General features: G+C 40.0%; 1 protein-coding gene and 2 long non-coding RNA genes across 4 annotated transcripts in view; 2 read left to right on the top strand and 1 right to left on the bottom strand.

Moving 5' to 3' along the window:
- The window catches only part of ZNF217 (zinc finger protein 217), a 28,342-nt gene extending 9,228 nt beyond the window's left edge, over window positions 1-19,114 (bottom strand). The window contains exons 1-3 of one of the 2 annotated variants that reach the window (XM_080405236.1): window positions 18,972-19,114; window positions 2,520-4,276; window positions 165-290 (exon numbers count right to left, since the gene is read on the bottom strand). In XM_080405236.1, the coding sequence (XP_080261362.1) occupies window positions 165-290; window positions 2,520-4,020 (1,627 nt within the window). In that variant the 5' untranslated portion in view covers window positions 4,021-4,276; window positions 18,972-19,114. Of the gene's footprint in view, window positions 1-164; window positions 291-2,519; window positions 4,277-18,297; window positions 18,537-18,971 lie in introns of those variants that run through there. The other variant, XM_080405237.1, reaches the window with a different exon arrangement.
- Window positions 19,115-19,265: 151 nt separating this feature from the next.
- On the top strand, window positions 19,266-51,127 carry LOC308070754. Its single transcript, XR_013930841.1, has 2 exons — window positions 19,266-34,855; window positions 34,967-51,127. It is a non-coding gene; the product is annotated as an uncharacterized lncRNA (long non-coding RNA).
- A 24,930-nt stretch (window positions 51,128-76,057) lies between these two features.
- Window positions 76,058-117,074, top strand: LOC308070753. The gene is made up of 3 exons (XR_013930840.1): window positions 76,058-110,866; window positions 111,582-115,549; window positions 116,531-117,074. It is a non-coding gene; the product is annotated as an uncharacterized lncRNA (long non-coding RNA).
- Window positions 117,075-121,896: the final 4,822 nt, after the last annotated feature.

Genomic DNA, 121,896 nt, shown 5'->3' on the forward strand with positions numbered 1-121,896 from the left:
TGAATTAGAATGATTTAAATTTTTTTTGTAACATAAGCAAAAACTTCATTCTTAATCTCAATAATTTGGAAGGCAATTCTGTTTTTCTTAAGCAAAACTAAACACGCCATCCAACTGCATTCAGCAGACTTCCTTCCCCTCCCACAAAGGTGAAGCCCATTTACCTGTATGAGTTCTGAGATGAATATTGAGGTAATAATTTGAGCGAAAATACTTTCCACAATAGCTGCATTCTCTGGATGCTCCAAGGTTTTTAACTTTTGTTCTTTCCAAACCATCTTCATTTTTATCTTTGGGAGAAAATATAGCTGTATTATGAAGAGCAAATGCAAATTTGTAGTCCCATTTAAAACTCTACCTACCTATTTTAACTGCCTTTTTTAAGGAAAAACACAGAATGATAAACTGTTGTCAACTCCTACAGTCAACAAGCATCTTTTGTCCTGTACTGCTGCAGAGCGAAAAGAGTTAAAAAGGTTTTTGCCTGTGTCAAGTAACACTGTGGTTAGTGACTGTAATGAAGACTTCCCAGAGAACAAGAACACAAAACTAGGTCTCAAAAAAAAAAAAAAAGGGGGGGGGGAGGGTTGGCCTTTGTTACTGACCTACAGGAACTTGAATGAGAATCTCAAAAATTCAGAGGTTATAAACTGCATTCTTTAATAAAAGGGAGTGCCTGAATTCGTAAGGGTGAGCATGGTTCAGACTGTAAAACCTCCTCTGCACACCATGGCAAAACACAGAAAGGTGTTGTAGAGAAGGCAGGCGAGAAGAAAGATTTTTCTTATTAATAATTATTGTTGTTATTATTTCTATGCTAATCGATGGAGTGTCAAATCTGTATAACAACATCCTTAGATCTAACAAGTAATCTTTTTTCACTAGAAGCAGTAATGCTTAAGCTTTGACAAATATGGGAGTAGGAAAGTGACAGGCATTGCTAGTTCTCTGAAAGACTTAACTCAAGAAAAACTCAGATTAAAACCTGGTTCCACTCAAGTGTAGCCAGCTGCAGCTACCACTGGAGGGCGGCAAGTACAGCAAAATGTCTCACAAGAACTGGGAGAATGCTTGCACAACACACCACTCAAATCAACGTGACTGCTCAGGCAGGTTGAATTGGAAAAAGAAAAAAAAAAGAAAAAAAAAAGAAAAAAAAAAAGATCAAGACAACTCCAGTAAAACATCCAGTCAAAACTGACTACGAAAGCTACAGCAGGAAAAAATGGAAGGAGATGTTTCGCTTGGCTAAGATATGAGATACATAATAGATAGCTTAAAATGGTTCTCTGAAGTTCCTACATGTCAGAAAGCTTCTATACTGGAAATGCTAAGTATGGCTAAACTATGGCTAAGACAAGGCAGAGCTGTTTTAAACAGATAATGTCTCAATAAGCATGACTCAGCATCACGCAATGAAAGCTGCTGTAGTTTAGGATAAGACCCTGAGAAACAAAACAAGCAAGTTAACATTAGGTAATAATTCCATTCCTTTGTTACCGAGGGCAAAAATAAAGGGCTGCACATTACCAGAAATGGAAAAGTCAGCCGTGCCAGGACATTCTGTATGTTGCGTCTTTTCTTAAGATTATGCAAGTGTCTGTTCTTTAAATGCAGGCTCAAAGCATGTCACACACAAGTGCTAGATTAGCTAGAAGACTTTTTGCTATTCCTTTTTGTCCCCAGACATGCAATCTGTTTCAATTAAGGAATCGCTCAGTACCAGTTGTTTTTCTAAGACACTGCGAAATGCAGAATTAATCCTGGGTAACATACAGATTGAGCCCATCTACTTTGTCAAAGAGAACTGTTAGCAACTCTTTAAGGAGGAGGAGTTAACTATGTACCTCTAACATATATGATGTCCACATATTAATAGCCTGCCTGTATGCGCGTCCTTATGCAATTAATTTCAAATTGCTGGTTCTGACATTCAGGCTTTCAAGTTACATATTGTTCAAAAGAAACACAGAACCTGCAGTTTAATAGAAAAAGTTTGGAACTATTCTTTACTCCTCAGGCTCTTAACAACTGATGGTATCAGGCATTGGACATTTTTTGCCCTTTCTTGCAAGATGCAGGGAAAACAAGTGAAGCCACAATGACTTCAAACATACTTCAAGTATTTGTAAAAACATGTGCTGAACAAGAAAAGATACGGAACACTCAAAAGCACCCAGTAAAACTAAGATTCTTGCTATTGCAGGTAAGAGGGAGAAAGAGAAGGGGTAAGTAAACAGTGACTCCTCCTATTTCAATGATTCCAGTAACCCAAATCGTAACAAATCGTAACTGCAAGAAGGCCCAACAGAACTCCAAAGATATCAAAATGGCAGTGTTGGAACCTCTCTTTCCTCTCATTTTTTCTATTTTCCCGTTCTCCCACCATAACATTTCATGTCTGGCCAAGTTTTGAAAAGCTAACTAAGGCAGGAAAGATGTATTCTTTGGGTCTAAAGAGTTCCTGAAAAAATACACTAACAGCTATTTCAAACCTAAGTGCTCAAAATGCTACTCACCTAAATGAAGTGTTTCTGGAAGCCCATCTTCAAATCCATCTTCAGAGCCTCCTTCTATTCGTTCTCCTGATCCATTTTCATCCAGACTTGCCATTATATCAGTACAGCATGTCCTTGAAGCAGCTGAAGTCTCTCCATCAGTCCGCCTGTCTCTCTTATGTACTCTGGAGTGAAGAACAAGCTGGTGGTATGTTCTGAAGGCTTTACCACACTCCGAACAGTGTGTTGGTTTCTCTTTGTTCTGGGACAATTTAGAATCCATCTCCATAGAAGGCACTTCACCACCGGGATGTTTCAGTTTGTCTTGGGATAAATTACCATTCCCTGTGTAACCGCTGTTTTTATTTACTTTTGACTTCCCTGTAGTTTCAGTCTGGCTACCTTTATTTGCATTCCAAATTTCACCAAGTTCTTCTTTATCAGAACATGAATCATCATTGTCCGTACTTCCTTCTTGTCCCGATTCTTTGACTTGACCATGGCCTACTGCAATTTTACCTTTGGTAGCCAGCTGCCAGGCTTGATATGTGTTGAAAGGATCTAGTTCAGCTATCCATTTCACAGGTTTTTGTGATTTGTCATTTGCTGGACCCAAGTTTGGTCTTAAGTTCAAGAGCCGCATAAATTCCTCTCTTTGAGACATTTCTTCTGCATTAGATTCACCAGTCACTTGGGGGCTTTCACCACTGGGTACTGATTCTTTGGTGTGCACTTTACTGTGCTCAATTAGAGTCTCTTTATTGAGAAATAGGAAACCACAAACCATACAAATTTTGTAAGGTGACGTTACATTTTCAGTTACATGCTCCTGCACCACCTCATTTATTGTTACGGGGATTTCAGAACCTTGTTGGTGCTTGTTTCTAGAACCAGGCTTTCCAGTATGTGTTCGCATGTGATTTTTGAGGAACCATGGCTCTTTAAATCTTCTTCCACATACATTACACCAATACGTAAAAGAATCTTTATGCTTTTTCATGTGTGCCTCAACATCAAAAGCCTCATCAAATGTTTGTCCACAAACTTCACAACTAAGTTCTTCACTGTCCTTTCCATTGTTCGGTGAAGGCAAGTTTGTTCTTACTTGGCATTTATCTAAAGGACTAAGATATTCTGCTTCAACACGCAGGACAGCTGGTTCACAAAGAGTGGGCCTATGCTGAGTTAAAACGTGCTTACCAAGTTCTTCAGGATGTTTAAAAGTCTCATCACAAAACATGCAGTCCAGAGGCATGCAACCCTCAGCTTGCATGAGAAACTTTTCTTGCAAGCTTTTGTAAGAAATTGTGTTTGTTCCTTTTATTGTCATTGAGGCATCACTATTCTCCATCTGTGCACCAACAGTACTGGCTATTCCATCCGGTCCATCCATGTATGCCAAGAGAGGCTGAGTTGGCATGTTTCCTACGTTCTGTTCCCTATTATGTGTTTTAATGTAAGTTTCAGTTCTTTGGGGATGCTCGCTGATCTCAATAAGGACACTTGTAAAGTTCTCCAACATGTGCTTACAAGTCTGCTAAGCTAAAAAAAACTCTGCCAGGAAAATGCAAAAATTACTTCTTTTTCATTTTTATCTGTGTTCACACGTCACTGCAAGTGTATTATTCGGTTCTCTCAGTGACAGAAGGAAGTTCTCTTCCAATTTTTCAAGTCTATAGAAACAGCCAGTTGCACTTTTTCTGTATAAGCATTTCAAATAGTTGCATTGGCCAAAATACACTCACAGACAAGTTCAGTGCCACACAGAACTCCAGCACCTGGAGAAGAGAAAAAAAAATAGTCAGACTTCTCAAAAGAAAATGAAAATACAGTATACCAAGTAACAAAAACATTAGGGCTAAAGAACCATCAAATACTTTTGAACACAGAAGGCATGCTTTTAATAGTCTATGAGGAACAGCAAGAAGGCACTCTGGTCACTTTTCTACCTGCTGCAGTTGAAATAGTATGGTCTTGAACATTCCTTAAGCTGGGCTTCTGTATTAAGATCACTATACAAAAGCAACACTTTGTCTACGATCTATTCTAAACCTACTCTTAGCCAGTTATGCAAAGCTGCTGAAACTGTATTTCAATACATGCACTACTGAATTCTTAACAAGCAAATGCAGCAAGCCAAAGTAACCTTTCCTCAAATCTGTGAAACCAGTATTTAGAGGCACAATAAAACTTTACTTGTTTGCTCCCTAAAGGCTGTTGAGCAGAAGACTTCACACACACGCCCCCAAGACTAGACAGCTTGGAATTAGTTTTCATAGTTCTGGTGCACAGTAAGAATCAGCATAAACTGTTGCATTAAGAACTATTCATTGATACCACTCCTGATGCTTTTACTATCATTTTACAATCTGTGACAGCTTTGGGCTGGTACAATTGGATCATCTCAAAGTTCAAAATAAATGAATGATAATTCCCTGAACAGCAGTTTACTTCAAGGAAATGTTTCTCATTTCAAACTGCATGCAACAGAAAGTGTGCTTTATCAATTATACTCAAAAGGGAAAGTTTAAGGTTTCACAAGAATAAAAAGGTTTATAATAAAGTCTAAAGGAGTTATAATGTCTGCTAGCAGCAATTAATGGCCACCACTCTTCAAGCTGGCAAATTATAGTATTGTAGAGCTCAGGACTCCACTTGATCAAGTTTTTGAATAAAGGAATAGTCTACCAAACTAACACAAAACTATATAAACTGAAGATAAATAATTCTGAAATGAGGCACATTTCCAAATAAATTAATATCTAATGAAAAGAATGCATTCAAAATTTCTGAAAGTTTTACGTTTCAGCCAAATTATTTCATAAAGGACAGCTGGCCAGCGATTCACGTTACTTGAATTACTATGCCTTAAAATACAATAGGCTTCACAGCTCTTATAGCAGGAGACAGTACAGGCAAAGTAGGGTTTTAAAATTCATCTCAACTTCCACCTCTGCCTTGCTTTTTTTTTTTTTTTTGTTGGGGGGGGTGGTGGTGGTGGTGGAAATATTTTGCTTTACTTAAGCCAAAGAAAGGGTTGCAATCCAACCACAACCCTGTAATAGTTCAGGCTACAGAGATTTCCGTAACAACTAATTATAGCAGGTGAAGATGTGGTTATCTATGCAGCTGAGGTTACCTTCTCCTGCCTTTTCCCATCAGCAGTGCTAGCTGGAGAGAAAAAGGTGGTCTTAAGCCCTTAAATCTTAAACCATTTCAGTAGAAATCAGCCACCAGGACTTGAACTGTTTATACGGTTTGGTGGCCCAAACACATCTGCAGAGAAGGCTCCTGTAAAGCTGGCTGCTAGCGGAACCAGAACATCTAACAGCCATAGGAGGTTGATGGGACAGGATCTTCAACCAGCTGAAGTGAAAAGGCGACTATAAGGTTGTGATACAATGCCTTCAACTATATTGGATACCTTCACCTACCACAGAACAGTCAAGTCCAGGCAAGATAACCACCTGGGAAAGGAAACATGACAACACATTGCCAGGAGTCACAGATCTAACATCTTAAAACACTTTATCCACTCCCTGCACTACAGCCTTGCCCCAAGAATACTCTTTGGTTTTAATTTGAAAAGTTAGCAGCTCCTTCTCCACCATCATGAAGATGGGTTTAAGGGGGGGGGGGGGGGGAAGCCACCACAACACACACAAACCCACAACCACAACAGAACACCAATACAGAATAAAGTTATTGTTGCCAGTTGCTTGTCTTCCATTTTTTTCTGTACCTTCAGAGCTTTGTGTCTTCACTGTACAGTCCTCTAATCCAGGTCTAAACAACAATCAGGTCTAATACCAAGAAGTTTCTAGCTTTTTTTAAACCCAAGTTGTTTCAGGCCTGGGCCAAAAACTCATCATAAGCCAAGTTAAGCGTGAACAGAGGGATCTTGCAGGGCAGGGTAGAAAGTCTAAGAGGGAACAAGCCACTGGCTGACCGGTTGATGGTAACAGAAGCTAGATTTTCTGCAGCCAGTCTCCTTTCTAACTACACCCTTTACCCCCATGTTCAGTTTTATCACTGCCATGATTAACACTTCCTCTCTGCATCATGACTCAAGAATCTCTTGTAACAGGCAGGTAGGTTCAGTCTATGGTGTGACACTTCCGAATTGCTTCTATTGCAGCCTTTGTGTTTGCCTTTCTACCTTCCCTACTCAGTTTCGACTTTCTGGCTTTCACTCACCCCCTACAGGCAGGTGAAGAAGCTATAACACAAGTTTGAAGCTGAAGTAATTCAAAAAGCTTTCCCTTTTGTAAAACATAAGGAAAAACATATCAAAGGGTGCTGGTTAGCATGTTTTACTTCATGTTTCAACTTGCTGTTTTGTTCTATTTCTACTGTAGTTTTAAGAGGCGTTTTTTACACAACAGGGTAACATGCTGCAGCAAAACTCATGTGCATAAACGGTGACTCTATCTGCCTGAAAATAAAGTATTTGCAAACCAAAAATGAACTTCAACTTTGAAAGACTCCTGAACACCTAACAATGAATATCTATCTAGGCAAGATAAAAAAAATTGAACTTAAAGAGTTTAATGCATTTACTTTGAGAGACACAGGTAAGCGCTCTGCAGTAGTAGGTATAAGAATCATCCTACAAAAAGGCCAGAGGCATTTCTGGGGTATGAAGTCAGAGACAAATGCCAGCGTCTTAAGTCCCACATACTGAACTGCTGAGATTTGCACCAACTATTTCCTTGCTAGTGTCTACAAATACAGAAAAAGCCAATTATGCTTATTACGCTCCCCACGTTGTGGCATTACAACATATACAGAGAAACAGAAATTAAGTCACTGTAGAGACAAAACAGATGAAAAGCAGCAGAAATCCACACTCAGTCCCCTACCCTCTACAGCATACTGGGATGAGGTGAGGGTAGAAGAGACATCCTTGTAACACAGACCACCACACATGGTTCTACTCAAACCTAACCTAGGATAATACAAACATTCTGTAAAAACCATATGCTTCGAGATTTATTAGAATTTAAGGGATGGGCATAGATCAAACCTAGGGAAGGCCCTAGGTTGGTCACTGATGTGTGAAAAATCCACCTCAATCAATCAATAACATTTTCTCTGGTAAGCCCTTTGAAAATGGGTCTGTTTCAATCTTATTGCAGCTGTCTAAAAAACTAAACCTGTCCTCACAACTGCACATACAAATACAGAGCATATAACTAACACATGGATCATGAAGAGTTTAACAGGAGTTTGGAAGCAAATTTTAGTGGATATCAATAGGTTTGAACAAGCCATTCAGAGACTTCTTCCATAGCTCTTCTATGCACTTTACGCACCTCCACCAACCTATGTCAGCTGCTGAATGCTTTTCAAGCTTTCACTGTTTTTAACAGGAGGCTCTGAACACTTTGGAAGAACTGGCCACAAGCTCATGCTCTAGGCAGCATTGCAAAGGAGGGCAAGATATTCCTGTTTTAAGAGTCTGAAATGCCTATTTGCAGTTCAGGCAACTATTTTTCTTGGATATGCCATCACATACAGGAGATAGTACTTACAGACTGAACAAAAACTGCAGGTAGCATTTCTGAAGAGAACTGCAGATGGCAACTAGAATTATCTTTAAAATGAGAGGAAAAAAGACTACTACTAGCATCAGGAGTTGAGCTACAAAGTTCTAGTCTTATTTTTGTATTTGGTGATTACACACCACTGATTAGATATATGGCTTTTACAAGTAGGCATGATTTTACATTCTTAACTGTTTAGACAAGCTAACACATGCTAAAACTACAAACCAAGTATCTACACTAGGACTTTATCCATTATTAACAAAGCCTTTCTTCCTAGTGAAGATGTTATGTCTTGGATTTAAGAACCAAAAATGCTGATTAATTACATTCCTGTTATTCAAAACCCTGTAGGCAGCAGCAAAACTGTCAAGAGTTGCCTTAATTCTGTACTATTGCTTTCTTGAGCAAGTGGACAACCTGCAGTTTTGATGAGCACGGTAACTATTTGTGGCTGATGCTCTGTATATTAGCTTAAAACAAACAAACAGCCAGCAGTACCTGGGGTTTCTTCTGTTGTCTTTCACTTTCAGAAAACAAAAGAAGAGACACAACACAACAGTATTAAGAGATACTGAGTAAAGGAACACAACAAAACAGGATATCCTTCCTTCCAATAGCTGAGAAGCGATAAATTAGCTACAGATTATCTCAAGGTTGAAAATAAAGAATTACTATCCTTTCCCACAATAAAGTGAAGTCAAGAAACCCTGACTTCCGACTCCCCTACCCATTTGTAAATGTCAATATGCACGTCACCCCAGAGTCCAGTGCCCACATGTTCCAGTGGTTGCTGCAACTGCCTTGCAGTGAATGAGACTAGCAGAGGAACCCATCTTGCTCAGCACACGTGGACATTTCCTGGACTAATCTCTCCAGAAGTAGCAAATTCTTAACTGCACGATGCCATCTATTGTACTTTATTCTTCCAACAGTCCAGAGCCTGAGCATTTAGCAAACTTCAGTTCACAACTGATTTATATTTGGCTATATGGCCTTTAGTCAAATATTTCAACAGGTTTGCAGCGATACCCATTGTATTTATAAACACCACAAAACATATATAAAGATTGAACTGGACAGATGAGAACATCTTGTTTTCATTGCACTTGCCACACAACCAAAGAACCACACCAAAAAGCTGCTGCATATAAATGGATTATTAAAACAGAGAAAGTTTTAATTAAATGCCTGTAGAGAAGTTTAATTTCTTTTTATTAAATTACACAACCAAAGACAACATATTACATTCTCTCTAAGATTTCTTTGGGAAATGACCCATCAGTAGTAATTTTATTGCATTTCTACTTCCTGCATTTCAAAATGTCCATGAATATGTAATAAAAACCCTAGACACACCTTTCAGAGAACAGCAGTCTAACCATTGAATTTCTCATCTTAAAACACTACAAAGCACTGGGAATAAAAGTTGCACAGCTAGTACCAGGAAAAAAAAAAACCTATAGCTGGCTAATTCTGTGCTAGCAAAACTATCGTTAAGCCATAAAAAGCAAGCTGGAACAATTACGGAAGTTACCTAGTTGCTGCAACACTTCCTTAAAAACAGAAGCCAGAAAACTAGAAAAGCTACAACTAACTATATGATAATTAGTTACTTTTCTGTGTACTAGAAGATAAGTACTCAGACATAACTACCTCAACAAACTCTTAACAGATCCAGCGTTTAAAAGACACCCAGAGCTTCTTTCACTACCCTAAGGTTCCACAAAGTTTCCAAGTCCTACATAATCCAGCGCCAAAGAACAAGAAACCCATACTCAAAAACCCACCAGAGCACCAGCTGCTGCAGATTAACCACCTTCATTTTTACTGTCTATTTGACTTGAGAAATTTTTAGGTAACTCTCAATTCTCCTTTAAAACAAAAAAACCCTAACTTCTCATGTTTAAAGGTGTTTCAGGATATAAAGAGTCATTTTACATGAAACATTCTTTTCTCTTTTTTGTTTATACCTCAGAACAGGTTGCTGCTCTTTGGCATTGCTAATGAAATACATTTTATACTGCTGGTTGCTTATTGGAAACCACAAGTTATTTAAGCACTTTATTTCAGTCTAAAAGTTTTGCTTTTTCAGAATAGTGGTTCCAGTTCTGTCTAATGAACATAAATAAAATGAACCAGTTAACATCATTTTTTCCCTCATCGAGACCGCAAATAAAAAACTACCTTATGGGTATTATCTATTTTGTCGGGGTACATCTATATCCAGGTATAATACTGATCATAGGCAGAGTGGCTCATGCATAAATAGACATAACTTCAAATTCTCAAATAAAAGCCTGAGCAGAGGCTGAACTTAGTTTATGTAGTGCATTTTTATATATATACATATGTATCATTGCATAAAGTTAAACCAGTTGTACCACACCTAGTGTGCACACAGACTATTAAACAGAAATACCATCCCTAAGTAGTCGCTCACAATATTCAAGAGCTCCAAACTTTTCAGATAGTACCTATAGTGTCCCAGGTTATAGCGTAGTGTTTGCAGAACCCATGGGTGACAATGGTTCCATTGTACAAGCACATCGGGTGTGCTGTGGCCTTCATAGGCTCCTGTGTTTAGTCAGAAAGGGAAGCAAAGTGTTATTGCGAGGTTCTAATTTACCAACTGCTCCAAAACATTAGTCAGATTTCCAAACATCCACAGCATGAAATTTCAAGTTTGTCTCTACAGGTATTAGGGAGTTTATGGGAACCACATAACTTCCTTTCTCCATTTAAGAAGAAACATATACACATCACACCTCACGCAATAAGATGTTTTCCTTTGTTAGACAGAAATGTCCTTTCTACCCCAATCTGAAGGAAGGATAGTCCCTAAATCTAGGGAAGATGACACACTATTTGCTGCACAGGCTGTGGCCTTATTTCTGAGAGTACAACTGTCCATCTGCCTATGACTTAAGTTAAAACAGTGGAAAGCTATAAAAGTCAGCACAGATAAAACATTATTTTGCAGAGTAGCAGAAGAATCTGCTTTACTTCCTAACACTACATGAAGCCAATAACTTACTCTTCATTACTGTGTGTTCTATTGCTTTCCAGGGAAGGGAAGAGAGCTACTCCCTTCTAGCTTTTAACAGTATATCATTTTAACACAACTTCCCAGTGTATTTCTTTGTTAATGGAGCAGCACGTGAGTACACCTAAAATTGTTTCTCATCCACACACAGATTTTTACACCAAGTGCTCAAGAAAAAAAATGTTTTTAAATAGTTTGTTAACAGTTCAGTCTGATAAAGAACTAACATGAATACTTTTAAAGGAAATGGAGATTTAGGGGGAGGAAGGGGAGGAAGAGAGTTGTTTGTTTCAGTTGCAGAAAGATCAGAACGGAAGACTTACAGGTTGAAAAGAGAGCATAAAAGATGACCCCAAATTGGAATTCGCACTCCCTAAATCTGCAAACTTAAGTCCCCTTGTTAGTCTTCATCCTCAAGGCTTGAAGTTTTCAAAGTTATCCTGAACTTAAACTCTTAAGAGGGTTTTTTATGGCTTATCTTTTTATCCTCTCCAAGAGAGAGGCTACTCTGTTTTCCTCAGTTACACACCCTTCTAACACCACTGCAAAGCTTTCCAATGCAATGATACTAAGACAATTCATAAAAACAGAAGTGAAGAGACAGAGACATATGCACCAGAACGCAAGAATGTTATTATCCAGGCATTTCTCCACAAACACTTTAGAAACTAGATTTTGTGTTGAAAGCTCTTTTACAGTCAGATAAAACAGACATACATGCAAGTAATTTTCCTCCTGAAGTCTAGCAAACAGGATTTTAATCACCAGTGGAAAATAACTAGTAGTTAATAATGAACAATATTAGGAAAACTTCCTCCCCCACATTTCAGACATCTATACTAATAGAAACAAAGGATATCCTTTCTCTAAAAAACCTTCTCCTGTGGAGTCCCTTTTTCTTTAAGGCTATATGTCTAACAGTGTTTTGGCAGAGGATGGATGAGCTGAATGTGTCTCCTCATTGAGCTGAATGCCTCTTCTATCAAAAGATGTAATTATTCCTTTTAAAGCAGAGAACATATAAGCTCACATCATTTTGCACATGTTTTTCCTCCACTGAGCAAGAGCAAATATAAAAGAGACTAATTCTTGGCATTAAAGGAGGAAGTGCTACAAATAAGTATTGACTTCTAAAGTTCAGGAGGACTGCTCTAACAGCCAGATTTTTTTTTCCTTTTTTCCCCCTCTGATTAGAAGGGAATTTCTCAGTAACCACAAAAACAAAGTGTACTTTAGACAACATGAAGCAGCCAATACCTGTTGTAGAAGGGCTGAAAGACACAAGAGTGATCCTATTTTAAACAAGTCTGGGACACATTTCACCACTGCTATAAGATGATGCAACTTCATTAAATCAAGAAGTTACATGCACTTAAACTGGCAATGACCCCTTACCTTACAAAACAGTTTATTGTTCTCTCCACAGCAGGTAAAGACTCTCTTGGTGGAATGAGTGATACATTTTTACTGTTGAGTCAGTCTCACCTTACATAGACTGCCTTATGTGTTTAGTCTTGGTTCTCATCTGAAAGAAGGCATTTTCAGAGACCTTAAAAAGCACAATCGACTTTCTTACTTCTTGGCAGAAGGATGTTAGGTCTCTCCAGTAGCCACAACTACAAAGAAGTGGTAAATTCAGAGTTTACCAAATTAGACTTTAATTCCTTATTACTCAAGAGCCAGGAGTTCCTCCATAGCAATTATAGGTAAGTTGCATCCCTTTGGGCACCATAGGTGAAATAACAGGAAAAGAGATACTCTTTTACTATTCCTGAATTTGAGACAAGTAGTCACTTCCAAAGAGTTCACTTTGCTAAGGCCATTAAACTTCCCTAGTGCTCTCACCTGATTTCAACTCTGAATCTCTTGCCCAACACTGCTGAAACCCTGTACCTTGGAAGAAAAAGCAGTAACTTCTTACCCCTCCCCTCTGCAAAGCACTTTGAAGTTGTCACTTTCAAACATACCCACAATTATTTATTTACAAAAATCAGTCTTGAAAGACGGAAAAAGGTACACAGTCCTAGGGAAAGACATTTACTTCTACTTAAGTCATCCCCTGGACTAGCATCTGAAGATACTAAAATAGAAAAGTGCTAGAAATAGACACTTCAAATAGCTGCCTCCTTTCTTCCATGCAGGTGGGAGACCTTCAGACTCGAATAGACTGATGGAGACTAAACTTTTTAATTGCCTAGCATTACATTACCTCCCACTGGAGGACTGAAGGGATGTATGGGATGATGTAGTCCAACGTACAGGGCTTCACAGTGCCAAACTGACCTAGAAAGGGCAGTTAGCGTCCTCAAGAAACTGATCTTTCAAACAGGCAGTTTCACATACAAATTCTACTAGCATAAGAAAAAAAGGTTAGAAAACCAGTAAAGATAAACAGAAATTGTGGCTTCTCTGGACCATCTTTACATCTGTTTTCCTTACAATGTACTTAATCATCATGGTCTTTGGAGTACATCTAATTTGCTTCTTCCTACCTGTGTACCAGAACAAAGAGAGGCTGACATAACCCCAAGGATTTCACAAAACCAGTTCTCAACTATCATGATAAAGCGTAAGCACAATACAAGTGCCTTTAACTTCCCGTATGTAGTTTATGGCAGAGGTAAACTGCACTCACTTTATTACACTGAAAAATGCAAGTGTACCCATTGCGCATAAACAAACTCAGACTTTGATACTTTTAGTTACATAAAATCTTTAGCACATAGAAAATCCCTATCCAGTCAATTATTCACTTATATTTGGAAGGGTTTCTGCTCAAATCTTTAAGTCATGCTGATCTACATAATTTTCCTGCATGTTCTAACCACATTTCCTCTTGTACTTTCTTTTGAAATTCTCAAGGCAGGCCGATAACTAATTCAATCTTCTGCAATGAACTCAAAGGCATTGTATTTTGAAAGAAGTATGTCACCTATATTTTTGATTTATAACTCATTTTTTCCCAGCACATACATTGTTACACTTTGAAATTGAAAGTCTGTTCTTATCATACCACTTAAAGTACTGCTCCCCCTTAAAAAAAAAAAAGTTAAGGAAGAAAAATCAAGAGCTAGATTTATGATAAACTATAAGCTATGCTCTGACCAAAATCATATGACTACAACAATAGAAATTTTAATATTTTTTCCCCCCACTGACATATATCCAGGTTTGGCATAAACAAGTTTTCATCAGCAACAAAACAAGATTATTTGGGAATTTCATTGAAAAAAAGTTGATTTCTAAAAGCAAATAGTTTTGAGAGTAGCCTTCTGTTTGGAGGTGCACAAAAACCTAGGTAAATTCAGGCTGGAGAAGTGTGTTTGGTTTTTTTAATCCTAAAATACAACGCATATTGAGAATCTTACATAGCTTGGTCATATCCTTTTCCTTACTTTTGTATTCAGTTGCAAATCTCTTGTGGTATGAGTCACATCTCTCTAAAAGCATGCATACAGTAGTCAGCAGAATCCCCTGATCGTATTAATGCACCAGAAAGAAAAACTTTTTTGTTACTGAAGTCACCTTTAAAAAAGGGGGGTCAAGGGTCATCAGAAATTACTCAAAGTCCATTAAAAGTAAATAGCAGTTTGAAATTAATGTAGTTATGAGATGTGGAAAGAATATCTGATTGGAACGCTGATGTTCTAAATCAAGAGTCTCAGAAATAAGAGGGCTGAGCTGGCAAATGGCAGCCCTGCTGTAACTGAAATGTACTGTCTTGCTATATTTAAAGACAATACCTCAACAGTTAAGTATTAGAACATTTTAAGTGAGATAAATAAGCATAAGACACGGGCAAATATCCTTGGTTATTTAATCATCCTGAAAGCAGTGTGGAAGTGTGAGGGTAAGTTCAAAGGTCAAACTCTTCTTTCAGCTTCTTGCAAAGAAAAGCAAGCTTAGCCCATTTTACCTTAAGGAAAGGGGGGGGGGGGTGTGTGTGTGACTGTTCTTTCCATATGCCAGCAGTAGTTACAGCATTTCATAACACAGGAAAGAGGGAGTGTATTTACATATACAGTGTATGGAATCTTTTACTAGGACAATGAATTCCAAACCAAGATTCAGGTTAGAAAGAGTTGGGACAACAAAAAGTCCCAAAGAACAAAGGGAAGTTAAAATGTACTTAACATTTCCCCAGAGCTTAATTACAAACTCTCAAATTTTTGTAACTAAAAGCTTATTGTAATCACAGTTTTGAAAGTCTAAGTGAAACACACAGTTCCCTTTTAAAATTATTTCCCCCTGATTACAGTAATAATTTAGCACTTTGTTCAGATAAAATATGATTAATCTATCAACATAGTTCTAAAAGAAAATATAGCAAGGAGAAGATAGATTCTGAAGATTAGAAATAAGTGCTCAAAAAGGAATTTTTTGAGAGATCTAATGAAAGGGGAAACCAAAATGAAGTAACCTTTTGTGTAAGACAGCCTGATAAAAGGTGCTAAAGTTTATTATCTTCCTCTTTCTAGCCTCTACCCTAAATCTTGCTCTCCCCACCCCTACCAAAACAAAGCAAAACAAAAAAACATTATTCACTTAAAACGAAGAGAAAAAAAAAAAAGAAAGAAAATTCTCTAATCCAAAGCCTGGAAGCCATTCTCTAAAGACTACTTAATATGAAACTTTGTTTACAAGATACAAATATAGCCTTCTTACCACATTCAAAACCAGAAAACATCCACTTATTTAAAGAAATGTTTTTTCTATTTTGATCAAGAAGGATGTAAGTATTCATTTTAAATTTAAATTCGGCCCCAATAGTGCCATATGAATGTTTTAAATTCGTATATGATATGCACTGTTTAAGAATGTTTAAACAAAGGAAGTAGGAGAAAAGCCTCAAAATACACAGCAAAACTTAATGGCTTCAATTTTAAAATATATATTGATTGCAGCATGGCAAAATCATCCTCTTATGCTTACAGCCAGTCTTCAGAAAGAATAAGTGCAGTCAGTGTAGTAATTTGTCCCACTGGAAATTCTGTATAAAACATCTACCTAAAATAAACAAGGCTTCGCAGCAAGAATCGTCAGTTGCCATTAAGGACACACCTTAAAGTTCTTACCACACAGTAACTAAACAAGTACAAACTAGTGGTGACTGTTTGCTACTTTTGTCTTAAAAGTTAAGAGATCAATTCACTCAGTATAAGATCTTAAGATAATTTTTCTTACAAATGCAAGAGACAAACAACGCCAAAACACGAATAACCAGGATTTGTGTGTCTGATGTTTTATCAGAATGCCCAAGATTCTTGTAAAGACAAATATAAATATTAACATTTAAACCTGACACCACGTAATACTAAAAGGTAGAATGCTTAACTGCTCAGAATACTAGTGGTCTGGTACTGGAAGGCAGCTGTTGTTCCCCTGCCTTTTCTTTTGTTGTGCTTAATCTCATGTCAAGTCATTCAACCAACTCCAAAGCGATGAAGACGTAATTGAACAACCTTAACTAAAAACTGATCTACTGATCTTAAATTAGCTATACGTACTGTTTAATGATTCAAAAAGGCCAACATATGAAAAAGAATTTATAGGATTTAAATCAGCAACTCTGGTGCATGCAGAAGAGTTTGCTTGGCTGTAGGCCAAGCCAATCAATAATCACTATAATAACATGTTTCTAAAGTTATTTGTTTTTCATATTCATCATCCTAAAAACTTAAAAAAAACAAAACTTGATAACTCATACTGATTTCAAGAACGAACTGTGATACAAAATCCAAATATTTTGCACAGAATTACAATATTGCTCATGAAAAACATGTTACAGAAAAATTAGTGATCACAAAGCCACATTCCTGCTACAGATCTTAAAATATTGTCTCAGTTACAGAACTAGTAAGAGGAAGAAAAAAGAAAAAACCTCCACCCTTTCCCTCTTCCCTCCCCCTCTGCCAAAGAATGCAGTTTATCCTACTTATTTGAAAATGTCCTTTTATATTATCCATGGAAACGCTTAAACCTTAGTGTGGACATCACTAATTTAAGTATTAGTCTTATTCCCAAACCTACAGTTAGTAAGAGCTCTTAAGAGCAATAAAACATGGCGTTAAAGCATTTGCAAGCCATTGTCATAGCACTGTGCTCTGATACCTTTGCAGACACAAAACCAGCCCCCACCAACCACCAAGCATGTAAGCATTGGTCAGCAAGTCAATGCCTGCTATTCAACTTGTAGTTAGGCGTTTTATTTCTGTGTCTTCCAGATCATATCACTCTTGCATTTCAGGGCCTAATAAAATGTGAAGAATGATATGCTCCCTCTCTCTCCTTGTATCTGAAACTGCGTTATTTCCCTCTCTCCTTTTTCACACATTCTTACAAAAACTTCCCTTTTCACATACTTCTATAAGAAAATATTTCACTGCATCTACTTCAGTTCCTATTTCTATTTTCGATTTTCACTAGATCCTTCTGCTACGGCCTCCCCCTCAAACCCACTGGTAGAAACTGATGTAGTTTTAAAGCTCAAGGTCATTTCAGAAATGGAAAAAAAAATGTTATTGCCTTAAAAAACCTTTAAACACACAAAACCCCTAAACCAAGCCCTTTTCAAATTCAAACGCCTTTCATCAGCGGATCAATAACCCAACATAAAGATTTTTGTTCACCGCCACTTCAAAACTATTACACTTCAATTCAAATACTTACTGGGAGTCACACAGCACATTTTATGGGATGGCTCATTAGAGTACATACAGACCTTACTTTGGCTGCAGGTCTTCTGTGTGGGAAACAAACAAAACCTCACACCCAGAAAGTCCAGTGGGTATCACGGAACAGGAATGAAATCCAATCTCTAGATATTCTAGAATTTTATTGTCCTCGCCTGGCAACCTCTTTTGTTGTTTAAGAAGTCAGTTGAGGCTTATTTATTTATTTTCTAAACTTCCTACTCCCTTAAAAAAAAAAAAAAACACGATGCCTAAGAAATTACCGGGAAGGGTTTAGTCTTTTGAAGACAAAGGTAAATGAAACAAACCCTGGCAATGCGGATCAATAAACTTTTCACTCACAAGCCCCCCCCTCCATGAGCCACTTACTACAAATCCTTCTTCCAGGAACATCTTTGACTCACAAAGAAATAAGTCTCTTCCCGCTCCAGCCCCCCCCCCCCGCAGCCCAGGCTCGAGGCCCGGAGTATTTAAGAGCAAATCCCCAGGTATACAATGTAAGTTTGGACACCTACTTGCGGGGGGCAGCAGGGGCGGGGGAGGCGATCCCGGGCAGGAGAAGGAAACCGGGGACAGCGAGAAGTTTGCGGGTGGGAGGGAGCAGGGGAAGGGCTTCTCCCTCCCTCTCTCCGCGCCCGCCGCTGCCGCTGGCTCCCCTGCCCGCCCGCGGGCGCTGCGGGCCGGCCCCCGGGGGTGACGGGAGGGGCTCGTTACCTGCCGCCGCTCCGCCGCGTGAGGGGGCGAGGCCGAGCAGGGGTGGGCCGGCTGCCACACACCTGGCCCCCTCCCCGGCCCCCCGCCCCCGGGAGCGCCCCCCCCACACCTGCCCTTCCTCCTCCTCCTCTCCCCGGGGGCGGTCAGTGCGCCTCGCCAGCCTCCCAGGCGCCGGGACAGCACGGGGATGGGCGGCCCTGCTCTGCGGGGGTGGGGGGGGCCCGTACCCTGGAGCTCCCCCCTCACAAAGAGGGGTATACCCCCCCCCCCAGCCCCCTTAAAACGTCCCGGAAGGCAGCTGCACACACACACACACACAAACACACCCGCGGTCAGTCACACAACCGGCCCCTCACGGCAGAGGCCGCCCCGAGGGGAAGGGGGCTGCGCCTCCCTCAGGTGCCCCCTGTGAGGGGGAGGAGGACGGGAGCGGGGGCCGGAGCCTCCTGGAAGTTGACCCCCAGCCCTCCCTCACCTGTGCCTGAGCCGCCTCCCCGGCCGGCATCCTGAGGTGGGGGCAGAGGGAGGAGGGGAGCGGGGGTGGCCGCCCGCCCGCCAGCCCGCCCGCGGTGCCGCCGGAGCCCGGACTCGGCGGCGCTGGCGCTCGGGGCACTGTTTGTAAACCGCTCGCGCGGCAGCTGTTGCTCGGGCAGCCCCAGCGCCCGGCCCCGCCCACCCCGATTGTCACGAAGCCACGCCCCCGCTCGAGGAGGGCGGGGCTCCGGCGCCGGGCAGCGCGCGGCGGCGCGGGGTGCCCGCCGGGCCGTGAGGCGGCCATCGCCGCCTTTGTGCCGTCGCCGCGGCGTGAGGGGGAGCGCGGGAGGCGGCGGCGGTGCGCGGCCCCGCAACGGCGGCGGGTCGGGGCCCCATTGTGTTTTGTGATTCAGGGCGATGGCTATCTTGCCTGAATAACAAAACGCAGCGGACGGCGGTTGTATAAAGCCCCGTATCGCCCCGGCATAAAGCAGCACCCCGGCGGGGGCCATTACGGGCCGGATCGGCCTGGGCCGCGCCTATAGCCCCCTCTTTGCACATGTAAATAACAACAATGCGCGTCGTAAGCGGTGGCCGTCGGTGGGTCGTTGAGGGGTGAAAAGGCCCGAGCCACCCTTCTGTCGTGCATGTCACGATGAGGCGCCCCGCGTGGCGGTGCGGCCTCTGGAGGGGGTTAACCCGCATACCCCACGGCGTTACCCAAAAACATGAGGAAAAACATAGCCAAAACCCCCAGGATGGCCATATTCTGCGTTTGTTCGACAGCCGGCAGCGCCCAGCTGTTCGGCGGGCCTAGTGCTGCTGCTCTGGAGATGCCAGGCTGCAGCGCAGTTACATGCAGCAAACAAAGCCTTAAAATATCTTTTTTTTTCCCCAAGTATTCCGCTTGGAACTGAGGAGCTTTTTAGGGCTTAAAGGCAACTTGTACCCCTGCTAGCAAAGTGCTTAATCTCTGCTAGACTCCGAGGTTAGCAGCTTCCCCAAGCCAGCGGGATCGGAGAGGTGAGCTTCCCTGTGCTCCGTCCTGGTTTTCCCCCAAAGCCACACCGAGACCTGTTAAAGTCAGTTCAGTTTACATCAGTAGCTTTACATCACACCCAGGGGCTTATTTGCTCCAATATAAAAATCATCCTGCTTGAATGGAGGGCATTCCTAAAATAATTGCAACTAAAATGACATGGGTTTCTTCTCTTTTTTAAATGTTTTTTTTAAGTTTTCTCAAAATGTTCTCCCAGTCTAAAATAAGCAACGCTACACGCATTGGAATTTAGGTCACTTACATGGCAAATGAAGATTAATCAAAAACATTACAGAATGTGGTAATATACTCACCAGGTAATTCTGGAAGATGAAATATTTTCATTGGCAGATTTGAATTCTGTTTCTAATTCGTGTGAGGCAAGATTCTTTTCATAAAAGGAAGGTCAAAACTGGTAAGGCCAAACTTTTAAAACATCTGTGTTTAAGACCTGGCCTTTTAACTAGTCATATAGGTTGATGATGCACCCTTACTAGCTTCTTGAAAGATAAAAAACCTCTGCGTGAATCAGTTGTGTGAACCAAAACCACAGGTTTTTGCCTTATTCTGCTGCTTTACAGGTTTTCAGGCATTAGGTCTTGGTCCTCCCACGAATCTGAATGGTCCAAGAGTTTTGAATTGATACAGGAAGAAACTGATGTAGAGCTTGTTGCACAGGGGGCAATTTCAGTTGTTTTTTTTAAGTTGATTTTTTTTTTCCCCAGTATGATGTATCCAGCGAGGTGTTTATACATGCATGCAAAATATTTCACTGTATTGCAAGAGCTTCACATTTATTTGTAACTTGCTGCACACTAATTTGTACTATGTGACCAAACCTGATCCCACAAACACTCCCAAGTTTAAGCATAGGAGTAGGCCAGTACACTTCAGTGGGACTTGCTATGTAAGTTTGAAGTATCGATTACCTACAAACCACAGCATGGCAAGAAGAACAAAGGAGAATTTTGCTGGAAATGGGTGTGGGAGGTACCAATGTCCTGAGTCACATGACTCTCTCAAAAATCATGACTGTTAAAAAATTAAGTCTTCAGATTTTAGTATTTTGAGAGTCCTTGTATTGAAAGGTTACAAACAAGTTCAGGGCCCACAAACTTTTAAAAATAGTAAACTTCTGCTTTTGCTTTTAACTATGTCTCCTAGAAGACTCACACAGTCAGGTTTTGCAATATTTCTTGTTCTCATGACATACCAAAACCCATTACTTTTCCCCCCTTTTCATTTTTTTACCCCTTTTTAAAGGTTGTACTTCTTCAGGTGAAATATACTGACCTTCTTGATCACAAGGGGAGTTTCACTGGAGCCAGGACTCTGGGTGACTGTAAACATGATTTAACAGAGAACATAGAAGCTGTATGGTTTTTATCCACTTAAGATGTGGTACCTCTGTAGAAAGCATAAGAAAATATTAAAAAAAAAGTTTCAGGAAAAAATAAAAGGCTCAGAATATTTTAAAACTTTTCTTTTTCCTTTTTGCGCAAAATGCATCATATAATATCACATTACATGACTGAAATGAAAACATCCAATTTATTTTTACAGATTAGCCACAATGACCTCTGTGATTTATGTTCATGGCACTGGAAATGTTTGATATGAGGCAAGGGCCAACTTGTAAAAATAAATCTTAGATTTTCTTCTCCCTCTGTTTTGCCTTGTGTTGAGGACATTTGCTGCCTTTCTGGAGAAGCTTCAGCAATCGATACATATGAAGTAAAAACTTCTACAACAAATGTACTGACAGGCCTGTGTTTACTGTTCTGCACTATATGTTACTACACAGTCTTGCAATATTAAACCTAGCCCCAAACTAGACTTTGGAACCAGGCAGCATGCCCAAAATTGTGATAATCTGCTCCATAACAACAGAAGAAAATAAAATAACATTGCTGAAAGCTGAAAAGTTTAGTTTCAGTCCCCAAACTCCTAATGTACTTAAATTTATAAGTTCTTTTAAATTACATGCTGTACATTTACATTATGTAAAAAACCATACTAAAAGTCTCTCGCAAACTGGCTCAAGTCCTGCTGTTCTGCATAGTGCACATGAGAAAACCCTCGTGGCAGAGAGAATGAAAACAGAGCTGATCAGGCAACAAGGAAGCCTTTACCTAAATTTAAAGTCTTTCAGGATTACTGTGAACGTTTGTCTCAAACAACTGACCTGAGTAGCAAAATACCCGCTCCATACCTGGCAGCAGCAGATCAGCTAAGTTCCGTTCTTTCGCACAGGGACCCTCTCATTTTAGATTCATATTTAGGCAGCTATTCAGTCTGGCCCATCGTGTGGTTAAGGCACAAATGGGATTTAGGGGATCTGGGCTCAGACCCAGCTCTGCCACAGACTGTCTGTATGATCTCGGGCAAGTCTTCTCACAGGGCTCTCAAAATTGAGCAGGTTTCTTTTTTTAAGCCCCTGCTCTAGCAATCAAGTAATTACATGAAATTTTTCCGTTCAATGGCAGGAACAGATACACAGTGTTTTCAGCTTTTAAGGAGATAAGCTTGAAACCATGATAGAGTGTAACCTAATGGTTCAAAGTCAGGGAGCAAATTTTAGAAGGACTTTTTAAAATTATTTCAGGCATCTGGGTCGTGAGTTGGAATATAAAATTCTACAGTCTTCATTTCTACACAACAATTTATATCTGTAAAATCAGGATCATTTTCCTTCCTTGCTTACAAAGTTGTTCCTAAGTTGTACAATGTTCAGATGAGACCCGAGACTAGAGAAAAGACAGAATCTCTTATGAGAAGGCTTTATCAGTGTTTTGTGGCTTGTTTTTTTGAATTTCCCCTTTGCACAAATTACTTCTTTCAGCATTATTTCAGCAGCAAGAAAAGAAAATCCCATCGTGTCAGATGATTCTCCTGTTTTTGCCTCTGCAGAAGCAGAGGCAGTAGTATGTTTACAGGAAACGCTTGCTGCGGAGGCACTCTGGTAGTTAGACACGGTCTCAGATTTGACTAACATGCTCACATGATTAGATTTACTAAATGAAGACACAGATGAGACAGTGATGAGAAAGCTGCAAGCAATCAGGTTCTTGCAACATCAGATAATCCATGAAGCGACTTTGTGCAGTAACCATGCAGAAGGCTCTCCGAGCCCTCCCCCCCAAGAATGTGCCTGGCTGTTGCATTAGTAACTATCTCCTCAGCCCATATTCAGTTACCAGGCTCCCTCTCATCAGCAGCAGCGCCCCCCCCCCCCCCCCCCCCCCCCCCCCCGCCCTTTGCATTCTAGACCAAAGTGCTGCATTCTTTAAAAACGCATTCGTAGGTATTTTTATGCTCAGCTACAATTTGAAGGTTTAGTTACTTTCTAAGCAGCACATTTAATGCAGAACAGCTTATTTTTATAATGAGAAAGAAATTGCAGGGTTTTTCTTTCACTGTTTCATACATCCTGTCTGTATAAACCCATAGATTTCAAATCCTGCGAGGCACGTTGACAGTACAGCTATTAAAGATTTTCTATTTGACCTTGATTTTGTTTTGTTTTTGCTGCATATGAACTTTAACAGACTTGAAGCATGACATGTCTTTTCTTTTCACTTATCACAGTACATGCAGGGTAGGAAAAGACATGTAAACAGGAGCTTGTTAATAGCGTGTAGATTGCTGAAAGAAAATACATCACTTTCCTGAAGCTCGTTTTGCTCAACCTAGTTTTGTTCCTGTACTTTGCTCTGCAAATGGATCCTTTTCAAAATGATGGCACACCATGATGTGTATGTTCTCTTTTCTTATAACTCATGGGGTGAAAGATCTCCAGGATCTTACTGTTCTTTATTAAAGCACACATTAGCTGTTTGATAGGGTATATCACAATAGCAATAACAGCAACAGTTGCTACTGTGATAGAAAGAGAATAAAGATTTGCATGGAGCAGTAATACCTTTCATTAGATGTAGTTGGAAGAGAGAAGGGCTTTCAGTCATGCAAGCCTTTCCTCAGGACTGAAAACAGAAACAAACTTTGAGCATGCATACATTTGTGCTGTGCAGTGAATGAAGACAGATACATGTATTTGAAATACAAATAATGTAAAAATAAAAGGCTGCTTGAGCAGATAAACAAACTGAAGGTAATGAAGTCATACCCTCTGCCCCGAATGGCTGTTATCAGCACCAGAGGCCCTAAACTTTTGTTGTAACTTTCCAAATTGTCCTTCCCGGTATCACATGGCCTTTACTCTGAATATCAAGAGTGGGATCTACAGACTGGCTGTTAATCCTCTCCCTTCCTTGATTAGTTTGAGCTTCCAGCCTTCTCACTCTCAGTTTATAAACTACATCTTCCCATTGCTTGGATATAGCAAAATAAAAGCATATTCACCCATGCTAATTAGCACCTGACACCATTCTTCAATTAAAAAAAAAGTTTAATATTAAAAGCCCAACCCTGAGCTGACTACTCACACATACAGATGTAGGTATACACTGAACTCATTCTATAATCAAAGCCCAAATATATTGTTTTGAAACAATTACATGCTTAAATTCTGTATTTGGTAATACAACTTTCCTCACTCAAATAGTGTGCTCTGTTCGTGCTTGGTACAAAATAAGTTGACCTACACCAAAAATCCAAGATCTTACAGAGCTCACAAGTCTGTAAAACAAAGAGTTTTACAGCCACATTTCAATTCTGACATTCGTGCTGTGCTGTAGGTGTAATTCAAATGTCTTTTTCCCCTTTTTCCCCTCACTTCTCCTTTTGGTGGTCATTTTCCGTTTTGCCTTCCATTAAAGAAGTTTGCCTCCTCTTTGTTTTGATCTAAAATAAATTGAATCAAAATTTCAGGCACACCAGTAATATCTGGAGCAGGGTATATCATCAAAATAATGGAAGTAGCCTCTCAGTGTTTGACAAGACGTTCCCAGATTGAGGAAGGCATCTCTACATTAATTCCTTTCCTTTCCATGGCATATTCCACGTGCATTCAAAGACCAAAACTGCCTTAAAGGGTGGCAGTTACTGCTGCTTGTAATTGCGATGTGAGGCAGACCCCTAAGAGCTGACCCATGGGCAAGGAAACAAAATTATCTGCCTTAAGACAGTGGAGAGCCTGAAGACATCTATGCATATTAATTTAGAATTAAGGAAGTATTTATTTTGTAAAGCTTTTTATGTAAGATTACCCCAGGTGTGAGCCCCAGCAACAAGGTGGTGAGTTCAGTTAATTTGAGTTGTATTTTTGCAAAAGTGCTTTAGAGTATGTCCTCAGAGTCAGCTGCAGTGCTACTGCAGCACTTAAATGCCTGAACTGTAGGGCAGAGAGGATGGGATGCAAAAAAACAATTTTGTGATTCTTTCCAAAACTTTCATTATGTTAAAAATAATAATTAGCTCTCAAACTGAAAGTGCTGATACATTAATAATGGATGATAGAATTCTTGCACATGTGTTTATTAATTTATAAACACTGCACAGCCTCAGAATGAAAGGTGCTCTATAAATAGAAAGCTAATATTGATCAATCCTGAAGTGGTATTACCATTCTTGGAGGGTTGCAACGTTTTTTTCTTCTTCCTAATCTGATAGCAGAAAGAATTCCCTGAGCTTGGCTCTTTGTTATCATTATTTGTTTCTTCCCATTGTACTTTCATCAACACTTCCTCCTTGTATCAGAAAGGTAGGAAGAAAAATTTGAGACTTCTTAACTTTGTGAATGCCATAGAGCTGGTATGACAAAAATGTGCATTTGAAAGGTTATAAAAAAAAGAGACAAGCAACTGTTTAAAATGAGGTATTAGCATGACAGTTGACAAAGGGTGGTATGTTGCCAGATCTCACTGGTTTCTAATGCTGGTTAAGGAGAACGAATATTCCTTGATCCAAGGGAGCGGGAGTTGCCTTGCGTGTTCTTACACAGTGAATGTGCTTCCCCATTTTGAGAATTATTGTTCTGACACCATAAGAAGATATCATTTTACTTCAAAACACATTAGCTTTTTTTTCCCCTTTCATGACTGACTAGTAACCTGATCCCTGTCCTTACATTTGTTATGTTTATTTGATTTACATTTTTCTGCTTCCTTCTTCTTGCAAAAATAACGTTCTTGCAACTGTGCGAGACGAGGCAGTGGGTGCTCTCATAAACAGGTGATGAACATTTGCCATTTATGTTCTGGGTTAAAGGAGGAGGGGGAACAGAAAAACCCACACTTCCCAGATCTAAGAAGCTTTCAAGAAACTTTCAAAACCAAGCCCAAAGCACAGCCTTTTTGCACGGCTTCCACAACTCCTGCAGCACTGACTTGCGCCAAAATTTCCCAAACAATCCCACAAGGGAAGTTTTGTCAATATGCTGCCAATACTCCGGCTCAGGCACAGACAACTCTCGAGAGCCAGCCAGTATCAGAAAACCCTGCCAAATTGTAAGACATGTAAGAAAATACTGAGTTCCTGCTTACCTGGTGTGCCTTCCCTGCCAGCCTTCAGTCACTGCTGGGATGCAGTTGGAGGCTGGGACTGGGGCTCTCTCTGCTAATGGTGCCAGCCAGGATCTGCTCCGAGCATGGCTTCAGCTGGTGCATATCAATATCACACTATTGCCTTTAATGGAGCTACGATAATTTCCAGCAGCTGTGACTTCACCGCAGCATTTTAGCATGCTTAAGAGGAGTTTTGATTTTAAAACCTTAGCTATTCTGTGAGGCCTAATCCTGCGGTGATGGGCAGGCGGTCGTGGCAGACCCCTGAAGTCTGATCATCAACAAGCAGGATTTCCATTTGCATGTGGAAATTCAAAATTTGACATTGGTGTTTTGCTGCAATGGAAGTACTGTGTATGGGACAGAGTGATATCTTCCCTGCAGTCTGTGTCAGGATATTATTCAAAGCAAATCATCAGATTTTGCTTCATTTTTGCCATTGTTACATTATTTCCTGTATGACCTTTTTTTTATTTCCTCAAAAGAAATCAGCTATTACTTCGTATTGAAGTTTTTGAGAGGACTTTATAAAAAGAAATTATGAACATAGCTGGAAACGTTTCTACAGTTAAAAAGCCTGTTTTCAAACAAGACACTCTGAAGCCTCACAGGAACATGCGAAACTGAGGACATTTAAAATTTAAACTACTGACATTAGGCAAAGAGGAGGGTGATTTGTTCTGTGGAAGCAAATGCAAAAACTAAACCACCAGAAATGAAATGACAAGTAGAATTGAAATGTAAACTCCTTTCAGTTTATTCATCTGAGATGGTGTCACTGCAGATTAACTAGGAGAAAGATTTTCTATGGGACTTCTTAAACATGGGAGCGTTCTTGCAAAGTTACATAGTAATTAAGTTTCTATCAGCAGTTTGGGAGAAGACAGCTTGTTTCTGTGATTAAGAAAACAGGACATTTGGTATAGACTATATATAATAATTGGAAAGTATGTGTACATACATGTGTACAGCAAAAAAGAAGTATATTTGCCTGAAGCATACTGCAATAGCTAGCTATTAAATATTGTTGAGAAGCAGACCTCTCTCCCAGGTCTCCTAATAACAGCTTTTGGTGCTGACAAAATCCTTGCCCAACAGATGCAACCATAGCTTTATCAAGGACTTCTGGTGACACTATAAACCATGAGAGTGAAAAAATGCTTCCTACTGCAGACTTCCTGCTTCTGCTGCTGGAACAGCACAGACCAGTTTGTGTCAGACGTTAGGTTTTTATCAGGCTGCGTGGTGAATTAAAGCCTTTAATACAGCACACAGAAGTTTACAAAAATGTGTAAACCACTGGTGCTCCGTACGTAGATTTAGATAAATACCTTAAGCAAATGTTGAAAGGTAATAGTGAATGTGATCATTTTATAGTGTGAGAAAAGCTCCAAATCTATTCTAGAGACCAAAATGGCTTTAGACATTCGTCATCAAAGGTGGATTTTCCAACAGAAATTAGGAACTTGATGGAGTATTGCAAATGTGCGCAAAGTTGGATGGCTGCTTTAGGCATGTAATTATTTTAATTCAGGTATGTAAACCAGATAATTGTACATGGAAACAGCTAATTGGGCAAATTTTCATTTCCCTTTACCCGTACAGGCACTCAGGAGAAATCGGCAGAGGTTGCTATGAATACGTACCCTCTGCATTTCCTACCTGCACCAATACCAAACAGATCTAGAGTTCTGTATCCTGCTATGGGTCCCCGTACCGGAGTATCTTTGAAGTAACCGTACAGTTCTCTGTGCCCCCAGCCATGTCAGCTCACTGACACCCCCCCCCACACACACCTTCTCCTTTCACGCTGCCTGCCAGGAGCACAGCTTTGCTGCGCTCTTCCTCCATCCCAGGACTCTCTTCTGACTTTTTTGCAGAGTCGTTTTCTGTGCTGCCCCTCATTCTGGTACTTTTTAGACCTGTGCACAGAGGCAAAGAGAAGAAAGGAAATGCAGGATGTGTCTTTCTGGGTTTGTCAAAAGGATATTTTTTTTTCTTTTCGAAGTTGCAGTGAATATAGATAGACGAGGGAAAGAGCGAGTGTGCATATGTACCATGAGATACAGGAATATCTCAATAGGCATTTTACTATAGTCTCAGTTTCCCTACCCCTAGCAACATGCTGACAAATCAAGAACTGCCATCCTATATACAGTACTCCAGCTGTCAGCCTTAAGCAGTGCATCTCCTTGCCAGAGCACAGCCTTTCCTTTGTTTCAGCTTTGAAAATAAAATCACAATTTGTAAAATAAAGGGAAAAGAATTCTTTTCTCAAGCAGGAAAGTCACTAATCCCTTTTAAAGGTTCATAACTGCATTAACTGCTTTGAACAAGAAGCCACACAGTGAATGATAATGGATTTGTTGTAACAGTATGCCTTGTATTTGATATAATAAGGAGTTACACAAAGTCAAAAGACTCACTATACTCACCTACTACTTAATTTTGTAAATATTTTCATTGATTTAAATTATTCTCAGTAAGAAGTATTTGTCATCTTAACAGACTTTGTTTCTACTTGATCATTTTTCGAGGGAGGAAAAAGACTTTTTGAAGATAACTGTGACTATATGAGATTTCTGAAGCTAGCTCAGAGAGGGTCATGTACTATGTTAACATCCTAGACTTTCATGTCTCGCGTCTTAGAAACAAGATAGGTCAAAGGTAACATGAGTTTTGTGGAGCTTTCAAAAAATCTTTTGTGTAGGAGTGAGTGACTTACAGAGGCACAATCTGCATAGGTAGCACAAGTCTTACTTAAAACCGCCCACAATTTAATTAAAAGTCATAGATGGCTGTAAGAACAAGAGAACCACTGATGCGTACTGGTACAAATACTTTACAAATAGTGGAAAGCATCACCATACCCATATTATACATGGAGAAACAGAGGCTTGGAAAGGCAGAGTGTTTCCCCCAAGACATTACAAGTATGAGACACAGCCAAGTGTATAAAACCTTTAAAGAATACTACACAACAGCCATATGACACCTTCTAATGAACCAAAACCATGGATCTGTCAGTAATTAGCCAAAGGAGGAACAGAACGGGAAGATGCAGTACAGTGGGATTAGCTGGGGCTACTCCATGCTTAGATATTTGCGTGCATGCCCTTTTCTGTCACCAACAAGGGAAAAGTAATTTTTGTCCTTTTCTTCTTTGTTCAAGAAAAATTCAAGGGCTGGATTTGCCCTTCTGGAATTTCTGGCTAAAAGGGCAGCACAGTTAGAATTTTTGTGCAGTAGCATCAGGTGAATGTTCATATAACCCAAATTCCCAGTATCTGTGTGGCAGATACGTAGATGTTGTACCATTTTCTTGGAAATGTTGGATTTATTGAGCATGCGATGCATGGTTGATTCACACACATGCAGTGTGTTTGGTGCATCCCAGATATACCAGGTTTATTCTACGTGCCAAAACACAGCGCATGTGTATGTCTTTCTGTCCAGGATGTCCCAGACAGAAAAGTGTCAGCCCCAGATTAGCTCTTCATGGCCAAGGAAGGGCTGAGTGGATTAGGGAGCCACTGGCTGTGAGGAATTTATCAGCTCATGGCTTTGGAGACAGTACCTGTCATCCCCAATGCAAAATCCCAAAGGGAAATATGGGAAATTTCCATTAATGAGTCAGCTTCATTTCCCCCCATTCATTGTGTAGGTTTATTTTAGGATGGAATCAATCCAAACCCCCTTTCATCCCACAGTATTCAGGAAGTACCAGCCAGGCTCTGTCTTCTAGAGAAAGGCTGCACAGTGTCACTGAGAGCACGGTTTGGGCCATTGCAGTCAGATGCAGGCAGCCTTAATCCAAGATTTTTTACAAAAGGAAACAAAGGCATCCTAATCAGATTGCATATTAGAGATTCTCACCTGGGACTCCCTCATTGTCTACAAGCCAAAATTGATTAGAAAAAGTCCATGATTTAAAGAAAAATCCCTGAAACTGCTCCTTTAGTTTGCAGGAGCCACTCATTTATAACAGAAGAGGACAAAATAATGTGTAATATTTCCAAAGTCTGCTCTAAGGGTGGTGTCTTGAACGGAAATATTTGTTAATACAAGAGTAAAGCCAGTTTGCACATGAAATGAATCCTAATGAAATGAATAAACTCAACTATTATTAATATAATTCATGCAAAGCAATAAAAAATAGTAAGTACTGCAAAAGCAGGAAATCACTAGGGAAAATATCTGTTGCCCCAAGACTTAAGTTGGAATGAATGCCTAGGATCTTAAATGCTAATTTGAAACTGCTTCATTGCAGATTTATTTTGAATATCATATCCTGTCAATAGACAAAGGGTAAGCAACACTAAAGCGCTGTGTTAAAAAGCAGTTGTAATCAAGGTCAGATGTCTCCATAAGCTGAGAAGTAGTTGCATGTACTGTATTTCTCTGGTTTACTTGTAGAATTTTCTTCTCCTGTATCTTTTAATTTGCTAAATGATTTGAGAGAAATCAAACCACCTACATTTAATTAGCTTTATAAATCAAAGGTGACAATTCTTTAGTAACCTGTATTATTTCCCAGCACGGCAAGCTAGAAAAATGCTGACAAATTTATTTATTGACCTGTTGTGTTTTGCAAGGACAGCCAATGTTATATTGATCCAGCTATCCAAAATACTGTAGCAGGGGCAATAACATGTAAGTGCCAGTGTCTCCACATAATCGCTATTCTGTACTCTCCCTACCTCAGTGATATCCCCCACTCTTACGAAAATGCAAATGCACCCATCCCCCAGAGCGACCCTCCTCTTGCTTTCAGGAAGGATCCTTATTGTTAGAAATTAAACTGAGAAGAGAGCAGAGACCTTCAAATTTACTTGGCAAATAGTTTGCTTCTTTCATCGGAACTGATCATTAGTAACTACTGTTGCAACTTTAATTATATTTTCAATAACAGCTCTCCCACCCCCAGCACTTTCAGTAAACCTCCCTTTGTAACACCCAGGAATCCGATCCTACAATCCTTCATGGGAAAACCTCCGTTGAAGTCAATGAGGATGACTTCTGATTTCCTTAGGTCTCGCTTCTGTAACATATATACTTGCAGCGTAGGATTTTCTTCCTAATGCTTAAAAGTATGAATGTGTGGCAGGCTTTAGGAGATCAGAATTTCCATCTTTAGTTCATGATAAAATGAGAAAAATAAATGAAGACTTCAGTATTTGACCTATTGGGATACCTCACTTGACAATCACTCATGAGTTAGGGTGACAAGGTCACGTTCCTTATTCTTTATTCATTTAACCGTTTTATAATTATAAGTAGCAGTGGAAAGCAAGCAATCTTCCCAGTTAATAATACTCCCAGACCCCAGGGTACAGATCTGGAAAATGGAGGAAACAATAGGGAAAAGTTAAAAATTGTTTTCCATAATTTATTACCATCAGGTAAAGAAAAAAAGTGTCTTTGGAAATGCATGTTCATTTACATTTCGAGCAAAACCCATCCTGAACATCCCAGTCAGCTAAAAAGACACTGAAAATAGATCTGGAATATTATTACCCAGTTGATGTTCTCTTTTTCCCATGTGCATTTTTATGCAAATATTGTTAGTTTCACCACCTCCGATGATCCTTAATTCCCACTGAAACCTCTGAAAGCTGAAGGTCTTCATCATCACGCAATTATTTTATATATTAAAACATGACTGAGGACAGGAGGTTAGGCTGTCTTAATTGCGTGTGCGGCTGGCGTTCCCCATGCATATTTTTTGTGTTGCAATGACAAAGGCCACAAGTCAAGAAATCACTTTCGCACATGCTCAAATCCTGCCCTCCTCGAGACCACATTTAAGTGCGTGACCAACTTTAAGTACTACCTTGTGCGTGTTGTTAACCACATGCTTAAGTGTGGGCTCAAACAAGGATGCATTCCTGAATCCAAATCAATCTATCAAAATAGCTGCAGGTGAAAATTCTTCATACGTGCTTTCTGTGTACGTAATGAAATATGCGTGGTCATACAAGTACAGGCCTGTATTGTATTGCCACTTATTTAAGAAAAAAAAGAAAGTATTTAGTTTTACGTGCTATGCAGTTTAAAAGCTGCCTCTGGAAAAGCCTTTTTTCCTGAGTGTTAAATTGGTTAGATATTTCATGCTTAGAAAGAAGGCCAGTAATTAAAAAAAAAAATAAACGGCATTTCAAAAATACATACAGTTTTTGTATTTTAGACTCTGATATTTTTTCTGTAACATTTCCTTATGAAGCCTGCTTCAGACAAATATGTAAATTTTAAAAAAGTAAAGTGTTTGCATAACCTTGTAGTTTGAAAATAATCAAAGTGATATGAGATACATGCTGAGTACCCAGATGGATAATATTTTGTTTTTCTTTGTGAACGTCTTTTGTCTTAAAACTGGTGTGAAAATCTAGAAGAGGGCCCCACATGATTGATCACCACAAGCATCAGAAGGAAATGATTCACCACAACACTGTAACTGAAACTGCTTCAACACCTGATTGCAAACTTCACACTAGGGGACTAATTAACTGCTGTACCTGCTCAGAGATTGCTGTAACGAACAGGACCCCTCATCTAGTATAATTCCAGCTGTGAATACCCACTGCTCTGAGTCATTATTATCAGTAGAAAGGTACACTGCATTCAGAAGTGAATGGAGAACTTTTTTTTTTTTTAAACAATGAAAAGACGGTAAATTATAATGCCATCAAAACATTGTTTCAAGAAAAATTAAGTGCAACAGGACTTCAATAGATACTTAAAGATAAGTATACAGATTTTTTTTGTCTCATGATAGGACTGTTTTCAGCTTCATGGTTTTCCTACTTTTTCCATGAACTGCATTTCAGGTACAATATTAACATTTGTGAAAGCTTTTCAGAATTGGCAATATTAGGAACATAAGGGTCATATTGTCTGAATTTAGATATAAAACAGTACATGAAATATCATCCAGCTACCCATGCATTGTGCTCATAACTAAGCCAATGTCTCAGCAGATTTATCATCAGAAATACAAGCCTGCAGTCTGCAAACAGAGATAAAGTATTCCTAGTGAAGCACTTATACGTAGTGACTAGAAATAATGGAAGAATAGCTGGCTGTGGGGTTTTTTTTAGGGAAAAAAAAAAAAAAAAAGACAAATACTATTAAATTATTTCTTTAGCCTGACAATAGTTACATGGCAGCAAATTAATCTACTAAAATACAGGTTTTATAACCAGAGTCCAGCATTATGCTGTACTTTTCACTACATAGACAACGTCAGATGTTTTGACAAAATCTTTCTTCCCTTTCCCCTTTTCTCCCATCTCCTCTGCTCAATTTAAATCAAAAAATATTTTTGAATACTGTGTCAAGCAATTAAATAAAAAGTCCTACAGTTTGGCAACAGCGTAGAACAATTTGGCAATAGCAGAGAGCAATTTATCCTTTGTTCCGTTTTTCTAAATGATTCCAGTAGTTTGTCTTGATGAGAGGAAGGAATTGGTGAGCTCTTCAGGAAAGAAACACAAGAACCTGTGAGTGCAGCGTCACAGTGCCATCACTTTGATGCTTCTAAAACTAACTGTGCACAACTCTCCATTAAAGTCACCTGTGTCACCATGAGCAAAGTTCATTAAGCAGCTGTAATAACAGGTACACTTCTTGTTCATCAGATGTTACTTTTTCTGCTAATTGTGTGCATACAAAGCTCCAATCCCTTCCATTAGTATGTATCTGAGGGAGGGTTTAGGTAAAGCATTTTTTTAACCTGGCCTATGAAGTTAAAATGTCTATAAACCCCATAGTCCCAATGTCTGTGCAGTATTTGAAAAAAAATTTTTAAAAAAATTTAAAAATTGCTATTTGTTCCCTGTGTGGCCGGGCCAGGCAGAACTGCGGGGTCTTCCCTTCCGTTTTTCCATGCGCCTTTCTTATCTCCCTGCTCAGAGCAAGGCTGGAGAAGGAGTGCGGGAACACATCAATACACAGCTGCGCGATTTAAACATATGATGGCCAGTCATCTCGCAGCCGGCTAAGATAAATTACATATTGCATTGCAAATTTGCCCTAAACTGCCGACTTCTGAAGATGTTTCCCAATAGGCATGCATATGCATATTTTTAATGTAAATGAGTTTGAGGACTAAACCAAGGTTTGCTGTGTATTTTGCCTTCTGAATCCGCAGCAACCCTGAGCTCAGTAGCAAACTGCTAATTTCATAGTTAGCAAATGCATTTTATGTGTGTAGACAGTTGGTAATTTCATCTATACGTGCTTCCAATATTAATCAGAAATATACTTCTGTTCACAGTGTTTTGCCAAGAAGACAAAGTATACGTTTGAGGTGGGACTGCTCCAAATTTTACTGGCAATCAAGCTCAAGATTTTGGGTCACACTTTCCAGTTATCTGTAATCAGGTATTAGATTACTGCTTGAGTTAACACTAATCCTCAGGGAAGAAAAATAAGAATCTAGCATTTATTAAAACTTCACAACCCTGAGAAATAAAGGTCTTTCTCTTAAAACAGAGCAAGGAGGAAACGTCTCCTAAGATACCCTGACCATTCAAACACAGCCAGAAGCTCAGTTTTGAGCTGAAAACAGCAGCTCTGGAGAGAGAGACTGAATCACCATATCCCCCCAGCTCACCTCCATGGGATTCACTCATCGCCACTACCACTGAGGGCTCTCAGGTGTAGAGACTCATGCAGCTGGAGCCACTAAATTAATAGGCCAGTCTCATCAATAGGTAACAATTTTCAATCAGAATTAATCTGTGTTGGATTCACATGCAATTGGTTTTCACTAGTAGGCTCTGTGGCTGTTATTGCATAAACATTATGACTCAGATTGAACAAAATAAAATCAAACACACACCAAATGCAATAGCTTAGTGATTAATAAAATTATGAAGATAGGATGCTTGGAGAAAAGTTTTCTGACAAGGTCATATGATCATTTTGCAGAATGTGTTTTTCCCTTTTTTTATTTGGCTGAAAAACACCCACTATTTTGAATAATGTGCAGTTACTAGAAAAAAAAAAAAAATTAGTGAGGATATGCAAAGTTACTGATTATTAGTCTTCCTTACAATAAATTCTAACTCGTGGAAAAATATGCACAAGTTCATAGAAACATACAAAAAAGTACTCACTGCTGTGATTTGGCCCCTGCGGAGATTGCAGGGGTAAGGGCACAGGTTAAACATGGCATCAGTGTCACGAATGGGTTTCAGTGCCTGTTTCACTGCAAGTTTTTAATGGACTTGCTATAATTTGAACATCCCCAAATCAGCAGATAAAATCTATGGCTTCTGACAGAAGAGCAGTATGGAATAGGTTTTTGTGTGTGTGGAGCTGAGAACACTGAATCTCTTACCTGGGAAGCAGAGCGAGTCATGTCAATAACTATCGGAGGAACAGGTCCATAAACCAGAACAGCTGCAAGAAGCACTATGATCCGCCTGGGAAGGGGCTGGGTGACCAGCAAGGCAGAGACCAGCACGCACAGCATGAACCTGGGCAATGCCAAGAGGACCAGGCTGGGGCTGCACGTGGCCTACAAGCAAGCAAGGGGGATACTGATGACACGCTAAAACTTTATACCCAGGTGAGGGGGAAGATTTGGCCTGCAGAACAGAAGCAGGCTGCTGGAGAGAAAGTGGTGTGTGTCTTTTCATCTCGCCACCTTCCTCAAAAAGCTCCGGTGATGCCATCAGGCACCACCCAGCTTCCTGCTGGCAGCACTGGCCATCTCCTGCTCTCCTGGCTCCTTCTGCAGGTTTACAGCAGCAGCCGATATACCTCCTGCAAGCACAATGCCCCATCATCAAACAGAAACACCTCTGGACTCTTTATTCAGTCCATCAGATCATTCTTCTCACCTGTGGTCCATTCCCCGCTGTGCCAGCCACATTTAACACTTCCCCCGCAGCCGGCTCTCTAGGACACATGATTTTATGTTAACCGACAGGCATCACCACAAAGAGCCTTTTCTCAAAGAGCCTTTTCTCGGTTTACACAGGCATTTTTCATGACAAAGCCACACTTCACACTTTGCAGATATTGGGCTAACTCTTCAACTCCTCCCTTGCTTTTTACACCCAGTCAAACTCTGCGCAAAGATTAAATTAAACGTGAGCTAACTTAATGAGTTTTTAAAAAACTGTACAGTTAATTTTTCATCGAGGGAAGTGTAGCCCCTTCGAGAGTCAAATGCAACAGCTCGTAAATAACATGCAAAAATTTAATGCAATAGCAGAGGGAATTTTAGGTGACTGCAATGTAATTTGTCAGTTGTGGACTAATGGAGATTGCATTGTAACATGCTTTTGCTTTTCTGCCTGGGTTTGAATGAGCATCTTTGTTTTCCAAGCATCCTCCTGTCTAAAATTATTGTATGCTGTAATGGAGGGTGATCACAGGAAAATACAAAAGAAAAAATATGAAAATAGAAACCACGAAAGGACACGACTGTGTATGAAAATGCTGTTCCAAATATACACAGGCAAAATAAAGAAAGATTGAACAAAATTTCAAAAAGAGGATGGAGCAAACAGATGTAAAATTATTTGTGCTGCTTAGCTGATAGGTATGCCAGGGTCAGTAATTTTTATTGGTGATTTATGAATAAGTGAATAAAGAATTATTTTATCAGTCCATTTCTCATATGAATATTTCATTGGTACTAATGTTTAACTGTGATCACTGTGACTTAAATGCTCAACATTTCCCAAATCAGAAGAAAAGCATTTCCGGAAAGAATAGGAGGAATTAGTATTCCTTATTCATTTTTGAGCAAACTATCAGCATCAGATATAATTTAGCCCAAAATGAGAAAATAAATCAGTGGCATAGTTAGAAATAATTCCCCTGCTGGAGAGATGTCTATAATAGGCTATATACATACTGTCCAGTTATGTTTCCACATTCTAATTATGCATGCTTCTTAGTCATAGCATTAATAATACGCATTAATACTCTACACATGTATATGACTTCCACCCAAGAATTTCAGAGCACTTTTATAAGGATTCATTTGTTAAGCATTACAAGTCAACTTCGTATATGCAGAAACTGAAGATGCAAAGGACTGATGAAATTGAGTCATACGTAAATGCAGTGGCTGAGCTAGTAATGTAGCCAGGTCTCCCAATTCTCAGCACAAGTTTTCCTATAAAATTTTAAATATATTATACAACTTCTTTTTAATATTTTCATTGCAGAACTGTTTGTACGTTTCTTTATTTTATAAATAATAATTCAAGGACAACAGAAGTGATGTTTTGCATAGTGTGTCAACTCTAGCAACATCACTAAGCCTTACAGTAATTGGTTTTGGGTTTTTTTTAAGATTCAGTTCTGGGAGGCAAAAACATTCTTATGTGTTTCCATGAGAACTGTAAGTACTTTCTCAAAGTTATTCCTTTATTGCTTTTAGTCTTTCTGAATGAAAACAAAAACTTGAAAATAAGAACTGAGAATACATAAAGTCTCAAAAATCACAAACAAATAAAATGAAAACTAATTTTAAAACTTAAGGCTTTGGAAAGTCAATCTTATGACTTTGTTTCTAACGCTGTTGTTGGGCGACAGTCTTGGTAGTATTGTACAAGTAGTGCAGATAGGCGGTAACTTTTTTAAATCTTGCCACTTGTGTTTTGTCAGTTACAGAGTCTGCAGGTGTGTACATTTGAACAGAGAAACTCATCTCCCTGAAGCTCATGTATCAAGATGAGAGTGCGTAATCAAAGATGGAGCCCTTAGAACAGGCAGATACAAAATTGCAAAGGGTTTTGATTTGAGGTATCAAGTGTTATATATATTTTTTCACTGTCTGAATATAATTATCCACTGGAAAACTGATTAAAAAAAAAAAAAAAAGCTTGCGTAGACAAGTTTGCAGAGCATCTGTTCTTTTTATTTTCTAAATAAAACAGAGCAAAACTCTTACTTAGTATCTTGACATAACACACTTCATCTTTGTATATGCAGAGAGGTCTTTCCTCTTATAAACAAACCTCTTCCTGTCTCCTTCATTTTCTTCTAGTATCATCAATAGATCAGCATATTTGTATTATGTACTTTTGAATTTTCTTTTCCTCCTCTGCCATATGCTCCACTGACTTCAAATTGAAATGAACTTCAGTGCTTCTCGATAATACATTAGTAGCAACTGGGGCTGTTTTAGACTATCCATAATAACAATTTTTATGGACATACATAGGTGAGTGTATACGGGTACGTTTCTGGATGTATACTGCCATCAGATTTAGTAAAACTGTATTTGATCAAGGCTTAGGAGTCAATTGTAAAATTCCAATTGACTTCACTGGGGTTTGGATTGCATCCACACTATTCAAGGAATGAAAAACCTCACTAGCAAGGTCAAACCTAAGAGCTACTGCTCACCTGCAATGCAGGGGTAAACGCGTGCAAGAGGACATGCAATTAAGCAGGAGTTTAGTTAAGCATAACCCAGAGCTGTTATAAAAACAAGTAGAGATAAAAGCGATCATGATAGGTATATTTAAGGAGAAATAAAAAAAGCTTGTAGCCATTAGGGCCACCTGGAACACCGTCCAAGGGAAGCTGTGAGGTGCCTTCATAGGACACCTGCTGCTGAGGGGCTGATTCTGCCTCTCCACCCATCCCACTCCCGCCTGGCTGGTACCAGCCTGGCCCTGTGCTCCTACCTAGGGCAAAACAGACCTTAGCCTTCATTCTCCAAGCATTTCTATAGCCGTGAGATGAAGCCCGGATTTACAGGGACTTTCAGACCCTGACAGGAGTCTACAACCACCAGGGACTTGCAGACCTTTGCGGGAATCGCAGCCAGAGCTCACTGCTACCCAGAGCCTTTCCCATGGAGCAGTCTCCAAAAAGGGCAGGCAGGAGCTCGGCGTTGCTTGCGTTGAGTAGGGAAAAGGCAAAGGCCTCACTCACCTTCCCCCAGTCCCCTGTTACTCTGACACAGACTTTCACTCCTCTTATACAGCAGAGCTCCTCTCTTATAGGGAGGTTTCAGTCCACTGTAATTAGATTCCACGGATTTAATCCCCTGGGAATGTAGCAATTACCATATACCTGACAAGTGCTAAATGCTGCATTCCGTAGGGATTATCACCTCCGGCTGAACAGAGAGAAAAGGGGAGGGGAAGAGAAATTTCCACTTCCCCATGGGGTGGGGAGCATGATGAAAACTGCCTGATTTGCCGCAGCTGCTGGCTCTGCGCAGGGCAGGAGAGAGCAGGGCATCCAGGAGGAGGCATTCCTAAGAGGGACCAGACAAAATGTTTCTAATAAAAAGAATATGGGTAATGCTGCACATGTGGGTCACCCTTCTCAGTTCTTGTGTTGCTTGCTCCAGCTGGCATGTGTTTATAGAGGGATTTTTTTTAATACTGTTGCTACACAGAGTAAATAGACTGCAGAATAAGTGAGATTAAGACAATTGGTTTAATAGACTTCAGAAATAAGTGACATTAAATCAGAATCATATGCACAAAATATAGCATTAGCAAAGAAGGGGCATTTATGTAGTGTTTTTGCACCCAGTGATGCACAATTTATTACAGCTTGTTAAAAAGCATGGAGTTGGTGTAAAGCTCCTTCTATTCTCTTGCATTCTCTTATCTCGGTTATTTATGAGATTACAGTGATGTTGTGAGGCCTCATTCTTTGTTGATAAAATACTTGGGATCATCAGGTAAAAGACATAATTTAACAGTAATAATGGTAGCATTTATGTATACCAGCATTCACTCTGGCTGATTCTGAAGCGTTTTGGAGGTTTAGCAAATTGGAATTAAGGGACAGATTCTCTACTGGTCTAACCAGCACTCTTCCTAGTGAGATTACACCAGGCCAGACCCAACTGGAGGTAAAGATCATCAAAGTAATTTGATTTTGATATGAACACCCTGTTGTTGCAAAAACTGTTGCTGGGACTCTGACGACTCTGAGAGTAAGGTAGGATCAGCTTGATATTTCATGGCAATGACAGCGTTTTGTGGCCGGGAGCATGCAGTGTGCTGGCTGGATGCAGCTGGGGAGACAGCACCCGCTGAGCTACTTCTGCTTCCTGCCACACCTTGGACCAAGTCCGTAGGATGGAGACATGGTCTGCCGTGTCGCTGTACTGCACCACTTAGAGCAGTGAACCCCTCCCAGGACAAATACAGCTTGTCTGGGCAGTACCACACTCTTCTCTTGTCCTAGAAGTGAAAAAGTACTGCTGTATTTAAATACAAAATATATATAATGAATATGTGTATACATTATTGTGGAGAAGCGAGAACAAAGAAAGAAAAGGAAAATGAAAAACATTTTAACAGTGTGTGAGTCGATCAGGTCAGAGGGTGAGCAAGCGCTGGAGTCCTGATACAGCCTGAACAGGAAAACCTTCGCTGCCTGTGAAACCATTCCTGCATAAATCAGTTTATGAAACTGATTTAATGTCACTTATTTCTGAAGTCTATTAAACCAATTGTCTTAATCTCACTTATTCTGCAGTCTGTTTGCTCTGTGTAAGCAACAGTATTAACAAAAAGTTAGTCCCATATTCCTACTAAGGGTTTACCTATTTTACCGCACAAAGTGAAATTCATTAACGTAGTTGTATTAAAACTGTGCTCGTATTAAAATTTATGCACACCACTGCAAACGTACAGCTCTAATGTGAGGCACAGCAGCGGCTGACCCCAGCACAAACGACCTGATCTGCTGGGTTTGCAGTGGCATCAGTGGGAACTGAGGAGGGCTGCAGTCCGCACCCACCTGCTGCACTGGCAGGAGCCCTGCCATATAGACAGCAATACTGGGAGGACTGTGACGTCCTTCTGTAATATTTTTGTGCTATATGGGAGAAAACCCAGCTCTGCATATACAGATGCTTGCATGCCAAGAGCATATATGGATGCTGAAATGGTATTTTGAAGATTTCAGGATCAGAGAGCCAAGCTTTTTGTTGGTCTTTCCTGAGGGCCAAGGTCACATATATATGTTTACTGCTGCCTAGATCCATAAAGGGTTTGTCATGTGACACCATCTGTGTTCTTCATCATGCACCAAACCATTGTATGACTGAAGTCAATCAAGTACAGGGTGTGGTGCTTCTGCATTTCCTAATTTATTAGCAAGACTTTTAAGATTACTCCTGTCTTTCAGTAGCATGATAAACGTGCTTAAACAAACACCAAGTAAACAATTATTAATTGGCCAACAATAATAGGTCACTTGGATTTCTTGAAAATCTCACCTAAGACAAATCCCTTGAGAGCAACAGCAGTGTGTGCTTCTAGTTCTCATAGCTCATCTGAAAATCGGATTCAGATGTGCTAATATAGTTTCTATTAATGTTCCCAGTGATGTCTCCCTGTTCCATGTGCTCTGGGACACAACCTGCTAATTCTGTTAGACCTCTTACCAAGTCACACCGCTTAGGACCAATACCAGCATCAATAAGGCACACAGTTGCCAACGGTGATAGGAAGGAATGTGATGCAAAACAGGGAAAATAGTCCGTAGGACTGCACCTGTGCCAGACCAAAGGGAAAGAAGGCACTTCGATGCCGCTCAACCCCAGGAGGGACTGGGGTGTGAATGTGCTGACATTTCTGCTGGCAGTGTCATTCCTATCTGTTTTAGGCACCCGGGAATATAGCAAGCCAAATCATTCGCTGCTCTCCCCTTGTCTCCTCAAACTAGTTCCACCCTTATTTGTGAGAAAAGCAGCCTGGCCTTGGCCAGACTGTGGTCCTTAATTCCTGAAGCAACAAATTTCAGACTGGCCCATAGCTGAACAGCTTTGAGGCAATTTTGGTTCTTTTGAACTTTTCATAGTCATCCCAGAACAGAAGCCTGAGAGTTATGTACCTCCTTACCCAAGAGGGCATGGCTCCCCGTCCCCGGTCACCTCCCTGCAGTCAGCAGGGCATGTCGAACCCATCTGCCCTTTTGAAACCTCAGCTGTGTCTCTGACTGCATGTGAAATCTTGTCCCTGTTGGAATCAGTCTGAAACCTTCCACTGACTTCAATAAAGTGAGGATTCGCTTCTTGGCTAAGACAAAGAAAAAAAAGAAAAAAAAAAAAAGGTAGGAAGAGCCTATTGACAAGTTAATCCTCTCAGTGGCTCTGGGCTGACATTAAAACTGTTGCAACCAAACCCAACCAGCTAATGATACCAAGTTAAAAACCTGTTCTTGTCTTTGCAAGCTGTCACAGGGCTTTGTCTTCAAATGGGGGGAAGAAACTATATGCTCCGCAAGTGAATGAGACACATGCATGTGATCAGGGTGATCAGAGCATGCAAAACACATGGGAACAAAACATACACTGAGGTCAAAGCAACATAAAAATGAAAGCGTTTTGTGTTCCTTATTTGCTTGACTCATTGGATATATGGTTATGTACGTGCCTGAACCAGACTTGGCTTATTTGCCTTACATACTATGAAGTTGCACGTTCTAATCGGCACCTGTTCTGCAGTAATTCTGAATTAATGTATTAGCCAAAGCCTCAAAGGGATGAACAAGAATGTTAGCTGAAAACTAGTTGCTTCTAATTGTCATGAAAACAAATGTCAAAAGAACATGTGTTTCTACTTAGCTAACTCTGCTTACTAGGTTTGAAGCTGTTTTGTGTTAGTTTCTACCATTTAAATTAAATGTTTTGTCTCTAACGTACTTGATGTGGCTTTAAGAAGCTGTGCTTTCCCCCCCATCCCCCTTATGAATCTTAATGTTTGGCTGGATTTGTTTGTAACATCAGACAAAAGAGTGGCAGGCTGCGCTGGAGTGACATAGATTTTATGCTGAAACAAAGCAAAGCCAAAAAAAAAATCAGTTAGGGGTCATTAAAACCCAAACTTTTCAATGAAAGAAATACTGTAATGGAATAGTAATACTTTGGGGTTTAGGAGTTCTTTTAATTCCTGAAAGAGCTATTTTGCACTGCCCCTCCTCCACTTCATCTCTGTGAATCTGCTGTGTTGCAGAATGAGTCAGCTCTGGAATATCCAAACTCCACAGCTGTGCATTAGCATTTGGGAAGAGTATCACTGGGAGTTCATATTTTACATGTGGATGCAGTGACGCTCTTTTTCAAGCCGCAGAGAAAGAATGGTTCAAAACGTAACGCGGATAGGTACAGCACTTGCCCTTCAGCAGCACTAAAGCAACTTTCTAATGGGAGTTTTCTACAGATTTCCTTGGGGCAACAACATGGCCCATCATGGAGACAGAACAAGCATAGCAGGAGCTGTTAAAAGATTTTCTGTACAGCACAATTTAGTGCTTGATGTCTTAAAAAGTGGATGTCTGCTTTTCTTTTTTTCCCCTCTTACCCATTCCTCCAGGCCATCTCATTACAAAAGGAACAGTGCATCTTTGTTTCTTAAGGAATGGAAGATCAACTTCAGTTCTTTCCATAACAAATGTATTATTAGAAAAGAAAAATAAATCCTACTAATCGCAGCACTTCACTGAAGCTTGGCAACAGGAGTTCTGTGGATACCTTAAATCAGCAGTTCCCAAAGATGAGCTTGTGACCCAGCTGGGTTCACGACCTGGAAGTGCAGAAGGAAATAGGCACGCAAACCCAGAACAGGAATCGCAAGCTGAAAGCTTGGAAATTACCGTTTTGCATAAAAACCACAGCAGCAACAATTACACTTTGTATTTCAAGGCACATTCAGTCACCAGCACAGACCTGGGAATGGGAGCAGGACTGTGGATAGGGGCAGGTCTCTGGGAAAGGAGTGGGATGCAGAGCTACCAGGGAAGCCTGGAGACTCACTCAGCGGTGGCGGTGGCGGTGGTGGGACAGGGCTGTCTCCTGGCCAAGGCACAGCTGGGTCGGGCTCCGGTGAGCCCTGGCTGGAGCAGCCCCTTCGGGAGCCACAGCCACTGCTGGCCCAGGGCACGGCGGTGAGGAGCATGTGTCTCCTGGCCCCATGAGCTGCGGTGACTGCGGGCAAGGAAGGGAGGAACGATGCTTAAATGTCCAGCTCACATCTGGACTGCATCTGTCCCTGCTTACAGAAGCATATTTTGGAAATTTAGGCTCACAAAAATGACTCAATTTATGAAACCTGTGTTGTGTCCACAGAAGCACAAGTCCTCTTTTATGTGCTGATGGGATGTGCTTTTTTTATGAGTTTCAAAGTAGATCGTCATGTTGGCTTAAAATCACGCTGCACTTAATGGGTGAATGTTGATTTACACCAGTGGAGAACATGGCAAATTCACTTTAGTATAAGATCATTAAGGTCTCCAAATATATTAAAATGTTCTGCACCCAGTTTGCGTTTGGGAGTGAAGAACCCGCTTCCCGCTGAGCGGTGAGCTGCCAGAGCGCTCCTGGCAAATGCACATTTTCATTTCAGTTCGCCTAATAGATGTATTTGTGCATAAGTGTCCCCCCCCAAGTAAACCCACAGGATGGTAGGGAAAATCACGTTTTGAACATGAGAGGACAGAACAATACAAGCTACAATCGTTAGGCTGGTGTATAATTAAATCTCCTAAAGACTGCCCTGTACCACCATCCTTCAAGGACTGACACCGTCTTGCCCAGCACAGTAATTCTGCTGCACTGGAGATCTTAGTTCAGCAGGCATTTCATACCTTTAATTTGAACCATGTTAAGTGTTCATTAGTATAGCACAAAACTGAATACAAAACACTTCATTTACTGGATAACCACACTGTAAACATGTTTTGCCTGGATTGTGATGGGTGATAAGATCTATTCACAACATTATTTACAACAGGATGCCCAGTGAGTAATCCTTAATCTGTAACATCGTGCACACAGCCAAGGTAAGTCAATTCTTAAGCTAATATATTTGACATATGTCAGTTTAAAGAATGGCAAGTGAAAAGGGAAGACTTGGTGTCTGAGGACGCAGAAAAGCCACCTTCTATTAAATTACATGGGTGAGAACAGCAATTTTCTGTACACCTTAGATGGCATGAGTAATACTGCAAATGTCAGTTGGATTTATAGAGATCTGCAGAGAATATATTTGTCTTACAAAGGGAATGGGATTTAACTTACACATCTAATTTTTCATGAAGGTTTGGAAGACATTTTAAAAGTGGAACAAGTATCTCTGTAGTCTTTTTCCAGTCTCTTCTTTTTATACTCCTCCTCCCTCCTTGAATCTGGCACTTATCCCAAAATGCACACCATGTTCAAGAGAGGGAAAACACTAACCCTGTATAATTTGAATAAATGAGCTCTACACATATTGCCACTTTTAGTTCAAATTATGCAAAAATCCAAGATAAATGAGGCTGAGCATAAAAGCCCCTTAGTGTGTAATTATAAATACTAAAATGGTGTATTTTTCCAAAACAAGAACCTTTTTTTAAAAAAATTTGCATACTCTGTCGACTTTTGACCTGCAATAAAAATGTAACACAAGTTGGTAAGTGACTGAGTCAGAACAGGACCTTCTGTTTGCATCATTCCTCCTGCCTTCTGGAGTTTCAGTCTTTAGCAATTTGCTTAGATTTATAGTCATCGACTGAGCAGCTACAGTGTGTAACCAAAAGCTCTTGTCTTTAAACATGTAAACTGTTAGATTAAAATTCCTGGGCTTCAGGATATACAGAAATTCCATGGGTCAAACTATAGATAATAAGTATGGATCAAACCCGGCTATCCTTTTGGCTTGAATGTGTTTTTCAAGCACAGCTGTAATAAACAAGCAGGATGCCTCCTGCAGCTCTCAGCTTCCATATGTGTGCCCAACGCAGTCCCTGTTCGGGGATGAAGCTCACTCACAGCTCTGATGTGCAGCATGAGGACGGAGAAAACAATAGTGGGATAAAATCAGGACTGAAATTTTTACTTAGCCTGTATTCAAGCTGATTTCTATTCCCTTCTATTTCTGTTTCTATTATAATTTCTAAACTATATGGATTATTGTTAGAGAAATGAGATACAGAAATTTCAGTGTTTCAGGGTAGTTGATTGGGATACAGACTTTTCCAGTGATTAATTTGCACAGACAAAAGTGCTAAAACCTATGTTTTCAAAGCATCGTACAACTGTTCATAACTTTTACAGGCAGTAAGTTAGAAAAATACTTTGAAGATCAAACCCTAGTCCTTTTTGCCTGAATTGTGTTTGTTGAACAACACTGGAATTGTCAGTCTGGCATTTACAGCAGAGAGTCCCTTCATTTGACTTTACTGCACACTCAGAGACCGAAGGTGAGCAAGGAAGACTGAGCCTGGACGGGCAGATCCAGCCATCGCTCCCAGCCCTCTGCCTGACCACTGCCACGCGGAAATCTCAGCACCTGTTAATTCCTGGTCCACCCTGGTGTTCAGAAGGTTGTTTTACAGAAAATTGTATTTGCTAATGAAAATAGTGTGGTAAATTCAGCAATCGGAGCAGACAGGAGGTGGTAAGGTCTGGCTGGACCAGGAAGCAAATGTATTTTATCTCTTTATGCCAAGGAGAAACAGCAGCAGTGTTGGGAATGGAGCTATTGCAGAACTCGCTCCCATCTCACTGTTCTGTAATCATCCAGTTAATTTCAACACATTTACCCAACTCCTGACACATTTACCCATATTAATGCTGAAATATGAAGGCTACATTTAACACAAAAATTAAACAGCCAGTTCTCTTTACGTTTCTCCAATCTCTCTCCCTTGTTTCATGCAAATAGCTCTGGTATTGGCCTCAGCGGGACATTTTCAGTAGTAAAAGTCCCCATGGGCCCAAAAGTAGCAATAGTGGACCTGCTTCCAGTTCTTATTAAAAATAATAATAATAATTATATCTGTCATTCAGCCAGACCCTGGGAACCACAGAAATGGGAGGTGGAAGGGGAGATGGTGCTACCACAGCAGCTGATCACTGCTTAGCATATTTTCAATCTAGCCACTGAGTCAATCCCGTTTCAGTCCTAACAAGGCCATTTTGCTTGTCCAGGCTGAGTTTAGCTTTTGGGCCACAGAACTGTCCCAACAGACCTGCCCAGGGGCTCTGCCTTTGAGCAGCCACCTGGCCATCAGCAAGTCACTGGTCCTGGGGCCAGAAATCCCTGTCGTGAGGCTACAAGCTGGACAAGCTCCCATGTCTACCCTTCTGATGTGTCCATCACCTCTGAAAACACGGGATGGAGCATGGCACAAAGCAAGGGGAGGCTGTTGTGCTCCACAGCTGGGTGTGTGTCAGCTTTCTCCTTCCCGTGCAGATAAACCACAGGAAAACGCGAGTGAAGCAGGAGTCAGCACTCAGCGCGTTCACTCTGCTACAAGAACAGATTCCTTGATAAGGCAAGCTTAGCACGGAGCAACCCATGAAGTTATTGGACTAATCATATTTCTGGTTCATTTCCACAATTACAGAAGAGGTCAAGTGGATCCTTCATTTTAATGAGTTGACTAAAATCTGGCAGCATGTTGTTATGAGGCAGATAATTTGTAAAAGCGGTGTGTGTTTTAGATCACATCTTCATTCCACGTTGAATGGTAATAAACAAGTACCTTTCTGTGGAAATACTGTCTCTTTTAAAATGTCTGTTAATTTTACTTCTGTTATTATACATTTTGGTTGTTGTCTGGCCTGCAGTTTACAGGCAGACTGGTTTCCTTCTCTGTATTCTAATTTTAACTGATTATAACTGAGTGGGAAAGTGCAAGACCTCTAGTTGAAATTCAAAAGAAAATAAATGGATTTTTTATGGCCTGAAGAATCTATTCATTACTAAATCATTTATCTTTGCAGAAGGAGTGCCTATATTCAATATGCCTTCCTATTTCCCTGATTTTATTTCTCTGTAAGTACGCTTTGTGCTTGCAAATAAATCTCCATTGAACTTCCATTGATAGGCTTTGCTCTTTAAAGTCTGATCAAGAGCATAATTAACAATATTAAATGCATATCAAAGGTTGCATATAAAGCTTAGACGTTGCTGTGTCTTCCCTAAAAATGAAACTTGGATGAAAACGTAAAACAACAGTGTATACTCCTGGGATTATCAAAGGCATATTGCACCAAGGGGAAACGGAGCAGATACACATGACCTTTAAACAGACTCGCTCGTGCTTTTTGGCTTACTTCAAAGGTTTCTTAAGGGGACGAGAGTCATTAAGAAGGAGGGGAGGGAGGAGAGGCATTAAGATTGTTTAAATTGCTTTTTCTTAATTCCAAATTGTCTTTCTCTAGTGAATCCTAACTTTATTACTTCTATTGCATTTCAGGCCATGTAATTACATTCTTACCTTGAACAAAGAATGAACTTTGGACAGTATTTGGAAGGGTTTACAAATAAAGTAAACAGCTCTGTTGCATAAAGCGTATGTATCTGAGGCAGAACTTCCTTCTTCCCAGATTAGACACATTCATGCAATTTAATTTGTAAGCTTCTTCAGCTTTTCTGTTTGCGATAAAGGGAAAGTTAAAATTCACAAACAAATCCCACACAATTGTTAAACTTTTGCGATCCTGTTAAAGTTATATCAAATGCTGTCTTTACCAGTTCATATATTAAATACTGGCTTTCAGTTTCAACTTGAACTGCTGTCTTTGTGCAGGCTGGATTAAACCCAGATAGGTTATCCAGTTTAGTTATTACTGTATTGTTCAAGTGGTGCTTATCTGTGTGCTTTACATTCAAGTGTAGAAATGGGGAGGGGAGGGGGGAGGTTTGCTACTTTTACATCTTAATTGAAAAAAATCAGAACATTTTTACATACCCAGGTTAAAAATTAACAAATGTGAATGTTGGACTTTTAACTCACTAGTCGGAGAGAATGTAAGGTTGGAATATATTCTAAGTACAAGATTGAAAATGTATGTGAAAATATGCTGGCCACTTCCAGATGTAATACTTCAAAGGTGCCACATTTATTCTAGTTGACTTATATTCTACTGCAAACACCGCTGAGATAGCTGTCACCTTCACATCCCCAGGTATTGTGCGTGGCCAACAGAATTATTGGATTGTACAAGGTAGGATTTGCAAACATTTGCAAAGAGCATTTGCTTTTTACAATCAATGTTGTGCTCCGTTTCATTTGCTATTTGTGAGCATTGGCATGAATGAGTTTTTATTAGCAGAGATATTCGAGAATGTGGAGAAAGGGTGGCTGTGTCTATAACTGACTTCTGCTAAGTAAATTTGTTATTTACTATTTATTATAGTTTCACATTCTAATTATCCAGGCCCCCCAAAAAAGGCATGTCATATGACCTAGGTCCTAGGGAACTGATTGTACGTACCAAGTAATGAATAGTGAAGGGAAAAGCTTGGGAACAATTAGTTGGTTGAATTTGGTTTGAATAAATAGTTGGTTAATTTCTAGATGGTGATTTGGATTCTGCATCTGCATATGACCGAAGGAAAGAAGCAAGAACAGCGCTCTTCTGTGGTGCAGCCTCTGGGAGCCAACGCAGAGGACCAAACAACCTCCTGCCTTATGTTTTAATGTGCACTATTTGTATTAGTCTAAACAATTGGGATTGCCGTTCCCAAGTGTTCAGAAGTCAAGACATCCCTTACCCATACACCCCCAGCTGGCCTAGGATTCATAAGGTTCTTAGAAAACACAACAACTATTCATTTGTTTTTAAGCTGTTTGGCTGCATATAGATCTTAATTTTAACTTCCCTCTGAAATAACAAATGCAGACAACCTTTTTTTTTTTTTAATTAGGAACGAAAAATTTTACACTGAATCATGGGAGTCTGATAGATGGGGCTTGGGAAAAAAAAATAAAATCCAGGAATTCATCAAGCATTGCAAAATTAACAGGTGGAGGGAGAGCATCTCCTGGCAGCTTCCCCCAGCCTCTGCCAGGACTGTGCTGGATGCTGACGCCTGCCTGTGCCCCTGCCGGTCAGCACGATTATTATCTGTATTGTACAAGATAAGCAAACTGAGTCACTGAGTTAAGATCAGAATACAGGAGTTTTGGCTTACTGCTACATCTGCAGTCTCCTAGACTACACTGACTATCTACTGCTTCCTATAATTACATATATAAATAACATTAGACTTTGGCACAATTCAAAACCACTTCTGGACTTACTGCTTGGGTCTGGGTGTGAATTTTACAGTTTGTCCTATACCAAGTTGAAAGAATCCCCTGTGCCTGATGACATCTGAGGCTGGACAAAGGTCCAAGTGATAAAGTTATTGTGCTGTGATACCAAACTTCTCCAAAATGGGCTGAGTTCCCTTTCCAGAGATTTCTGAAAGCCAGACTTTTGCAGAAGTTAGCTTTTGATGTTGTAGTGACAGGTACTGTATAAAATCCCGAGAAAGTTCGAAGTGGGCACAGGATTTTAGGGCACTGTTTAACCTCACAGTGCAAATGGTTTATGCTTCTGGCAGAAATAATCATATGGTGTGCAGAGGGCAGGCTGGAATGTTGGCCAGCATTGATGCTATTTTAGGCATATTAAAGCCCAATCGTTTGCCACCAAAATTAATGGAAGACGTCACGAGTGCCCCACCATGCCCAGAGATCAAAAGCAGCTCTGGGTTTGCTTCAGAAAGGTCCACCCTTTCTCCCTCCCCCCAAGTCGTAATTAGGTCTCTCTCTTTCTCTCTCCTCCAGTTGCGGTTGTTCCCAAATCTGCTGACCTCATGTAATTCCTAATTTGACAAGCTGGCTTTTTTTTTTTTTTTTTTTTTTTTTTTTTTTTTTTTTTTTTTTTGGCTATTTTTGTCATAACAAGTTCAAAACAGAACAGCCTGTCTTTAGAAGCCTCCATTCATAGGAATGCTGGGACATTTCACGCAACACAACACCGCCACAGAGGAAACCCAGCTTTGTCTCCATGAAAATAAATGCTTGCAAAGGCAGCAAAACAACAGGAGGGGAAGCTGCTTTCTTTTTGTTCCAAACAATTTTGCCAAGAGCACACACAGGGAGGAAAAAAAAAAAAAAAGGCACCTTGGGGAAACAAAAGATGAACTTGTTAATAAGAGATAAGTTATTGGCCTTGTATTTCAGAAGAAAACAAAGATTCTTGGATGCCTCTTATTTATATAGCTCAAGTATTTCCTCCTAAAATATGTGCTGTTTAAAAGTCAGATATTCAATGGTAGGAATTACTAGAATGCTGATGTGTTGTTTTGGACTTTTTAAGCGAAAAGTGTTGTTTTGGAAATTTTTTGTAAGTGATTTTTTTTGGAACAACCAGAACTAGCTGGCGTCCTGATTTTTTATGCTTCTGCTTTGCTTGGCTTTACTAATATCCTTGTTTTCCTACTAACATTCATCCTTTTTCCCAAGTTAGTTGCTTGGTGACTAGTATTAATCTTCATGTAGCTCAGGGTTCAATAGCATTTTTATTACCATCCTATTACAGAAACAAAATTAGTCAGAAAATCTCTGAGAATCCTTTTTTTCCCCGTTTCTTTCTTTTTTTTCTTCTTCCTTTTTCTCCCTTACTATATCAAAATTAATCAAAATGCTTGACCTAGCCAACAAAATTTATGGCTGGAGACCCAGCCCTGCTTGGGCAAGGGCTACCAGCAAAATGTTTTGTTTTTCTTGCTAAAGCTTACTGGGAAAAAAAAATGCAAGTCATATTCAGACAAAGACCTAGTTGACTAGAAGAAACTACATCCATCTTGCTGTCCTCTGTCAGCACGGTTACATCACTGATGAGTCAGTAACTATAATAGCTATATTAGCAAAAGTCAGCAGTTGTAGCAGCACACACTTACAGTAACAACTCGTCCTCTTTTCAGCTCACGGTAGCTCTGTAGGAAGGAGAGGTGCGGGACGTGGCCGGCACACAGCGCCCTTGCCCCACTGCAGTTCCCGTTGGAGCTTATAGCAGCACAGGCAAATCAAACTGGTGTGCTTGTGCTGGTGTGAAAGCTGCATGTGGGGCAGACCCGATCCCATCAAAGTCAATGTGTATGCTAATTAAAAGAAAATAATTAGTAGGATCTTCAGGATATAGTGAGATCATGGGAACCTGGGAAGTAATGTCTGAACCTAGCAGGGTTTATGCAGCCAATACTTTTACTATCAGCTCTTTAGCTTCTGCATCCAGTGTCCTTGCTAGTCTTTCTGGAGGGAACCAGGTACCATTACACTGAGAAATGCAACATTTTGGATTTTTTTCCATGCCTGAGTGACTGGACCACGGGACTTCACTGTACTTACTGGAGTCATACTGCTAAAGAGCACGGATGGCATGACAGGAACCCAAGGCAATTCTCAAACCACGATACTTCCCTTTAACAAATAGTGTGGGATCTGCTGGATGGCCCTGGAGTTTCCATGGGAATTTTATTGGAACTAGATAGGATGATTCATACAAAGAAAAATGTAGTTTTCTCTCATGCAGTATCTCTTTTCATGCAGAACAGATCTAGCTTAACACTGGCAAGCAAGAGCATTTGGACCTTGTAATTGCTTATATTCTGGCTCTATTTTTTTCTTTTATCCACTTGTAGAGAAGATAAGAAAAATAAACAGAAAATGGACCACAGGGAGGAATGCTGATTTCATCTTGCCACTTAACTAATACCAATCTGCTCTGATTTAATGACCAGTGAATAAATGACAACGGGTTGCATCTTTGCAGCGCCGCAAACCCAAATAAGTTTTCTATTGTGTTTTGACTGTGAAATCATGCCCAGTTTCTGTTCAAATTCTTCTAGTAAAATGAACAGATTTTTGTATTATTTCCAATCTGCTTAGATTTATTTGTGAAAATGTTTTTTAATTCCAAAATGTAAGCACACTATATTTTAGTTTTGTGAGTCTGCAGATTGCAAATAATGGAACCCATTGGTGTCATAAAACCACAAAATCAGACTAAATCCTCTGAAATAAAACTTCAGAATACTATAGTATTCTTATGCTGTAACAGCAAGCTTCTCCCAATTTTTTTTCTGACATTGTTCCAGAACCTGCTAAAACTCATAAATCAAAGGCCATAATAGCTCTGAAACTCTCTGAAACTGTGGTATGGCTTTTTGTTTGTTTTGTTTTTTCCTGCTTCTGAGGAAAACATTTCAATAATGTCTTTAACAAATATGTGAATAACCTAATGGCTGATCTGTTGTTTTTCAGTCATAAAATTGGAGCTAGTTGTAGCAATACAGCTTATTCTGACAAGCCAAAGTTAGAGTTTTGGCCTCTTGGAACATACCTAAAACCTGAAAGTCTAGTTTATAACAAGCAGATAGCTTAATCAGGAACTTTATGACCTTCTGAATGCAACATAAGATGCATCTGCTTGACTGGAAGGGTTTTAAAATTGGTTCTCCTGAACCAGCAAGGATGGGCTCAAGGCTATTCAGAGTTTCCAACTATTCCCACTGGATCCACACTTAACACAGACACAAAGATGCTCCAGCTCCTGGCGTGGATGGGCTGCACCTAATCCAGTTTCTGTCACACAGGCCATCCATCTTTTCCCATTCCCATTAGGCCATTCCCTAAAACAGAAGCTGATGAAAACTACAGGCAGCCTGAATGTGGGCGGCTGTCGGGATGTGGGCATCCTTGAAGCTCAAGGGATATAAAGGAAATGATACAGGCTGTGGGTGAAGTGGGTGCTCTGCACCCCTTGATCTCTAGGTCAGGCTTCTCAAAAAAGTACTGTCACATGCTTCAGATCAGGAGTTCTGAGGGTAGAAATAGACACAATATCCAAAATCATGGCTGCATGTCTGATAAAGTTGTATATAAAGAATTGATACTGCTCTGATGGCCGTACAGTCCGTACAGATCTGTACACATCTATACAAAGACAAATGTTGCCCTTTGTTATAGCTACTAGTGTCCTACTCTGAAAGTAAACCTGCAACAATGAGAGTGTGTGGAGGGCTGACAGATGTGAGAGCCGAACTCAGGCTGTAGTGAATCTGTATTTTTAGCTAGCCCAAGCAAACAGCAAAGCTAAGGTGGCATAAAATTCAGAGAATTTACCACTCTGCATGTGGGAGCACTGTGGACACTTATTTAGGAGCTTTCACATCACACCTCCCAGCTGCAGGGCAGAGAATATGCTTAAGCATAAACATAAATTCATATTAAAATCTTTGTTTCTTGGCAAAATATTTATCTGGAGTCAAGTTTTCCTACAATGTTTTGATTTGCTAGATGAAGGTGATTTACTAAAGTGTTTTGGAAAACACACATCATAAAAATGCAGGTTTTGCTAAATGATCATCATCTGCAGCATGCGATATCTGAAATACAGTTAGCAGTTATTTTGCTGAATCGACAACATTTTATTAACAATGTTGTGGCAGTTTGTGACTTTGGTAAGCCCCATGCTTCGGGAGCCACGTGATCACTTGAGATTTTCAGTTTCCCAGCACAATACAAAGCCAGGCTCTAGCCCTCATAGCAGGGCAGCTGGAAAATATGAACCACATAGGTTCAAGATACAAAAAGACAATAAAAACATCCCAAATTTCTAATTTTAAATATAATTTTGCCACAGTTCTGCAGGGTCTGACTTACAGTTTTTGAATTCTTGAGTTTGCAGTCCTGGAACAAAGTCACACAAACACTTTTCTGTTTGCTGTCTGGGAGCCTCATGAAAAGTCCCTTAAAATCCAAAGGGACTGATTTCATTGACCTTTCTAGACTTTGGGGGAGGAGTAAAACCCCAAATACACACAGAAGTTCCAGGGCCATGGGAGAAATTCTGCTCCCATCCAAATACCCTTTTGAGTTTGGTGCAGACAGGTTTTACCTGATGTGCTACTGCTATCCTGAACAGGAATGGCTTTTCCAAGCCGGGGTTAAAGTGCACAGATCTCTGACACAAATACTAATGTGTGCCAGTCTTAGAAACTTTGAACTTTTTTGCCAAACATTTGTTCCCTGACTCAATCACACATACGTTCTCAGAAAGCAAAAGAGAGACAGGATACAAGTAGAGCCAAAGGGAATGTGTTAAAAAAATTCAGCAAATATTAACAGAACGTATTTATTTATTTGCAGTTCCTGTCTGTCTCAAGCATTAGCAGCAATAATCAAGAGAAATTTCAAGCACAGCCAGCTCCTGATATCATATCTACTTATCATAGTGTTTATTTTTTCCCATCCTTTCCAGCTTAGATTAAGCACTCCAGTACATAGATTTAAAATGGACTTGGAATTATGCTTTGCCAACGAAGTAACTATTTAAGGCAGTTCTATTACCTGTGCTCCATTTTATTCTAGTCTGAGTGAAAAGGAACTATGACAATAAGCAAACCTTGTAAAAATCACCTTGTATAATAACAAGAATGAGAAGTTATCTCAGCAGTTCTAGCATGCTGTTTTCATAATTGGATGTTTTGCATACTCCCAGCATTTCAAATATGTTTTCAAGTATGAAGAGTTTTGCTTTTTTTAATCTTCCTGCCATGTTTGGTGCATAATTGCCTGCTAAACACAGCTTTATATTGATTGGTTGTATTGCTGCTTGCAAACTTATTGTTTAGCCACATCTGTTATTTTTCATATAGGTCGTTAATCCCCCATAATTAACTACTGGGAGGCCTGATTTTCTCAGACTTCAGGATTTATCAGAGACTGTTCCCTATCTCACCAGAGGTGCTCAGCACCATGCAAGTCTGCACCCTAAGAGGGATACATTGAGTTCAATGAGGTCTTATTAGTTACAGAATGCTGTAATCGGGTTTATTGGAACTGATCCTAAAATGGTATATAATCAGATGTGATTAATCTTCTTTTGATACACCCATGTGTGCAGTATCTGAAGACTAATGATAACCTGGTCAATGTTATTACAAATAACAAAATATCGATCATTTGGAAGAGGCTTCCTTCTCCCAGACCTGTGCAAATTAGCCTTTTTCATATAAAATAGATTGGACTTTTATGGACCCAAAGATGGATAGTTTCCCACAACAGCTGCATCTACATATAAAAGTAGGTGTTTTGTCTAAGGAGTACTTGCTGTGGCTTTGTGAGTAGGATTTTCCACTGAATGCTGCCCTAAAGAATTCCTTCTGGGTTGATCTTCTCAGGAATCATTCTTTCCTCACACTAAAACCCACAAGTGTCTTTGGATCTCAGAAACCACAAGACTCAAAAGATGTAAGGGTGTCAGGAGCTCTGAACTGCCTCCTAAGCCTTCTGTGATCACCTTGCAGGGTGCTAAAATTTTCAAGACAGACCAAATTGCTAATTTCCTTATGGCTACACCTTACCAGCTACTGGGGCTTGCCACTGCAATGCAAGTCTGTGCTGTGCACAATGAACATCGTCCTGATTGTACTCCAGAATGATAAAATTGGAACTAAAATTTCACACATCATGCGCACTACTAACCTTTTTATCAATACAGTGTCTTACTTTGATGGATACTGTGTCCATATCTTTGCAAAAGGAATTGGTCAGACTTGCTATATAGTGTCAAGTACTAGTATTTAATTAGAATTATTAATGTAGTTAGATTAAAAATAATGAAGAAGATTCTCTGCAGGCGTAAATATTCATGGTTCACTGAGTACCAACAAGTTATACTTGTTTACACCAGCCCAGGGAATGAAACAGTTGAATGTAATAAAATATTTCCTACAAAGCAGCTTGATGCAAGTACTGTGCAGCACAGCAGATACGAGGAAAAAAGCATGTACAGCAAAACCTCCAACAGATTTCAGTGTGACCTCCATCAGGAATAAAGCCAGCCCTTTCCTCCACTGCCAAGAAAGTCTGCTTTTTGGTAAGACTGGTGGTTCAACGACCTAGCACACACACTTTAAGCAAAAGGAAATTTTTCTCTTTTGGGAATCCTCTTTTCAGCATTGAGCGAGCAAGCAAACTCCCGAAGGGCACTGGACATGGACTTGGACAATTAGGAGTCAAACAAGAGCCAAGTGTTTTTGCCCTGAGGCTTAAAAAGCTGATGAAGACGGTATAGGGAAGTATAGGAGCCAGACGGGTCACCTGGTCATGCAGAATGAACATCTTGTACCCCCCCTCCAACTCCTCTGCCTCCAGTGCATCTCTGCCCCCGTGCTTCAGCACAGGCCAGATCACAAAGACCTATTGTGTCTATTATTTTAATCCACAAACAATTGTCCAAACAAAGGCATACATGCAAACAAGCCTGCATTTGGATGCAATACTTGCTTTCATTTGGAAAGTTAGGAAATGATCTGGCATGTTGCAACAGCTGGAGCAGGAAGAGAGGACGGTGACTGCTGTTTCCCAGTGTAATAAGCAAGAAATGCATCACGGAGACGTACGCTGTTTGCAGATGTAAGACTGCCAGGTATTCAAATGTGGCTTTCTACAGTACTAACTGGTACATACCAGCCAATTTATTCATGAAAATCTGGATTTTTGCTAAAGACTGTGTTCTGTCTAATGATAGCATGGGTTTACTGTAATGATTAAGGATCAAGTTTTCTCACATCTGTGAGGAATGCTTAGACATTCAAGTTTAAAAATAAAAATATCACTCTGGGCAGGATTTTAACATTTTTTTGAGGGAGTGTGGGATGAGGGGTGGGTGGATTAGATAGTAATCAGTTGAATAAACTCAGCTGAGCTTTGAAAGTTAAACTTCAAGCTATATAGGAAGATTTGCATCGTGGGACATAAAAAAAGAGTTTAATTGTGCCTGACATGATCTGTTTTTATTAAGGTGTACTAATATAAATGCACTTTTATGCAATCATTTTTATGAGATATCCAAGTGCTTTAAAAACATATAAATGACTTAATAATATGCTTGGAAATTCAACAAGTATAATTGACAGACAGGGAACTAAGGCACAGAAGGGTTCAGTTAAGCAGGGCTATACACGAGCAAATGCCACTTTTGGGAATTAAGTTAATGAAATTTGCCCTGTTGGTTGCTGCCAAAGGAGGAGGAAGAATTTCCTTCCCAATATAAATGTCATTACAGAGCATAAGTACACACTAACTAAACATAGTATTTTGATGTGATAAGGCATGTTTCCCTTTGTTACACATTTTGCATACAAGTATGCACTGCGCTTGTGCATTCAGATGCTTATGCTATATTTAGCAGGCTCTTTTATCACACACTCTTTTCTGCCTCTTTCCACACATAAAGATTCAAAGAAACATCTTCCCATAGCATGTAAAGAAGTAACTAATGATATGCTATCAAGGAAGAAGTGTTCTCCTAGAGGAGACAGTTTCCTTTCAGAGACACTAAAACAAAAACTCTATTGAATTCTTGCTCATTGCTTCATATCATTGCTTTTTTTTTACCACACTCAAAATTGCACATGCTGACATGAGATTGTACAACGAGCTTGAGTATTTTCACATTAAGCCTGATATTTATTCCTGAAAACTGGGAAGATACGCTTTCTAACCAAAGTGCTTAGAACACAATTTAGTAGGTCACTTCTTAGCAGGAATTTCTTTGTTACAAATGTTTTGATCTTGGAACTCCACATATGCTACAGTTCATTTCACCGCATGCATACAAATTTATTGTTGAGGATGCGTCCCTGCCACTGACGCATAATCAGGCTGGTTAAATGTTCTAGTGGAAACAAAATATTCCAGGAATCTTAAACATTCAGTAGAAAGATAGTGTAAAAGAGCTTTTATAATACCAGTGAAAGAGTGTGGTACACTAAGCATTTCCAGTAAAATAAAAAATGTTTATGCTAACTGCAAACTATGCATTTCCATCAATAGCACAGCCTTTCCTAAGCCCTGCGGAAAACCAGGTAATGTTTTAAGTTTGCCAGATGTGGCAGGTCTTTACTAAATGTTGCATTGCACTGTTACAAGCCCTTGCTTGTGTTAACTTGTTGTGTTTGAAAGCAAATTTGCAAGCAAGTGGAACTTGTATCCCTATCTGTCAATAATTCCTCATCACACTCAACAAAAAGTCACTGCTTTCCTTTTTCCCCGCCCCCTAAATGTGAAATTGCAGTAAATCAGTCAACAGCACTGTTTAGCATATAAAGCAGAAAACTTCAAAGCAAAGCAGTCTTTTCTCTCCACCTACGAAATTCCAGACCATGCTCCTAAATTCAGGGAAATCTACTCGTCCTTTCTACTTACAATTCAGAAAGCCTTGGCGATGCATATTAAAGGGTTGCTGTCAGCTTACATTGTTTAAAAATGGACTGATTAAAAAAACGTTTGGGTAAAACACCCTTTATATACTGTGTGAGAAACACACTCATCTGGTAATGCTGCTCTCTCACAGCCCGCAGAGAACTGAATTATACCAGCTGACGATCCGTTCCGAATCTTAAGTATATTGTTTTACTGTTTGACTTTACCAATTCCATTTCAATATTTTTTCCTCTTTTGCTAAGGCTTTCCTTAGGATTTACTCAAAGGAAGCATGCCCACATGTGCTCACTCCCACTTTTCTTCTTTCCACATAACCCACCTATTAGCAAATATTCAGCTTTGTAGATAGTGAATCGCCAAAAATTATTTTTCCCTCAAAATGCAGAGGAAGGGCTGCCCATGTTATTACACTATATTATGTTAATCTTTATCTTATGTAAGATAACATAACGTTACATTAAAATTCTTTTTCTGTCCAAAAAACCGCACCGAATAAAACAACAACCTTGCCCAAGTTAAATGATACTTTCAAATCGTATATTTGATATGGAGGGTTACTCTGTATGTTACGGCCAGACTCCACCACTCCAATTTATACGGATTAAAATGCCTGTAAGACTGTGTTGTAACCCAGATCATCCAAATTACCCTTTTAAGTAAATTTCTTCCCTGAAAAAAACATATCATCAAACTGTGCCCTGAGAGTCCCCCCACAATGCGCTAACCATCCATCTGTATAAGAAGGACCCGGTCCATACCGAATTAGAAGATGGCTATTTTCTGCAGCTGAAATTAATTTCTTTACATAGAATCAGCATGAGGTCTATGCACTATTCAATAACTGCTGAACCCTGATGATATTAGGTTTCTTCACTCTTATTTTAACCGGTTAATTATCATGAACGATTTCCCTCCTGCTTCGTTGTGTGTTTAAGTGGTGCAGGAAGTAAAGGTATCAAGAATTCCTGCAGTTACACCACAGGCTTCTGTTAGTGAACTGCTTAAATCTGGGCTTTATGTCTACATTACGTTAACAAACCTCTCATTTGGATACGTTGCCCTTTCCCAGGATCTCATGTGCAGCTTTCCGTATGCCTGATCCACATTCACTGAAATCAAAAGAAAAACTCCCATTGGCCTCAATGATTTTGAGGCTGTGCCCTGCGTAGACTGAGAGATGCTAGAAAAATGGAATAATCATTACACTAGAGACCTAAAAAGAATATGCTGCAATACATCTTGTTTTGACAAAAACGTTTTCTTTTATTAAAAACAATAGCCTCAAAAATCAGAAGTTCAACAGGGACTGTGCTCTCTGCGCTCCTTCACTAACACGCCTAATAAACTCAGCCTGGTTCAACTTCACACATACTTATTCATAGCAAAAAGTACAATGTTCATCATGGTTACCAGTGTAAACAATTCCTACCTGCTACTCACAGGCTACACACAAACCAGCTTGCTGAACAGGATCTAAATTAGCTGCACTCTGAAAGCCATAAATAGGATTTAAGAAGTATCCCAGCCGAGCAACGGAGCAACGTTTGCATATTTGTTTGTGCAAGTGAGCTTCAGAAAGTGTAAATGATGCTGGGGTTACAAAATCGGGGACATTTAAACCAAACGGTCAAGTGTGCAGTTTGATGTAGTAGTTAGACTAGTTTAACAATTATTCTTTTTCATGCCAGTTACCCATTAGGCTGGCTTAAGTGTAATGTTAAATTGCACTTTAGTTGCTGTCTATGCAGCAACACAATGGGAAATCAAGATAGCAGATAACAAGTAGCTATAGCAGCACTGCTTCAGGCTCAGACTGTACAAGTGCCTGAAGTCCATGTTTCAGAGCTTTCAGATCTTTACAGTTATCAGTACCTAAATTAGCTAATTTAAGTGAGGGTTAGATATGTCAACACAGCCTGCAATCATGCCTGCAACTGCAATACAGACATAGGTTGTGGGCTGATATTCAGGACAGATACAACTGTAGCAGTTGAAGAAGTTACTGCCTCCAGCTGTTGGTTACTGCCCGGTGGGTGTACGAGGTGCCCCAGCCCCAGCCAGGCAGGGCAGAAAGGGTGCAGGTACCTCAGCAACAGCAGCTCAGAGTGGGGTGGCTTTGATGGGACATTATGGAAGGACTTATGTCCTCGCTTGGTGTGTCCACTTTGAGATAGGGCAGGGACTTACCTCAGACTACCGGTGAAGGTGGGCTTAAGCTAAGCCACTGAAAAGCTGTGAAAGATGCATGTTTTCAGTATACTAATTTCAGCTGTGGAAGCATATTCTTAAATGGCTGCAGCAATGTTTGTTAGATGGTGCCTAGCCATCCCGTCAGTACCAACACAGACTGAGAGAACACCTTGTTTACTGGGATTTGCAGGAATTGTGGTGGCAGCTGTTAAAATACATAAAAGGAGTCCATTCTCAAAATGCACCAGACCAAATAAGTCGTCTAAGGATCCAGAATCTTCTATCTGATAAAACCACACTGTCTAGTGATTCACTTTTTTGTCATTCTACAAGATGTTGCTATTTGTACATCATATGTGTGGAGGAAGACACAAACTGCTCTGTGACTCATTGTGTCTGTGAGGAAAGGTGACTATACCTCTTGCAAGTCTGTCTGTGTGCCTGTGACTTCATGTGGAATACTGACTTCAACAATACTTGCCGACAAAGACATCTAAACAAAAACACATATTTTAAATACACTACGTCCTGCTGCCTACCAAGTTGTATCATTTCATCATAAACCAAAATCTGTTTGTAACAAAGGAGGTGCTGTCTATCCATTGATCTTCTTCCTCAGCTAATCCTGTATATGCTTTAAAAGAACTCTGAATTATTTTTTCTGCCATCATGTTGAACAGGTACATGAAGATTTTATTCTTCCCACTATTCTAAATTGATGAGTTTTCTGTAAGTTATGCTTGTATTAGCAGATGGTGATGTTTTATCCTTCATCATAGGTCCTTAAATAGATTAAGTCAATGTTGTCAAACCCAGGGGAATTAAAGAAAAAGTCAGACACACAGGAAACCTTATGGCCTGTGACAAATCAATACCTTTCTTAATCTCCATAAACATTGGGATTTCTACTCTAAGAAGCTAATAGTGAGAATTCCTGGTCTCCCTTCTGATTTTGATGCTGAATTACAGAGACAGGGTCTTGATTATCCCTCATTGTTGTGGTTCCTCATTTTTAGGAGGAAATTGGATATGAAATAGCTCCTGTCCACTAAGCTAACTGGATGCTACCACTCTACACATATGTCCTAATACTGACTTGACATGTGGGTCCAGCCCCTTGTTGGCTTCTGAGCCACCACAGAGAAAACCAAATCAGAGGCTCAAAACTTGCTGCTCCCCCATCCTGAAGAGTCTTAGCCACAAAGTTGTCAGTTATTTTGCAGGCAGTACCTTCTCATTAAACAGCAAATCTTCACCAAACATTGTCTGGGTCAGAAATTCTATCCCACTCATCAGTTAGTTCACAAAGTTCCTATGTGCAGTGCAAGTATTTTGTCGCCAATATCTCGCCACCTTTTTAGCTGAATTGAGACAGATCCGCAGCTTGTGCAAGCTTGTGCATTTTTCTATGTCAACATCAAATTGAAATATTTACTCTGCGTTGTGGTTAATGGCAGTGGCCACTCTTAACTTTTGCCATCTGGATTAAATGCAGAAGCCAGATCTGCATTAATAACTCTTTCCACCTGAGATAAACCATCTGCACTACCCTTGCAGACAGTTTCAGTAGCATCAGTTCCATTTTTCTTAAGCCACAGGGCCATACACTACCGCTCTTTTAAATATCAAGGAGGCAGCAGTTCACAAAGCCGGTGCAAAATGAAAATGAAACAAAGCAAACCTTCCCCATGAGTGCAAACCAAAGGCAGAAAATGGAGAAGGGGGGGGAAAAAAAAAAAAGGGAGGGTTACCCACAGTTTATTTTAACTTCTACCAGGTTTGGACTTCTTTCCCCCAAGGTTAGGTGTTCCCAGAATTAAGAAAAGCTGAACATCACTGCTCGGTACTTTAAACAGAGAGAAAACTATGCCTACGGACTCTAAATCAAAGCCAGATTCCTGTTCCCCTCACCTAATCCTTCTCAGGAGCTGGAGAGAAAAATCTGATGGTGGGTGGGCATTAAGGACCAAACCAGAAACATATTTTCCTACTTCGCCAGATATATGCCAAAAGCTTTGCAAGACCCTCAGTCAAACGCTTCCTCACCCACCAGCCAAGAAAGTTCCAATAATTTCAGAATGTTGAGACCCATCAGGTTAACCCAGCCTGGTAAACCCAGCCCTCTAAGTACAGGTGAAAAAAATCAAACCTCCCCTCATCTGAGAAGCAAAAGCTTCTCATCTCAGAAGTCAATGTTCACCAGTCATTCAAAACCCTGAACAACAATACACATTTTGATTAAATAATCAAGTGAAAATAGCCCAAATAAATCTGATCATCTCAAAATAGCAACAATGGGGCAGCCAAAATTGAGATGCACTTTGGAAATAATTAATGTTGGTAGGGCTGAAGGACAGCACAGACATCCTTTATGATGCCGAGTTCTAATGCAAGTTCTCATCTAGAGGAACCTGACTCACGTGGTTAATTTTCCAGCCACAATCGGTCAGGTGTTAAGGAAGCAGCAGCAGGCAGGTCCATGCCCATGTATCCGTCCCTGGTGCAGGGCCACGAGCATCCAAAGGGGAGATGGATGCCCAAAGGCAGGTGTGAGCGCCTCGGCTGTCCTGCTTAAACCCATATGCACCTATGAGTTACAGCCCTACATCTCGGGGAAGCTGGAGCTGTAAAATATATGAATTCTCTGTTCAGTGTATACTTCTGACACTGGCCATCATCGGTGACACACAAAACCAACCAGCTTATTTCTTAGACTTTTTTTTTTTCCCCTTAAGCAAGGGGACTTTGAAGTAATTTGCTCACGGGCAGTGTGATCTTTAAAGCTCGCTCTGAACTCAGCTCATTCAAGTCCTGTTCTTATGTGAACACTTTAAATACAGCACATAGGTCTTTTTCTCCTCTCCCCAAAGTGACAAACAGTAATGATGGCTTGTGAAATCCAATTTTGCATTTTACTTCAAAGTATTTTATTTCATAAGCTCCTGAAGCTTTTTGTATTGATCCCAGTTAAGGTCATCTATCTGCCAGTTGCTACTAGTCTTTTCCTCACTGCTGACTGTGGCACGTCTGCCACCGAGGAAAATACGAAACCTGACAAATGGATACAGCCGGAGAACTTCTGAAGCTGTGTATATGTCTTTCTGCATCTTCGCAGAGAAAGACATAAATCTAGGCTTATATAGTTATATATTTTGTGTACATAGAGACAGTTAAAATGTACCTAATATAGACAGGACAGAAATGAATGTACATTTTAATATGTTTCTCACACAACAAGTTCATATACGTTTTATAGATGACAGTTCAGACATATTAAAATATAAAGAGGTATCAAACAAAAAAATTACCTATTTGAGTTCAAGCAAGCACAATTTTGTCTTCTTAGACATGCACTCCCCCAAAATCAGGATATAGGGAAAAAATAAATCTTTGTATAAATTATTACTATGGTCACAAGAGCTAGTGAAGGACCATACCAAATTGTTCTGACTTCCTGACAAATCAGAATAAAATGCCTTTTGAACTAGATGGCAATCCATTGAATTGGAATTATACATTAGGGCTACAACTATCATGTCGGGCGGAGATTCAGACCCTGTAAAGTCACCTTCAGAAACTGGGCATGACCTCTTTTTTCGAGAGTAACGGGTGCAATAATTTGGGCTGCTTCTTTTGCTTTGTTCTCACATGTCCCGAGAGCTCCAAAGGGAAACTGCAAAGGCAGCAGTACTCTCACCACGCCGATTTGCTGATGTCCTACTGCTGATAGGAAATTAGCTCGGTGTAAAACAGCCACAGATGGGCCTCCAAGCCAAGCCTCTGCATGGCGGGCAGGCAACGCTGCTGTGGCTGTCAAAGAGGGGGCTGAGTAGCAAAGATTAATTCAGATCGGATTCTTCCCAAAACTAGGAGCTGAGCTCTGGGGTGCTGGTTCAGATCTTGTTCTGGTGACTGTATGGTCAAAACATTTGCCTGTTAGAGCTCTCCTCTTTTTATCTTTGCATTGGGAAGATGGGAAATGAGAAAGACGAGCAGCAAAATTCACACACATAAAAAAGCATATTTCAGCCCTCTCCCATGCTGGCTCCTCAGCTTTTATAACACCACTGCCAAGTTAGTTTTATAATGTTTATGCTACCTCAGTTTCCTCATAAATATTGTTGAACTGGCATTAGCGAGACCAAACCACCACAGTTCAGATCAACGATCTGATTTGTCTAGACATGATGCATATTACAACCATTTGCAAGTTCTTGGTGCAAACCACATTAGGGGCTTTCTCTCATGCTGGCAGTAGCTGAGATTATGCAGGGGTTTAGTAGTTGGGGGCCTGAAAGAAGGAAGTTCATCTTAAACCTGAAAGATAAGGCTTGGTCTAATTGCTATATTGTGGCTGGTAGGATCCTCAGAGAGAAGCCAGGTAATTAGAGAAGGAAGTGTGGCAGGTGGAAGAAAGTGTTACGGTCTTTGTAAGCTGGTGATGGGAAACTTGCATGCAGGAGACAATCAGACAAGGGCAAGAAAGAAGTTTTAGCTTCTGTGTGAAGATAGATGAATACCAAAGAATATGGCAGCTCTTTGAGTTCTGGCCCTAATACTACAACACCTTGTTTTCAACTCAGCCTCTGTGGGATATGGCAAATGTAAATAAAACCACCTCAGAAATGAAAGTGTCTCTATTTGTGTAGTACTTGTAGCTGTTTAAACTACTTTTTATGTCTGTGTTTATTTGATTCCAACCTGACATGGCAATTACTATGAGTGGCATTTAAATGACTAAAGCATTTGCAAAAGAGACTGCATCTCCATTTCTTTAGGCAAAACAGCAGCACAATCGTCATAAGCGTTGGACCATCTAAACTTGAATTTCTGTCCTAAAATATCCAATTATTTCCCAGTAACTTGTAAGTAGCTTTTCTAAGGAGAAGTCCTTCACAAAAGGTTCTTAAATAAAATAAAAAAAGCCCCATAGCTCTGTCAGATTATTCTGTTCGCTGCAGCTTGTTACACCAAACACACATTCTCAGACAGGTTATGCAGCTCCCATATTTAAATATTCTTTGCCCGTAGTTGATAGTCCTCTGCTTTTAAAGTGTTGTAATGCTGCATTCTTTCAAGATCACTGTGAGGTGAATCATACACTCCATGACTTTAGCAAAAGAATAGCTTAATTAAGGAGTAAATGGTGGGGTTTGCCATTTTGTCCTAGATGAACAACTGAAATGGAAGGATTAAACGTTCAGAACAGGAAGACACAATGTAATGCAAAAAACCTATTTTAAGTCCATCTTACCCCTCTACATTGTATGCCATAAAGAAAAATAATCTATTGTCTTTCCAAAGACAATGGCCCTGACTGTACATCTCTTGTACAACAGAAAGAATAGCAATCCTGAAATTATTCTAAATTTCACATGCCTATCGATTCCTTCAAGTTACAAGAGCTAAACAAAGACAGAGAATCACACTTTGACCCCTTTAAAAACATCAAAGTGCCACACTATCAGTCCTGAATCTTCCTTACAATCCAACCTTTGCTGATTACGTTACAGTGCAACTGATTATTCATAATCTGACCTGAAACTACAAATTATTTATTGATTTTTCTCTAATATTATCAAGTTCTAAAGAATAATTACTGGTGTAATAGTTAGCCAAGTTGTTATGAGAATTGTAAGCCCTTTTGGTTAATGCATGGCATATGTCTGAGGCATTCAACTAATTCACATATCTGTCTGCACTATTAATAGAGAAGGTTACATGCCAATTATCCAGGGTTCAATCAGCCTGTTAGGATACAATAGCTGCAGTGTTCACACACTTGATGTGCCACATTCCTCACAGACATTATAAGCAGCTGGTCCAGATAAGACCACTGGGGCTTTAATATTTAGGAATCACTCCTTCATCCAACCTGGATTGCGATTTTTTTTATTGTTATGTTAACTGTGGTTCTTTTGTTACCTCTAATATCTCTCTCCCCCTTTTTTTTCTTTTTTTTTAAATTATTTTTAGATTCAGCAGTATTGAAGTCAACTGACATTTCCCTCCTGTTAGGAGGGAAAACAGACCGTTGTTAATGGCTGTAGCAAACCAGTAAGACACAATAGATTCAGGAGTCCTCCAAATTCCACCAAACTAACAGCTTTCTTCTGTCATGAGGAGGCATATCAATACCTCTGGTAGCACCCAGATCTGCGAAAAGGAGCACGTTGAAAAGACTGTTCCATACTAAATGCTTATATCTCATTTAATTATTTTGCCTGCCTTACTTAAATACAAAATAATTCAAAAAAAATCAAGACATTAATTCAGGTTGTTATTTGCCCTGCATTTTTATTTTGTTGTTGTATTTTGGGGAATAGTAACTTTAGAAGAAGTATACTTATTTAGTTTAGGGAAAGGTAAGAAACAGCATGCAAACAACCAATTTAGAGTGCCATGTTAGTGAAGCCACTGTGAGCTCGATTGGGGATTTCACCACATGAAAACCAGACATTCATCTGTTCCCATGGAGATATTCCTTCTCCCAGTCAATCAGGGAGCTGTTCAGGTCAAACAATAGGCAGTGGTTCCTTTTCTCATCTTACAAATAGATACCCCCTCCCTCCTTCTCCTTCTATTTACGGGTATTCTCGATAACATTTAAACACCTACAAAACAAGCAATTATATTTTCAAATGATGAGGGAAAAGTGTTTGCTGAGATTTTTTCAAGCTTCCAGAAAAATTAATAGGGGCCTGAATTAAATAAAAATGAGACCATCCTGCACTCTCACACCCTAATATTATGTGCACACTGAACTTTTCTCATGCAATATTTATATGAAGGTAAAATTAAGATTATCTTCACAGGACTCGAGCATCATTTGTTGCCAGGCCACCCTAAAAGTTTGTGAATCAGTGTGAGATAACTGGATGTAACTTCTTAATTGTCAGAACAGAGCTAAAAGAAAGGCAGCACAAAATGATGCTGGGGAAAGCGCACAGTGAGATTACTCACACAGCCATTAGATATTTCCTAAATATAAAACAGCACACAGAAAGCAGTGTGTTCAACACAGAACAGAAGATGGAAATTATGTTTTTTAACAATGCTACTCCTGCTCAGGTATTTAGGCCAGGCTAAAGGACCCCATATCAGAGCACGTGGGTGGGATGCTTCATTACAAACTCAGTCAATTTAGAATTACATTTTTTTTCCTCACTGTTGCCCATTTCCACAAATTTGTGCATTTAAACATATTGTTATATAATTTACACGTAAAATTATATATTTTTATATACTATTACTTAGGAAACTAAGAAAAGATGCACTTTTTCTACTCTTAAAAAATTCTTACCTTATACGTGATCAGGTATTGCATTTTCCTCTCTCAGAACGCCTCCGTATTACTAAGCTTTGCAACTGCCCTACCACTTGGGCCTGCACAATCACTCCACCTGAGGAAGGGCGCTCATTAAACCAAACCGTTTAGCATCCTCTTTCCCCTTATTGACAATTTCAGAACCTGCAGACCATTTTTGACAGAGCTGCTGAAATTTCTTAATTAATTTCTTGTTTAATTCATCACAGTGATGATTAATCCCTTGGGTTTTATGCAAAGGATGACTTGGCAGAGGGGAGAGAGCACCAAAACCAAGGGAAAGGCAAGTAAAATTCCATAGTTATTTAAGCATCAGGTAACTAATCAGCACATGCAAGGCCAACAGCTGAATCCTGGTGTCCCTGCTCAGCCAATAAGCCAAGAGATAGAGAAAGAGATGAGTTGCAGCTGGATAGGGAGAAGACATGGGGTTATTGCACAGAGTGGGAATCAGATTCATGCCTGGTGTTATGTTGGCAGGACAGGGGGATGTAAGAGTATGTAGCAGAAATGCATACAAAACTGAAGTTCATTAATTCTCAGAAAAGAAATTCCTTAAAAGGTTTGCCACAAAACTTGTGCCTGAAAAGCAGTGTCACAGCTTTGCGTGTACATGTGTGAAGTTAAGTGTCAGATACCAACACTCTGATAATCTGGCTCAGTGGTCACAGCTGTGTAATGGCTACTAGTACTTAATAAACACTAATGTATGAAGGGAACTTCCCACATTAAAAAGAAACAGCAAATCCACCACACGACTCTCCTCCAAGTTCCTCCTTAAATATTGTCTCTACTGGGAGGCACCAGCATCTGTTCAGCTGGGCTGCAGGGACTTGTCCCCCAGTGCTCTTGCCATCAGGTTGTGCTTCCCCTGGTTTTATTCACTGATTGTCTCCTACACTTGGAGGCTAAACTCCTCGGGAAGGCTGTGTACACAATGCCTGCTTTTATGGAGGATTCATAGTGGGCCTCTTGGTGTTACTGTATTACAAACACTAAACAAAGGTAGTCAGCTCCTGCCAGGGGTGTGCTCGGACACCACCTAGCCCTTACAAAGCATGGCAGCGTTCGCCTATGCAAGCGGCTAGGATTTCAAAGTGGCATTAAACCAAACTAGAAATGCATTCACAGCAAACCATCAAGCATGATTTTCCAACAGGCTTTTAAGAAAATGATAGGAAGGAAATCGCGCGGCATAAGGGGGAGATCTCTGTTCAGAAGAAATCTCAAGCAGAAGTTTAAAGAAGAATTCGTGTTCAGCTCACTGAGTAAGAATAGAACAGGAAACTGCAAATGACACCAGCGGTTTGGGTTGTACGATTAAGTAACTGCTCTCCTTTTTAATGAAGTCACTGAAGTACAAACTAAACAGCAAAGCAAAGCAGTAAAGTCAATAGCGTTAAATTCTCTTAGCTTTAAACAAGCTCGGCCAGTTATACGGCTTCTCACCAAATTGCATTTCCATCCCCACACGGGGCGATTGCATTTCTGGGAGCGGTGGGGCTGGAACAAAGAGCCGTGCGCTCCGGCCCGCTCCTGGCCCGACCCCCTACACAGCCGGGGGGGAAATAAATTATAAAGTCAGCGATAGTTAATAAACAAACAAAATTAAATTTCACACTGCAAATGTAACTTGGTACGAACTGCCCTTTGTGCCGTTTAGCAAGAGCCCGGTGACCACCTATTCTGGGCAGTGCTTTCTCACCTATTGAGGGAATGCATTTGCAAGTGACTTACCCTTTGAAACACTCAGCGCTGCTGAAAGGGGGCTGATGGGCTGGCACCTGTAGTTAAAACGCTTTTATCTATTGAATAAGGCTTGACTGAATTAACCGTTTTAAAGAAGAGCTCTCTGTGGGCGCATACTGTAGTTAACCCGTTCCAGGCTCATCGTTACCACTGGCTGGCCCTGCGGGGGGTTCGGCTTTCCTCCCTGCTGGGAAGAAATGGTCCTGTGCAAAACAGAACGGCTTCCCAGGCGTGCCCAGGGCTCCGGGCAACATCCTACAGGAGCTTATTCAAAGCCAAGACTTCGCACTGAGTTCCCATATTCCCCTTGTGCCTTGCTAGGTACCGCCCTGGGCGGCCGCCGGCGGCCCCAGGGATGCGAATGGAAACCCGGATAAACACGTGTGTGTAAACATATCCGACGGTATTTTATGGAATGATATTTTACAATAAGGCTAATGGTTAAATAACATTATCAAGATGGGAAATGAAGTCGTGGATTTTATTTCCTTTTACTTCTTCCGTGGAGTATTTCAAATACAGTATAGTTTTGCAGATGGCTGAAACTGTTCAACTGGCTACGGCAAAGCTGGGTGAGCTGACAGCCATTCAAAAGGAAGTTACATGTCGTATTAAAAATAAGCTAGAACTGTACGTAGTATTAATAGACAAATACAAAAAGGGAAAGTAGCAAACAAAACATTACCTGGAAAGGGGGGGGGGGGGGGGGGGGAACGACACGAACATTCTCAAACCAAAAGCAGAACTTTTGAAGAGCTAGAGACTCAACCTCTGGCCATACCTAAGAAAAGGCAAAGCAAATCAGTGGACTAATTGATCCTAGAAGCAAACTGAATCCTCGTTAGGGATTTTATGCTTGCAAAAGAGGGTGGAGGGAGATCAGGCAAGAATAATTAGTAGCAAGAAACCTTTCCCCTCCCAGAAAAGCCTACATCAGGTCTGAGAAGGAAATCCTAAGAGAAACTCTGCTTCCACTTAAGTAAAAAGGGACATACATGTTTCTTTCACAAAGATGAAAATCTTAGCCTAGGTGGTGGAATCATTCTGTAAGTGCTGAAGATTTACTGCCCCTAACATAGGAAAAGCACCCTCAAATGACTAGTTTACTCCAAGTTGAACTGGTGCAATTTTTAATATTCCACAGGAAAACATCTATTTGATGGAAGGAAACGAGCACTGCCATCAGAGGGACCAAGCTGGGTTTTGCCAGGTGTGGTATCTTAAACTATCGACAATGTCCTGATCTGAAGTTACAACGGTGCAGGAAATGCAGGCTCCCAGCCTGTCCTGCGCTCAAGGCATCCAGACCCCAAGAGAAGTGAGCAACAATGAAATCAGCAGCCAGCAGAACACAGCTATCATTTTAAAATAATATTTGCATTTTTATATTGCCCTGATGCAGCAGAATAGTCACAGGAGTGTGGCATGTACGTGTTTAGACTGGTGAAGTGGAAGGCTAAACTGCAGAGGCCTAAAACCACACATCACCAGTGATTCATATGAATTAATTATTGTATGCATATTTTCTGATTTTTTCTGTTCCATTATCTGGGAAATTCTGGGGAAATCCTGAATCCTTTGGCATCAGTAGCAAAACTCATTAATTTCAAGAGGACAGAGTGAATATTTATACCGAAGTCAGATCTCCACCGCTACCAGGTTCCATATACAAGACTATTTCCAGGATGATGACAATTAGGCTGAATTTAGATATCTTTATCCCTGTATGATATTTATTCAAACCAGATGCCTCAAATTCCTTATGAATGCTTACAATTACTATTAATCAAGTATTCATATCGTACAGATTGTAATCAAGTGTTCAGATCTGCAGTCTGCTTCAGATATCAAAACGATAATTTTTTTAAACTTCCTTTGCCAAAAAGGGATCAAAGAAAAATACAGTAACCAATACGTAGCTCCCATGAGCTGTCACACAGAATCAGCCTGGAAAATTCCTACAGAAAAGAAAATATTAGTAGTAATATCTTATATGACTTGTGCTGGGTAGTACTCAGGAATCCCAGTGATGAATTAGGACCTCATGAGAATCCTAACACAGACTGAAGAAGTCCTGTCCCAAAGGCACCACAGTTTTGAGATTACTGGGCTCTAAATACTAATCTACTTACTGGGATGAGGTTTTTTTAGGAGCCAGTTAAGAAAATAGTACCTACAAGACAAATCATATGGTATGTGTTCTTTCCAGTGACACACAGTAGTACCCTACAGACCACAGTTTCTGCAGCATGGGCTTTTCATTGAGAAAGCTGTGATGCTGATGAGACTTAAGCTGAGTAACGTAAATATACCCTGAAATGAATAAACGGGGCTGACACATACTTTATTCACACCCTGATGCATTGGTTGCACAATCTTTAACTTTAGAAACAATTCAAACAATAATACTAAGTGTAGAAGCATAGAGAAGAGGTATGCCATGGAATGCAGACCATGGGCAAACAACAGACCCAATGATTGTTCTTGGTTTAGAAGAATATGTAAACAAAATGGCCATAAAACACTGAGCTTATGCGTACTATATATTTACCTAAGTATAACTGCTCTGTGGAGCAACCAAATCCCACTGTATGCAGGAAATAAAGTTTTCTAACAGGATGTCAGCCAAAGGAAATAAAATAACTCAGGGTTTTTTAGCTATCCTTACTGCTAGTTGCTATTAATTTTCCTGAATACACACAAGCAAGGCCTTTGACATCAGACCTCAACAAAATGCACCGATACACTCACTGATTTACTTCCAGGCAAAAACGATAGTAAGCCTATCATATGGCTAATCAGTAAGTTTAATTGTAAAGCAAGCTGTTTACAGTAAGAACATGTTCACCCCAATATATAATGAATAATAATAAATGATATCCACCAATTCTTTAAACTCAGATAATAGCCTAAAGAAACTGAGGATATTACACAGTTAAAAAAAAAAAAAAACAAAACAAAACAAAACACAAAAACAACCCAACACTGAAAAAACTCCTTATTTCCTCTTAGGCCTTGTTGCTCTGTTTGGAAATGTGGACAAACATATTTCTAAGAATGCCTTTTGTTAGTGCAGCATGATTACACGATCCTAGCAGTACCACAGACACAGGAGGAGAAAGAAGCAGTGCTAATGTGGGCTGGCTTTCATCACTTGCATGAAAGTAATTCCTGTAACATACTTTCGCATGACGAAATTAAGATACTGCAGATACGTCATTGATTGGAGTGCCTTACCTGAAGTCCAGATTTTATACATCAAGGGACTTTTTACTCTAGTTCTTTTCTTGCCTCATACTCATTGGTTTTCTATTAAAACCAAAATAAAAAACACTAGTTTTCTGCTGAGTTTTCTAAAGCTCAGTCTTCACTCCATGGGTGATAAATTTGGAAGGTTAACTTCTATTGAGCTGTTGTGGGTTTTGTTTTTTGATTTGCACAACTGAAACTCAGTCAGTAAGCCGGTACACCAGCCCTGACTCAGCTCTCAAGTATGTCAGTGTATCTTGGGTGTGACTGCACTAAAGTCAAACCGGTATAAAATTAAAACAAAAGTAAGTGTGAAGGGTAGTCTGAGTGCCGCTGGGTAACAGGGTAACAAAGCAGTGACCAGGCTTATTCCAGAGAATCTCCTCCCTGATTTTCCAGTGGGGTGCACTGCCCCTCAGCCTGGCAGAAGTGATTCCCACCTCCCCAAGATACACAGTACAGTGAAAAGCCAAGCTGTCAAACTCAGAGGATATCACCGGTGAAACAGCATGGGCACGCACCTAAGGGAAACCAGCAGATTAGCAACAAAGCGTTCTGAGTTTAAAATAAAAATAATCTGCAAAAGGTCAGGGACAGAGTAAACAGAAATCTGCCAAATCCTGCCTGCGTGGTGGCTGACACCCTCGTTTTTGCTTTCATCTTTAGGCAGCTGTAAAAAACAAGCCTCTTCCCTCCCCCTGCCTGGATGCAGGCGTTTGCTGTGCGTTCTGCTGGGACATGAAGAATATTTCTCATTCACGGTGCTGCAGCGGGACGCCCGGAGAAGCGGGATCCAGTTAAGGTGGGGCCCAGCCTTACCCAGAACCTTGGATTCAAGGGAGAGGCAATGACACTATGGAGCTCTTGCAAAATAACTAAGGAAACTGTTCTTAATACAAGAGGCCACTTCTGGCTGTCAGAAAAGAAAAAAAAAAAACTTCATTCAACAGCACAAGAAAGTGAAGGTTATTTTAGTCCAGGCATGACAGTGTAAAACCATAAGCATTTGAACTTAGACTGCTTTGAAAGGCATAAAAACTAAATAGGATCACAGTTTGTCATGAATTGTTGCTTAAATTGTTCCTGTTTTCTGGCCCGTAGTTGCTCAGGCCCCTGAAAATTTGGCACCAGACGCAACTCTCAAGAATATAGCTTTCCACTTACAGAAAGGCTGTATATATTCCCCACGGAGAGCCGAACCTAAAGCTGAGAGCAGGCTCTAGATTGTCATTAGATTGTCACCAGTGCTTGCACTGGGAACTGAAATGAGAAGAGTATGCCAGTTTGTTTTTTTTTAATTTTTTATTTAATAAAACCCAGTGAACCATGTGCTTAAAGTTAAGCACATGTTTAAAGTGCTTAAGGATATAGAATGGCTTAATGTATGTCTTTGGAAGGACAGAGCTGATAAAACAGATTACAGTTTTACCACAGAACTGACACAAAAATGGATTCAAAACCTCTTTTGAACTAAACCCAGCTATAATACATCCTTTGTCTACACCAAAGACTTCTGGCTTCGTAACCAGCAAACTGGATTTATATTACATAAATTTTCCCCAAAAATGTTAACTGTGTCCTCATACCATTTTTGTTAGCTCTTCTGAAAACAAATCATAAGTCTTATTTATATGGTTCTGACATCCTTGGTACAGACCAAGTGGTGACTTTAAACCACTCCAGTTATATTAATATACTTCACTGATGACTCTTCATTTTGGAAAACAAGCAGTCAGCTCAGCATGGTTGTGTAATAGTAATTCAGTAAGCTAGAAAAGTTGCCCATGTGGGCAAGCACACATGACTTTTAGTCCTGGCATATAATCCCGTAGCATTGGCAAAGCGAGTTTCTGGGGGAAAGGACTTGTCGTTCTCTTTTAGCATTTTACAGCGACTAGCTCAAAAGCTCCTGATCTATGACCACATGGATTACTTAATATTAATTGTTTCATTATTAATAACATTATTAATTGGGAAGCTACAGCTACATTCTCTCCACCACAACCTACCGGTAGCCCTGCAAAACCGTATGCTGGCACGGTCCTGAGGGACGGCACAGCGTGTGTGTGAATGGAAAGCACAGGCAACATGAGGGGACAACAGGATACCCTAAAAAAGAGCAACATAAGGAGGACTCACCTATACAGGCCAAAGCTGCCTGTCGCCCCTGCTCGTCCTACCAAAGCAATAGCGGAGAGAGAACTTAAAGCACGTGGTGGGGTTGCCTGGTGTGATGTTCAAGCTCAGCAGGGTGTTTTGCAGGGTCTTCCAAAGACAGCAGGCACAAGCCCAGCTGCACATACAGCTATTCCCTAGCCCCAACAGGCCAAACTGACCCCATCTAAGTAAGAACAAGATTAAATCAGTTTGGGAGTGACCACACGTGCCATTATGCGGCCAGAGAAGTGAGCAACAGCCTCGGGCGGGCAGTGAGGAGCCTGGTCCACCAGCTCAGCCACAGCCAGAGCAGTGCATCTGTCCGCAACCCGCGTTTCTTTCCTTTTCTGCTGGCCCTCTCTCTCCCCTACCAACACACACACACACACACAAGTCAGTATTAAAATTAGAGATTGTTAAACAGCTTAGCTAAATTTATATCCATACTCAGCACTGTACTGCTTCCTTAAGGGAACAGCTTCCCTATCGGAGAGCTGTTGGTTTACATCTATCATTCTCTTTTCCAGCCCGTACAATGGTAAACACCTGTTCATTTAGCAGCTGATGGAAGACATAATAGCTGTGTAACTGTAAATAGTCAGCAGCTGTAAACGTTGATGCAAATCATACCTAAATGATTGAAAGAGCTGACAGAGCCCATTATGCATCCTGTGAGCAACACCGCTCCACTCTCCTGGCATTTCATTTTTTCTGAGCAGTGACAAGCCTGGTTTTGCTCAAGTTAGGGGATGGAAGTACATTCTTCACTAGATCTAAGAATCTGTAACACCTTACTCTTGTGGTTAAAGTTTTTAAGTGATCTTTTGATAAGAATTACTGTGCTCTGGCTCCTGTCCCAGCTCTGCTGAGGACTGAGGCTGAAAGATATATTTGAAGTTGCAACGCTAGAAAATCGGTTGCGGGTGGAGAATGGCAAAACTGCCTGTTCTAACTGAAAATGACACTAGTTTTGAAAATATCTATGGTAACACCATTTAGCAAAATCATTTTTAAAAACAGATCAATGCAGGCGAACTACCTCTCCCAGGAGTTTTTGGCTGAACGCTTACTATGCCAAAACAGGGAACAGCTTTAACTGAAACACACACGCATGCACACCCACCCACCCCTTCACATACTTCTTTTCACAGCTAGTAGGAAGTAGTATGGTTTAACAGATAAATCACTGGAGTGAAGTTCAGGAAGCTTTAACTATATCAGTGCTATTAACTCAAATTGTGCCCTGCTTCTCAGGAAAGGGCCCTTGGGGTGCTCATGCAGGGCATGGGACAGCACTTGCTGGGTACGCTGTGCTCTCCTGGCTGCCTGACATTTGTCCTATCTACCTGCCTTGTCTCCTGAAGGTGCTTTGTACAGAGCAATGTTTTGCTGCTGAGTGGCAGATGTGCTTTTCAGGCAGTTCCTCAGCTGTGGCCATGGCATTTGTCCTTCCATGCTGGAGCCCCTGGAGCTCACCTTTGCCAAACTCTTCTGCAACTGCAATGAGGGGGAAGTTGATGTGGCATCACCAAAACACACTGAGGAGTTCACATGGAGGGGACAGGGGAGATGTGTGGGCATACTGCTGCAGTTGCTGCTCCCAGGGAAGCCACCCAGGCTGTGGTTTGTACTGGGAACAGTGGTGCCACCTCTTCCTGTCCTTTCTTGTTCATGCTTGCAGGGATGCCGGACCGGAGAACTAATCTGTCTGAGGATGAACACAGGCACAGGGAGAATTTATGCCAAATCAAAGCTACTGTAAAACCACAGCCTGAAGGCTTATGTTTACATTAAAAATGCCACACAAAAATGTCATAACCTGATTCAGGATGACTACACTGACAAATGGTTTCTCCTGAAAATCTGCCCAGCATCTTGTAAACACCTTATGGAAATTAGCAAAATTCATCAAAATTCAGAGATACAGGTTGAGTATGTTTTTGTATTGCTCATTGACCAGATAAAATATTTATAACCAGGGATTTTCTTATTGCTTTATCTGTTTTTATGAAGTCTAATTTAAAGAAAGAAACCCATAAAATAGGAAATTAGTTTGAAGCACACTTCTTTAGCACTGACTGTTAAAATTTTGAGAATTTTAGCTTTTAAGCAACCATACAGTATTATCTGTGACAACACAAAAATCAGTAAAACATACTACTTGCAAAACAGTGCTTGTATATATTTTTACACTAAATATTGTTCATTTAAATACTGATGAATAAAATGAATAAATAAAATAACATTTCATGTTATAAATAACCGTGTTGTCTAACATCTTTAAGCTGCATGTCTTCTTTCTTTTTGGCTCCCTCTTCCTCCTACTCCAGTAGTGTCAAATTGCATTGAAGTCAATTAAGAACTGCTCATTTATTATACACACCTTGTTAAAGCAAGAAGGATAATTGAATGCCAAGACTCCCTTTCCTTCATGTCCATGATTTAAAGTAACACGATAGGTAATAAGGATTTTTGAGATTAGGTGGCTTATAAATAGATGTATAGGATTTTTTTTTTTTAAAGGCCTCATTGTAAGAAGGCCCATTTCTTTGATTTTAACTATTGAAGTGTGCATTAACCTGTGGGGTTGATGTTGCAGGGACAGGGGGATTAAGCCCTTTTTTTGAATTTCTGTAAGTGAAAGGTTTTATTGGAGGAGGAGAACAAGGAGGGTGGCAAAGGCAAAAAGACAGCTGGGGAATGAATGATGAGCACAGTCCTTTGTGCCACCATTTGGTTTTAACACTGGGATTTCTGTGAAATGGTGGCTGATGCTAATGCAGTGGCAGCACAAAAATGCCCCAGCCATGATCCCTTCTGGTTAAGCAAGGTGATGTAAAAAGGAGAGAAAGAATCCCTAAAACATCTTTCTGACAATTCTTGCTTGTGACGATTATGAATACAGGCTGAAAGATTAACTTCTGCCTCTCACGCATGCATGGTTCAGTCCACCTGTATTGTGTCAACATTACCAAAAAGACTAAGGATGAACAATAAAAAAAAAGTGCTCTGTTGCAACACCCAAACCTGGATTTTGTCTCACAGCTTTCAGTTATTAAATAATAACATTTAAGAGATTCTGGACAGGTACTTTGGACCCAGACAGCCAGACTGATGGAAACAAGTTTAGTTTTACGGGTCTGAAAGCACATGAAAGGTCCCAGTAGCCTTATCCACTGTGATGGAGAGAGCTGCATCTGGGCAGTGACGGTGTGTCTATGGGTATGCATGAGGAAGTCTCCCTGTTGTGAAAATCTCCCATTTCATAAGTGTCTTTTGCCAGAAAAGCAGAAAGATTTTAAACATAAAATACAGGCACTTCCCCTGCCCCCCAGTGCCTGTTTCCATACTGCTTTCTTTTAGACCACTTTCCTGTGCATGCAAAAATCTGAATAGTCACTTCTCCCCACCCCGAGGAATGTAGGTACAAATCAGATAAAGCAAGGTTCAGACTACTGAAATTTGCACCCATAAATTACAGTTCAGACAAGAAAGCCTTGCCCAAGCCATGCTGAAAAACATCTCCTTAAATGTTCCTTCCTTCTAAGCAAGAGCAGTCTAGTTCATTCAAGGTGACTCATTGAAATACATATTTAAGGCCAAGTGTCATCCCACTATTATTTATTAGCTGAACACAAAGTCCCCAAACCGAATTGGAAAGCCACAACCTCAAACTAGGGGAGTTTGCAATGCACTCGCTATACATTTATTTTGCCGTTTCTGAGAGAAAAATTTACTCCAGAGGCTTCAAAATATTAATTATCAGGTGTAACAAAAAAACAAAACCAAAACAACCCTCTTGAAGTACAGTTACTAGTTCCACATACCAGCCGTCTGGTAAAGTTAAATATGCTGGATGTTTTCTCAACCAATACGGAGCAATTAGGCTCGATTGTGGTTTAATGATTCTCCAAATGCCTTTTTTTGTTCTGCTCCTTTGTCCTGAGGGTTCTTCCTAGCACGTCGGACCCAACCGAGGGCGGATGATAAAGAGCACATGTTTGATTGGGAGGTTTGAATAAGAATTCATTCCTAACAGCTTTTACCCCTCAAGGAAATAATGGCATGAAGTAAATAAATAAACAAGCAAACAATTAAGAAACTGCCTCTATCCTATTTCCTTGAAGAAAGCAGAGCTTATTTTATTTTTATTTTGCTTCTGTTCCCGAGGGCGTCTTCCTCCAGCCAGCCCCTCCTGGGCAGTTGGGGCAGTTCAGTGTATTAAAGGTTTCAAATGCTGATGTTTAAATGTTTTCAGCGAATATGTTAATTACAATGGACAAGCCTTTAGCACTCTGCTGAAACAGCAGCCTGAACATTGTGTATTTAGCAGATCCTATAAGGTGATGACAGCTCACAAAGAGTTGATAAACGCCATTCCTCAGGAAGACAAATGTAAACCAAACCTCAAACCTCTGGCAATTTATTCACAAATCAAACTATTTTACAGTAACATTTTAAATTTAAGGGATTGTGAATTTTAAGAAGCAACAATAGAACTTCGGGTTGGCTTTTACTTGTAAGCATTGAGAAAGACGTGATATAAAATGCAAAAGTCAAAACAAAAGAAGCTTAGGAGGAAGGCATTAATATTCTCTACTTGTACGGTCCCGGCTCTCTGCTGCGATGGCTTCGCATGCTCCTTGTAGTAACTGACTGCAAATCCAGAAGTACAGAGTCCCTATCTTTTTCAAAGTAATAATATCTTCAACAGAGCTGAAGGAGCAGATGGATTTCAGAGGTTATCTAGCTGGAGGGCTACAGCATAGCTCCGGTGAGCACTCTGACACGAATAGCTTCCTTGGGACCCCCAACCCAGATGCCCCCCTGCTGGGCAGAGGGTTTGGGCAGCCATGTAGCTTACAAGTGTCAGACCTTGTTCATCAGCCCCTGACAAACACAGGAACCACGGGAGGAGCAACCAAGCACCTAAGGATCCCATGTTCCTGCAGAAGCAGCAGTGGCCCAAGGGAGTGAATGTCCTCTCGCTTGCAGGTGTACTGTCACTAGGGAGCTGCTGACAATAAAGATTGGCGCTTTCTCTCACATGGATCTGCAAACCCCAGTGTCCCCACACAAATCTCTGGCCCTCAGGAACGTTTAGTGGAGTTGGGACAATACCTGGAGGATTTAGTTCTATAAACCATTTTGGCAGCTTAGTACAGGACCATAATTCTGCTTAAAGGTGTTTCAGTGGTATTATGCCCTTCTTACAGAGAGATTCTCATAAAATCTTATGGTTTATTTGTTTTAAAAAATGAGACAACTTATATTTTACCAGCAGCCTAAAATATGTCTTAGGGGTTTTAACTTTCTGTGGAAACCAGACTTTGGTTGTGAGAATGCTAGGTGCAATTCCCTGTTAACTTTAGAAAATGACGTATGTGGGAGCCATGAAATGGTAGTTGCTGACATACACACCACAAAAAAAAAAAAACAAAACCAAAAAACCAAACCAAAACAAAAAAAACCATAACCCCTGCTGCTTTCTTTTTGAACATAACTGCATGTAAACACAGAGAAACAAAAGCCTAGCGCAGGCACTGGACAATATTTGGCCAGTTGTGCTGTGTAATACTGTTGGCACATACAGATCTGCTTTTTTTTTTCCTTTCTTCTCCAGTGTTCATGGACTAAAGTGCATACCTGAATCATAGTTTTTTGCATACCTGAATCGCGTAAGCTAAATATTTGCTGTGCACATACAATGTGGGTCAGTGCAGGATCAAAAAGTTAAGGGCCTCAATTCAGAGCTCTGCTTTGTGAATCCTGAAGTTCAGTTAAGTGATATTTTTTTGGCAGTAGTTCTAAAAGAGTAATCCTTTGGATTGTATATTTTCAGAAACACCTCTCCTAGCAAAAAAAGCCCACTCCATAAATAATAAAAAATGAGCTGCTTCTTGAGAATGCTGCTCTCAATTATAAGAAGGATAATTGTGTTTTGGGATAAGCAAGGAAACACTTCTATGCTGGGATATCATTAACTGAAACTGTGAATAAATAAGACATGTAATAAAGACCCAAGATATACCTAAGTACACCTCAAGTCATGACAATGTATATAGCTTTGATGAAATCAAAGAAGTTGCACCACTGATAAATCTGGCCCACTGGAAGGACACATGTGCAACCTGCTTTGTAAACCCTTCAAGAGATACTGAAACAACACTGGGAGGTTTTGTTTGTATATACAATACAGCATCACATAGTTGCATGAAACATTCTCATATTCATCTAGGGCTATTTTCTTACTACCGAAAAATCCATGGAGCTACATCTGGCTGTCAGAGCCTTGGGGGGCAAGGACGTGGAGGTGTATGAAGCTGTAAGGCAGCCTGTGCTTTGGACAGGTAGGGCTTGCTGCTATCCCAGATGGACAGTTCAGAGAGCGCGTAAAAGAAAACCTGCCATAATCCAGGGGTGAGGTCCCTGAATAGTCTTGCTCCTCCAGTGCTATCCCAACCAACAGCTATATATATTAAAATACCCTTTTTACCGATTCCCCAAATTGACAATTATATATGTGTATATGTGTGTATATATATATATATATACGCAAGTATAGAAGTGCTCACACAACTGCCACATGAGGCTCCTACAGTGAAAATTCTATCTTAATTGATAAATATAATTTAATTTTTATATTTGTTGACCAAGCAGAACCACGTCTAAGGCAGACATTTCTCACGCTGATTTCAAGAAGGAGCATGTGATGAGAGAATCACTCACTCTACATAGTTTAAAATTCTTTCATACCAATTGCTCTACTTGTTCAGCTCTAGTGGAGGTTTGAAATAGATGCCATGCTCATGGATTTGATTCATACAGATTTTGGACACACATTGTGTGAGACCATTTCGAGATATTCAGCCTTTTTTTTTTTCCCAATCAGCATCTTAATGATTCATTTGGAGTGCTTGCACACCAACTCACACAAAAACCCCTCAAGCAATGACTTACAGTAAAAATGTTTAGAGTATGTGTTGATGACTGTAGAACAGGTAGCATTATAATTTGTTAAAAGCTATTCAGTGTCTGGGAAAGATTTCTGACTAAGAAATCTAAAATATTTTGGGGTATTTTCATTGGGAAAATTTGAAACATATTGTCATCTACTGCATCGGCCTACAGAAGGGAAATTTTGTCATTCCCACCGATGTTGGAATTTGTTCAGCTGCATGCATGAAAGGTGGGAGTCTTTGTTTAGCCAAAGCTCTACTGAATTTCAGCATTTTTATTCTACATCAGCTGCTTTGACCACAGGCAGCAGAGGCCAGTTCCTCAAAAGGTGCTATGTGAGTTTGTTAATAAAGCAGTTTTATCCAGGAAGTTACCACTGTTCACATGACTGAGGTAGAAGCACTGAAGCACAGATTACATGATTTTCTTAAGATGACAAGTTAATTCGGTATCACAGAATAGAATAGAGGCATCCTAACTCCAGTTACAAACCCTGTGGAGCAGTCTATTTCTGATTAATTTTTAGTTGGTGCATTCCAAGTGCAGTTTCTGTATTCTGAACAATGGACGGTCTCCCAAATTCCAGCTAAATATTTTGTCCCACTCAGGGCACATAACTGCTTTCTAATTATCCACCCTATTTCTTGGTGTAATATAACACCCAAATTCTCTTCAGTAGTAAGCATCCTATTTTCTGATTGTTTATTTTTTCCACATCTTAATGCTTCAAACCTATAAGACTTCTAGCAAAAATTAACATTTATGCCCCGATTTATATTACATTTACTTTAATTATAATGTTAGTAAGAGTGGCAATAGACAAATAGCCACATGAGCATCACAGCTGTAAATAGTATATTACTTTGCATAAAAATGTTATTTATTATTGTCCAAAACCTCCCACACATTAAAGTATTTCTTAGCCAAACTGTCCCTACAGAAAGCATTTCTAGAAAAAGCTTAGTTTCTAACTAAGAATGATATGTTACTTTTGTTTTGTGCAAGTACTGTATCTAATACTGTGGCTGTTTAGATCTTAGGTCATGGAAAGAAGAGAAAAGAAGATATTAACATATCAATGAAACACTCTCCTCAGGAGCCATGGAGTGGGAACAATATTTGCATCTACAGTTTGTTAACAGCACAGGCAAAACTGCTAGTGAAAATTCTTAAATTAGGGTTTAATGTGATGGTCTCTGTTTTCAAAAGAGAAACAAAAAGCCACTACTAAACCCATGTGCTCAGAAGTGGCTTGTTCTGTGTAAATATCACCGTAAATCACCAGTGAAGACCTGAACCTCTTTTGGTTGGTAGAGAACAAACTCCTATAATAACAACAGATGAATCCAGAATTGCCTTGCTGCAGTCTTCTCAGGCTCCCAACTAGGAAAATTACACAGCTAATCGAAAGCAGAATCGTTCAAGATGCACTAAATTCATTATGTCATTTATCTAAATAAATTACTACTTCATATAGGTACAGAAGTCACCATATTGATTAAGACCTCAGTAGATAAGCATCTTCTCCCTAATGCTGGCCTGTTCAATGTTCGGGATATTCAAGGATCTTGCAGAAGATCCCATCCATAGCAGATTTGTTTTCTAACCCACATCTGTTAATACTGTCTTATGCCTTGGAGCTTGAGAAGCTATAATTTCTTTTCTTGCCCTATCTAGTGTACCTGTGGCTATTTCTGATACACATCTAACTTTTTTGGCTTCAAGAACATCTTGTGATAATGAGTTCCATGGAGTATTTGTGTTGCACCGCAAAAACTATTTCCTTTACCCATTTTAAACATGTCACTCATCTCTTAGCCACCTTTATTTATGAAGTACTTCTTGCTGAAATAAGATTGAACACAGTATTCCAGATGACATCACACCATTAACATTTTATATTTTATTTTCTATCGCATTCCTTATACAATCTAATATTTTAAAAAAGAAATTGAAATCTTGACTGAATGCTGAATACAGATCCCATTAAACTGCACTCAATAAGGCTCAGGTCTTTTTTCACACTTGTCCAGCTCACTGGAAAAAAGAGACTTTTTCTCTGGAACCATATGTCAATGGAATTGTTAGCATATTTACTGTCCTTAGTTGCATTTAAAGATACTGTTAGAATGAAAACAAAAATCAACACAACAGAGTTTTTCACAAAAGGAACTGTTTTCTGAAAGATCTTGTCATCTTACTTCCATCTTCCAAAACATTATCCTCTCCCTAGGACCAAAATGCAGCAAAAGCTGAAGGAAATTCAGTATTTCTGAAGTTATGGCCACAAATGCAGGAAAAAAATGATGGAATTAGGGGACTGTGTGTTGCCAATCATTTCTGAAAACCCTTAATTGGGCGATTTTATGTAGTGCTAAGAACTCAGCTAAAATTTCAAGTTTCAAACTATGAGTTCAGGGCCCAGTTTTCAAAGTGATGAGCACACTTAGGTTCTACAAAAACCACTGTGGACTATAACACAGGCTCCATGTTGTTTATTTTATTTATTTTTAAAATATTTTCTTTGCTTTAGTCCACTAACAACTAATTAAGCTGCCTCCAGATTAAGAGGCTGAGCCAAGAATTACAGGATATACCACATGCTTTCTCAAGGCAAATATTTACAGTTGTTTGTTGGGTTGATGTCTCTGACATCTATCTTCTACACATAGGCCATTAAAAAATGCAACATCACAAAAATCACCACATGACATTATGTGAAAGATTTGCTTTTTGAAAAGCAAGATGTATTCAACCCCAGCTTGCAAATTGTTTTGCAGATGCTATTTCTATAATGCTGGCATGGCTTCTTTTAGCAAGGGGGGTTGGGGGGGAACATAAAAGACTTAGATCAAAGATTCTTTTTTGGTAGGCAAAGGCTTCTGGCTTCTTTTTCCTAATAGAAAAAGTTTGTGATATCAGAGGAGACCGCACATCAAGCAGGGTTATGCAGCCCAGCTTTAGCATTCTCTTTATTCATGCTTTGTGCTTGCTGCCGCTCCCTTGTCACTGTGTTGTTGTTTCATGGGGGCCTCTGCGGGATTTAGAGAACACAGGCAGAAAATGCAGTAGAAATAAAGACTTTAGTAATTTGTTTATCATTCCTGTTAAACTAACCCTATGACTGACTGTCCTCAATAAGACTAATCCTGTGAAAGGCTGCAATGGCTTCTTGATGCTTTCAGTAATCAGAACGCCTTTATGCCTAATGGTGGCATGGCAAATGTATCCTTGTGCGGGAGAAAGCAAGCTCCGCAGAGCACTGCCCAGCCTTTCTAAAATCACATGCATCTCTGATCTCAACAGTAGTCAATAACGGCTTGCTCCTTTGGGAGAATCAAACAGTTATGCAAACAGGAATTTAAGGTAAACAGACATGTGGATAGAACGAGGCTGCCCAGAGGATTCCTCATTTTCTCAGTTTTGCAGCCATTCAAGTTTAGGATAAAGCTCCCATTTTCTCAGTGGGTAATGCCTCGTGTCCACGTGTCTGACTGAGGAAGTGACCAAATGCTTTCCCGGCAGGTTGCAGGCATGCAGTGTGACCAGCCTGGGCAGTTCTCAGCAGCCCTGCGCTGGCTCCCGCCGTGGGACTGCAGACGCGCTGGAGGCAGGCAGCTCCACTCACACCGAGTGCGGATAACACGGCGCTATGTGCTGCTTCCAGCCAGCTCAGCAAATGGAGTTTGTCCAGTTACTAAATATATTAAAGTACAGACTTCAAAAGGCCCTGATCGGAGGATGGCGACAATGAAGGACACCATGCAAACAAATAATCTAACACTGTAGACCTGTTCAAGAGCTGGAAGAAGTGTAGCGAAGATTTTTCTCTCCCTCACCCCTATGGTTTTCAGGAAAAGGTCTTTGAACTTCTTTATCTGAGCACTTATATTTTTATTACAGGAAATTAAGAGGCTGAATGATGTGTGATTCAACTGTGGATCCCTGGACATGAAATGAAGCCATAATAAAACATTTTAATATGAAATCAAAACCATAAGCTTGACTCTCTCCTACTTCTGACCTCTGCTCTGTGCAGGGGCAAGTACATAGTGGGAGCCAGCAATTGCTCCTTCATTGTGTTTCACCAATAAGTCTTTAGACAGGTTATGTGCTGCTTTAAATTATAATACTGGCTATGCAGTTTCTAAGAGCAGATCTTTGTGGCATAACAGAAGGCAGCCCAGGGATGCCTGGTCTGTGTATGCCTGCGACAAGGTAGGATGCAAGTGTGGTTCTCCATTAGCACATACTGCATGTGCATTCATATGCCTGGTCTTGAAACTCAAGCCTGTAAGTCCCAGTCCATTAATTTACTTTGCCTCCTCCTACAACAGTAAGATGAGACACTGAGAAGGTCTGAGATATAGATTTTGGTCTATCCTTCAGAAGGATAAAGTCAAGAAACAAGATTAGGCAAAAGAACACTGCTTCAAAGATTTTTTTTTTTTTTTTTTTTTTGCTTTGAATATCATTACTTGGGAAGAACAAATGCAGACACTTGGTGTCATGCTGCTGCTAGCTGAGCTGGCAGAGAAAAACATGTGACAACTGTAAGCATTAGTCAAAGAAATCAAGCTAATGCTCTAATCAAGTACAGCTAAAATCTGTAATGTCCAATAAAAGACAATCAGCATAACTGGAAGAGTGCCAAACAACTGAACAATACAAATTTATTTTTCCAGGGAGGGCCTCTCACACTAAACTAAAAAATCAACAAAGACTGCAGTCTGACGTTACAGCTAAGCCAGTCCAATGGCTCACCCCACTGCGAGCTCCCTTCCCCTCCCCTGTCCCAGCTTCTCCGACCGCAGAGGTCTGGTGCAGGGAGCTAAACCAGCCAAATACTAACAATTTTTTCCTGACACTCAGGCTTTGTGAAATGACAAATTGCCAGTGCCAACACAGGCGAGTGGCAAGAGTATGTATCTGTGCACAACTGTGGAAAATCTTATCGTTAGTTGGGTACACTTTGATGTTACTGGTAAGGCAAAGAGGAGAACCGAAGCATCCTGCTTGCACTCTGTCTGGGAAACCGAACTAGGACTTGCAACAGAACAGGCCACAGTGTGTGTGCAACAGCACAACAAATTTACACTAACTGCTTTGAACTTGTAATTGAACTGCAGTTTTAAAGCTGAATAACTAATGCTAGAAACAAAACCTCACATCTGGACCTCCAGAATATTTCTCCAGTGGGTCATTTACTTCTGGCTTCCTGGGCTGCCTGACCTCCAAGGGAATGTTTGGAGTCACGCTAACATTTAAAAAGCGATCTGCTTCCAGCAGCCAAACACCGTGTTTTTCTCAGTCTTTAGAAGTCTGAACAAGCCACTCCAAGAGTTCTCTGGCAAATATATCAGGTGTATTTATTTAATGATTTCCCCCACGTTTCCATTACAGTCTTGGTTAATGAAGAAATGGGACGCAGGCACAGTTTACCCACCACCACCACCACCACCTAAAGCAATATAGGATCAAACAAGACAAAGCTTCAAAGTTTTAGCCCCTTTAGTAATATATATATTAGGAAAAAAAAAAAAAAAAAAAAGAAATCTAGACTAGCTGACCTCCTCAGATCCCTTCCAATTTGAATTATCCTACAACCCTATGATCCCATGAGGGTGATTTTTTTCCTCCCTTTGTTCACAACAGCTAAAGTAGCTGATAGAAACTGTTCACCTACAATCCCGGAGGAAACAGCTCTTCCACCCCCCTCATGCAAGTCAATGAGCCATACAGTGGTGAGTCTTGGGGCGCAGAAAAAAGCAAGGATCCTTCAGATACATTTTACCAGGCATGGCTAGCTAAATGGGACACCTTGCTCCTGCTCCTCACTCTTCACAGGGCATCCTTCATCCCGTCTTTCACATCAAATTTCTGCTCAGAGATCTGCTCCATATTCATGTACCAGATCTTTAGGGCAGCCCCTTCCTTATTTCTTCATTAAAATGGAAATAACAAGGGTAAACAGGGATATCAGTGTTAAGCCATTTTTATGCCACCTATATTGAAGAGTCAGAAAGTAATTGTTCAAAACACCCAAGACAAAAGCCACTGTCTGGCACTCTCAAACTAAACAGTCACCTCGGCACATTACAGCAGAAATGTAAATACAGGTGACACAATGACACAGAGTGGGACAACTATCTCTTATGCAAAAGTCTGTACTTCAGCCCACGTGGTATCTAAAGAAACTGCATTACCAACACTACGAGCCTTAGTTAGTCAGAGAAGCAACAACATCAGACCTGTCCATGTCAACCCTGGGTGACAAAGGCAGGCTGTACACTCACCCTGTGCGGGAGGGACGGCAGGGTGTGAGAAAGCAATGTGAGAGATTGATTAGCACTGAAAAACGATACCCAAAGAGGGCAGAAACATGACACGGAGAAGTGAAGTGATACAGAAACAGAGACAAGGAAATGGCAGGGCCGGGGGGGGGGGGGGGGGGGGAGGGGGGGGGGAGGGGGAAGCGGGACACAAACCCAAAGGTTGTTTTTCTGTTACTCAAATCTGAAGTGAAGGATTTATTCTTGTTTTATGTGGTCTTTGCCTTCTCTCACACTCTTGCTATCACATATGCTGTCCAGAGCACTCACATTTATGGTCAGAAGCTGGGAGGATGCAAAGGAGAAGAGGACAGGGACTGCTGGTTTTGGTGCAGCACCTGCAGCAGGGGGCTCCTGGTTTGTGACCACCAATTGAAAAAAAAAGACAAGACATCTACTGAAAGAGTTGATACTACAGCAAGTTTGTCACTGCTTCAGAATCCACCTGTATTGTTTAGCTTTACATTTACATTTAAAAGGATTTGAAACATACAGTAACAAAATAGTATTAGAAAAAATAAGCCCAAGGAGACAACAAAAAGAGGAAGTGAAAGGCATAAAAAATAAGAATGAGACACAGCATTTGTCTCTGACAAAATTTGCTGATATGTCCAAATTGAAATGGCATATGGAAATGGTGCAATTTTTGCCTTAGATATGAGTGACCTTGTCTGTCAGATGCTTTCCCCTTGTCCTCAATAGTCCACACATGAATGAAACTGAGGACTTCTAAGGTGGGTAACCTGTTGTCAGCCTGCCAGGCATAACGCCGTGAATCCAAAGCTCTTCCACAATATGGGAAACCTTGAAGGAGTTTTTATTTCCATTCCAAATTAGAGGTAAAGGAAATTTGAGAACATCAGAATTTAGCCATGAAACCTAGTAAATTCTCTATCAGCCAGCTGCGCTATTAATGCTTTTCCCCATCATCTAACCAAGAAGTTCCCAACTGTAGCTCACTTAGTTATTTTCTCTGAAGTCCATAACCATGTTTGACGACAAGAGCAGAAGCACATGGTGCTGTGCTGGTCTGCATGGCTGAAACATGCCTCCTAGCCAAACTGCTCCTCTCACTTGCAGAGAGAACAGTGGCAGCTACTGATCCATGAGCTCTATGCAGCCAACTCCCATCTACCCTGGGGAGAAGATAGCAGGATCCATTATTTCCTTGGTGTACCACTTCAAAATCGCATGTATATCACTAGCAGATCTGGGCTGGTGTTTAGAAATTCACAGTTTAGTTTACAGCTTGGGCTGTGACAGCCTGTAGAAGCCCTGAACTTGATTGATCAGAGTGGTAAAATACCCAAATCGTTCAAAATCCAGGTAAATAGAGAAAATCAAAATACAAAACAGATACAAAACAGAAGGTGAAAGTCAGGTAACAACCAGGTACAGGAACCGGTCTTCCCCAAGTCCCAGGCATCCCGATTCTAGACATCCCGTGTTCACTAGATCATACCGCCTGTGCATCCAGCTTGCATGGACCAATCACTACAGGACTGTTACTTCATATTGGAGCATCTACAAGCTGTCATCAAGTATTTATAGCTTCAACCAGACTTTTGTGCAATGCGAGCAGATTGTCAGGTATTACAGTGAGTTAATTTATTCGGGAGTTGAAGTCTTCAGAGTTTGGGGAATGCTTCTCAATTCATCATCAAAACATCTCATCTCATATATTGCATTTTTGAAGCCTCAGCCTGAGTTATTTGAGTTATCAGAAGCCCACTGACCTTTTCTAAGCACCCCTAAATCTATCAGCAAAACTTGAGAACAGAATGATGAGGATTATGATAGTTGTAGAAGTTGTCTTTCCTTAATTTTCATGGATACATGCAAGATACATTGCCTTTTTATTAAAACATATATTCCAAGACCTCAAAGGGGTCTTCTTCTGCTCACTAATTGTATTTAGAAATGCAACTCCTAAACCTGAACACTGATAGATACAGGATTAATGAACTAACAGTATCACAATAGCCAGGAAGACCGAAGTGTAACAGTCAGGAAGAGAAGGGATTGTTACTTAAATAGCATACAACAAATCATGTTAATTTTGTTAAAGACTTTTTAAAAGAGTTATTGACTTACATGTTAGCGAAAGGACATTCTGGCAATGTCCACACTGTCCTGCCATTTCAAGTAATGCAAGAAATTACAATAAACTTTTTTACACTTCTTCAGAGAGGACAAAATCTTTGTTGCTGTTAAAAAGAACAAACACAAAAGCCAAAAAAGACCCCACAAAAGAGAATCAATTAAAGGCAAAATATTTTGTAGAAGTGCCTTGTTCTTCTCAAAAGAAGTACACACACAAAGTAAAGCTCAACAACCCCCCTTTTGCCAACTGCCACTTTGTAGGCCTTCAGAATGAGAATTAATAATTTAAAAAGCCATAAAAAAATCCTTTGCTGATCTTTTCAGAGTCTTTTCAGTTATACTGTATAAATACTTTGAACAAATCTCCTACATTGCCCACCATCTGTATTTAGGAAGTTTTTATGGGGTTATTTCTAGGAAAAAGAAACTAGGAAATTACAATATTTGCTCTTGTTTCAGTACGGGGTTTTTTTCTTCTTCTAATGTGGTCATCTAGAGACGACTGGAATGTACAGAAGCGACCCAATACTCAGAAGAATAAAGTTCAAAAATAATTTTATCACAGACCCCCAAAAAATGCAAGCCTGGATTTTTTGTAATTCTTTCTGCCACGAAATAGAAATGCTTTCTGGTTCATTGAGCAAATTGGTGGGTCTGAATTCCAGAAATTCAGATATCCTCACAAAGGCAGCATTATGACCGAACAGGTTACGTGTTCAGAATTCTGGCTGCGTGCCACTTTGTTAATAAATACAAGTGTTGAATTCAGCTGGATTTAAAGATTGTGTTCTTTGCTTGAGCAAGTCTGAAAGTGCCAGATTTGTAAAATTATCACTGTAGCTTGTGCTTTGAAACTCGGAGACACCATCGCAGATAAAAACTGTCTCTGATCCTGCAAAAGAATCAGATGGGCAGGTCTCACACTGAGCCCAGCTGACTTCAGTGACCTAAAACAGTGGTTTGCTCCATGGAACTATAAAAAGATTGCACAACCTGTAACAAATTAAACACTCAGATAAACTACCAAACATATCTAATCTTGATTTTAACTTTTCAAATTCTAATTTTGTAAATAGAAGACAAAGCAGCCAAACCCATTATTATACATCTTGAGCTAAAATTGTTTCTTTTGGGGTTCTCTGTGCTCTGCTTAATTAAAAATAATCTAAATTTATTCAATAACATGGATTCTATTCCATCTTCAACAACAACAATCAAGTAGAACTTCAATAAAACCCTCCCAATAGTTGTTATTTTAGTTGTAGTTTTAGTTTGCTTTTTTTTTGGTGTTAAAGTACAGTTGATTAATTTAAAAAAATTCTGCTGTGTCTTAATTACACAGGATAATTTTTGTATTTTATATTATACAATGGCAGTTTTCAGAGCTGAACAGGCAAATGATTTATTTTCCTATATGCTCCAGTTCATAAAAAAAAATATCTGAATTACTCAAAATATATTCGTTTTTCAAAATTAGTAAGTACTATTTGCAATTAGTGGTTAATAACTAGACAGACTTTTTTTCCCCTCTGTGCAGAATTATCAGATCCATTTTACAGATTAAAACCTGAGGCACAGAAGGGCAGCTAACCCTGCACAAAACCAGCAGCAAATACCATCTTGCTGTTGAAGCACTGGACCACACCGGGAGAGAATGGCTGGATTCTTTGCAGGTAACTGCCTGCGCCCATTTGCTTAAGGATAGCCATCCTTGAATTTTAGGCAATGCAGATACACATACATGCATATGTATCTATGCCAACACTCAAGTTTTATCAATACCAGTTTCTACAAATGCAAGACTGTTAAGAACTCAAGCTTTGTTTTTAATTTTTTGTTTTTAAACAGTGCAAGTGCCAAGGAACTGCCATCACTTAAATAGCCTAGAGGCAATTCCTCCTTCATCCTACATGTTACTTCTTCTAAATGCTTTATGCTCCCTTTCACTCTTCCTAAAAATTTGGGGCTGTGCCGGTATTAGCAAGAAAGAGAAATTTTTGCCCCTCCTCTCCCCAGTTCTGGTGCAGCTAGAGACTCAGACTCAAGTCAAAGCCTTGTTTCATGAGAAAAACAATTATTTGATTTGAAATGAGTCAAATAAGAATTCTGTTCTGAATGGCTTCAGGGAAAACTCTACATAAAATCCTCTTGTTATTAGCAAAGATAGTTTATTGTTGGCATAGTGTGATAAAAAGAAATACATCTGGACTGTCACTGTCTGCAAGATAAATACAAGGCTTTTCCATCAGGTGCTGAACGCTCTGACCTCTGGATTAAAGCACATTCAACACAGCATAGCTCCCTGTACAAAGCTGGACTGAACCTTTACAACCTGCGGTAGCAAGATGCAGACAGGCACCTAGTGGGAAATTCAGTAAATTCCTACTTTTCCTTACCCTTACAAGAAGATAGTTAACATCTCCTAGAAGAATATGGTTTAAACTCCTGTGCTGAATGGGCTGCAGTAGCAAGGATGCTAGCTTAACCTTATATTTTTTGCTTTAAAAGCGGCTGTAAACTTAGCAGTGCCCAGATTCCTGGGATGCATGAAGTGGCTGTGCACCACCAGCGCCATCCCAGAAGCAGGCAGTTTCTCAGAAGCAGAAGAAAGGTTTCTTCCTGTGCTGGAACCGAGTTTAGAGCAGGAGCGAAAGCACAGTTTGAATTCTGTGTTACAGGGACAGCTCAGGCCATTATTAACATCTCAGAGGTTCCTCACAGCCACTGAAGGATTTAACTGCAGCAGCCTAATGAAACTCTGCCATGCCCCCTTGCTTCTTCCTGGGGTCGGGACACATGCGGCTGGGGGAGGGGACGAGAGGAAGGCAAAAAGAGGAAAACAAAAAGATCAGAAGTACATTGCGTATCAGAACACTTTGCTAGGTGCTTTTCATTACAATGTGGTAGCTAATCTGGTCAAAATAATCCAAAACATTTAGAGAAAGAGATCACTGTTTGCACAATGAAACCTTGCAAGACATTTGCTCTTCTTTCAGACACCACCCACGTACATGTTTGAAGATTTCCACACTTTTTCCCCAATTAAGCACATTTAAAGTCACAGATCCTCCAGCTGTACCTCATCATTTACATTGCTACATGAAATCAACACTTTCTTTGCAAATGAAAGTGCATATAAGTACACTCACTATACACGTACTTAAACACAAAATGAAACGTTTGCAGAAGTGCATGCATATATTTACCAAGCTGTATATTTTACTTCTGTATTTGTATTGCTCAGAAAAAGGAACAGTGCAGCTTTAACATGGTTATTCTTATGATTTTAATTCAAATACTTGGAAGATGTGTGTATTACACCGTCTCATTGCAGACATGCTGTACTGTACTAAGAAGAGTGGGGAAGCATTTTTATCCATAAAAATGTCACTTGTGAGAGCTGTCTCACCAAGATGTTTTGTGCTCCTCAGGTGAGGATCACTCACAAATAATAACTGTCTTGATATTTAATCAATGTCAAGATGCTGCTGGAAGTTAGTGTCTGTCCATATCAAGGATCTAATGGATCTATTTCAACATTAAAAAATACACGGAGAAACTTCTCTTACTCTAAGCTAGAACAAAAAACTTTTAATTGCTTTACAGATGACTTGACAGTGTATACCACATCAGTTGGCAGGAAAAAACAAACAAACAAACAACCCACCCTGTAATGACAAGTTAGTGTCTATTTTTGTTTCAAGATACACTTGAATCCACAGGGCAAAGTTCTCAGATCTTGCTTTTTCCTTCCAAATTCACCTTCTACTGTTCAGCCTTTGCAGAAGGCAGTGAGAACTAAAAGGAAAATCAGATCTTCCACACAGCCTGGATTGAAGAATTTTGCTGCGGTATGCTTTTAGACAGAGCTTTTATGGTTAACCTTCAAAAATACCTCACTTTCTCCCCACTTCTTATCCTTAATAATATTTTCAGTATGAGCACCCCTATATTTAATTGCTGTAGTTAAAACAGAACCACAAGGATCTTAACAAGAGTCAGAAGAATGGCTGCTCCTCCTCTTACCTTGTCATCTAAGTAGTAAAATGTCCTTAAACTAGTCACATATAATTTTCAGGGATGTAAAAATGTTCTGAGGTAAAAATAACTTTTGCCTTCTCTTGACTTGAGAAGGATCAGATCAATCTGATTCAGTTCACTGTGAGAAAAAAGTTTTGCAATGATTATGCACATTGCAGACCTAAACGTCTTTCTCCAAAATACTTAACATAAGACCCATCTTCTGTAGCTGCTTTCTACTTGCCTGACAATTTGTTGTATTTACTTTGTGTTCTTTTCTTCCACTTTTCCCAGAATCATAGCCCACTAAACTCAGATAAAAGGAATGAAGTTATTTAACTTTTGAAAGATTTACCAAATATATTGAGACATTAACCTACCAAATATTCAGCCCCTCAACCAGCTGAGCACTGAACTTACGGTTTCAGCTGTTCTGCTACTTTTTCTCCAGGAAGTGCAGATTTTTAAAGTTTGGCACATGATAGTACACAGACTCAGGTTTTTTGTCTTTTTTTTTTTTTTTTTTTAACTCAGTGATACAAAGGAAGTGGTTTTGTTGCTAGCAGGTACCTTGTTTGGGATATTAAGATAATGAAAGTTCATTACCACAGACAAACTGTGACTGCACCCCATCCAATCTGACCTCAAGCTTGAGTTACTGAATGAGGAGACATGCATTTATAGCAACACTCCCTAATCCTCCAATAAATCAAATTCACACACACCCGCCCAGCGCTGTTAGAAGAAAATGAACTTCTACAAAGATAGATTTGGAGGAAGAAACAAAAAAATCTTTCAGAAAGAGAGCTTTCAATGGTGCTGTATGCATGCAAATAAAAGGCCAGTTCAAACATTAATCACATTTAGTTTTTCTTTCTTCCAGCAGTTTCTGGTTACTTTTAACAATCATGTTTCCAAACAGGATGCATAGGGAGGGATATCGAGAGGCAAATTTACGTGGAGATAGGAAAGAGGACACATTGACTCCCACTTCTGCAAGGCCAGTCTCTCACCAAAAGATTATCTTCTTCTTCAGAAATAGAATATTTTAAACCAGTACAAGGAAATACAAAAACATCGGCACATGTGTTCATCACAGCAGCTGAATAACTGGCATGAATAACCACCAATCAAAGCCACTCCTAGATTTTGCAGGCACACCTATAGAAGGTCTTCCATACAGTCAGTACTTTTCTAGTTATTTAACAGTGCATTTAGCGCCTTGACATAGTGGGTGTGGTAAACACATCACAATCTCGCAGGATAACCTAGTCACCCTGCTAAGGACACTTTCTCTCTAACCTGAAATGTTCACTTTTCCTGATTAAAATGGGTGAAAATAATTTATGTTGGTGGTTACAGATTAAATAGTCTGGTGTACTTCAAAAGCCTGTTTATCTGTGATTTAAAACCAGTATCTTTTGATCAAAGAGATAAGCTGTCTCCGTGCTGTCTGGTGATCACTACTTTCCTAAGGCCTTTTCCCTGTTTAGCTAACTTCTTTTAGTTTTACTGAAGTATGAAAAGATGCAACTTTCAAATTTGTCCACGTAAATTTACATACAATTCTGCTAGGGTCTATCACACTGCATTGGAGATAGTGTTTCAGCAATTTAAGATTTAACAGCTGCTGCCAAGAACTGCAATTGGATAATCTCAAGACTGCTGTTGCTTTGAAGTTGCCAAGTCACAATAAAACCCACAGCTTCTTCCAAATGCTGCATTTGGGATTACTACCAGTTAATTGGAAGGGCTTTTGAAAATATTGAAAACACTAAAATGCATTTGTATTTGTCTGCTAAATTCAGCTTGAAACCTGCAGCAAAGTGAATCAAAACTATAATATTCTTAATGACAGCGTGCAGTAGAAAGGAAGAGACGAGAGTTTGACCTGACATCCTTTGGTGCTTGTTTATATCATTGGAGTAGAAAGAAACTCAGTGCTTGGCAGCCCACTTCCTGAAGGCAGAAAGAAATAACCTACATTTACTGCAAATTGTATTGAGATCATGAAGCTCTGATATCACAAGTCATTGATCCGGTCAAGTGTTAAAAGACAGATGTAAGATTTTCCCCCTTTCAGTTACAAATTCCAGCATAGAAGACAAGAAAACAACAATTTTCCTTGCTATCAGAATGTGTTACGTACTAAGGGAGGGAACCCTTGGATGACATTTTTCTTCCTTGAGAGAAATATCGATGTTATTTTTTCTGATAGCAACAAACAATTTGTTAAATATAAAATGCTGTAAGTGAGCTACTCAGAGGGCATCCACACTGATAAATATTTACTTGAAAATATCATCAGAGTTGAAACTTAATTGAAATGCTAAAGCTTTGTTTGCTTCCCCTGCTTCAGCACAGCTGAAACAACAGAACCAGTCAGACGACTTTTTTTTTGGTCAGGTATGTGCTGAATTACTGACAAAAAGCTTTGGGGTTCTTAGAAGAGCTGCAACACCCAAGGGATTTCTCCCAGCTCCAGACAGAATTACTTCATTTAACTATCTTGGGTGCTCTTTTTGTGATTGCCTTTCATGGGCTTGGACTGAATGCATATCTGTTTTGTGGGCAGACACAGAATTTAGTATGAAAACACTACTGGAACACCCTTTTCCAAAACATTAAAAGGTTTACAAATGAGAGTTTAAGGTGCTAATTTGTGAGTATAAAGGGACTAGGGTTTGTTTTTGCTGTAAACCTCCCCCTTCGCATAAATGAGGACTGTGGTGATAAAAAACGTGTTCTTTATACTCCACTCCCTGTTTTGTTTGTTTTCTGGATAAAATGAAATTTTTGAAATTCCGTGGTGGGTTGTAACATTTTGTAGAATCCTCCTGTTTACTAGCTTCATTTTTATAAGCCTTTAAAACTTTTTCTTTAAAGCTTTTTAGAGATGTCTAGAGTAGCTGTAATTACACAAGCACAGACTTCCATAAAGGACTTTTACACCTTTTCTGCCTAAGTGTGTTAATGTCAATAAGTGCCACTATCTCCATTTTACAGATGGAAAACTTCGACACAGATCCTCAAAAGCTGCCTAGGCATTTATCTTTCCATCTGCTTCCCCGCCTGTATGCTGTGATGGTTAGGCAAGCCTCCACTGAGCTCATCTGGGCAGAACCCATGGTTGGCACTTGACATCCTCCTGGCCTTACCTGACTCTTTCCTTGGGTCTAGGGGTTCCAGCTGGAAACGAGTTTGATGGACATGGTTGAAAGAGGTTTCAGTGTGTAAAGGAGAAAGAGCAATGCTTTAGAGTATCCTGAATACAGGTAGAGTACTTTTTCTTCCTGCTGATTCTTCACACTGCTATAGCTTACCTGTGTTACCTGAATTAAAACCAGCAACAGCTAATATATACTATACTACTATTCTTCTTTCACTCTGGTGTAAATGTAGATTTAGTTTCTCTGCTCCAATGCTTAAACGACTTAGTTATCTTAGCCTAAAGTAGTCCAAACTGGAGAAAGCTTATAGGTCAAGATTCAGGAAAATGAACTCTAAATAAATGAACTATTGCCAGTATTCCCAGACAAACTGATCTTCCAACTGAGATGAGGGGGAGTAGACATCTAAACTTCTGGGATGCTTGAAAAAACCCAGAGCTGATCAAGTTCCACAGTGTGGGAAAAATATATCACACTCTTGAGTGTATTGTATATCCTGGCTTCATGTTTTTAAGTTTTCCTTTTAGCTCTGTAATACTAGAAACATACATAAACAACACACAGGCACAAAAAAACAAACCAAGGAATAAAAAAGATGTCTCATCCCTGGCAGGCTTGCTTTAAATTAAATACAAAGAGCTTCATGACATGGTACAAAAATCATGAAAAGCATGACAACTTGAAAGATAGCAAAAATTTGCAACAGTAATGTGGGGCAAGGGGTGGGGAGGAGTACAGCATGACAGAGGTTGTTTTGGCTTCCATAGCAGTTACAGTGAGTAAGAAAATGAAGAAATAGGAGAAATACAACATTTTTTTAAAGAAATGTTATATCTGAACAGCGGACAAACTAAATGGACTGAAGAGCATGCCATGTTCCATAGACAATACTTTTTCAGAAAAGTTTCTGTAAGGCTTCCAGTACAGGTATCTCACCCCACTTTTCAGAAGGGAAGAGGAGAAAAATACAAATTATTACTTTTTGTGTGTCTGATAATACATAAAGATCCTCTTCTGTTTCATACAGAAAATGTGGTGATGCATACCAGGATGTGGGTGACTCAAAGGTTAGAGTTAATATTATGCAAAAGACACATGTAAGAGATGGGGAAATAAAATCTACCGAAAAGACGTAATAAAAAATTTCTGGAACTCTCGTTAGAAAACAAAACCAGACAAATATCCATGTTGTTGCCTATTTTTCCATAAGCTTTTTTTTCTGTACAGAGCTTTTTAAATAGCTGACAGCGTAATAACCACCATCATCAGAGTGTGTCTCTGATTGCTGTTCCATGAGTTCTCAGGTAAGGCTTTTCAAATAAAGCACAAGATAGGCATTGAGAGCGTCACAAGGCCATGCTCAGTACAGTACAAGACAGACCAGTAGACTCTGACCCTACAATATGACATGATAAACTGAGATCATTTAGGGACAAATGTAGCATCTTATTCCACATTTATTGCCACCAACTGCAATAAAGTAACTTGGCAAAATGATTAATGGCAGGGATAAAGGGCTTCTGTTGTGAAGTGCTGATCATATTAATGCCTAAGTGTTAGGCAGTGTCTAAAGAAAATGACAGCCACAAGACCTGGATAGCCAAAGGGCAGCAGAGGTGCGCAGAGGCAGGGGATGTGTCACCTGCCTTTCAGAAAAAAACTTGGTATATTGAGAACACTTAGTATCCAAAAAAATATATCTTTCATTCTCCTTATGAGATTTCCTCTCAGGGTATTCACACCTCATTCTGCAGATTTACAATCTTCTGTATTTAAAAATGAAACTACAAGATTAATGCTATTTTTGTGGTGTTTTTTCAAGAACTAACAGGTTGTGCTGGGGCATATCAGAAACTCAAGAGCAAATTTACAGAGACTGAGTTTCTAAACTTACATAGGAGACTGTGATATGTTTAGAAAGTGGAACAAGCGCCTTGCTGTTTTGGAGCATGGCTGTAGAAACCTACTAGCATTTTAAGATGCATAAATGTATTTGTTCTCTGTCTTGAAGCACTTAAGATTTCTGAAATGGTAGTGTAATGGTGGAAACTGTTGTTGTATTTTTGGCCAAAGCAAAACTGAAAACCAAACTATTTATTAGTGGGGTTTTCCCCCGTCCACCAATATACCAGGGAGATTATGGTGATATTATATAGTGTGCTGGAAGATTCTTGCAAGTAAAAAACCTAAAGGTAACGAGTAGGTGAAAAGAATCACCAATGCAAACACTAGACTGCAGAGAAAGATACTTCATCTTGGTAAGCAAAAGTAAACAAAAAAGCACAATTTCAGAGGGCTAAACTGTGCAATCTCAAGAAAAAATGGTGCGTTGGAACACCCTCTGAACACTGGTCCCAGAACAGGGAATTCTGTACTGTCTACCTGTGCCCTTCTCCTACCTTCTCTTTTCAAGCATTTCATTTGCCATTCTTAACAGAGTGCAAGGCAACCTGGAAAGAGCTCCTGCAAATCAATCCCCAAGCCAAATCCCACTGACAACCCTACACACCCTGTAGCACAGGGGTGAATTTCACTCCCAGTGCTGGAATAATCAAATAGTGTGGTGCAACCGGAGGCTGAAGAAAAATTAGAGCTTCTTCACAATATATAATTTGTCACTGGGGTCTCATGTGCTTTTGATGCCATGAAGACATACATGACAGAGGATAAGGAGGGTAGGTAGGCCTTAATGATTTTTCATATTTGAGAATGTCAGTTGTACCTTCTTTTCCCATGGTGGAAATCCATTATTAATATTTACAAGCAATTCTCTAGTAAGCAGGTAAAGGCTCACAATCAGAATCAAATTACTGTACTCCTGATGATACTTCATGAGATGAGCACTTTATTAGGAAACAAAAGCTTCCAGAGAGACTATTTAATGATAAGTACATCAGTTTCTTTAATACTCTAATGGTAATCGCTAGTGAGACAATTATTTTTCTTGCCCAATGATTTCCCCCCCCTAGTGAGAACTGTTGTACTCAATGCTTAGAGTGTAATATAATTATTCAGAGTTCATTAATAGGCAATATTACTTTTCCTTTCATTAAACCAGATTTGTGCATCTGTTTGAATAAGGATATGTAAGTCATCAACATGCAGTACATAGTTTTTAATTTTTTTTAAGGAAGGAACAATGCGAACCTGGCACTTACTGTTTGATGAATTGAGGAAACCTGACTCCTAGTTACAGCCTGCTGTTCATGGTAGTGTGAGCAAGTCCCCATCCCTCAGCACATCTGCTCCACTTCAGTTTCCCATGTGTCAGACAAGTACAATTCTTCCCCAGCTTTGTAGGAAGCTTTGGGAATTTAGCGAAGAATGACAGTAAATGACTTACACTCTTTTTAAACTTCTGTCAGGCAGTATTGAGGGCAATGAGCAATGATAAGTCATGAGAATATGGCCATAATGATGGGATAAGCCTGGTGCTCTGTAGTCCCATTGGCCTTTTGGTACCAAGGGGAGAAAAGCTACAGCAGTGACCATCATTTTGGAGTGCCTTTTGCCAGTGGCATTCCTTTCCACCTCAGCAGTTCCTTATGAATTTTCCTCAGCTGGACAAGCCCCTGTTACAAACACAGTGGTTAGCCTCCTGCATTGGATTTAGGTGGGTGGAAGTAATAATCAAACTTTTCTCCTTTGGCACACCAACTCCACTGTCAGCCATGCTCTCATTGGGTGATACTAACGAGAAGCAAGAGCTAAGTAAAGTGGTGTTCAAAAAGGCAATAGGCAAATCAAGAAAACACTGTCATGGATAATATCAGCACAATGTGCCTCTCACTGGGGCAGGAACAGAAAGAAACATCAGCTATATAGGTAATTTAAGGGAGCTGCTTCACCTTTAAGTACCAAAACAGCCTTCTCCCCTTGTCTGAGCTCTCCTTATGGCACTGTAGATTAGCATCAACTCCACTGTATGATTAAAGACAGCATGTATCACTTTTCCTAAAACCTTATAATTCTTCTTAAAGTAAATTTATTAATTCTGAATTCCTTTGATGCAATTTGGCCTGTTTGCCCAGTAATGCCCTAGTCTTACTTCAAGTTAAGCAATCAGAGTAGTGGGAAAAGCAGTTCTGATGCTGAGCAAGCAGACCAAGGCAAGTACTTTTACTGAATGTTCAATGTGGTGCCAGTAATTACTGCCAGTAATGAGGCAAAACAAGCTAACACATCCGTCTGCAGTTGTATCATAGTACCGCAGCACATAATACTGTTTGAGTTTCCCTTCTGTATGTTTTTGCATGCTAGGTGCTGATAAAGATCTTTTCCTCTAGTTTCATGTTTGCATGGTATTCTTGTGTAATGGCCAAACCTGTTTGGTTACAGATTCCTCTGTCTGTCCTGATTAATGTCCCCCTCTTTGGACCCCATGAGGGAATCTGGGAAGCTTTCGGTGCTTTTGAGGCCATTTGTTGCATTATCTGGGCTGTCATTCTCTATTTCAGCTATGGACTGCTCAAAATCCAGCGGCCTATGCCATGCATTGCTCGAGATTTTACTTAGCTTCTCTGTTCTCCAGAGCAACTGAATTGGTACTGAAATCAACTTTAGGAATAAACACTGTCATGAGAGTATAATGCAGATATCATAATATCCCTTCAGGCAAGAATTTCAAGTCCCGTTTCTGCAGGGAACCAAGAAGAGCACAGCTGTTACAAACTGTATGATTCTGGGCTTGTGAATTCCCTATGACCTTGTAGTAGTGAACAAGAAATCCGGAATGCTTGTCAATTTTTTAAATGAAGAGACATGTAGCACACAGTACCAACAGCAATGAAAAAAGCATAATGTGGAGGCATTCCACTCCCAGTGTGAGGCAACACAGTGGTAGCAAAGTGTCTCCTGGGGGACAAACTAACAACTAGAGTGGTTGGTTATTCATTAATTCCTATCAACCTTAAAAAAATAAGCTCACTGCAAAAATAGTTACACCTCTCCTGTGGAGTACTCTTACTTTAGCCTGAGGAACCTGCCTGCATGAGAACACTAGGCACAAAAAGGTGAATTAAATAAAGTTACTTTGATGTGACATTCCCATAGAGACTGTTGCTACAGCAACAAGACCTTTAGTTTCTCAAGTCACTTAAAAATAAATAATACTAGTGAAAACAGACTTTGCTTCCTAAGCCATTATGGAGTTTTCAAAAAAGAAAATTTCACCCAAGAAGGACTCGGGATGAGCGTTGCCGTACTCGCTGAAAACACATCCAGCAGGTGTACAGCACTGCAGTACCGTAATCACAACCTTTTTCCTGATCTTTATTCTGAGGCAGTTCATCATCCTTTTAATTAACAGCATATATTATGCCCTCCCCCCCCCCCCCCCCCCCCAAATACAGGAGAAGAAAACAATGCATGTGGCTACAATGTATTATTTTGAATGGGTAATAGAGAAAAGGGGGAGGGTGTGCATGTGAAAAATGAAAAGTATATTTATTACTGATGCTCACTATTAAATTTGACAGATAGCATTTGCCTCCAACCTTTCAAGCCAGAAGTGGAACAGATGTTCATGAAAAGCCGGTTAATTTCCTGCCATTTGTGAACTGATTAGAAACTGAAACATTAGCACACTGACACTTCTTTATTTTTAATCTTGCTCGTGTTTTGAAAGGAAAAGAAAAGAACCACCGGGAGCTAAGGTCTGGTTTTCAGATAGGAATGGGTGCACATTTTTGTTTCCTCTTTTAACCCAAACCCTCTCTGTTAAGGAAATAGAAAAAAGCAAAACTGACGCCACACAGCCAGTAGCAACTTGGTGTTGCAAACTGTTGTCTTCTGCATAGCTGATGCAGTGCTAGCGCAGCGAGTGAATGAGGAAGAAAGAGTAGCTGCTGCTTTCTCACACACCTATCTATTGTTACAGCTGCTAAGCAAATGAACAAAGGGTCTAAAGCTGTTTTCCAACACGGCTAGTAAACAGGCAGTTACGCTTGTACAGGTCATTGTCAGAAACTAAGTGTTCTGCCCTATAATGAGGAACAAGGAATGAGGAACTTTTCCAGTTTTAGTTTTCAGAAGTGCTGTTACTGAGCTGCATTCATAAGGGGCCAAACAGCCTCTGCTTTAATAGTTCCCAAAACAGAAATTCAGGCCCAAATGCAAATCTGGTAGAAGAAGGTTCAATTCCATTCAAAACTGAATGGTGTCTCCAGATCCAATTCAAGGACAACTCACTTTTGTCATAAATATTTATGTACTATTATTAATCCCAGTGGGAGAACTTTGGGCATGCATTATCAGTTATTTATATACCCTCTACCCCAAGAAAGCTGAGGCTTTTACTCCCTTGGGTCAGATGTAGCAAGTTACTCCAAAGTAAAGCTGGTCAGAAACTTTCTGACAAAGCGAGGGTTTGTTGGATAATCACAATTTGCTAAGGCTGAAACATGTTATTTAAAACATCCTGGGTTTTGATGAGCAGCCACCGAGGCTGGGGCAGGGTCCAGCCCAGCCATGCAGGCCAGGGCAGCTGCTGGGCCAGGCTGGCTTCCTTTTCCGCTCCGCCGCTGTTCTTGTCAATTCCCTGGCGGGCTGCGGAGCCCGGGGGGGGGGGCGGGGGGGGGCGGCTTGCAGCACATTTCTAAAACTTCATCGTCCCAGGACCCAGAGCAAGTTGAAAAACAAGCAAGCAAACAAAAAAAAAGAAAGAAAATCCTTGCAAAATGGAAACTTTTCAAGTCAGCTGTACTCAACAGCAGTTAAAACAAAATAAAACAAACCAAGATCTTGGTATTTGAAATCACAGTTCGAGGAAAATTGGTCAGGAAAGATTCTCCCCCAGGTCAGCACACTGGTCAATATTCTTTATCCTTTGCCTGTGTTATGCATACATCTACAACTGGAAAAGCACATGCTTTAAAGCATGTAACGTATACTTTGCTTATCTTTGCTTATCTGCAGTCTGAACAGTGCAACTCTGATCAAACAGGAGATTCAGCGAGCAGTAGATTTTGTCTGAGTGTGTGCATGCACGTGTGTGTGCGCACATGTGTGTGCATGAAGTCAGAGTACAAAAATCACAGAAATGCAATGCTGGCATACAGTGAGAGCTGTTGGAAATGTTTCATGTTTAAAGACAAAAGCTGATGTGTTCCCGATGAAAATTTTCTTGGCTCTGCAATTATTTCACCCAAGGTGCGCCTTTCTGTGTGCACCTGGAAAGGTATGTAATTATTTTTCTGACTGAGTTTCATGTTTTAGTAACAGGTGGTTGGACTAATCCTCAGAAAATAGCATGCAACACACAAAGCTTAACTCATTTTGAATACTGCTTTTACCATCTGAATCAGCACACGCCCAGCTTAAAGGTTATGAAACCTCTTGAGTGAAACTGTCCAAGTTACTTACCTCTCCCCTAATATACGAACAGTGAGGATGTTACACAAATATTCTCATCTGTGTTTTATCCTAAACCTTTAGGCCACACCTTCAGTTGGAATAAATAGGAGTAACTAAACTGGTATCAGCAAGACAATGCATATGCTTAAAATTAAAGGAATGTATTGCTAAACCCAGAGTTTTCATTATCTCACAGAATTTAGCCATCTTTCCAAAGATTTGCTAAAAAGTGTACAGTTCTCCTTTAAATTCCTTTCCTTACTCCACTTTCAAGTTTTCTTTACTCTTTAATTCCTTTCTTCTTCCTACTTCTACTACCACTCCTCTGCTTCCTCCCTCTACTGGGGGAGGGGAAAGGGAAGAATAAGTGCTTTGTTGTTACTCCCCTCCCCCAGCTTGTAAAGTTTTCTTCTCATATCCCACTGGAAAATAGCATTTCCCCAACCATTTTAATAAATACTGCAATTTTTAATTGACAATTAGATGTTTGAAAAAGAGAAGGGGAAAAAAATAGGCAGACTTTGTGGGGAGAAAGAATGCATCACTTTTTTTTGTTGTTGTTGTTGGACACGTGATGTGTAACTGCAGAGTGGGACTCTGCATCGCTCTGTCTACATTCGTGATCGTATCACTCCCACCAGTGAGAGTCGAGCAAACTGAACTAATTGAAAAGTGAGAGAAGCCACTCCCTCCAGCTACTGCAGCTCCATCTTCCTCAATTACTTGCTTTTGAGGCCTTTTAGGGTTTTGCTTCTCTATTCTCTATTCTACAGGAATTTCCTATTCCCAGCTATTTCAGTCCCTTCCCCTGCCCTTCCACTTTATGAAGTGATCAGCTGTTAAACAATTCCCACTGACAGGAAGTGCCATTACTGCACTTGAACACTTAATGTTCCAGACACGGAGGAAATGCAGGGCAGTCTGCACCAGCCTCCCTGCCTACTCAAAGACCATCCTAATATCAGTTTAAAATTCCAAGCAGTCTCTTCTGTATCATCTGCTTATTCCTCTTTCAGCCTTAACTACACTCCAAAAGCCAGTCAATTGTTTGAAAGGGGCAATTTGTTGTCTCAAATAAGGTCAACTGCATAATGAATAATTTCACATAAATCATAAATGTGTTAAATTAAATCACTATTGAAGACCCTGGAAAAAGAGCATAAGTCACCAATTTTAGAATCATACAAATCTAACCAGTCAAAGGAACTCTGAACTGACAGGGAGGGGATCATTAGAAAACAAACAAACAAACAAACAACAAAACAGACTTAATTTGCACAACTGTTGTAATCTTTACAGAGAGCCTTCTATCTAAAAAAAACCCTTACTCCTTTCAATTAAAAAAAGTTTATTACATTGCTGACTATATTTTAATGTTGCTGTATGAACTCACTTTGATTTTAAAAAATTCCCCCTTCTCCCCCCACAATATCCATCAGTTTATAGGGTTCTATTGGCAACTCAGGGAACAGAAAAATAACTAGGCTTTTGGGTAAATTACTTAAAAAAAAAAGAAGAAAGAAAAAAGATGATGGCAGAAAGGTTGAATACATGTAATTTGCTAAAATTATGACTAAGGGAGGATATGATAAGAGCCTAAAATATTTAACGTGTGTAAACATTAAAGACTGTCATGAAACAGTGTGGGCTGAAATGAAATTAGACTGAATACCAACACAGTCTCCTAGACTATGGAATATTTTGCTAACAGGAGTGGTGTTTGAATCACTTAAAACTAGACTGGACAAGGAACTGGAGAACATACTACATGGTTAGAGACACAGCTACATCAAAGCGTGATTTTCAGTCTATGAGTCACCGTGACAGCTGTGCCCCGCTGGGAAAATGCAGATCACAAAGCTCAGGATGAAGCACATGAGAGTCAGAGACAAAGCTTTCTCTGTCAAGGGGAGCTGGCTACGCAGCGGTCTTCAATGAAGAGATCAGGCAAATCCGGAGTCTGAGCATCTTTAGGCCATGCTGCAAAACTACCTCCCTCAATAAGTCTCTCCACTAGGAGACAACCATAATACTGATAGTTTCTTCTACTCTGAAAGTGCAACCACGCACTAAAACAAAGTAAAGAAGAAAGAAAAGCCAAACATACCACCAGATCTTATCCCAGAAGAACTTTGATTCTGAAACAGAAATGAGATGACAAATGCTCCATGAAGTCCACCACAGACACTCCTTCTGTGCAGTGGTGCCCACATACTGACCTCTGAATAAAGCGCCTTAATCCAAAAGAAGAGTTATTCCAGGAAAATTATTAAATACAGGTTTTCTAATAGTTGATTTTCTCATATAAGTAACCTCATAGGGCCATAGCACAAAAGAATCCTGAAATTACAGGGAAGTGGACCATTTGCACAATCTTCTTTCATTTTTTATTTTAAAATAGCAATTTTAAAATTGCACATACAGTCTACCCAGTAAAAGCTGCTGTTTAAAATCATGGTATTGAATGAAGATGAACTCAGGCCTATACTGATTGACACTCAGAGTCTACATGTATGTCACAAAATTGAAGTTTCCCAGCATAGTTTTATTATATTTATGTTGTATAAGTCCCTCCTAGTCATCAAAGCCTCACATAAGCAGTGAAGTGTGTTGCGATCATTTGTGAGGTTTATATACTTCAGGTAACTCTCTCTGTTTGAATGATAAAAATGAAGGCAACTGTTCCAAACAGGCTCCACAAAACGAAAAGCTGTAACAACAGAAATCCTCTTTCTTCATCCAAAATAACTGCAGCTGGCAATTACCCATGACTAATTTTGTAATGATGAAATTCACTTTCATCTGAAAGCAAATGGGAATTTGGAAACAGACAGTGGTCGTTCTCATTGTCTTACTTGGACAGAGTTACTCCTGGTGCACTTCCAGGAAAGCCCACCCTGCTGTAACGGTGTTGAACATGGCCATTTAACAGGCATGGATTTGTGCAAATAATACTGCTGTGTACTAGCAAATTCGCCTAAATATTAGGAACATTTATGTCATACACTGTAGTTTTAAGTGGTTCTGTTCTAATCTAATTATAACAAAGTTCATTTACCCCTCCCCCACTTCCCAGATACACCTCAAACTAGAAAATAAAACTACAGTTCTGCAGAAAGTTTGACTTGGCTTTGGGTTGAGAGATACTGAATTACTGGATTTATTCCAAATGTTGAAACGTCTCACATTTTTAAACTTGAAAACTCCTGTGTTTTTCTTTTTAGAATAGATAGCACTGTAGTCTAAACTATAGCATAAATAGACAAAACCAAATACCATGTTTTTCTCCTAAAATTAGTTTAAATGTAACCTTGTCAAACCTTTCTGGTTTTGACCTGAACAGAATTCTGGTTACATTGATGTGATTTCATAAAGCACTTTAACTCCAAGAGTTCTGCGTATAATCAGCTCCTGATTTACTGTGGGTGAATTATCCAATTTGCAGGTTAAACCAGACTCCGCCATCTCCAGAAACACCCCTTGCTGCTGAGTAAGTGACACAGAGTACACGCTACACTGCCTGCCCTTTTTCACTGTTTGGTAATTTATAGGTTTTTAAAACAGGAATTGAATGTATATTATTCTTATAACCTGACATCTATTCTGTATGATGGGTTTTGCTTTATGTGCATGTCTCCTCCCTACCCCTTAAACCCCCTTAATCTCCAAAGGTAACTGAAAGTGAACTACGATTTTGTCAAATGCCTGTGAGTTTGCTGACAGACTGCTTGAACATTCGCTTATTTTCTCAAGTATTTTCTTACTAAACATACCTTTATAAAAAAAGTCTTTTATTAGCAGACACAGAGTTAGTTTAGCGACTTCTGTTTTTTATGTGATCTTATCTTGTGGTCTTACATTTTCATTTAAACCCATGTTAAATGATGGGGCTGAGATTATTAAAAGAAGCGTTATGTAGGCTACAGGAAACTAATGTGGGATCCTTTTAAATCTCTTCCTCAACCATCATTCATTTGTCCTACTTTTTCTTTTTTTGGTTCAATTACTAGCAGACAATAATGCTGGGGCCATAACAGCACGTCCACCTCAATGGAAAGGTACTATTTTTGTATGGTCTGACAGGCCTGTTCCTGTGTTCCTTTGCACAAACAGTTGCATGTCTGATTTAAATTATGTTAGTGCATGCAATTAGTGCTGGTGTGGCAATACATAGCCACTTGAGCATGTAGGTGCACAGTCTTTACATTAAATCCTCAAACTGCCTTTCTACAGGGAGATGAAGACAGTGGCCCATGTCAATACATCAAATAAACAACCGTCCAGCTTCAAAGTTTTGATGTAGCTTTTAAACCAAAGATGCATAAAGCATTATCAAAGAAATGAAGCAAGGTGTATATATGCAAAGAAAGATTTGTGCATCTTTGTTCTCCAGAACACTGAGGAAAAGCAGCTCCATCATGAGTACTAATGCAAAACACATATTGGGTCGAACAGTCAGAAGGAAAAGTGTTCTTGGGGTGATTCTCAAAAGCTGGGGTTTTATTTGCATAATAGAGCAGATAATTTGCAAGACCTGCCATCTCTTATTTCTGTCATCAAAGAGGAAACAGAAATAACAGAATGTGACTTGTGGCTAACCATGTGACAAAAAACTGAACAACATGAACCTCCTCCTGGACTGTCTACGGAAAAATCACAGGACACAGTTTGTTTGCACAAGCTATTTGATGAATCATTCTGAACAAATAAACTTGAATCAGGTGATTTAAAATCAAAAAAGGGTTAAATTAGATTATTGATGATGACTGTGATCAAATCTGTAAGTAGCTTATTTTATCTAATTCCAAAAAATATTACTTTTTATCTAAACAGATTACCCAATGCCTAAGTTTAAAGCATTTAAGTATTTCATGATAAAGTGAGCCACAGTAAGCAATATTTTGAGTGAAGAAGAAGAAAGTTTTGAGCCTCTTGCAGCAGTTCCAGTTTGGGTCATTTTATTCAACCTAGTATAGTCTATATAGAATAAAATAGTATTTTATTCAACCTATTCTGCTCATTCCAAAACCAAACCTGGCTCTCACTGACATGATAAATGGCACTTGCCCTACTCCAGATGCTGTCAGTCTTTTTTTCTTTTAAAGCACACTAATATTCAAACATCTTCTGTGTGGAAACAAATTCAGCAGTTTCTCTTTCTATAACTATCTCTGACATAGATAGCACCAACGGCTTCTGCACAAACAGGCAGGAGCTTTCAGATAGGTTATCAGTCACTGCACACAGGCTGGGTATAGATCCCCAAATCTTCCTGGACATATCAGGTTCCAGAATTAGGGTTTCTGGATCAATTCTATTGTCACTTGGTAGGCTTTGAAGAAGGAACTGCTGTTCCTGCTTCACAGAATAAATAATCCTGCAAAATATTGATCATTCAGTTCCAATAAAGCACTCCGTACCTTGCAAACTATATTCTTAGCTGTATTTGGTAGATTGTTCTTCTTTCAGTACTCTTTCTCCCTCTCTCTCTCCAGAGTTTTATTGACAAGCCTAAAATAAGGGATTTCTCAGAGCACAGACATGCTCTTTCTAAGAACACAGATATCTCTTAAGAAAATCTGCACCAAGATGTTCAAAAAGCATTGCTGCACGTGGGAAGTTGCATTTCACAAGCCTCTCACGACACTGCCTCTGTTATGCATGCCAATAAAACCAGGGCATAGGCCCTCGGAGGTAAGCACTGTATTTATTTGGCCTTTAAGCTTTGATAGAGTATTAGCTGCTGTGTGATCTTTATTAGAAGCAAGGAAACACTATGTAGTTTGTCAGGCAGTGGCAGATGTGAAGTAGTGTGTGTGGTTGTTTTTTTACTCCTAGCAAGTTCTGACAGCCCTGCAAACAAACACTTGACCATATACTGTCTATCAGTGTACAATGTGCATTTGATTGGCGCTTTTTATTTCAAGCTTTCATTCACTATAGTGGAGTTACGGTCAAAAAAGAACTATCTGAAAATAGGCCCTTCCTCGCTATGCTTCTTAATGTCTTATTAATAACAACTTTTATTGTATTTGCGTGTACTGTGCAGGTACATGGACACTGAGAGGGAAACGTATAAACAAGATTTGTGCTGGTTGCCCAGATTGACCCTGGTGACACTCCCTCTTTTATATAATAAATCAATACCTCCCTGTGGAGGAAAAGCTGGAAGTAGCTTATCACTGAATTTCAAACGACAGGCAGATCTCCGTCCCTACTCAGCTGCTCATTGCTGCCATCTCAGAATTTGCTGGCAAGCTGCTTTTTATGGCTGCCTTTGGCTCATCTGGCCTGAAATCAATAAATTTGAACACAAATGCAAGGAGGTTTCTGCCAACTTGGCTCCTTTTGCCGGCAGAGGGCTTTAGGACCATCCCATAAGCACCCTTGCCCCCAGTCTGAGCAGGGGGCAGCAACTCTTTAGCCTCAGCTGGGTGAACGCGTGCATCTGTGGCTCTTGCACATGGGTACACGTCGTCTTGCAGTGGCAGTGGGAGCCTACATCCATCCTGGGCACTGCTCCATATTCCCTGCGTACCCTGAAAGCTCAGAACTCCAGCCTGTACCACCTCTTCCCTTTCAAGAGGATGACTGATTTACAGGAATGGCACTACTGATTTGCTTGACAGAAATGCAACAGGAAAACCTAAGCTGGTAATCCCACCCTTCCCTATGCCAGGCAAAACTGAGAAATTACTTTTTCTCCGTCTCTTTCCAGACTGTGTTAAAGAATAGAAATAAAAATCCTTTTGGCTCTGGTAACTAGACCTTTGCCCATCATAGGATTCAAATGCATGGAGAGTCAGAAATATATACTAAACTTTCCAGGGATGTAAACACAGAAGCTGTAGACATAAAGACCTTAAATTACATTTAGGGTATTTTCCTGTTATCTAAGTATCTGACCCCTTGCAATAGCTTGTGTTTTAACCTGCGAGTTGCAATTAAGGGGTAAACTGCTAGTTGCTTCAGCCACCAGGCTTAAATACTTGTTCTTATCACCAAAGAAATCTCAGCGTAGTGATGTGCCTGTCAGAACCGACTAAAGAACCTGAACATTTGCCTCATTTACACAAAAATTTGATCTGGATCCATGACTCATATCTGCCTGAACCAGAAAGCTGACACTGAATACCGGGAACTTCAGACACCAAGTTGAAGAGGAACCATCCTTAATCTTTGAAGGAGAGTTCAGAATACACTTTTTTCCGTTATTAAACTGAAATACATATTAGTCAGTTTTAGAAGAGTTTCACCATTTTCAGTCTCGGGAAATATCATAGTTCCTAAGAGCTGCAGCCACAAACTAGAACCCCATTGTGTGAACTATTGTACAAAAAGACGGAGATACTTTACAAATGTATAATTTATAATGGAAGTAGGAAATTAAGATTTTTCCTTTATGCTGAAAGGGCATAACTGATAATGCACACTCTGTACCGGTCCTGCTGAGTGTGCTTTTTAAACCCATATGAATTTGCACTAGAAATAATACTGGAAATACTGGCAAATTATTTCTCAGCTTCATCTTAGGGCAGGGACCATGAATCCTTTGGACCGGTGCAGACTGCAGGGTAAGAATGTTTCCTTTTAAAAGCGACTGCGCAGCGGCTATTCTGCTGAGGTTACATAGATGACAAGTTAAGGATTCCAGTTGTCCCAGTATATGCAAGGCTTTCTCGTTAATAACTCAGCTGTCTGTCCAAGCTCAGCCTATTGTGACAGGTATGGCTGCACTCCCATTTTACTCATGCAGTCATGATTGCATACAGTATTTAATTAATTATGTACATAACTAGGCAATTATATATCTCACAAAGTACTTATACAGTTATGTGACTTATATTTGAACTGAAAGCACAGAACCAACTGTGCAACTGTATATACACTTGTGACAGATGTAAATCACAAATCGGTTGTCTTTGCTTAACCGTGTGCAGTTGTCAGCCATTAACCCTATTTATGTTTTGTACCAGACATGCTTCAGTTTATTAGGTAACAGCTTTCCCAATTGGATGGCAGTGTTAGAAGGGAAAGGTTTACAGTAAGAGATTTCATAGGTCTCAAGCAGAAAATTGAAAGCTGCTTTCTGAGAAGGATATGGTGAGAATAAACAGCGTAGTTTTTCTTCAAAGCAATGTGGTAAAGTACACAGGTAAGCATGTTTCCTCTCCAACAGCCATCTGGCCCAGCACAGGCTTTGTCCCTCTCTTGTCATTAGCATTGTTTTTATTTCATTCTTAATACAACAAGGCAGCAAGAGAAGAACAATAACACATTCACAATAGCACAAAAAGTGACTTCCGTGTTATGGTCTCGACCAAATCTCTCTTGACCTTTTTGTTTCTTCTGCATTTGAAAGACAAAGAGAGAATGGAGTGGGGAATATGTCTTTTCATATACATAAGGCACTTATTCTCATTTATCCTCTCTCTTTTTAATTTAAAAGCACTTCTGTGGTGCTTGCTTAACATTCATGTCACACTGTGCATAGATACATAGGCACATTATTATTTTTTTCTGTCCTTAAGTACATTACTTTTTGCAAGGCAGCAGCTGAAGAAGTCAGAGCACTCTCATTTCCCCTTTATCATCGCCCCTCTTCCCTTCAGTGACACTTCTTCACTTTTGTCTGCCCCACTTCCAGTCACAAACCCCGTATCACCTTTTAATCGGTGGGATCCCAGAAAAGGTACCAAATGAAACCCCAGCTCCAGTGATACCCTGAACAGTGCTGAGCAGGAGCTCTCCTGAGCCTGATAATAAGAATTAAACCATAGAGTGACATTGACTTATTCTTTGTGAAGTAGGGTAGGATTAACAGGAAACCTGAACAGAGATTACTGGACACATCATCCAGTTTGATCTGTAAATCCTGAAAAAAATAATCAAAGAGTAAACAGAGGAAGAAGCAGGGAGGTTTGGAGGTGCGCCCTGTTGTCCTGTGCTCAGGGCCATACTATGGTGAGGATAAGCCACCATTTCGCTGAGGCTGCAGGAGCATTATTTACCCAGAGCACCGCTGTGAAGAAACTATTCCAAAAACATTTTGGAGGACCCTTTCATTAGCCTCCCTCCATGATCAGAAAGATCCTGCTAAAGAAAACAGATGACTTGGAGTTCACCGAAATGATGACCCCCAGTGTCTTCTCCTGCGGTGACATCCCCATCCCTGGCACACGAGCACCCACAGGCACTGCTCTCCCCACTCTGATCGCTGTGTAAATTTTGATCATGGAGGTTTGGGGTTTTGGTTTGGGCTGGTTTTTTTGTTTGTTTGTTGGGTTGGTTTTTTTTTTGGTTGTTTGGGTTTTTTTTGTCTCCAGGTTTCTATGAATGGGACGACAGGAAAAAAAAAAAAAAAAAAGAACACAACTCTAAGTGCAACTGCTTGAATAGTTTTAGCGGCTGAACCGTCCGGGAAACTAAGTCCCAGTGCCCTCTGCTGGCATCGGGGAGGAAGGTGTGGTGGGGAGCACGGGTGGGGAGGGGAGGGGTGGCAGAAAGAGGAGGGAAGTGTTATTAAGCAATAGTAAAAGGAAACTGTGTCAATAAAGTGGGTATGGCCTGAAAACTATAATCGCATAGCAAAGCTATTAAATTGTTGGCAGGCTGGGTTGTTAGTGTAATGTGCAGTACATGCCAAAAAGCATATTGCTGGTATGAAACCAGGAATAAGCCAGGATGTTGAAACAACTTCTGTTTTGGGGGTGGGGAAGGGGAGATAACGAAACTCTCTTTAATATAAGGCAATATCTGTACTTTTGATACAGAAGATCACTTATTTTTAAAAACTTTTTAAAATCATTATTTTTGGCTTTTAAATTTCACATTGGAAAAAATTAGTAAGGGAGGTAAGGAAGAAAACTTTTGATTATCTAGTACTTAATGTCTTTATTTTAAGCTGAGAAAAGCAGTTGCGCAACAATGACATTACCACATGAATCTGGTCCTGGAAGAAATTATATCATGTGTGCTTATGGGAACTTAATCCATGAGGTCCCAGGAATGCTGGGATTGTATGTGTGTACATGCACGCACGCACACACACACTGACAGAACAGTTCATGGAAAATCTGTTTCAGACAGTCATTTTTGGATAGAACAACTCATTCTTGCCCTGTTAGGAAAGCAGATTGTACAATTTTATTGGTACCACTGCGCTGACATTTAGTGAATTTGCAAGATCAAGAAGTACTTCGTAATACACAATTGTAGGTCAGTAATCCACAGGATCTTATCAACTGCCTCAGTATAAGTTAAAACAAACCTAACATTACAGACAAACAGATTAACTGCAGTAGAACAGCAGGACTATGTAAGAAAAGAGAGTTTAACAGAAATTCAAGCAACAAACTTTGATAAACTAGTCGTTAAAAATATATATAATACTGGGAAAGTACTTTTCAATTTGTGTAATAACAGCAGCAACTTTTTTTTTCAGATTTACTGAAGAGGCTATGTCAAGAATGGGGAGTCACACAGAATTCACAAGACACAAAGGCGCTGGGGAAGTGAAGCCCATAACAGGAGAGCTGGACGGAGATGGGATTCAGCTGCTGCATGAGGAAGCAACTTGGGGAAGTGACAATTTTGTCTGTTTTTCTGCCAGGAAGACAGGGGAGGAGTCTACTCTGTACAGTCTGAATAGAACTGGAAAGGACTGCAATCACTCACTGGAAGATTGATGTGACGACTGCAAATCTGTGTACAGCGTCCTTTTCCCCCCTGCTATGTCCAGCACCAGTTTCAGAAATGTCATATCCTAAGTTATTCAGTAAGTAGCTGCAGTATTTATCACACCTGGAGAGGACGAACACCACTGAAGATTTGCAGCATTGCATCTATTCTGTTCTCTGTGATTCTACTAAATCCAGCTTAGGTAATCCTAATGTATACCCATTTAATTACAGTAAAAGCAATTCAATTTCTGTCATCTAAATTAACCTAGCGCATGTTGAAACCTACTAGAAATGGTGACAAGACCTTTTTTCTTAAAAAAACATGTATTATACACTTGTTACACTAGAACTTGAGGTGAGGATCACATAGAGATCCCGGTAACCACCACCAGATCAACCACACAGTATCAGCCTAAAAAAAGCTTAAAATCTCAGTCACCTTTCTGATATAAAAATAAATCAATACAAAAATTTTCCTGCTAGCCAGTTAGGTTAGGGTCTTTTTCCGTACGAAACACATGTTGATATTTGATTACTCCCTTTAATAGTGTCCATCTGTGGAAAAGGCTGCAGTGCCAATACATATGCATGAAAGCAATAATCTTATTTTCAATACCAAGGATTGTTTTATCTGCTTCATCTTTAATATTCCACTGATGAGAACAGGTTGTGCATATGGTTCTGCAGCAGCTTGTTTGCAGTCCATTTCATTGTGAACACCTCCCTTTTCACACCTTCCCTTCCCCACCTGAGCTGATTCTTTATACAATGCAGCAACATTAGCTTTTATATAGTGTTCATCATCTGGCCCAAGCCTAAACCTCCTTGTGGGCAGGATATTAAATCATAAACAGCTCAGGACTAGTTCTGATAATGAAGGTTAAATATTCTACCAAATGCAACAGAAAAAAAAAAAAGAAAAAAAAAAGAAAAGAAAGAGACTCTTCTCTTACCTAAGTGTGGTCATATCTCACTTGAACAATGACCACGTGTGAATCAGGGTTATGGTGAGGCTGTAAACATGGTCCCCTGGAGACAGTTACCAAACCTGTCTTGTGGAGAAGCATCTGAGGTGTAATATACACTGGGAAAAGTGAAATTAAACACATGTATGAAACACATGTATGTAGCTATCTTTTTATGTGTTCCAGGCTCTTCCCAGAAGAATATGCAGGGTTTGTCTGTGTATGGTTCAGGGTCTTCCACATGCCATAGAAGTCCCACCCCATGTTCTGCGAGCTCTCACAAGCAGACAAGGATAAGCAAGCCTCACAGTCCCATTTTGCCCCCTTTAGGAGTGGTGGTGTATAAGGTCTCCATCTGTCTCACGTAGTGCTTCGAGGAGGCTGTAAGGAAAACAGCGATCAGCAGGGAAAGGCCCTAAGGGTGGCCTCTGTTGCACTCGCCACACTGCAGACTCCCCTACTCTGTTGGGCAGTGCTCCCTGTATCTCTGGCTTTAATGTAAGGAAGCCAGATTGCATCTGTGAAGTACAAATAAGTGTAGGAACAATAATGCATCATCTTACTGGACGTGTCTATTTTGAAGTTGGACATTGCATTAATTTGCAAAAATTGACCTTTCCAGACAGAGAAGACTTTTTTTTTCCCCTCTATAGACAGTTAACAACAAGATCCAAATTCAAACTAACAACTGGAAAAAGATCTCGCTTTAAATATCTGAGATGTTTGTTGGTGATAACAACTGGATTAGTCACATTAGTTTTAATTGTCTCAGATTGCAAATTGAGATCTGTCACAAGTACTTCAATACTTCAGGTTCTCTTGTTGGTAGGGCAGACATCAATTAAATGTATTGAGGAAGTCAGATATTTTAAAAAGTGCTTAGATAAATGTGATCAATGTGAATGGAGCCTGACAATAATTTTTTGATCCTGAAAACAAAAAATATTCCCAAGAAACAGATAGTAAGTTGTCCCCAAACTTAAAAATCCAGTTCCAAACTAACATCATATTTTTCAGCTTTTATAGAAACTAGCGCTACAGTCTCATGAAGAATCAACTTGGGGGAGTAAACTCAAAATAAATGGGGAGATTGAAAGCAGGCTAATAATATCAGTTTGGGGTAACCTTTACAATATCTCACTGCCAAAGAATCAGCATTCATAAAAGGTTAAGTTCTTTGAGAACTTACAAGCCGAATACCCCAAAATTGAAGCATGCATAATCATTAGTTGCTTAGGAAATTCTTGGCAAATGTGTGTACATAAGAACAAAGATACATCTGTGAACAAAAAGCTTAAGGAACACTTTCTGTAAAACCCTAAATACTATTTCCATCCTAGAATATAGACATTTACAAGTAATTCTGCCAGTAACCAGTAGTAATTTTAGTACAATGTTTGTTTCCAAGTACTTGAAAGCACCTACTCTTGTGTAATGGACTAGGAATAGTAACTACCGTCTTTACCCTGTCTATAGCAATTACTTTTTTTTTTTTTTTCCCCTTGAAGCTAGAAAAAACAGGCACAGACTTGATGGAAACAGAGTAAATTTTTCTGAATTCTTCCACTTTCACCATATGGTTCAGTTTCAGTTCTCTCCAAGCTAGAACAATATGCTTTACAGGAGACAAGATGATAAATGCTTAATTTTGGGTTCAGTTAAAACAAACAACTTTCTCTAAAAGCACATGCTTTGTTTCAAAGTGACATTTGTTAAAAGCCTTAGTGTCCATATTATATTACATCACTGCAGGTCAGCTATCATGACTGACATGGTGACATGGAACAATGAAAGAAGGCAGATTTGCCTTAACCCTCACCACACCACATCTCCTGTATGGTCTGAACACACCACAGACTTTAGGTTCCTTTCATGCTGTTTCTAAACCTCTTTGCAACAATCAAGATAGAGTACAAATGTAACATATGTAGAGATTTTTGCTTATTGAGAACGAAAAAAATACCCAAACACCCCCACCCCACCCCCGATTAACCCAAGAAACAGTACTTCATGCTGTCTGGCACAGGCAGGCTTTCTAATGCTGTTGTGCCAAGATCCACCATCACTCTTTCACACCAAGATACTCAATACAATCCCTGCTTGGGTCTCTCAGAGAGGCTTTGAAGTGACATATCCTCTACTTGAAAGAACACCAGCACATTTTACAGGGAAAGGCATCTTTAAAAAGCAAGCTTGTTTTTTCTGTGATGAAAATTCTAAATTTACATTGTAGCATTACCATTCACCTTTAAATAAATATTGATGGATGTAGAAGTTGCTTATGTTTTCAGGGTTGAAGTTAGGTGGCTAAATCCACATTTAGGCTTCTAACCAAAAGGTAGGAGAGTGTATTGCTTCACTGGGTTACAGGTGTGAAACTTCCCAAAGGTCGGGTTTTAATGAGGGCTTGAGCCAAGGCATTACCACAGCAATTCTAGACAAACCATACTACAAACTCCACAGAAAGCTAAACCCAGAAAAGTTTATCATGGACTCATGCCTTCTTGGAGGCCATAAATGGACTCCATGTGAAAGGCTAAGCACATACTCCAGACTGAAAAGACAGCAAAGCAATCCCACAACTGGCCTCTGCCTGAGGGATAGTTCAGCAACGCAAAGCTCCTACCTGGTCCTGTCCAAAGCTCCTACCTGGTCCTGGCCGAACCCGGCCTTTCTTCTAGTAGCTAATGTGTTAGTGCTCTCTTGCTTCCCAATTCCTTTCAAAGGAGCTTACCTTCTCAGCAGCTCATATATGAAAACCAACTGGGCTGACTCACCCCACTGCAGTAATTAACCCTCGCTAGGTCTCTGTGGGACCTGCAGACCCCACTGCAACAGCAGATTGATGCAGACAAAACTCTAGGTTTTACTTGTCAGTTTTACTGGCAGGATCGTGTGGAGGCGAGAGGGTGGGAGAAGAGAGCCAAAAATGATTTTCAAGTATAGTCACAACATTGATAAAAGCCTTAGCATGGATTTAGTCACACTGGAATTAAATTTATGTAGCTCATGTCTCTGGCAAGGGTGCTCTGCTAACACAGTTGAAAGCACTTAGCTGCAATCACCAAAATGCTGCTGGTGTTCACCCTTAGTGGGTTCTCTGGCTACAGGGAATTGTTTCTGTAACGTTTTAGACCAGGTTCTGCGCCATGATTGGGGATCTGAATATAGGTACAGCCATTTTTTGGTCAATAAATACATGCTATTAAGGTTTTGTAGCCTTGATTACTGAATTCAATGAAGGGTGCCTGCTAATTGGTGCTGCAGACATTTAAGAGGTTACTGTCTCCACCTACTTGCTCTCCTATTCTTCTGGCAGCTGAAGGAGAGGACACCTTTCAGTCATCTCAGGTCACACCCAAGGATTTCAGTTTACAGAGATAAATATCCAACGCTGTGAAATACTTTAGCTGATGAGCTAGCACAGGTTTACTTCTGCAAATCTCCTATAGTACTGCCAGTGAGAATCACCAGGCTTTCGGCACTCACCAGGTATCTATTTATCTAGATATTTATATGAACCTGATCCCCTCAGCAATGAAGCATGATACCCGTAACAGGGTATCAACTCCAGAGTGGTGGTAACAAGCACTTATGTTCATATATTTAATAGAAAGAGTGTAAACTATGCAGAGATAGGAATTTATGGTCTCCTATACAGAGGCTGAGTGAGAAGGCTTTGTTTGAGAAGGAACAGATAGAGGATCAGAAGCAGGCAGCAGGAGATCTGCAAGCTAAACTCTTGCTGTTCCTATAAGCCTCTCACACTGCCCTGTTAACCCACACTCCCTCCCAGCCCACACAGGTGGAGGCTGAAGCCAGCTGCTGGCAAAATCCCACACTTTCTTCCAAATGGTCTGTTTGTGCTTTTGAAGGGAGACTCTTCCTGAATGCAGCACTCTGTGACAACCTGCCTGCAGAGGAATCGTGACAGCAGTGTTTTGATTTGGGCCTTCTAAAGTGAATGAGTGATAGGAAGATTTTCAGTTCTACCAAGCAGACATATGTTCTTATTTCTATCATTCTTTTGCTTATCAGAAGTTATATAATCTATTTGTGTAGGAACAGGACATTTGATGATTATATGCTTTTCCAATACTGTGAATCGGTGGTAAAAAGAAAAAAAGATTGTTTCGGAGGCAAGCTCGATTTTACAAGCAAAT

This window comes from Falco punctatus, assembly GCF_963210335.1.
Source record: "Falco punctatus genome assembly, chromosome: 10".
In the NCBI taxonomy this organism is placed as follows: Eukaryota; Metazoa; Chordata; class Aves; order Falconiformes; family Falconidae; genus Falco; species Falco punctatus.